This window comes from Manis pentadactyla, chromosome 11, assembly GCF_030020395.1.
Source record: "Manis pentadactyla isolate mManPen7 chromosome 11, mManPen7.hap1, whole genome shotgun sequence".
NCBI lineage: Eukaryota > Metazoa > Chordata > Mammalia > Pholidota > Manidae > Manis > Manis pentadactyla.
Window position 1 is genome coordinate 46998422 of NC_080029.1, and position 144179 is coordinate 47142600.

Sequence of the window (144179 nt, forward strand, 5' to 3'; positions counted from 1 at the left end):
TTGCCCCAGTATTAGATCGGCCCCTGTTATTTTAACCAGAGGTCTTATGTCTGTCCTCTATTTTTGCAGGTATAACCTCTTAGTTACCCATCATTGACTACCCGTCTAATTGCCCAGGAATATCGTCAAGGAACAGGACAAAAAAACCTTGACATGGCTCGTCTCAGGTTTAATCTCTGGTTACTGTCGGGTCTCTTCGGGTATAAGGCTCTGTGTAAAGATTCACGCCTTGGTCAGCCAAGGCAAGGCGGTGATAATGGACTTGGATAGGCCTTGCTATAAGGGAGTTGATTTGCTGTTTGATCAACATTGTAAGTCTTTTAAAAGCCCAGGGGCCAAAAGATAGTATTAATAGCAATCCTAGGAGCGGGCCTAAAATGGGGAGAAGGTAAGGAAGAAGTCCATTTAATCCAGTCAAAAGGGGATTGTCACGCAACTCTTTTCTTCTTTTCTCGAGGTCGTCTTGGAGGGTTTTTATCTTGTCCCGAATGATGCCTGACTTGTTAGCGTAGAAGCAGCATTTCTCCTGTGAAGCTAAACAAATACCTCCTTGCTCTGCCGTGAGGAGGTCTAGGCCTCTATGATTTTGTAAAAATACTTCTGCTAGAGAGTCTATTTGGTCTTGGAGGTCAGTAATCGTTCTAGAGAGGGCATCAACATCATTAATTAATTGGTTGGATAATTTATGATAGGAATGTATGGCTATTCCTGCTCCTGCCGTTCCTGTAGCTACCGCAGTGGTAATTCCAAGGCCAACTAGAAGTGGGATGAACTGGATGGCTCTTTTAGAGCGTGGGTGTCCTGCTATAAACTCAAAGCTGGGTATAGGGACAGGTTCTTCTCCTGGGATGATATCAATATCTGGGAGGATGTTGGCTTGTATGCATAACCCTGTCCAATTTGTGGGTAAGGCAGTGAAGGCCAGGTTTCCTCCACAGAGGAAATGGATGAGGTATAATTAAAAACTTGGGAGCAATTTATGAAAGAGGCAAACCCTACATTTATATCATAACTGTTATTCTGCGGCTGCTTTTGTATGCATAGGGATATGTTAAATCCTACAGGTTGCACTCTAAAGGGTGAGTTGAGAGTACAATTCTGTTCTGGCAGGTTGTTGGTAGCATTAGTGGGAATTGCAAGGGGCATAGGCGTACCAAGGGTCATGCATAGCCAGCAGTTTTCAGCGAGACTGGGATTGGTGATGTTCAGTGCATTATGAGTGGCATCTAGAATATCAGCAGTTTGGGTGTCAAGATCTATGCCACGAGACTTGGGCAAGGCTAAAGGGTGGTACTCTAGAGGGGGGTATATTTCTTTAATAAGATCTTCAATTTTTTCTTTGACTTGGGCTTCCCTTATCTTATCTGTTGGTCCACCGCCATCAGATAATATGAATAGGTGCTTGTGGTGGCCAGCAAATGTTTTTGCCTACCTCACCATGACAAGGAGCTTGTGCATATTTAGAATGTCCTTGTAGGTTGCTATCATCATGCTCGCCTCCAAAAGAACCAGTAGAACTCCTTTGTAAGATAGTTGTGAGATATTGTTTGCCATTGGTACCGGTGCACTGTTGGACACTGCGGTAACAGGTAGAGTGCAGTGCAGCGACTTTTTGGCAAGGGTTGGGACAAGGCCCTGGTTTGCCATTAATTGTAGGTATAATTTTGGGCTTTCTTACACATTTCCAAGAAAGGGGCTTCCATCCTAATCCGGATGAAAATCCGCCTGCAGAGATGTCTGCTGTGAGGTATGCTATTTTGTCTTGGCAATCTACGGTTTGTCTAGCAGACATTTGGGGTCCAGCTAAGTGCTTGATCCCCTGAGATGTTATTTGCTTATGTCCCCCCAGACTGGGTTCAAAATCCATTATTCCTCCCTTACAATCACAAGGATTTCCATATAACTGTTTGAGGGCTTCATCCTTAGTGATAGAGGGTCTTAGTCCTCCAAGGACGACAGGGACTATTACAGTAGCAATGAAGGGATGGATAACAGACATGATGGCAAAAGTAGGTAGGCGAGGTTGTTGGCTGCAGGCCTGAGACTGTGTCAATGAAGGGTGAGTTTACCTTGTCTGATGACGATGAATGTTTTTCTTTCTGAAAGGCAAAGAAAGACAGTTCTCAGGGAGGATTTTCCTCTCTGGAATGTATTAGGTTATTATTATTTGGCTTCACAGGGGGTATTGATGGGTTTAACAAAGCGTTCAGGTAACCATCGAGGTCCGTTTCCCTGTGTGTCATATACACAGGCATGGCCTCTACCCCAGATAAGAACTGGGTCAGGACCGTGCCACTTAAAGGTAAGTGGATCTTTCCATAAAACTTCTGCAAACTTTGTTTTGGTTTCGTGGGGCCACAACCTATCTGCTGCAGACTTACCGTAATTATCTAATTGTAGAAAATTAAGTGTAAACAAGGCATGATTGAGGAGGTTCTTTGGAGAGCCTTTTACGGGGTACGCAGTGTTGGTTTTAAGTTTATTGATCATACCTTTTAATGTTTGATGAGCTCGTTCGACTATTCCCTGTCCTTGGGGGTTGTAGGGGATACCTGTGATGTGTTTAATTTGGAATTGATGGCAAAAAATTTTGAAATGCTTGTGAGGTGTAACCCAGTCCATTGTCTGTTTTAATGATTTGAGGTTTGCCAATAACAGTAATGCATTGAAGAACATGGGCTATAACATTTTTCGTGGCTTCACCACTGTGGAGAGTGGCAAATATAAAACTACTGTAAGTATCAATAGTCACATGAGTATATTTAAGAGCACCAAATTCAGAAATATGAGTGACATCCATTTGCCAGATTTCATTAGGGAGTAGGCCTCTCGGATTAACTCCTAAATGAGGAAGGGGCAGTGAGGTAACACACCCCGGACAGTTTTTAATAATTTGCCTAGCTTGTTCTCTGGTGAGTTTAAATAAAAGTCGCAGAGTGTGAGCATTCACATGATGAAGAGCATGGTATTGACTAGCTTTGGTGACTGCATCGGTCATAATAGAATACGTGAAGCGGGTGTTTTTATCTGCAAGGGCATTGCCTTGGGAGAGGGAACTAGGGAGGTCGGTGTGGGCTCACAGATGTCCAATATAGAAAGGGGCTTGTCTGAGTAATATATAAGTTTGGAGTTGTTGAAAGAGGGAAACGGCGTTGGTAGAGGGTTTAATGTAAGGAACGGTTTCTAGAATAGGAACTGAATATGCTATGTAGGCACTGTCGGTATACAGATTAAAAGGGATTTGGCTCAGCATTTTAAAAACTTGTAAAATAGCAAATAATTCTACGAGTTGGGCCGATTTAAAGGGTGATTGGATGCTGTAACTCTGTGAGCCAATAACATAGGCAGCAATGCCAGAGGAGGAGCCATCTGAGAAAACTAAAGAGGCATTTTCTAAAGGAGTGGATGAGGTTCTTTTTGGGAAAATAAAGGGATGTAGTCGAGAGAATTGGAGGAGTTTATGTGAGGGATAGTGATTATCGATTTTACCTTGAAAAGAAGCAAGGGATATAATCCAATCATCTACATTTTGGGAAAGCAAATTTGTTTGCTCTTTTGTGTAAGGGATGATGAGCTGATCAGGATCTCTGCCAAAATGTTGGCGGCTTTTTTCTCTGCCTGCTTTTATGATCTTTGCAACTAATGAAGGGTATGTGATAAGGACTTTAGGTGGGGCTCAATGATATTAGCTCGGCTTCAAGGGCTTTAATCTCTTTAATGAGCTGAACATGTTCGCGTTTTTGTAGCAAAATTTCTTTAAGTGAAGAAACTTCTTTGGTTAGAGAAATTTTTGCTTGCCGGATGGGGTCAGATAAAAGGGGGAGGTTGTGAGGAGACTCTAGAGCAGGGATTTAAAACATAGGGACGCATTTGGGGGGAATAGGTTTGTATGGGGGAGGCTTAAGGTGTCCATTAGTGGCACTATAAAGGACTGGCGCCGTGAGACGCCAGGGGTTCCATGATCATGATAATGAGCAGCTTGTTCTCTTAATGTCTCTTCATCTTCCAGGCTTAAATGATTGTTTTGATGTCTTAAAGACGTGAGTGTAGGGTAAATGGAGGGGATTTTGGGGGAATTAGATTTGCCAGGTTTACTTTCAGGTTTATCTTGGGGATCTGGAGTATTTTGTTCAGATTGGGGCTTAGGAGGTTCTTCAAGAGAAACAGCGGGATCTTCAGGGATATCTACAGTTATTGAAGGACAGGTAGAGGGTGGTCGGGAGTTTTCTCTAAGGGCTATTTCTCCTGTTTCTATAACATTTTTGATATCAGGGACTTGTGAATGAACTTGAAGGATATCATGGATAAGGTTCCAAAAGGAGAATGCTGAGACAGGGACCTTTTCAGGGCCAAAGGTCTGGTAAGAATCTTGGAGGGCATCACCAACTCCTTCCCAACACTTACAACTGATAGTGCCCTCCAAGGGGAACCAAGGACAAGTTTCATGTATGAAGAAAAAAAAGTGTCTAAGATCTTTCTTCTTAACTCTTACACCTCGTGTCCTGAGGGACTCCCTGAGTCCGTTAAGAAATACCTTGTGGGAGTTCAGAGAGTTGCCCATCACTATGGTTACAACCTCTGCTCTAAATAAATTTGAATCTCTCCAAGTCAGCCGCGACTACGCCAATGTCTTGAGCCACTGGAGCCACTCTCATCAGCTCAGACGAGCCCTTGCTTACGCAGGACAGCCGGCAGGTATAATCCGCCTGCTCGGACCCTCCAAGACAGGGACTCTGTAGTCAGAGTCCCCTGGGTATGCCTTTGAGGTGAACGACCGTTAGCCCAAAGTAAGCACAAGGTTTTCAGAGAGGAACAACCAGAGGACACAACAAGGAATAAATCGCGGCAGCAGACTGGAGGGAAGTGATAAAACCAATCAGACTACTAAAGTTAGAACTCACAAGAGGTATTTTGGAATCTTGCTTGGGGGATTCGTCTACTCACCTCTCACGGATCTGTATTACGGACGGGTGGGCCGTAGTGATCGTCAATGCAGAGTCGGCGTCAGGCTCCTACCTGCGCGATGACTCAAATGAGTGCCTGGCCAGGACTACGAGTAGACGTTTCAGCAGGAGTCCCGTCGGGCCCCACGTTGGGCGCCAGACTGCCCCGGCCTGCGGGACAAACGTGGGGTGTCGCCGGAGACGCCTGCAGAAATGAAACAAGCAAGGGACACAAAGCACGACCAGCAAGACAGGATGTCTGATCAAGCTGGCACAGTTTATTGTTTGCAGGCTCAATTTATACAGGCTAGCAAGGAAGGGGTGGGTCAGAAGATTATTGGACCTTAGGTGGCGCCGGCGGGAAGGCGTAGAGGGGTGATTGGGCCTTGGCTGGCACCAGCAGGAGCAGAGGACCGGGAAGAGAAGCGGGGAGTTCGCCATTTTGTGGGTGGGGGGTCCTTTGGTCCCTGGCAGGGCAGCGCCACCCAGGCTCACACTCCAGTGTGAACAGATGCATGAAGGTGGCTAGGATTGTATTTCAGTTAGCAAGGGTTACACTCTGACATTTCTTTCAGACCCTGAATTCCTTTTCAAGAATACTGAAGCCTAAGCACTGGAAAGGAAAAAAAAGGGTCAGGCTTGGAAGAGAAAAAAAAAAGATAAAACAAGAATGAAAAAATGAAAGAAGTATAGAAAATAGAAATAATACATAAGATCATGTAAGCAATTTCTAAGTCACATCCAATATGCCCAGCTCCCAGGACACTCCTACTATTTCAATAGCTTTAGTTTCCTCTGGGTTAACATAACTTAGCAGTTCAATGGTTTATGTCGTGGTTGGTGCTAATAATGGCATGCTAGATGGCCTCATCTGGCAAAAGGGCCAAAGTCTTATACAGTCATAGACACTGAATTTGGGAATAGGAAAAAAAAAAAAAACCATAAAATTTCATAGCTAGAAATGACCTTAGCTCAACTTCCTCATATTAGAAATAAGAAAAGTCAGACTCTGAAGATAAAAGGATTGCCAGAGATCAAATTTCTAGTTAATGGCAGACATGAGTCTCAAATCCAGATTTCCAAATTTCCTGTCCCATACTTATTCCATTCTTTCATTCCCATACGCGGCTATTCACTACACATCTTGAAACACACATGCTTTCTCTGATCTCTGTCAGCAGTACCAACTTTGTACCTTCTATTTCTATGAAGGACACTCTTAAGGACAGCTGGGATCAACAAGACCTATGTAACCTACAAAAAAATAAAGTTACCAAAGCCCAAAGGTTCTGTTTTTCTATACCTAGAGCTCTGCCTGAAGAAGCTCTGAAGAATACTCCCATGTATCAGTAATAAATAATGCAAGCCAACTCATTAGCTCCCTTGGTTACTTCAGCACAGCTGATGGTCTGGATGACAGCAGGCCTCAGCAGGGGAAAGGGTAAACCACCATTGCACCACCTTGGTGAGCTCTGGGAACATGGCTAAAACACAGGAAGGAAACGCAAGAAATCTGGGCAGGGAAAACAGGGGTTTGCTCAATGTTATTGCCAGTTTAACAGAACTGTTGTTCAGTTCTTTCTCTAAAGGAAGGAAACAGTATTTATGTTCATTTAGGGAAAGGCATCTTCTAGGAAGGCTGCAATATTTTAAAAAATAAGTACCAGAAAACTTTGTCTTTGGAATGAAGGGAAACTTAAGGAAGCTTCATTATTAGGAAGGTAGGCTATCTTTGCAATTAAGGTGGACCACTAAAAATAGATGGCATAGCCATTTTAAGAAGGCTGAGAAAATTGTTCTTCATGTGTCATGGATATTGAAGGGGAAAAACCCAGCATTTTCCAAAAATGGAAATCCCCAATTCTTGATGCTGATGCCTCCTAATTTTTATAGAAAAGCAAAATCTCTTTAAAAGGACACTTCTGTTCATTTTGAAAATGAGTTCTGGGCTGTTCTTGTGTGATATCAATTTATACAGAGTCTCATGGTACATTAGCATCACTTATCAGGGAGCCAGTTCTACTGAGAGACAGTATAATGGATGGAGGAAGTTGGTACATAATTCAGTCTTTTCTCATGGGTTTTTCCAAAGCTAGATCTGTAACAACATGCCTGCACAGACCATTTCTGGAACTGTTCCCTCATCTTTACAATTATGGTAGGCAATCTCATTTTCTTTAATCCATCCTATGCTCAATGGACTAATTAGCCTTCCTTTTTAAAAAAGAGAGGGAACTGAAAATACGTTACACTCCTGCTAAAAAATCTGTCAGCGTTTTCCTGCTGTGTACAGAATAAATTCCAGCCTCATGAACATGGCATTTGGGGTCTTCTGGATATGGCACAAAGTAGCAACTACTGTTTTCCTTTATATATATATATATATATATATATATATATATATATATATATATATTTAGTTTTTGTTTTTGTTTTTGTTTTTTAATGTGCCAGATGAACCTTTTATCTGATTCTTTTAACCATTTAAGTTTTCATTTCCTCTTTCGCTAATTTTCTGTTCATAACTTCTGCCCAGTTTTCTGATGGGGCCTTATTGGTGTTTTTCAATCTATGACTAGGGACTTTTTACCTTCTAAGGTTTGTGGTCTTATGTTAGTCATATTTTTGACATCTTTTTCAGAATTTGTTGATGATATTAGCTTATGAGTGACTTTAGAAGGTTAAAACATTTACAGCTTAATTAATAGGGCCAAAGTTTGTCTTCCACACAATTCATGTCTGGAATCTCTTTTTGGAAGCTTCCCCCTCACCTTCTGCCAGATTCATATGGAACTACCCAGTTTTCTATTTGAATATTTCTACAGCTATTTCAGACATTGACATTCACTGGTCTTGAGAGTTTTGACCCTTTGTGCCTTTACCAATCTGCCAAACTATTGGGAATTTATTGAATTAATAGAAAAGAGCTCCCTTTCCTTCTCGGTAGCAGGTCGTCCTTTATGCCCAGGGTGCCCTAGCCGGGCCTGAGCTTTAAGATATTTGAAACCTAGGTGAGAATAAGTAGGAAAGTTGCCATTTAAGAGTTGCAGGTTCTTTTGTACCAGAAGTGCAGACTCCTTTCTTCACCTTTGGAGGAGACTAGTAATAGTTACTGGGAAAACTATCCAGGGGCTTGACTTTGTTGGTGTGTTAACTTGACCACTTATGCTAGATGTTCCAATCTGATCACATACTATTCTGGTCTGATTGACTGCAAGCTTTATCTTTGAGGCTTTTCATGGTTCTATTTTGAGCGGGGTGAGGAAAAGAAGACGAAGGGGAGCTGAGAGTTGCCCCTGGGCACTGGAAATTGGAGGGAAAGTTTGAAGGGGAAGCCTTATGACACTAGGCAGAGCAGTGGTGCTCGGGGTTCTGGGTAGAAGGTATGACTCAGACCTGGAAAGAGAACTGGTCTCCCTTCCTTCCAAGTCAGCCTGGAACTGCTCTGGTACCTGGGTGGTGGAGGGCATCCCTCTAAATGCTGCAACAGCACTCTTCAAGACCCTTCTCATGGGTTCTTTCAACTTTGTGACTGCATATTTAGCTGTTTGTCTTTCCCATATTTAACTGCATATTTAACTGACTGTAAGTTCTGTCCCTGATACACTGTATGCCACATATTGAATATGCATTTGATAATATTTGTTCATTAGAATTGATCTTTGGTCAGTTCCCCTAATAAATGATACCCCTTGAGAGAATGGTCATTGCAATTGTCTTTTATTTTACAAGTAGGGAAATATTGCCTGACCATTATTTACAAGAGCTGAAAGATGCCACTGAAGATAAAATTTTATTTGCATCTTTTTCCTCACTAAGAATTACAATAATGAATTCCATGTTTTCACCACCAATTCAGACTACTAATTCACCAAATCAGACAACTCCAAGAAAGTTTCACTTACCTTAAATTTCACTTAGCTCTAATGTGGTTCTCATAGTTTTCATACCTTTGAAGGAGATTAGGAATGTATAGGTACCAAAGAATCTCATAGGTCCCTGGATTCCTCAAAAGAAGATTTTGAAGATGAAGAGTGTTAAATTTTAGTTCTTAACCTCTGTGTGGATTGGCCAAGAGTTCTGAGAAGCACAAGGTTAAGTAACTGAGGAGTCACAGGGCTAGTTGAAATGTCAATAAAAAAGGTACTTTAGAAGGTGAATGCCACTGATTCTATGTCGTAAGACTTATAGATAAAAAGAAACCCAGAGAGAGAGTTAAAAAAAAAAAAAGGAAACCTTTGGAAATATAGGACAGTCTTCTGCTACATGTGTTTGCTGCCAGCTGTGGCAGGTTCCACAGGTGCTTTCACATACATCTTCTCATTTTGTCTTATGTAATCCTCACCACATCAAAGTGTGGCAAGTATTGTTATTACCCACGTAACTGATGATGAACCTGAGGCTCAAAGCTCACATCACTCATCTTTGACAAGACTGAGAACTGGACCCCAATCTGTCTGCAGTCTAAAGGTGATTTCTAGGACACTTGCAGATAGTGATTTTATTTAAATGTGCTAGTCAATTAGATTGAAGTTGTCATACAAAGAGAAGCTCTTTGGAGAAGAGAAACCTCTAATGCAGGTGGGGGTGGTCTGTACTAAAAAATATTATTCTATATTTTATTTTACTTGTTTTAAGTTATTTTAAATTATATTAGTAAGCTACAAATGTATACTCACCATATAAAGTTGAAATAATAAAGAACTTATGGTCCAACTCCATTTCTTCACTATCATCCGGAAGTAATTATGTGGGTAATTTGAAGCTTATCAAGAAAAAGCACCTTTACCTGAGCTACCTCTGTCATATACACATATGTGTGTGTATGGTGTGGACTTAGTTGTGCTCTTAATGTAAAAATTAGATCAAACCACAGATGATTCTTCTGTACCTTGCTATTTTCACTTAATATCACTGGTAGAACTTTCTGTGCCAGTACATTCTTTATAACTACTCTTGGTGTAGTGTTCCATAGTCATAGAGGCACAATAAGTTCTTTAACCATTCTGAAATTTTCTTTCCAGTGTCAACATATTTCCTACTATCTTGGTTGGTTTTTGTTTTGTTGTTATTGTTGTTTTGCTTTCAAAACATGGATAATACACTTTAATTATATTTTCTAGTACTATGTCTCTATCACTAAGGGTTTAGGAAAGTTACTCTACTGTTGACTCCCAAAAACTGTTTTGTAGAAAATCTGTGACTTTATACGAGAAATTTCAGAAAGGAAAAATATTATAATAATATATTTATCATCTAAAATTCTGAAGAGGAAAATAAGTAATTCCTTTTGCTGAAAAATGCTTTCTTTATTTACCTATAAAGAACAAATATCAATAACAAATGTTGCATCTTATTGGGACTATGAATAACATAACTAATCTGCTGGAAAGCTCAGAGCCAAATTGTGGCCCTCTCTATTTCACAAACATACGGGACTTTATCCAGTATGTTTGATTCCTTGAATTCTTATTTTTCTAACCTCACTTTTCCCCTTTCTGCAATTTTCTCAAAAATTTTTTGAACAGGTGAGAGGATGAATGGATAACTGGATGGGTGGATGAATGGAAATTGTTGAATGGGTCAAAAGGCACCTTTTCCTGAGCTACCCCTGTCAAATATTATTTTTGTTTTGTAATGAATCACTGCCTTTCCTGTAGTAAACGTATCACAAAATCTCCTTTGCACCAAAACCTTTTCTGTATTTGGAATGTTGAATTCTTGTATCCATATTTATGATTTTTACATTTACCATTTTCATTTAAATATACATAAGTTCTCAAGTAAAGATTAATCTAGTCCTTGTTTATATATTCAACAAAGTTGTTTAAACACTTGTGCTTACAGATGGTGGGTTAAACAGTGTCCTCCCCAAAATTCTTGTCCACCTAGAACCTTAAACTTAGCCTTTTTTGGAAATAAAGTCTGCAGATGTAACTCGTTAAGATGAAGTCATATTAAATTATAGTGGGCTGTAAATCCAATGACTGGTGTACTTATAAGAGGAAGAGAGGATACACAGACATACAGACACACAGGAAGGAAGCCATGTGATGAGGAGGCAGAGTCGGCAGTGACGCAGTTACAAACCAAAGAACACCAAGGATTACCATCAGATACTGGGAGAGAAGCATGGAATTGTTCCTCCTTCAGAGCCTCCAGAAGGAACCAACCTTGATGATACCTTGATTTTGGACTTCTAGCATTCAAAACTGTGAGAGTAAATTGCTATTGTTTTAAGCCATTCTGTTTGTGGAAATTTGTTATGGCAACCCTAGAAACTAATGCACTGTCCCTCTGTATCCTCCTTAAAATTATCTTAAGAGCACCTGAGATATAGTTTCTAACCTGAAAGTACAGTATTACGAGTGATCAAGGTTTATAATTTCTAACTTGTGAAGTATAATAATATAAATAATCAGTTGAAGGACTGCTTGTGAGATGTCATTGTTGATTAAGAATTAGTTCGAATCCAAAGTTATAAACTTAAGATGTGAAGAAAGAATGAGTTGTAATTGCAAAGCCATTATTATTCATTTCTTAAATTTAAAATACAGGTTGTTTAATCTTAAAGAAGATGAAATTTCTGAAGAACCTTTGCTTTCCTACCTTCCCATTTAAATGTATTAGTAATGTCACCCTAATGGCTATCCAGCATGCTTCAAAGAGCCAGTGGGAGAGCTGTAGAAGGGGTTTGTGAGTTTGTGAGTCTAGAATCATATATTGCTCAAACTGAAACCTAATATTTGAAAATGCTGACTTATGATGTAAGGACAAACACATTTTCTTAGGAAGCAGTTGCAAAAACAATGAATTGATTCTGCCATTCAGTCCTTTAAAAACTCAACAAATTACCCAGAGTTGCACTACTGGAAATCCCTATTGAAATACAGCTATTCTTTCTTTCCTGTATGAAAATCAGGAAAATCTACCCATATACAAGAGGCTGTTTCCAAGTCTTAGCACAATATTATGATCACCTTTTACTTTTTGTTGAAGGTCTCATATGAGTTACATACTATATACTTTGTGAATAAATACATATGTACTTTCACTTTACCCCTTGGATAATTTTGGAAAAATTCCTGCAGCACAAAGTCATCAAATGCATCTACAATGGACGCATAATGTGGGCCTCACTGCAGTCTCTGTTTAAAGTCTAACTGACTTTTCCATAATGAAAGGGCAAGCGAATCTTCTTTCTCTGTTACAAACAAGCTGATGAGGATTTTGTGGCTGCCTTTATAAAGTATGTCAATATTGTATTGATTTACATTTTCTGTCATTTGAATATATACCTTCGATACAACTGACCTTTATTTCAAGAAAGAATATTTTTAAAAAATTTATGGCGTTTTGGTAAAAACAGGTTTGTGGGCAGACCCTCTTACAATCTTTAAGTAAACATATTTGATAATTGTACAATTTAAGTGTGACTTCATTTAAACATAAAAATAAAAACAAACCATCAGCAAAATAGCACTACACAATAAATATTTGTTGAATGAATAAATAGAGGGATGAATGACTTTATTCATTTGTATTCCTGGTATTTCTGCTCATCTAGCTAGCTTTTGATTGTAATTTGGCTTCCTGTATTGATCTGTCTTGAGGGAAAGAATGGCTCCTGTGGTCATTCTGGCAGTACAATTATATTCTTCCCAGAAACTAAAAAGTTGGCATTCTGGGTTTATTTAAAGATATGGCTAAACTGTGAATGCTTCCCCAAAGGGCCTAGCATAGTGACTGAAACTCAGCAGACATCTAATAGATGTTCAATGAATGTTTCCTGCTTCAGCCTAGGTTATTATTCCCTTCAGAGACTCTCTGCTCCAGTCTGAATGTCTGTGTCTCCCCCAAAATTTGTATATTGAAGTTCTAATCCCCAAGGTGATGGGTTTGGAAGGTAGGACCTTTGGAGGGTGATTAGGTCATGAGGCCCCTATAAAAGAAGCCTCACAGAGTTCCCAAGCCCCTTCTGACATGTGAAGACCCAGTAAAAAGATGAACCAGGAGGACCTCACCAAACACCAAATCTGGGAGCACCATTGAACTTCCCAGCCTCCAGAACTGTGAAAAATGCATTGGGCTTACAAGCCATCCAGTTTATGTATTTTGTTATAGTCCCGAACAGACTAAGACACTCTGATTTCAATAAACTGGACAAACAGTAATCCTAAAAATAAAAGTAAAATAAAATTCTAAATGTAGTGGATGGTTTATTAAAGAGGAGATACAGCAGATTGCGGTATGTTATATGACCACTGTCTTTCTTCATTCTAAATATTCTGTCATATACTTTGGACAAAGCCATTTCAAGTGCATGTCTGGGTCACTGGCTCAGAATAAATTATATGGAATAAGGCTACCCTAATACTTTTACACAGACAAAATAGGTAAAAATGAACAACTGTGACAACCTTTGAGAGAGAAGAAAAAAGAAAGGTGGCATAAAATTCACCACATAACTTCTAAAAGATGAGGGGAAAGACAGCCATGGTTGATGGGCCCTGCCCTATGCCTGATGGGGAAAGGAGCATGGCAGGATGTGCAGATGAGTGACATCAGTCTTTTATTCTACAAAGCAGCTGGCTTTGCCTCTTTTTCTCTCCTGCACCAAGGAGAACTCCCTCAGGCTTCATTCCACATCTGCCTGGTTATTCCAACAGTCCTCATTCCACACATGTGCTAGAAGTCTGAATCAATCAGACTTATTTGGCTTCTTGGGACATTACTAAAATACAATAGAATGCTTTGCATACAACCAAGGAAGTTCAGATACTGCCGTGTCAATTGCATACAGTAGAGAAGTAGAGTGGTGAGGAGCCACCTGACACCAGTTCCAACAGGTGGGGACTGGAATAGAGGAGCCCTTCCCTCTCTAGTCAAGATATTATAACATGATAAGATGCTCTAGAGGGCAAAAGTAGGAGAGTAGGAGAGTAGTACCAGGACAAATCAGATAAAGGATGGCTTTTTAAAGCAGAAAAGAAAGTTGAGGAGAGAAGCTTTGTGGCCTTTGCCTTGATATGGCTAAGGAATAACAAGGAAATAAACACACACAGTCACGTGAAATTAGATACTATACTTTCTAGCATAATTTATTCACTGTCAGCCTGGGAATGGCGAAATGGGTCTGTCCTAGTTCCAGTTCAGTTTCAAGAGGCAAAAACGATCTCAACTCCCACAAATACTGAGTGACACCTCCACTCACCAAGGTCTAAACCAAGATAGCAAGGTCAGGAAAGAATCTGGGCTTCCCTTTTCATGCCAACTGGACTGTGGTTTTTTTTTCATTATCTTTCAGGATCAACATCTTTTTCAAGAAAGATCATGTTATCTAAAAGAGTGTAGCCTTACACAATGGACCACAAGAGAATCATCTTCTCAGTATAACCTAATGAGTACCATATCTAAACAATAGAAACATTCATTCAATAGAGTAGGGAGTAATCTTTTTATACAGGGGATAAAATTCATTAACAGGAATTGTACTTCCTTGACTTGACATTTGGCTAAAATAATCTAACTAGATAGCTACACAAGTAGGCTATATTCCATCAGGAAACCTAAAGGAATAGAGATAGTTTAAATGTCATGATATTCCTTATTTAAAAATCCCCTGCATAGTACTTTTCATACTGTTCTATAGTGTTGTCTATTTGTCTGTATCCCCCACTAGGCTGTAAGGTCCTTGAAGGAACTGAGTGTCTTGCCTTTCTCTTTTGTATCTGAACCGAGCACAGAGGTGCCTGGCACATAGGTGGCCAGAAAAGCACTCTTAGAATGAATCTTTTCATGGGTAGTAAAGAGATCAAAGTTTACACACAATTTCATATTCTGCACATTGCATAGAGCAAGACTGGAGAAGAAACTGAAAAGCAGGTACATAGAAAGCTGTATAAATGGAAATGAGGGCTCTGACATTAGATGTTTTGAGTCAGGGCTGCGATGTCCAGTTGGGCACATTACTCATTACATAAGATTATCATCTGGCAATGACACAAATTGGGGCAAAAATCCAGCCCATGATCTGCTTACCAGGCCAAACACCTCCCACACTGCTCTGTATTTGCCCACAAGAAATGTCATCTTTCAACACAATTTTTTTGAAGTACAGTTGACATAATATTATACTAGTTTCAGGTAACTTAGTGGTTTGACATTAATATGTTATGAAATGCTCACCATAAGTATAGTTACCATCTATCACCATACAAAATCATTATATATTATTAACTATATTCCGTATATTTGCTATGCTTAACTTTTCATCCCTGTGACTTATTTATTTATTTTATAACTAAAGTTTATACCTCTTGATCCCCTTCACCTCTTTTACCCATCCTCTCACCCACTTCCTTCTGGCAAACACCAGTTTGTTCTCTATATTTATGAGTCTGTTTCTGGGGGTTTTTGATTGTTTTTGGTGGTTGTTTGTTCATTCATTTTGGTTTTTAGATTCCACATGTAAGTAAAGTCATGATATTTGTCTTTCTCTATGACTTATTTCGCTTAGCATAATACCCTCTAGGTCCACCCATTTTATCACAAATGGCAAGATTTCATTCTTTTTTATGACTGAGTAACATGCCATTGTGTACATATAATACATTTCCTTTATCTGTTCATCAGCTGATGGACACTTAGGTTGCTTCCATATCTTGACTATTGAAAATAATGCTGTAATAAACTTAGGGGTGAATGTATCTTTTCAAATTAATGATTTTGTTTTCTTTGGGATTACTGGGTCATATGGTATTTCTATTTTTAATTTTTTTGAGAAACCTCCATATGTTTTTTACAGTGGCTGCACCAATTTGAATTCCCACCAACAGTACACAAGGGTTCTCTTTTTCCCCACATCTTCACCGACACATTATTTGTCATCTCTTTCAAATTCATATATAAAGGCATTGTACAAGCTAGAGACAGTCCTGCTTCAAATAGTGACTTAATCTTTGACAAGTTAAATCCTAGGAGCAAGAAAAAGCCATACTACTAATCTGATTCCACCATAAAGGGAGTAAAAGAAACAGTGAAGATTTTGTAATCTTGAATTGAGAACCCTGAGGTTGAAGACTGTTTTTCTCTGGATTCTCAGCATAGGGTGATGGGCTTATAAAATAAAACTTGTTAGTAATATACAAGAATCACAAAAGGGAGCCTCAGTGCTCAACCTGATTGCAGAAAGTAAGCTATAATCAGAGATGTTCGAAGTACAGGAAGAACCTTGAAGGTCAAAGAATTCCATTGCTGAAAGAAGCTTTAAGATCATCTGGTCCAATAATCATTTCATTTCACAGACGAGGAAACAAAAAAGATCAAAAAGATTAAATGACTTGCCAGTGGTTAGCAAAACTAAGTGTAGAATCTAGGTGTTTTGTGGCTTTCTTCTAATAACCTACACAACTGGCTGGACTGGCCATGATTATATCAACACTGTGCACCCACCATGTGGGAGAGGTTGAGACATAGACTCAGTATCCATCAAGAGCCTTACAAGGAGGTTGAGAAAACATGAAATAAGTATTTTAAGATGTGGGTAAAATTGCAGTATTTCCAGAATCTCTTACCTGGCCTTAGTGTATCTTCATATCAATAGGTGTTTCCAAGGGGTGGAGAGTAGTCCATCTCCATAGTAATAGGTGATTGTGAGGGGGAGCGAGGGCCTATCTGGACCGGAGATGTTGGGTGGGGTCCTTTTTGCAGCGGGGTCACAAGAGACATGGGCAAGCAGAAGTGAAGAACTGCTTGTAAGCAATAAACGGTCTCTCCCACTTTATTTCTGCCTTTGACTGACTTCGGCTTCATAGGTAACTTGCCCCGGTGTGGGAACTTATCCAACCCCACCCCACCCCCCGCCCCCGCGGAGTTGCAAAAGATAAACGTTAATATATGAGGTGGCGTATAAAGGGAAGTTTCCACTATTGGGATGGAGTGGCTTCGTGTGGGCCAGCAATTCAGAAGGGACCAGAACTAAGTGCTACGAAAGTCCAACTGAGGAACCTAAGGTCACAAAAGCAGTATCAGTAGACTCCTGCTTTCGGGGGCCCGGGCCACGTAGATTAAGCCTCTGGGCACACGACCCAGACTACAAGGATGAGTGGGGTAAAGACCGTCCACATATGTGCTCTGACCTCGAGAAGGGCGGGGGAGGGGAAAACTAGGCAGGGAGAGGAGGGAGAGGAGAGCTGAGGAGCCCCGAAGACGACCGGGTGCCCTGAGGTGACCCAGCACGCGCGGCCTTCAGGCAGGAGGCGCCGACTAGGCGCTGAGAGGGAGGACCCGGGACTTCCGGGGCGGTGTGCGCGGCCGGCGGGGCGGGGCCGAGGGCCAAGCACCGCCTACGTCGGGCTGCGCAACAATGGGGCGGGCGGCGGAACGCAGCTGCGGCTGCGGCGGGCCTCGGGGGAGGCGGAGCCACTGCCGCTGCCGCCGCATCTCCGGTCGGGATTTGAAAGATTAAAAACTATCGGTGGAGAGGGCGACTGCGTTGAATGTGTGGCGGAAACGCTGGGGGCCACGGCTTGGCTGGGGGCCGGGCAGCCGACGGCGTCTCCACACCATGAATTACCCGGGCCACGGGTTCCTGCGGAACCCCGAGCATAACGGCCTGGGCTTGGATGCGGAGCCGGCGTTCGGCGGCCCCGTCTGCCTCTTCGACCACCTGCCGGGCAGGGACCCGGGCGACGGCGAGGTGCCCCCGGCCCTGCTGCGCGGGGAGACCGGGCTGCATTTGGCGCCGACCGCGGAAGACCACAATCACCACCTGGCCCTGGACCCCTGTCTCAGTGACGAGACCTATGACTTCAGCTCGGCCGAGTCGGGCTCCTCGCTGCGCTACTACAGCGCGGGTGAGAGCGGCGGGGGCGGCAGCTGCTCGTCTCTGCACCCTCCGCCGCCGCCGCCGCTGGTCCCGTCGAACTCGGAGAGCGGCGGGGCGGCGGGAGCGGGGCTCAGCGAAAGGAAGCGCGCCCGGCCCGGTGGCGCGGCCGCCCGACACCGCTACGAGGTGGTGACAGAGCTGGGCCCGGAGGAGGTGCGCTGGTTCTACAAGGAGGACAAGAAGACCTGGAAGCCTTTCATCGGCTACGACTCATTTCGCATCGAGCTCGCTTTCCGAACCCTACTTGAGGCCACGAGTGGCCGGCCTCAGGCCGAGGACGCGGACGGCCACCGTGTGTGCGGCCTGGCCTCCAGCTCCGGGGAGGACGACGATGAGGATCGCATCTGCGGCTTCTGCCCGCGCACGGCCGGGCACGAGCCCGAGATGGAGGAGCTGGTGAACATCGAGCGGGTGTGTGTGCGGGGCGGCCTCTACGAGGTGGATGTGACCCAAGGAGAGTGCTACCCGGTGTACTGGAACCGTGAGTAGCCGGCCGGGGAAGGGAGCGGGACGGGCTGCCTTTGCCGACAAGCACCCCTGCGGGTTTTGTGACCTGACTGCAGTGGGCAGAGAAGCGCGTGAGGCCTGGCTTTTGGTCGGAGCGAGATGGAGATTGTGCAGGCAGAACCGGCAGGTGAATGGCAAACGAGCAGGCGGCTAAATCCAAGCTGCCTTGGGTCAGGAGGAGAGGATCCTGCCGGGGTAGCGCCTCCTGGATGAGCCGGCCGCTGCTGCCAGATGGAGTAATCCAGGAACGGATGCCCAGATCGAGAGGTTTAATTTCGTGATCCTACCCGAGCTTTGTCCACCCGGGGATCTGATACGGCCTCATTTACCCTGAACTGCCTATAATTTAAATAGCAACCGATCCCTGGAGTGGAAATGTTTGAGAGGATTTGCACGAGAATCAACAGTTCCGTTATGAACTCAGGAAAAGGAAATTAATCCCTGGCGGGAAGGGAAAGGAGATAGGCTGTTCCTACCAGGTGTGTTGGGGGAGAGAGAAAACACTGCCTGAAGCAGTTCTAGCAAGTGGTTCCGCGCACTCTATATGGAACACTCGTTTTTGTCTTAGATACTTGTTTACATATTTCCATTTTTGTCCCTTACCCTTGAAATATTACAAGCCCTATGTCTTGGTTTCCTCGTCTGTAAAATAGGGATAATTTAAAACTACCTTGTAGGGTTGCCATGGAGATGAGATTAGCTAATATACCTAAGGTCTGGGAACTGTACTTGGCACACATGGGTGATGTAAGTGTAAACAATGGGTCCTTTTTCATTAAACAGCCACACACGTATGTTTGTAATTAGATTAAGGAAGAAGGCAATTAGAAATATCTGTCCATTGCATGTAGCAAATGTTAAATGTCTAATATATAACAGATACTCTATAGTAACAAGCTATTGGCCACCAATAATTTATAATATACAGTTTTAATTTTTACAGGCCAGTCCCCTATTCAATGTCTTCATTGATGCACTAGCATAAGGTCTTCCCTACACCTTACAACATTTTGCTTTGTATTAATTACAGGCATTGATGACTTAGATTCATTTCTGTATGTTTAGCATCTTATAGGCAGAGTACATCACCTTTTCTTAGTACTCTCGTACGACCTAGTGTAACAGATATTCAGCAAATAGGAATTGAATTGCATAAGTGATTCTGATAATGTTGAACATTCATATGTTAAGCATGAGTCACTAAAATAGCATTAAAACATGTATCAAATTCCCAAGTAAAATAATCGTAGCAGGAAACTTGATTTCTTACTATACTAAGATGGTATTGAAGGTATTTGGTACCATTTTCACAAGGCCAGATTCTCATATATCACTCCTTTTGATTATAAGCTCACTAAGGACATGGTAAACTTCTATTCACTCACTCATTCATTCAGCCAGCTCTTTCAGTTTTACCAAGTATTTGCATAACACAGTACTCTTTTGAAAGCATTGTTTGGAAAACTGGAAAAAAGGACAATCCTTACCCTTCAGGAGCTTCCCACATAGTTTTTTCTTCAAGTGACCTAGACATCATATAGACTGTAGATTATTTTTCCTTTGAAGATAGAAGCCCAAGGAGTTAGTGGAGCCATAAAATTGGATAAAATGCAGGACATCCTCAGTGGGGGAACTGGGAGCCAAGGGATGAATCTTCCTGTTAAAGCAACTAAAGTTTATTCACTTAGAATACTTGTGCTCTTTTGGTTTATGATAAAACTGTTAATGCTTGCATAGTGCTTTACTGTTTACAAAGTGATTTTTCACATTATTTCCTACTGATATCAAATTAATGCTGGCATTATGGATATGAAAAATGGGTTCAGAGAAATTAATGAACTTGTTCAAGGTCACTAAGAAAGTGGTAAAGCAGTTCATGGTCTAGTGAAGTTACAGTGCAGTGTCCAAAGAGCATTTCACCCACCCAGTGGTGAGGGTGTCAGGAAAGCTTCCCAGATAATGTAACACTGAGTCCTAAAGGATGAATTTAGTTAGGCAGAAGGCACAGGGAGATAGGGGAAAAGGCAGTCCAGGCAGATGGGATAACATATGCAAGGATACAGAAGCATGAACCTGCATGTCATTTTGAGGAAATTAGGGCTGTACTTGCAGAAGCCAAGACACAGAGGGTAGGTCTGGGATTTGATGACCAGAGACAGAGGTGTCTGGTTAGGAACAGGAGGAGATTGTGAAGGGAGCACCTGCCTGCAAATGGCGCAGTTGAGAAAGTAGCTAGAAAAGGAAGGAGGATGGATATGCAGTGCTAAGAAGTTTGGACTTTGTGCTGTGATTATGAGGGAACCAAACATTTGAAGGATCTCTGTTACTTAGGTGATGAGTGACAACACAAAGGTTGAATTGGAGAGTTAGAGAGTATCATTAGAATACCAGTATCATAAATCAAATGTGAAACAATAAGGGCCTATAAAATTTAACCTGAAAGGAAACATGGACTTAAGTCTTCTCAAATCTTTCCTTGGAGCAGATAAACAATAGCTAGTGTAGTTTATAACTTTGCTTTTCTTAACTAGCATTATTATAAGCAACACTTAATTCAACTCCATTTTAGCATTTTCTAAACAGTTTTCTGTAATACACTATCCTGTGAGTCACCCAGGCCTTCATATTAGCTGCAGTGAAAACACAATAGTGCTTTTTCTCCATAATTTAACACTTGTTACAAAATCCCATGGAACTTTGCTCTAATTGTTTCTTCAGGTCTCTGTATTACAGTACAAGCATGGTCTCTTCAGCCTTTCTTCAAGTTGAAAGGCAAATGATATTTTCAGCTTTTGACCATCCTCCCATTTTGCTTTTCTTTTTTAACCTTTTTGGAAACTTTCTGAATAGTGGTAATGAAAGGTTAAAAAAAAAAAAATCCAGTAAGTTCCTATATAGAATGGTGGTAGGATTCCAGTAGCCATTTAATAGACTTTTGTGACATAATTGAGTCAAGACCAACAGTTATCTATGTTCAATCTAAAAAAAAGGTGTTAATTTATATTATTTTTACTTTGCCGTTTGAACTCTTATTAGCAGATAAAATTTGAACAAATTTAGGGTACATGAATTAGAAGGAGAACAGAATTTGTCTTCTATAGATAGAAAACCAATATTATTACATATGAAAAAAGTGTAATTATAGGAAATTTATTTTTGCCTTTTTTGTCTGTCTAGATATTTTTCTGGCTGTATGTGGACATTATAGGTAAAAATTGATTATTGCTGAGTAATGGTTAAGTGAACTCTCTTGCTCCCCATTTCTTCCTAAGCAGCTTGTAGTTACCTCATAAGCTTGTTTTGAGAATTATTATATACAACATGCCTAGAACAATGGTTGGTACAAAGCATTAGGTGTTAATTATATGTGGATCTAAAAAAACAATGTATCTTGCTTGTAGAAACTAATATGAAGATTATTAAGACTGACCAGTACAAAATTGTCAAATATCCACGCTTTGTTTTTATTGGCCTGTACCTCATTACAAGTGAAAGAATATATACAGTATTAGCATGAAAGTGGCCAGAGCGTTTAGTAATGGCAATGGGAAGGCATATGGAACATTGTGGAGATATTTGATGAGTTTAGAATAGTCTCATAGCAATTCTGATGCAGGGTATACTAAGGAGTATGTAATTTCCATTCATTAACTGAATTCATACTGTTGTTTAATTGATAAAATATTTATATGAGTGTGTAGTTCTTCCCTTCCTTTCTGGTGTGCCTGAGGCCTATTTGAACTATAATTCTAAACCATTTTCAGCTTCAAACACATACAATTTAACCAGTCTTCATGATGTATTGAATAGAAAATAATATTTCTAACAAAATAAGGTAGAAAAATTCAGACTTTTTCTGCGATTACCCAAATTATGTATGTTTATTAACTTGGCATACCAGTAACCATCTCTTAGGTCTATTTCATTTAAGGGTTAATAATACTTGATGAGGTGCAGCGTATCATGGGGAAGAAATGGAGTCCAAGCTGGTAGGAGGCACTTGAATTTCTTCATCAGTTTCTGCTTTCCATAAAGCAGAACTATAGAGATTAGAGACCAGGGATTGATTTACCTGACTGAAAAAGTTTTGGTAGTCTTTTCTGTCTTACTCTTTTTAACCATGTTATTTCCCACTGGCATAGACTACAAAGCAGCCTCAGGGGCTTTGGAACCCTGGCTGCTTAGGTTTGCAGAACCCCAGCAGAACCCTGTTCCATATTAAGAAAACCCTATTCCATATCAAGCCTGTTTTAAACTGCATTTTTCACTGACCTTCAGAAATAGCACAAAAATATGAATGTCCATGTGTGGAGGGCAGGGCTTGGCACAACCTGACAAGGTGTCAGGACTTTTCTTTCCATTTGCATTATACATTAGTTTAAAAACTGATGTAATGCCAGTTGCTGATCCACCTTGCTTGGCTCAAAATGTAATAAAGCATATTGTACAGTGCTTTATATAAATGTTCAGAGTAATTAGTATGTTTTGTTTACTCCGTCACCTCCTCTCCCTGTCTTTCCTCTTTTACTGTTTTGTCATGAAAAAGACCTCTTGTACTCTTCCCTCTTCCAGATTTATTTCCTGGGTCTTTTATCTCCATATCAGGTCTTACCGTTTCTGCTTTGCTAAGACCTTTGATGTCTGGAATCCTGGGGTGGAACCTTTTCTGTAGAGAGCAAGAAAAAGCTGGATGTTCTAGTTGTGGAATCCCCTGAGAATTATGGACACTAGGTGAGGAGAGTAAGGGAATAGAAAGGAGAGAGTAAAATGAGGAATGTATTCACAGGAAGCCTACGTTGATTATTGGCAGATGGGGAGGTAAGCAGGTGTAGAATCCCTGAGTGTTGGGAAATCTGGTCTAAGACCTTTATCTTTATTTTTTCATGAGTGTGATGGAATTTAAATTGCATATTATCAAGAAAACCTTCAACACTGATAAACGATATAGGTACAGTCTCTTTTTTTTTGCCACAGTGCATTCCTAAAAGCTCAGTTAAAAAGTAGAGCAAGGAAAAACATCACTTTTTATAGTCATTATCTATAACCTGTAACTCTACTCTTTTGAATCTGACTTGGTAAAGAGAAATTATGCCCACAAAAGATGTGAATCATTGACAAGTGAGTGGATTAATAGAATGAAGAGCATAATACAGATGCTTTTTGATATTCCTGGTTTAGGGGACAAATGAAATTCAAGGTGGTGAAAAATAAGAATTGTCTGTGCCAGAGAACTAAAAAAAGCTAAAAATACTGATATGATCATATAAAAATAATTGTTCTTTGTACTGCTTTCTAATTTTCCAGATAGCCATTTAAGAATAAATTATACACTCATTAATATTTGTTCTAATGTTTTATTACATTATCTTTATAATCTTTGTATTTGTATGTTCACATAAACTCCACCTTGTTTGTGTGTGGCTCAAATTGGTATGTTGTACAAGTGCATTATTATATGAATTTGTTCTTATTTTTCCAGTTTCAATAATTGTGGATTTAGACTATTCATTTGGGATTGTTCTTCCTTCTTTAAATAGGCCTGTATTGCTGTATACTTTCCTCTTAGAACTGCCTTCACTGAGTCCCACAGAAGTTGGGGCATTGTGCTTTTGTTTTCATTTGTCTCCATATATTGCTTGATCTCTGTTTTAATTTGGTCATTGATCCATTGATTATTTAGGAGCATGTTGTTAAGCCTCCATGTGTTTGTGAGCCATTTTATTTTCTTTGTATCATTTATTTCTAGTTTTATACTTTTATGATCTGGGAAGTTGGTTGGTAGAATTTCAATCTTTTGGAATTTACTAAGGCTCTTTTTGTGGCCTAGTATGTGGTCTATTCTGGAAAATGTTTCATGTGCACTTGAGAAGAATGTGTATCCTGCTGCTTTTGGGTGGAATGTTCTATAGATGTCTGTTAGGTCCATCTGTTGTAATGTGTTGTTCAGTGCCTCTGTGTCCTTACTTATTTTCTGTCTGGTGGATCTGTCCTTTGGAGTGAGTGGGGTGTTGAAGTCTCCTAAAATGAGTGCATTCCATTCTATTTCCTCCTTTAATTCTGTTAGTATTTGTTGCACATATATAGGTCTCCTGTGTTGGGTGCATAGATATTTATAATGGTTATATCCTCTTGTTGGACTGACCCCTTTATTATTATGTAATGTCCTTCTTTGTCCCCAGAGATATTTTTTAACAATGGCTTGTAACTTGCTTATTGTGTGATGCCAGAGCTCAAGTGGAAGTTAGGAGGGTAGCCAGACATGAGGGCATCTGACATAGGGTATTCTAAGCCTGAACCAGGGTATAAAAGATGCCCATACTGGAAAGGCAGGGATAATCCTCTCAAACCCAAAAAAGAAAATTCTTTATGTACATGTCTAAAAATCCCATTTAGGGTGGTTTTCCAGCATTAGAGCTTCTTCCCTATGGAGATTCATTACTGACTTGATGATTTAATATCTATTACAGCTATAATTAGGGATCTGTTGGCTGATGTCTCTATGTTGCTGAGAATTGTTTTAATGGTAGGATTAGCTAGGCCAAGAATTTATCTCATAGCTATCTAATGCTCACATGCTAACTAACTTCTGGCAAGTACTGTAACCATCAAAATAATCCACCCCTTCTTTGTGGCTGACATTTACAAACATAACACTGCCCCAAAGAAGCCAAAAAAAGAGTACATTCTACATGATTCCATTATATAAATTACCAAAAAGCAAAAGTAACTTGTGGTGCTAGAGGTCAGGACTATGTTTTCCCTTGTGAGGGGTAAGAGGGTAGCACCTGGAAGGGAGATGCAAGAAGAAGGTTTCTGAAATGCTAATACTGTTCTTTGAGATCTGTGTGTAGCTGTAGAAGGCCATTGAGCTCTGTGCTAATGACTTGTGCACCTGTCTTTATGTGGGTCATGTAACAAAATGTTCACCCCCAAGAAATCCCCTGTTCTTGCTTCTTGGAAAATGTCAAGCTCTTTGCTCTGAGCCAGATAATTATCAGAAAACAGAATGCTAATGTCTGACAGATCACTACAGCAAGTAGACCTACTAAACAGATTGGCAAGTGCCACCTAATACTAAGGAAGGCCCAGTTTGGAGCAATACTGAAGATGCTCATTCTACCAAACTTGGCAACCTATGGAGTAATGCTGAATGAAATATATGCCTTGAGCAGCAACATTCAGCATACCTTCATCAAAACCATACTTTATAATAGGTATTCTTATCTTTTAGGTTCTAAATACACACGAATATAGTGCTTCTATTCAAGGACCCCAAAGAAGTGAGGAAGACTAAATATAATACAGCAGGATAAACCTTGATGAATGTACACAGAATTCACTCAGTGGAATCACAGAGAAGGGAAGGTGATAAAAGACTTCTTGAAGAAAAGTATGAAAGTCCACTATGTGAGGAAAACAGAGAAGAGCATCCTTAAAAGAAGGAACAGCACATGCAGGATACAGAAGTATAGCTCATCATAACACATTCAGGGAACTGTCCTTGTTGACATGGAAAACACAGGGACTGTTAGCATTATCTTATGTATCCCTAGAGCTTGCCCTAGTGCCTGATTCAAGGTAGACATTCAGATATCTGGAAGAATAAATATGTGAAGTAGCATCAGGCATGTGAAGAGGTTGTCCAGGAAACAACAATAATGAGCTTATAAACCAGCCTAAGAAGCTCAAAGATCACCTGGAAGGCAGAGAAGAACTGTAAAGGAATTTAAGTATTCAAATAACAGATTTGTGATATTCTAGAAAGGTTCTCTGACAACTCTATTGAGTTTCTAAAGAGGTGAGAGTAAAGGGAATCTGTGTGTGTGTGTGTGTGTGTATGTGTGTTTGTGCATGTCCTTACACATACACAGGCTTGTGAGTAGTCATTTAGTAGTGTTGCATAGTTGAAGGTAGGGATATTAAGTTTAGATAGGAAGTTACTGAAATAAAACAGGTAGAAATGATAAGTGTGAATTGTGTCATTGACGGTAGGCCTGAGATAAATTTGAGGGTGATTTAGAAGATACAGTAAGCAGTAGTTAGTGTTCAGTTATAGTTGTAAGAAATATGTGAGAAGGAGGCATCGTGAATGACTCTCAGACCAGCTGAATACTATCAGCACACCATTTTTCTATGATAGGGAATAGGTAGAATAAAAGGTTTGAGTTGTTATGCTTTTTTTGCAGGAACCTAGTATGTTCCATCGCTAATTGTGGTTCTGGTAACCATTGGTTTGTCTTCTAGGAGATGTTTAATTAGCAGTTGAAATTTGGGTTTAGAGTTAAAGACAGAGGTCTGAACCAGAAAGATACAGTATTTGACAGCATAGTGGTGGAATTTAAAGTTTAGGTAAAGCTCCCAAAACATGTATCAAAAGAATACATGTGTAGATTTATTAGGCTCACGAGAGAAAAAGAGGAGTGCAGATGTGTGCTATAAACTTGCTTTACTGTTTTTAACTCTGCTTTTTACCTCCAGTGATTTTTATGAGGAGGCATGATTGGCTCTGGTTTGTAAGTCTCATAGACTAGCAATGTAAAATTTCCCAAATTATTTTAAAGTTAGCAACACAGCTAAATAATCTTTGTCTCCTGAGAGGGCTAAAAAGGGGCTTTTCTTATTTGAGAATATAGGTTGCATTGTGTAGTAGAAAGAGCTCATTAAATGAACTTTAGAGTCAACTTTAGTTGGAATCTTGTTTCTCATTAACTATGTGCTTTTAGGCAAGTTATTGAGTTTTACTAAGATTCAGTTTACTTGTAAAACTGGGACACTTGTAACTGTTTTCCAAGATTAAATGAAAAGAGCTTTTTGATCTGGAGAATAGTGGCAACTGTCCAGATCTTAATCTTTCCACATATCCTACCAAAAAGCCATAAGATCAAAAACATCACGCACACATGCACACAACCCATACATGACTCACACCTTCAGCATTGCTACAAGATAGATAATACCAGGAATTTTTAATTACTTGTATGTAAAGAAACGGCATATTACAGCTGTTCCTCAGGGCAGGTGCTACAGCCCTAATGGCCATTATGTTCTGAAAATCTTAGCCAAAAGTCAGGTGTAATGTCTTTTCCCCATCCAGGACGCTGCTGAGATCCCCATAGCTAGATTACTCTGAAGCAAATCTGAGACATATCACTTCATCCATAAATACTTTAATATAACTCTCAAAGATATGGTGCTTAAAAAAATTAATAAATCCTTGATTCGAGTAATTGATTACATTCTCCCAATTATCTCATTTATGTTTTACAGTTGATTTAAGTTTCAAACAAGGTTCTCCCACTGAATATGGTGAATTTTCTTGTAACTCTCTTTTAATGTATAGATTTTCTCCTCTTTTTCTGAAACCAGGTTATTTGTTCTGAAGAATCTGTGTTTTGGAGTTCCCTTATTACATACTCACAGTGTCATTTAACATATTCCTCTGTTCCATTGTCTCTTTGTATGTTCTGTTAAATCGTAATTATGTCTAGGGATTTGATCAGAAAAACAAAAAACCTCTGAGTCTGGAGCGTAGGGCAAGGTGAAGCTTAAGAGGTAGTGAAAAATGAGATCAGAGGTTAAAATAAAGCACAAACAAAGTTATCCTCAGAAAGAAGAAATCCCACACACAACTGGCAAAATACAAACACAGGCCTATAACTTAGTAATTAGTGTCCTAGCTTTTATCAGATATAAGATAATGAAAGTGTTAGGGAACAGAAGTAGCAGTATCAAAGAAACATTGCTCTTAAGAGAGGAGGTGGAGAAAGAGATGCCCCTTGGAACCATGGCAGTGAAAGGAAAGAAGGAAGTAAGAAACTTAAGGGTCCTGAAGAAATTAAAAAGAAGACACACCAGTCCAGTCGGATGCTCACCCACCCCTACCACCACCTACCATTGTCCATTAAAGGAGTGGCTCTTACTAATCTGCAGAAGCAAACATTATTGAAAGAAGAGCTCTATTCATAAAATGCTCAGGAATATAAATAAATCAAATGACACACAAAGCTACTTTAAGAGAATTACAGAAAATGTGAATCAATACATTTCCACTGGTTAAAAAGTCTTCCCCTAAAAAGCAAGCACAAAACAAATGGAAACTGTATTATAATGCTCCAACCAAATAAAGTATACTCAAACAAATTTGTGGATGAACTAATAGGGCATTGATGTAAGTAAGGGGCATTGACAAGAAAGGAAAGAAAACAACCAAAAAAAAAAAAAGAAAAGAAAATGACATGCAGAAAGAAATAAAAAACTTCAGAGAGAAAGCAGGTAAAATGTATATAAAGGCAAAGGAAGACCCAACTAATGAAAGTCCCCATAGGAGAAAAAGAATCAATAGAAAAAATCCTAAAGAACTCACCCCAAAACTACTTAAACTAATAAATAACTGAATTCAGCAAAGTTGAAGGATATAAAATTAATACACACAAATCTGTTACATTCCTGTATACTAACAGTGAACTAGCAGAAAGAGAAATCAGGAAAGCAATTCCATTTACAACTGTATCAAAAAGAATAAAATACCTAGGAATAAACCTAACCCAGGAGGTAAAAGACCTCTACCTTAAAATCACAAGACACTCATAAAAGAAAGAAGATACCAATAAATGGAAATATATCCCATGCTCAAGGATAGGAAGAATTAATATTGTCAAAATGGCCATCCTGCCCAAAGCAATTTACAGATTCAATGCAATCTCTTATCAAAATACCAACAGCATTCTTCAATGAACTAGAAAAAATAGTTCTAAAATTCACATGGAACCGCAAAAGACCCCAAATAGCCAAAGCAATCCTGAGAAGAAAGAATAAAGCTGGGGGGATTACACTTCCCAACTTCAAACTCTATTACAAAGCTACAGTAACCAAAACAATTTTGTACTTGCTCAAGAACAGACCATAGATCAATGGAACAGAATAGAGAACCCAGATATAAATCCACACATATATGGCCAATTAATATATGATAAAGGAGCCAAGGATATACAATGGGGAATTGGCAGCCTCTTCAACAACTGGTGTTGGCGAAACGGAACAGCTGCATGTAAGAGAATGAAACTGGGTTATTGTCTAACTCCATACACAAAAGTAAACTCGAAATGTATAAAAGACCTGAATATAAGTCATGAAACCATAAAATTCACAGAAGAAAATTTAGACAAAAATCTTGAATATAAACATGAGCAGTTTTTCCTGAACACATCGCCTTGGGTAAGGGAAACAAAAGCAAAAATGAAGAAATGGGACTATGTCAAACAAAAAAGTTTTCTGTACAACAAAGGACACCATCAGCAGAACAAAAAGGCATCCTACAATATGGAATATATTTATAAATGACGTCTGATAAGGGGTTAACATCCAAAATATATAAAGAGCTCACACACCTCAACATCCAAAAAGCAAATAACCCAATAAAGAATGGGCAGAGGATCTGAACAGACAGTTCTCCAAAGAAATTCAGATGTCCAACAGACACATGAAAAGATGCTCCACATCACTAATCATCAGGGAAATGCAAATTAAAACCACAATGAGATATCACCTCATACCAGTTAGGATGGCCAATATCAAAAAGACAAGGAACAACAAATGCTGGCAAGAATGCGAATAAAGGGGAATACACTGCTGGTGGGAATGTAAACTAGTTCAACCATTGTGGAAAGTAATATGGAAGTTTCTCAAAAAACTAAAAATACAAATACCATTTGACCCAGGAATTCCACTCCTAGGAATTTACCGAACAATAAAAAGATCCCTGATTCAAAAAAACACATGCACCCCTATGTTTATTGCTGTACTATTTGCAATAGCCAAGATATGAAAGCAACCTAAGTATCCATCAATAGTTGAATGGATAAAGAAGATGTGGTTACATATACACAATGGAATATTATTCAGCCATAAGAAAGAAACAAAACCTACCATTTGCAACAACATGGATGGAGCTTGGGGGTATTATGCTCATTGAAATAAGCCAGGCAGAGAAAGACAAATACCAAATGATTTCACTCATTTGTGGAGTATAACAATAAAGCAAAACTGAAGGAACACAACAGCAGCAGACTCACAGACTCCAAGAAGTGACTAGTGTTTACCAAAGGGAAAGGGTTGGGGAGGGTGGTTTTTGAGGAGGGGTGATTAAGTGGCATTATGATTAGCAACATAATGTAGGGGGGTCACAGGGAAGGCAGTATAGCACAGAGAAGACAGCAGTGACTCTATAGCCTCTTACTGTGCTGATGGACAGTGACTGCAATGTGGTGTGGGGGGATACTTGATAATATGGGTGAATGTTTAACCACAGTGTTACTCATGTGATACCCTCATAAGATTGTATGTCAATGATACCTTAACAAAAACAATTTTTTAAAGAATCAATGGCACAGAACTAATTATTAAACCATAATCCAAGGGAACTTTCCAAAAATAAGAGTACTACTAAAATCTACTTCTTCAAAGGGCCCACCTTGGACAAGTCGAGTTGTAAACTTAGATTTTAAAGACAAGTAAAGCTATTATATTTAAAGACAAGTTTTTTTTCTGGGCCTTCTGGTTGAAGTAGGGGAGATTATGCTACTAATAAAAGTATATTAAGTTTATATCAGACTTCTTAAGAACAATACACAAAGCAAGGCTACAGCAGAGTAGCATTTTTACAAACTTGGGGAAACAAAGTTAAAGTTAGTCAACCTGTCAAACATCAGGGCTATAAATAAACAGCTTTGAGCATGAAAGAATTTAGGAAATATTTAACGAGAATTTAATTGTAAATCCAAGTCTAAAACAGTGGTGAGTACATGAGTGTAATTGTTACATGTTCTGTCAAAGTAAAAAGAATAAAACTAAGAGTGAGTGAAGAAGGGGAAAATAGAATAAAGTCATTCCTTATTGTATAAGAAATAAATGGGAGTTATAGGACACTACATAAAATGGACTGGCCAGATAGTAAAAGCATAAGGAATTAGAGGGATTTAGGATATGCTTACATACATACATACATACATATAACACATGCAGTTTGTGAAAGTAACTGTTAGAACAACAACAACAAAAAGCCAGCTAGAGTAAAATAAAAAGAATTAAGTGTGAATAATAAAAATATTGAAATGGTAGAATATAGAATTCAGGCATGTTGGTTATATCAATAAATATAAATGAGTTTAAATCACTGTGAAAAAAAAAGGATTTCAGAAAGCAAAATCCAGTTCTATGCTGTATACCAGAGACACATCTAAAACACAGTGTTTCCAAAAGGTTAAAAATTAAATTAAATTCAAACAATAAGAAAGCTGGGTTTAGCAATCTCAATAAACAAAGCAGAATCCAGACAAAAAAAAATCACTGAGCAACATATGGATGTGCTTGATAATGTTTAAAGCCATAATTCACTGTAAAGTTATAACATTTTTTAGTATCTATGCACCAAATAGCACACTAAGCACCTAAATATAGCAGAATTGCTGTAGCAGAATATAGGATAATGGAAGAAAAAGAACACATAATGGGAGATTTTTAATATATCACAGTACAAGTCTCCTATAAGATGTTTCGGGATCATCTAGTAAATTTCCTGTCCCAAATCTGAAATTATCCATTTCTTCCAGGACTTTTGGTTTCTTTTAGTGGGAAATGATAGAGAGCATGATCTCTATCTCAGGTGGGCTCACTTACACTGTTTTGGTCTTTGTTTCTTAGTGGACAGAGCTTAGGAGATTTTTAAAATAGAAAATACATTGTTCTTGCTGAAATTTCTAATTGAAAATTTAAATTGCTGTTTTTATTTCTTTGATTTTTATATTTCTCTTTTTTCTTGTGCTAAAAGTCTTGGTATTTAATAGTTTAATAGTATTAACAACATTAATCATCTTAACCTATGCTTCAAATTAGCAATACCAATATTAATACAATTATTAGCAATCACATTGCAAAGGATTTAAGATATGTTTGCAGCTCTTTTTGTCCAAAGGCTATATCCTATCATGTATGTACAAATTTTGCTGTTTTAAATCTAGCTGAAATAATTTCCCTGTATATGATCAAACCACCAACTCTATACAATTTATTTCATTTTGCTTTTTATTTTTAGGGTTTTGTTATTTCCATTTTAGTTTTGCTTTATTCTTAAAAAATTTTAAAGGATTCAGGATAGCTAAGCTGACAGTTATGGTTTGTTTTAAATAATAAATATTTAAGCAAATAAACATACAGCAACTATAAAAGTCTTAGATTTATAGGAATAGTGTTTAAGCAAAGAAATGTTGACTTATTCAAGAAAACTTTTCTCAATTTTTTTCTAAAATGTGTGATGAATTTACTATAATTATGTGTTTCAGTTATTCCTGTATACTAACTGAGAGCCCAGAACCTTCAAGGCAGTCCAGAAATGTGCAATATACTACCACACATAATATGAGTGTCTACCAATATTTTCTAAGACATTGGAAAGACCAAAGCCTTGCATAGAACTAGCCTTCACCCTTTAGCCTACCAGTTTTGTTTACTCAGGACCTTGGTTTATGTAGATTACTACTCATCTACCATTCTAATGCCAAAATAATTTTTATGTATAGTATTTAATGCAAGTATGTTTACATGCTGTAAAAAAATGATATGTTGCAGCTTAAAATCAAACCTTTAAAATTTTATGATTCTTTTGAGTCATGATAGTCTGTTTTCTCCACAGTAGTAGCGAAATGCAAAATTTTAATTGCTAAACCTCTTTCTGGGAGTTTGGGTCCTAACGTATAATTAACTCTGTGATTCTCTCTTCAGAGGCTGATAAAATACCAGTAATGCGTGGACAGTGGTTTATCGATGGTACTTGGCAGCCTCTAGAAGAAGAAGAAAGTAATTTAATTGAGCAAGAACATCTCAGCTGTTTTAGAGGTCAGCAGATGCAGGAAAATTTTGATATTGAAATATCAAAATCCGTAGATGGAAAAGATGGTAAGAATAATTAATATATTTCATATGTTCTGTAAATCAACTTTGTTGATAAAATTTAGAGTAGTTCCTAAGTTTGACAAAGTAGTTCAGGAATGTTTGAATTTATAAAATTTCTAATTATTTAAACATTATTATTTTCAAATTAAAACTGTTAATGAATTTTTTAACTATCTCAATATTTATGTTTACTGGCATGACACTAACATTGTTTACTATAAATGTACAAATGGTTATAATGTGCTTTCTGAATTAGTCCTGTTCAGCATTTTTTAGTTGTCAAAGAAAATTGAACTTACAAAAAAAATCCTGTTATTATATCGAAAGAGCAGTTTTGTTAATATTGTTAAATTGGTTCTTTTCCTGAAGTTTAAAAGAAACTTTAATTGAGTCCATATTGATAACCACATAAACTTTTAATTTGAAACAACCTGTTCCTTACATTTCCTTATTCTGTATTGGGATTGTTTGCAGTACCTTAAAATATTTATATAACAGACAAAATTGCCATGTTTCATCATATATCTGATTTTGAGTAAAATTCAAAATGTGTGGTAAAGTTAAAAAAACTTCTATTGTTCCATTTACTGCAGGCAGTGGGATCAACTATTCTGGTGAGTATAATAATACAGGTAGATTAGAATTTGTAGATATCTTTTTTTTCTAAAAGTGTTTCTTCATCTGTGCCTGTGTTTATTTGGGACGTTTCTTGGCAAGCCATACTGAATCTAGTGAATTAAGATATGAATTAAGTGACTTTTTTCTCTTCCCATTGTTAAAACATCTCCAAAGCAGAAAAAATATTCATCAAGTAATTCACAGAATGCAACTTGGAAAAAATGAATTATGTGGTTGGAAATAATTGTTTATATAATAATTAATGGCAAAACAATAAGCTTTATATTGGCTTATTTTTTTTCTTATTGTTAGTAACATCCCAAGTCTTTTCTCTTTTATCTCTCTTTAAAAATACACACACACACACACACACACACACACACACACACACACACACACACACACACACACACACACACACACACACACACACACACACACACACACACACACACACACACACACACACACACACACACACACACACTTGGTACAAGCAAGGAGACTATGTAGTTTAGTTTATACCAAAATAAAATATCTTTTGTGTCTAGTTGGTTAAAAGTCTACATAACTGAGGAAAATTTATGGCTTCTGAATAAAATGGCAATTAAATCTAACATTTATATAATAATAGTTGTCCATTATGTTTTAGGTAATATACTCTAGGAGTTTTCAGTAGCTCATTTTCCCATTCTATGGAGTCAGATATATCCTAATCTCACTTTAAAATTTAAGCTCAGGGATTTTACATATACATAAGAGCAATTCAGTGTCTACAGAGCAGAGCTATTATCTACATTCCTGCAGATTGCTATAGAAACAATACTCTGTCTGGTTATAGCACAAATAGCAAGTTTTATACATGTGATCTTTTATTAGTGACTGAAATATTTTGTAACTCTTATCACCTCTCATCACCACTACTAAAATAATCACAAAAGCCTATTTCATAGTATTTGAAGGACTGACTTTTTATTATAATTTCATTGCTATTAAAGAAAGCTGTATTCTAGATTTTTTCCCCTCTATTCATTCTCAAATTTTGCCTCAAAAAAGACAATTCACCTTAATAAATCCAGTTTCAGCCACCCAAATTATTTGCTATTAATGCATGAAAAATAACCCCAAGAGCTGAAGGAGAAAAAGAATGAATATGAATGAATAAAAATATAAGTACATTATTCCCCTTTCTCATACTATATTGGAAACATTTTTTTTCCCACTTTTTAATTCAGCCTGTGGAAGTTATTCATCAGCTAAGTCTCATAAAAGAACATGATTTATTTGTGTGAGTGGATTTTTACTATATTTTTTAATGTGTGTGTGTCTGTTCTAGAGTATCAATCTAGGATATTAATATTTTTTGCTAGCTTTAAAGATACACACTGAGTGGCAAAATTCTAATTAGTAATAACAATTACTAATTGTTAAACTGCTAAAAACTTTTGGTTTGCAGTCTTTCAAAATGATTCATTGAGGTTCATTAAAGAAAAATTGGTATTATAAAATATACTGTGGCAACAGGTAAAGCTTCAGCATGTTTTCTTATTAACATCAATTCAGTATTTACTGTTGTCATAAATTTCCAGCCATTTTATTCGTCATTCAGTATAATGTAAAACATACATTCATGTGTTTAAGATGTGACTTTTAACATTGAAGATTATGGAAAATTTTGTAGTAAATTTGAAAGTTATCATTGGTCGTAAGGAAAGAACATTTGCTGTCCAAAAAGCCACCAGTTTTGGGAAAATAACTAAAATTTACCATATCTGCAAAGGCAAAAATTACAATCTTTTGGTTGTTTTGCTTCTTACTTGCAAGCTTCTGGGATTTCATACTTTATTAATTTGACAGGGAAGACATAACTTCTCTACATCAGTTTCTCATATACGCAGGATAGAGCTTTAACTCTTCATATTGTCTGATTCTGAATGCTTTCGTGTGCAGACAGCACTGTGTTGGTAAGGCTTTTGTGGAAGAAGTAAACAGTGTGTTTGACCCTCAAGGAGTCTTAAACCTGTTGGGGAAAACAAAGCCTACAGATAAGAACAGTTACAAAGAGCAAGTACAAGGTAACACAGTAGACAGTGAATATTATACATTCTGAAAAGAGATTTGGAATTAAAAAGATTTTATCACAGTGCAGTGGAGTTATACAAGTGAGGCTTTCTGGAAAAATCCCATTTAATAATTAAAAACATTTTAAAATGTCATAGTCAAGGACTCTAAAGTACTCTAGGGAATTTCTAAGAAACTAAACAGAGTTCTTAAAGGACATTGAAATAAAATAATTCCTTTTCTTTTTGACCTTATCTGTGTTTTGGTTAGGGTAGCTTTAATGTATTTGGATGTGTTTAATATTTTCTCCTTATTAATTTTTTTGCTAATCTCAAAGTAAGCATTGAGTTAAATAGGTGGATGATAGTTTAGCATAATATTTTTAGCATACAAATAAAGATAACCCACAAAATTATAATCACTTTTTGTGGTTTAGATATTTTAATCTAAATTTCGTTTCATCTGAGAGTTAAAAATTGATTCTCTTCCCACCACACCTCCTAAGCAAGAACACATTTATCTAGAAGCCTAATAAATGAAAACTTGGAGTTTCACGGGGATGAATCGTACAAATAAAACAGGCCTTCAAATAAATAATTTTGTAAATATTTAATCACAGTACCAGATTAGTGTTTCATGCATTTTATAATTTGTCTATCTAAGCAGTAATCAGTAAAAACAGGTAAACTAAATGAGTTAGGCCTGCACCTCACTCTGGCCAAAAAGTACATAACCTAAATCATGAGAAAGCATCAGATAAACTCAAATTGAGGGACATTTTATGAAATAACTGATTATTACTCCCCAAAAGAATCGGTTATTATTAAGTAGATGTGAGAAGTCCTTTCACAATGTAGTATCAAATCACTACAAGGTACACTTCAAACATCTTGTACTTCTTTCTAGTTATACCTCAATAAAACTGAAATTTTTTTTAAGTGTCAAGGTCACGAAAGAAAAGGAAAAAGTGAGGAACGACACAGTTTAGAGGAGACTAAGGAAACATGAAATGTTTAAGATGTGACATTTCACATTGTGAAATGCAACATGGTAACCTGGATTCAGTACTTGAACAGAAAAAGACAGAAAAACTGGAGAAATCAGAGTAAAGTCTATTTTAGTTGATAGTATTGTCCAATGTTAATTTCTTAGTTTTGATAATTGTTTTATAGTTATTCTAACATGGGAAGCTGGATGAAGGATATATGGTAACTGCTGCTTTTGCACCTTTTCTTTAAGTCTAAAATCATTCCCCAATAAAAAGGTTTTTCTTAAAAAGGCCAGTAGAGGAATTAAAGTAATAAAAATTATTTAATTAACCCAAAATAAATCAGGAAAGCAAAATAAGGAACAAAATATAGTCGACCCTTGAACAACATAGGTTTGAATTGCCCTCATCCACTTACTTATATGTGGGGTTTTTTCCAGTAAATATATTGGAAAAAGTTTTTCAGATTTACAACAATTTATTTTCTTTTCTCTAGCTTTGTTGTAAAAATACAGTATATAACACATGTAACATACAAAGTGTGTGTTAATTCGTTGTTACCAGTAAGGCATCTGGTCAACAGTAGACTGGTAGTAGTTAAGTTTTTGGGGAGTCAAAAATTATATACAGATTTTTAACTCCATGGTGGATTGGCACTCCTAACCCCCACGTTGTTCCAGGGTCAACTGTACAAGTGGAACAAAGAGAAAATAAATGGGAAATGTTAAACCTAAGTTCACCCATATCAATAACTACAGTAAATGAAGTGAACTAACACTCCAGTTAAAAGTCAGAGATTGACAGATGTGTTAGGAATGCAGTCCCGACTGTACTTGTCTACAAGTCATGCTGTCAATATAAAGTCCCAGATAGATTAAAATTTAAAAATGGACTTTTTATTGTTCAAGGTAATTTTGGGTTTTATGACAGCACACGTCTTAGTGGATCTGGAGGGATTTACAGCTTTGAACAATTTGACTTGACTTGTATTGTAAAGTGTGTATTCCCATTACTATTTTTGGATAGGATATTCCAAACTGTGAATATAGAATTTCAGAAGGCAAAAAGATGGGGAAAGGGGTAGAAGAGGGGAGGATTGCTAATCCTTCCTAACCAGCTTTGCTTTTCCTCTCATTGGTGACTGAGAGGATTCTTACCTTTTAGCTTTTAGTCATTTGTTTAAATAAATTTATCTAACTTAATTTTTCCAAGACCCAAGGATTGTCAGTTTTCTCATTATAGGTAGCAGGTTTAAGGTGTGCAAACCTGCTTCCTCTGAAGTTGAGGTTATTCCAGGTTGTCAGCTTTTATGAAGGAAAAAGGTACTGAATTATTCTATTCCAGGGATTACTATGTCCCTACAATAGCAACCCCCTTTTTTGATACTCTCTTGTTTTCAGAATTATATAATGAAGAAAATTACTTTTAGAAGCTGAATTAACAAGGAAATTTATTGGAAATATTAGGAAGGAAAGAACTTGGCTTGATGTCTCAGGGAAGTCAGATACAGTGCAACAAGAAACCAAGTCAAGAAAGCAAAGTAAATTTTAATACACTCTGCATAGAGTAACAAAGTGGGCCAGGCCTTGATGCTCATTTTGAGGCTTCTTGTATGTGGTTTTGGCAGGGCAGAGAGGTCCTTGACTGACAGCTGTCAGCTCTCTAGGCTTGTTCTGATCGGTGAAATGAGTACGGGCTATGCTGTGCCTGTGCTTTTAATGTTTCTTATCTGGGGGGACCCTGGACATTTCCTGAGTCACTCTTGGACCCTGTGGCTTCATCTGATTAACTGACTCATTTCTGGCTCTCTGGCTCTATCTAATCAACTCCCTGAGTTGTCTTTGGGGGGCCCTCCTTTTCATCCCACTCACTTCTGTCTTTCTGCCTAACAGAAATACTGTAGTTTAGTACTGTAAATCATTCATTATTTAAGACTCTAATATATAAAAACATTTTAATTAATGTTAGCATTTGGTAAGTTAGCATGCTTAGCTGCATATTGAGTTTATGCATACTTGTGCTAACACTGCATGAGAAATCCTAACTAAAACTTTTAGAAAAAGAGAAAGTTAAGCAATGCTTTCTTGCACTTGAATTGATCCCCATTTGTATTGACAGTAAACCCTTTTGTCTCTCCTCTACTTATGATAGTACTCCAAAACCTGTGCTTTGTGTTGAAAAAGCAAGCTCTCGAACTATGCTACAGAATGTTATAACAAATAAAGCAAATAACTTTCAAGTGTAAATATTAAGTTTGAGAAGAAGGTAAAGAACCATGTCTATTTATTTTTTGAAAATGTTTTAAGTAAATATGCTTCTCTGTATTTAGTTGGGTTGTTTTTTTTAATTCCAAAATTACGTTATTGCTTTAGAAAGAAAAGTCTTTCATTTTTGTGTCTTGATTACCTTTCTGAAGGTGTATAATTTTAAAGTATGGTCAAATGGTCTGTATGTTTCCCATTAGTTCTCTTTTAGTAATACGTAGTTTGGTTTGTGTGGGTTTTACTAGTAGATACATAAAACCTAGGCTTTGTTTCTTGAGTAATAAAGTACCAAATTTATGCCGGTTTGATCTACTTTGATGTTAGTTTTTTCATAATCAATTTTTTAAATGTTTCCTGCAAGTAGTACATCTACTTCTCAATAACTGACCAGAAGGCATGAAAGAAGAAATCTTTCCACCCCTCTTTGACAATGAGATGTTTTTTAATCCTGATGTTAAACAACCTAGCTTCTAATCCTAGTGTATAGTTTTTATAGCCATCTAAGTACATATAGTTGTAGATATTAAGTCCCTCGTAAGCATTTCTCAATTACCTTTATTGCACAAAATTTTTAATATACCTCATTTGCACATACAACAAATTTTTTGTATTTCTAATAGTGCTAACAGGCATTAAATACATATATATTTGAGCAGTATTTAACCTTTGAATGCCACATTAATAGAAGGGAGTGAAGATGAAAACCAAATGTATTAGAACATAAATTTGAACAAAATCATAAAGGTTCTGTGGTTCATTAATTGAACTGTTAAGAAACCAACTTATAAGGTTTTATTTCAAGTAGATTTTAAATAATTGCTTACTTTAAATTAAGAAGTGTATTGATATATAACAGCAGTGAAGTAATTTTAAATAACTGCTTACTTTAAATAAAGAAGTGTATTGATTTATAATTAGCAGTGTTTGTCAGGGAAAATGTTAACTTTAAGGTTGTCTACTGATTTGCCAAATATCAAGCCTATGTATGGCTTAATGTTTGTTTCATGCTTACAAGATAGCACCACATACATTTTTACTAATGACTTTTTTCATTATTTTATCCCTAACAAATCATTACTTTATCACTATTGAATCAGTTAGAAATAGAACTTCTAATTTTTTTTTTTTTTTGCAAAACTAATTTTTTGACATCTTAAACAGAGTTGTGAAAAGAATATTTCTGTGGGGAAACTCCATTAACACATGGGAAACATCTAGTGGAAAGTACACTGTGATATCTTCTCAGGAAAGCTGCATTAGAGTTTACGATGTTATTTGCTGCATTCTCAGTTTTGCACATCAGCTGTTGGCTGTCAGGGTCACAAATTTGGTAAGAGTAAATAACCTTAGTATTGTAAAGATGGGGTTTATAAAACTTACATATACAAAAATACCATGTCTTATTTTTTTATTCTGTCTATGCAAAAAAATTAAAAATGATGATCACATAGTTGCCTTTAACTGGTAAATTTAGATATATTTGCCTTTTTTTCTTTCAGTAAAAGAGCATGTATTTGATAAACATTATTAAACTAATGTTTTGCTTTACTGATTTTTAATTAGAAATTACATAAATAAAGCATTTAGAATAATGTTTGTCAAATACAAGTCTTGAAAATTACCGCAACAAAAAGGCAAAATAGCAAACCTCATTTAAAATTTACTTTGAAGCTCAGTGTTTTTGCTTTCTTAGTTGTCTACCACCTCCCTCCCTTCTCCCTCCCTTCTCTGTTCAAATGGAGAGGATATAAGGAGAGTACAGATGCGACAGGTCTTAAACGAAAGCGTTTCCAAGGTACAGTAATTGTAGTTTTATTTCTCCATGTAGTTATATTCCTGGCCTGTAGCATTTAGCTATGTTTATAGCATTCTGTTGTATTTAAAGCATAGAAATTATTAGTTTTTTAGAATTGTATCCATTGTGCTGTTTTACTTAGTGTTAATTATAAGTGGTATAAACATTTGTAAACAGTGTATATAGTCTAGTAATGGGATGTTTGCCATTGTTGATGTTTTACTTTAAGACAGTATGTGGATAATTTAAGGAGGAACAAATTTTGTTGGCCTAACACTGTTATCTTAATATCTTAGTCTTCTAGTTTCAGGGTTTTAAGCAACAGCTCACAACTATTTTAAGAAAAATATGGTCTATAAACATTAGATAAAAAGGCTTAAAATAGTGACTTGGATCAAACATGTAATTAGAAAAGTCAGTAATTGTTAAATTCTTGCCAAAAATTATTTTAACTTATGAGAATTTCTTTTATTTAATAAGCCGAGTTTATAAATTGCTGTCTTTGGAACTCAAGATAGTATTAATGTTTATGTTAATGGCATCTTGGTCTTGTGTCCAATATTAGTAATGTGTCCTGGTAAGTAAGTAAACTATAAATTGGTTTTTCGTAAATTTTTGAAATTGCATTTGTAACATAACTAAGAAGTACATTTTCCTGGAAAGGATTTACTTTTCTATATATTCTACTGGGCAATAGTTTTCATTAAAATATCTTATGACCTGAGGTCCTGACCAAGGCTATATCCTAGCATATTCAGATTGAGGTTATTTTCAACTCCTCTTCAAATCAGAAGATTTAGGCTCTGGCAGAACTGGCTTTGTGGCCATATATAATGGGAGATAATATTTTGCTTAAAGAGGATAAAGAGTAAATCAAGCATAGTGATTTGAAATTGCTTGATTCTCTAAAGATGGGTATTTGAATTTTTCTTTCATGTGTATGATAGATACAGAGGAAAAGTTCAAGGTCCTTAACTATATAAGAATTATCAATATGAATTAATTGATAAATTATGACATTTTCTTAATCCATTGCTTCCACAAACATTACTGGATTTGATACATGTAAGACACTGTGCTAGGGCACTGTGCTTGGTGCTAGTAATATAAAATGATCAAGACATAGTCCCTATCTCATACAGCTTATGTATTCCTAGAGCATATATGTTTGATTTTTTATTTTTAGAGCTCATTTTCACCAAGCATACCTCAGAAATGCAGTAACCATACTGATTTTGAACATCATAATAATAAAAAAGTCTTTGATTTCTTATTAAAATGTCTCAACTTTGGCCTTCTGTTATAGTGAGCAATATTCAATGATAATTGGCTTTAATATCCATTCCAGAAATAACTTGTATGTAATAAATTATTCTCTTCCCAGTTTAAAGGTAATTTTTTTCCCTCTGAGTCTTGTTTCATCTTGCAGTAAGTGAAATTTTCACCGATCCAAAAATAAAGTCAACAAAAGAAAGGGGACTTAGGTTTCTGTGTCAAAGCTCTTGAGGACTTGCAATCAAAGTATATCTCCCTTAGATCTAAAGAATGGTCACATTACCTGAGAAAGCAGTTCTTTAACAATCAAAACATTAGCTATGTGTTAGAACTTAAAATTATGGTAGTTAAGCCAGTTATTCCATATTCTAACAAGTTGCCATTCCCTGATAGTATGGTTATCATTATAAAATAAAGTCCCTATTCCTTGCTTCACATCAATATATGTTTCAGTGAAATAGTTTATTAAACTGAGTTCAAGTGTTGATTCAAAAGTCTGTGTATTATATTTTTTCACAAGTGAAGTTTGTCTTGGAGACTTTCAAATTTATTTTTCCTTTTCTTACAACAGCGATTCATAGTTTTAAGTTGAGTCGAAACCATGTGGACTGGCACAGTATGGATGAAGTATATATCTATAGTGATGCAACAACATCTAAAATTGCAAGAACAGTTACTCAAAAACTAGGATTTTCTAAAGGTAATGTTAAATGTTACTATAGTTTGTCAGAATTTTGGGAATCTGACTTTTTTCTTGTATTCAAAATAGACTGCTCAAGTTGTATTTTTAGTATATTTTAAATATGTGTTAACTTTAGTGGCAGTTAACTGCCCTGTTAAAATTTTTACTAAGATGAGTAAGTTGACATGTATTCATCCATGAATAATTACTTGTGAAGTATAAATCTGACAAAAATATTTTTTATGCTTCTGAAAGCTCAGAAGCAGTCTGACCTGAGACAGTGAGGTGAAAATAAAACATGGCAGTTTAAACATAGTATCGAGGAAGATGAAGACTGAAAAGTTTGCATTGGACATAGTGAAATGGAAGTCATTGGTGACTTAATGGATTAATGGGGCAGAAGCCAGGTTCACATGGGTTATAGGTGAAGAAATGGAGGCAATGAGACTAGACAACTCTTTAATGAAGTTTAACTAAAAGAAAGAAAAGAGGGAATGATACCTGGGGAAGATGTGAGAGCATTATCAAAAAATAGATATTTTCAAAAACATTTGTTAAGTCTGATATAATTTTTTTTAATATCCCATTTTTTATTTAATTTATTTAAGAACAGATGGATTTATCTTTCTGTATGTTCATTATTGAGTTGTATTTCTTTTATGAATTACCTTATAACTTTAATCCATTTTGCTATTTCAATAGTTGTCTTTTTACTTTTTAATTAATAAAGCTATCTTTGTATACTTTGGTAATTGTTTGCACATCATATTTTGCAAAATCTTCCCTGGTATGTCATTCATCTTTTGTCTTTGTTTTCATGTGGGTTTTTTAATAGAGAACTTTTTTCTTCCCATTTTTATTGTGTTCAGTTCATCCTTCCTTTTCTTTTTCCTTATGTTTCCTTAACACTTTGGTGTCACATCCAGTTAAACACTATATCAGAGTCAATGTACACCATCTGATAATTCTATCCCCCTCTCCCAACCCAGTGAAAATTTTTGTTGATACTCCTTTTACTTTATTTCTGTCAATATATTTTCTAAATGCTATTTCTGGAATAAATATTAAAGTTAGAATCATAATTTTTCTACAGCATCAAGTAGTGGGACCAGACTTCATAGAGGTTATGTAGAAGAAGCCACATTAGAAGACAAGCCATCACAGACAACCCATATTGTATTTGTTGTGCATGGCATTGGGCAGAAAATGGACCAAGGAAGAATTATCAAAAATACAGCCATGTGAGTTTTTGATGAATAATACATTCTCCATCTAATCTAGAATCCAAACTTTTGTCCAAAGTATTAACAGAGTTTAGGGATTCCACCACATGTTTCTCCAATGCCAACTATTCTCCTATAAGTTGGAAATGAAGTTGCTGGATGAAATTTTGAGAGTGATTATGTCTAGATGTTTTTAATTTTTTTTTCCTCCACAGCATGAAGAAAGGATAAGAAAACCTATTTAGGTTACTATATTAAGTTAATTTCCATTAAACTAAGGTTAAAAGCAAGAAAAAGGTGTAGTTTTAAGTTTGTATCTTACTCTGAACTGCATAAACTGAGAATACTGCACAGTTGCATAATTCTGAAAAATCTAAGAATTGTTTAAATACCATTTAGCAGTTGAACCTGTCCAATTAATTAGTACCAAAGGAAATGAAACTCTAAATTTTACACAGAACAGTAGATGTTATACCAACATACCAGGCAGGTTGTTTGCCTCATTAATTTATTTATATTGAGTTTTACTCTAAAAACTATGTAAGATATTATGGGGATGGGGGAGTATTTGTGTGTTTGAAAAATATTAAGGACTGTGTCAAAATGTTAGGGTCAAGGATTCCACCACAAATTTGGCTCTGTACTAGCAGCCAATATAAAGAAGAATCTTATCGGATTTACGATGTGATGAGAATAAATCAGTTGGTGAGAACGTATTTGTCTGTTTCTGAGGCTTCAAGTAATGTATTTCGTGAGTCCTTGTGAAGCAAATATTGCATGATACAAGGATTTAAGCCCTCAGCAACAGGTCTATAATAATACAGTGTTGAGTTTTGTTTGACTTTTTATTGTATTCCTCTTAATGCCAACTAATGGATTAAAGTAAAAATACAGTTTATCTTTAAAAAAAAACAAAAAGGAGGAGCCAAGATGGCGGTGTCAGTAGTTCAGCAGAAATCTCCTCCCAAAAACATATTTATTTTTGAAAATAAAACAAATACACCTCTTCCTAAAAGAGACAGCAGTAGATACAGTACAACAGCCAGGCTCCATCTACATCTGCGAGAACTCAGCATCCAATGAAGGGGGTAAGATATAAGCTGTGGCCCAGTGGGAACCGAATGCTCCCTTATCCCAGACTCCGGCAGGAAGAAAGGAGTCGGAGCGGGGAAGGAGTGAAAGCCCAGGACTGCTAAACAACCAGGTCTAGAAATCCACACCAGGAGCACAGACACACAGTGCACTGGGTGCTGGATATTAGAGAAACGGAAAAGCAAAACCTGTGAGCAGGTCCCCGCAACCAGCGCCCCTGAGACAAAAGAAAAGCAAATGCTCTTTGCAAGTCTTAAAGGGACAGGGACCTCACAGCTGGATGAAGTCGTCCCAACGCACGTACCCCAGCACCTGGAAATCTGGGGAACTCTAGGCGACCTAACCCCCTTGGCGGCAGTGCAGCTCTGAAGCCCCTCACGGGGATAAGCAGCCTGTCAGTCATTCCCCCAACTGGCGCAGACCCCGACATACTGGCCCAGTAGTGGGAGAGCGGCAGCGCGCGCCAGGAGAGGTGGCGCCAGAGGGGCCCAGGGGCAGCCTCCATGAGCCTGCGGCAGCAGCAGCCAAGTAACCCAGGGCCAGCTTACATGGGCCGGTGGTGGCGGCAGCGACAGAGCGGCCCACGCGAGCCCGCGGTGGTGGCACGTGGGCAGCCTGGGAACAGACCATGTGTGTAGGCAGTGGGTGGTGACAGAGCGGACCGCATGAGCCCCCAGCGGCAGTGCCAGAGGGGGCCAGGTGTGGCTCGTGAGCTGGTGGCGGCAGTGCCAGAGGGGCCTGGGAGAGGCCCATGCGAGCTCGCAGTGGCACGAGAGGGGCCTGGGAGCATCACATGGGAGCCAGCGGCAGAAGAGCAGCCGCGCCCCGAGCAGCCGCTCAGCCCGGCGCACAGTCGCCCAGGCCAGACCCAAAGGCCGCTGTTGGTAAACAGCTGCCCAGCAGGGGCGCAGATTTCATGGGAGACTACACCTGGCATGCCTGCCACCCCCCGCAAGGCTCTGAGCTAACACTGACAGACACCCTGCTCGCAGCAGCTTAGGAGATTAACCTGGAAGCTGCTCCAGGAGTGCGGGTAACCGACACAGGCAGAGGAGAAAGGCAAGGCAACCAGCAAGCAGGAAAGGACTTTGTTCTCCCAGCAGACACATGCGCTACCAGCTGACAGCCACCGCTATCACCATGAAAAGGCAGACGAATTTAGTCTAATCCAAAATAGTCCAGACAACCCCTGAGAGAGGGCTGGAGGAGATAGACCTAACCAATCTCCCTGAGAAAGAATTCAAAATAAAGGTCATAACAATGCTGACGGATCTTCAGAGAAATATGCAAGAGCTAAGGGATGAAGTCCAGAGGGAGATTACAGAAGTATAACAGTCTCTGGACAGACTTAAGAGCAGACTTGATGAGGTGGAAGAGGCTGCTAATGGAATAGAAATCAGAGAACAGGAACGCAGAGAAGCTGACGCAGAGAGAGATAAAAGGATCTCCAGGAATGAAAGAATATTAAGAGAACTGTGTGACCAATCCAAACAGAACAACATTCACATTATAGGGGTACCAGAAGAAGAAGAGAGAGAAAAAAGGATAGAAAGTGTCTTTGAAGGAATAATTGCTGAAAACTTCCCCAAACTGAGGGAGGAAATAGTTGCTTGGACCATGGAAGCACACAGAACTCCCAACAGAAGGGACCCAAAGAGGACAACACCAAGACACATAACAATTAAAATGGCAAAGATCAAGGACAAGGACAAAGTTTTAAAAGCAGCTAGAGAGAGGAAAAAGCTCACCTACAAAGGAAAACCCATCAGGCTATCATCAGACTTCTCAACAGAAACCTTACAGGCCAGAAGAGAATGGCATGATATATTTAATGCAATGACACAGAAGGGCCTTGAACCAAGAATATTGTATCCAGCACGATTATCATTTAAATATGAAGGAGGAATTAAACAATTCCCAGACAAGCAAAAGTTGAGGGAATTTGCCTCCCACAAACCACCTCTACAGGGTATTTTAGAGGGACTGCTCTAGATGGGAGCATTCATAAGGCTAAATAGATGTCACCAGAGAAAATAAAATCACAGCAAAGAAAGCAGACCAACCAAATACTAACTAAAGACAAAAAATAAAATCAGCTACCCACAAAAGCAGTTAAAGGAAACACAAAAGAGCATAGAACAAAACATCCAACATATGAAGAATGGAGGAGGAGGAATAAGAGAGAGAAACAAAAAATCACCAGACAGTGTTTATAATAGCTCAATAAGTGAGTTAAAGGAAGATAGTAAAGAAGCTAACCTTGAACCTTTGGAAACCACGAATCTAAAGCCTGCAATGGCAATAAGTACATATCTTTCAATAATCACCCTAAATGTAAATGAACTGAATGCACCAATCAAAAGACACAGACTAACAGAATGGATGAAAAAGCAAGACCCATCTATATGCTGCTTATAAGAGACTCACCTCAAACCCAAAGACATGCACAGACTAAAAGTCAAGGAATGCAAAAAGATATTTCATGCAAACAACAGGGAGATAAAAGCAGGTGTTGCAGTACTGGTATCAGACAAAATAGACTTCAAATCAAAGAAAGTAACAAGAGATAAAAAAGGACATTACATAATGATAAAGGGATTTGTTCAACAACATTATAAATATATATGTGTCTACTATAGGAGCACCAGCATATGTGAAACAAATACTAACAGAATTAAAGGAGTAAATAGAATGCAATGCATTCATTTTGGGGGACTTCAACGCACCACTCACTCCAAAGGATAGATCCACAAAACAGAAAATAAGTAAGGACACAGAGGGACTGAACAATACACTAGAACAGATGGACCTAATAGACATCTATAGAACTCTACATCCAAAAGCAACAGAATATACATTCTTCTCAAGTGCACATGGAACATTCTCCAGAATAGACAACATACTAGGCCACAAAAAGAACCTCAATAAATTCAAAAAGATTGAAATCCTACTAACCAACTTTTCAGACCACAAAGGTATAAAACTAGAAATAAATTCTACAAAGAAAGCAAAAAGGCTCACAAACACATGGAGGCTTAACATGCTCCTAAATAATCAATGGATCAATGACCAAATCAAAATGGAGATCCAGCAATATATGGAAACAAATGACAACAACAACACAAAGCCCCAACTTCTGAGGGACACAGCGAAAGCAGTTTTAAAAGGAAAGTATATAGCAATCCAGGCATATTTAAAGAAGGAAGAAGAATCCCAAATGAATAGTCTAATGTCACAATTATTGAAATTGGAAAAAGAAGAACAAATGAGGCCTAAGGTCAGCAGAAGGAGGGACATAATAAAGATCAGAAAAGAAATAAATAAAATTGAGAAGAATAAAACAATAGCAAAAATCAATGAAACCAAGAGCTGGTTCTTTGAGAAAATAAACAAAATAGATAAGCCTCTAGCCAGACTTATTAAGAGAAAAAGAGAATCAACACACATCAACAGAATCGGAAACGAGAAAGGAAAAATCACGACGGACACCACAGAAATACAAAGAATTATTAGAGAATACTATGAAAACCTATACGCTAACAAGCTGGAAAACCTAGGAGAAATGGACAACTTCCTAGAAAAATGCAACCTTCCAAGACTGAACAAGGAAGAAACAGAAAATCTAAACAAACCAGCAGCGATATTGAAGTGGTAATCAAAAAACTACCAAAGAACAAAACCCCCGGGCCGGATGGATTTACCTCAGAATTTTATCAGACATACAGAGAAGACATAATACCCGTTCTCCTTAAGGTTTTCCAAAAAACAGAAGAGGAGGGAATACTCCCAAACTCATTCTATGAAGCTAACATCACCCTAATACCAAAACCAGGCAAAGACCCCACCAAAAAAGAAAACTACAGACCAATATCCCTGATGAACATAGATGCAAAAATACTCAACAAAATATTAGCAAACCAAATTCAAAAATACATCAAAAGGATCATATACCATGACCAAGTGGGATTCATCCCAGGGATGCAAGGATGGTACAACATTGGAAAATCCATCAACATCATCCACCACATCAACAAAAAGAAGGACAAAAACCACATGATCATCTCCAAAGATGCTGAAAAAGCATGCAACAAAATTCAACATCCATTCATGATAAAAACTCTCAACAAAATGGGTATAGAGGGCAAGTATCTCAACATAATAAAGGCCATATATGATAAACCCACAGCTAACATCATACTGAACAGCAAGAAGCTGAAAGGGAACAAGACAGGGATTCCCACTCTCCCCACTGTTATTCAACATAGTACTGGATGTCCTAGCCACGGCAATTAGACAAAACAAAGAAATACAAGAAATCCAGATTGGTAAAGAAGTTAAACTGTCACTGTTGTGCCCCATTTCATTGAATCCCCCGTGTGGAGCCGCAGTTACGAGGCTCAGTCGCGAGATGCAAGAGCCAGACAGGTCTTTATTGCTAGCTCGAACTAGGGTCTCAGTGGCCTGTCAGAACACAGGACTCGGACTGAGATCCTGAACAAAGTTCCCTTTTTGCTTTTATACTTTTGGAACAGTTAGGGGCTTTCCAAAGTGGGGTGGTTTATTGTGACCTTAACTGATTGGCTGAGGAGGGTCAGGGTCTTGTTGCACAGGTTGGTAGGCATGGTTTCCATGGGAATGGGCGTGGCTTGAGCGGGAAACTTCTTACTCAAGATGGAGGACACAACAAAATGGAGGTGGTCCAGTTGGCTAGGGGTCATGTAGGGGACATAGTTATTCAAGATGGGAGATACAAAATGGAGGCAGGGGTCATGTAGGGGACATAGTTATTCAAGATAGAAGACACAAAATGGAGGTGGGGGTCAGCTAATCTTCCAGGGGTCCCACATTCCCCCCTTTTCTTTTGTGCCTGAGTGGGCATTCTTGTCCCACTATGGGACTGCATTCAGTTGGTGACATTGGTGGCGTAGCATCATAAGCTGAATAGTGCTGAGGCGTTGTCTTATGTACTGAACTAGGTGGTTAAGAATGCAGGGACCAAATTGAGAAGGAGTAGTAGGATTACGAGGGGCCCAATGAGGGTGGATAAGAGGGTGGTGAGCCAAGGGGAGCTGTCAACCATCCTTCGTACCAACTCTGGTTCTCTCGGTAGTCTCTCTCTCTCTCTCTCTCTTTGCTAATCCTTCTCTGACTTTGGCTGGAGACTCTCTTACTACTCCTGTGTGGTCTGCATAAAAAACAGCATTTTCTTTCAGGGCCATGCAGAGCCCTCCCTGCTGCAGGAACAATAGGTCTAAACCTCTTCGGTTTTGAAGCACTACTTCTGCTAGGGAAGAGAGTGAGGTCTGGAGATGAGAGATGGACCTCTCCAAATTCTGGATATCTGAGTCTATGGCTACCTGGAGTTCGTGGTAATTCTTCCCTTGAAGGGCTAAGGCAGATATTCCCATCCTAGCGCCTGCTACTCCTACTCCTAGTATCAGGGAGAGTGTGAGGGCTGTGATGGATTCCCTCTGCCCTCGGTGAATGGGTCCTTTACTTAGTAGAGTTTTGGCAATTTGGTCTGGAGTGTGGTAAGTCAAGGCAGGAGTTGAACCATGACACAAAAGCTTCGAGTTTGGTTCAAAATCGAGAAGCTGACACAGGGCGTTAAACCAGTGTTACAAGCCCACCAAGCGTCAGAGTCAGGAACTCCATACAGGCCTGACGGGTCTATAGGACCTGGAAGAGTCTGCTTACAAAGGGTGCTATACGCGGGGGGGTACATGTCCTAGGCAGGTTCCTTGCCCGGACACTTCTTGCAGAGTCAATCCGTACCTTGGCTCTGGCTCCATTTACATTGGTTAAGATCCTTCGTCTGAGTGTAGTTGGCCTGCAGTCCTATGGCCTCATAGTAGGGGGGTCTAGCTGAATAGCAGAGCCAACACTCAGAGGTCAGGCTGGGGTCTGTGGCGTTTAAGACATAGTAGGTCTGATTAATGAGATGCCACACAGTGGGGAGCTCATGGTTTGCCTCTTGGCGAGGGGTGTTTGGTTCTTTTGGACGGGCGGTGGCCGGATGCCATACTTGCCACTGGAGCTTCTCTGCTTCGGGGAATTGAGGCTCCCTGGGGGGCTATTACTTCATTAGGGCCTAGTGGTTTAGGTTTCTTAGCAGGGGTGTTGACTACGCAGACAGTAAATAACTTCCCCAGATCCCGGATCATAACCAGTGGTGTATAGGTTAATCCTCCAGGTCATTTCCAGACTCCCATCTCTGAGTTCTTCCAACCGCGGTGAAACTCAGGAGGATGGTGTTACAGCGCCCTCCAGTGTTCCCACCAACTATGGTTGCCTCGTGGCACACTCCTCCCCATCCCAAAGGTATGCCACTTGAGGCGTGGACAGGGCCGTGACCTTTAGATTTTGCTGGGAAAGTGACGGTTAAAGGACTCCCAGCTGTGGGGTAGGTGATGGTCCAGCCATCTGACTGGACTTTGGTGAAGGGGTCTCGCCCGGCCTCTGACCAATTGTATGGGCTATAGGTCCCTCCCCTCTTAAGGGTGATGTAATCTCCTCCTTTCAGTGCCCATCCGGAGGCAATGGTCTCACAACCCCATGAATAACAAAAATATGAATCTTCTCTTCCACATTTTTGCTTCCAACTCTCACCTTTCTTCCACCCAGGACATACGTAAAAGTCATGGTCTCTGAGTCTGGCTCATTTGAGGGGGCTCCAACAGTCTCCCAAGCCCTCTAGGGCACAAAGGTCAAACTCGAGGACTGGCCACCAGGTGCTGGGGTTGGTCTGCCACGAGGTGGAGTTCACGACCTTCCCAGAAGCCGTGTCGACGACATGCCAGGTGACAGTCATGACCTGGTGTGAGTCCTTCGGTCCGAAGTCAGTCGCGCCCACGGTGACAGCGATGAGGAGTACTGAGCGACGGGGGGACAGCGGCTGGAGTGTCATGGCGTGGGGTGGCGATGCAGCTTCAGCTTAAGGGGGTTCTGTGGGTGCGCTTTCACTGTCCATTGTTCCCCAGCAGGTGCGGGTGTCTTCTCTGGGTTAGCTCACCAGACGTGCGAGTAATGGATCCACGGCCCAATGCCATCTACCTTAAGGGCTGTAGGGGTAGTAAGGAGTACAACATAAGGCCCTTTCCACCTAGGTTCTAAAGTTTTGGGAAGGGGATGGGGTGGTAATGCTGGCAGAGTGGGTTGGACTGCTTCGGCCTCGAAATCAAGAGCACTAGGATAGGCGGCCAACTCTGAGGACCTTGCAGCCTGCCAGCTTCTTGTTGTCCGAGGTCGTTGCTATCATGGCTTGGACTGCTGGGGGTGGCGGCCCCGGGGGGGGGTAGGTGCCGTGGGAGTGGGTGGAAAGAGAAAAGGTTTTAGCCAGTGAGGGGGTTTCTTAACAAGGTCACTGCCAGGTGAGTATGAAGGGGGCCTGGTCAGGTTGGCCTCCGGGCCCTGGGTCCATGACTCTGTCTCAATCTGCCTGAATAACAGAGGGCGAAAGATCCCTCTCGGGGCCATCCCACACTGAAGACAGGCCATTCTGTGGAACTAAAGGTTTTCAGTTTGCTCTTCCGGACTTCCAAACTAAGATTACGAGCCTCAGTTCTGAAATCAGAAAAATGGTCACTCATGAGGGTCAGTGGTGAAGATTGCCCTTGCCCCATAGTTGGATGATGGCTGTGAGAGTAAGAGTGATAGAGGGAAAAAGTCAGAACTGGCCAGACAACAACGACAACAGAAAACAGGACTATAAGACTAACAAAAGTAAATAATGACAACACAAATCAGGACAATAAGACTAACAAAACCAGCCAAAAAACAAATCCTCCCAGAAGTCTAATAGAAATATCTTTCAGTTAGTCTTCTCTCTAGAACTAGGGTCTCAGTGGCCTGTCAGAACACAGGACTTGGACTGAGACCCCGAACAAAATTCCCTTTTTGCTTTTATACTTTTGGAACAGTTAGGGGCTTTCCAAAGGGGGGTGGTTTATTGTGACCTTAGCTGATTGGCTGAGGAGGGTCAGGGTCTTGTTGCACAGGTTGCTAGGCATGGTTTCTGCAGGAATGGGTGTGGCTTGAGTGGGAAACTTACTCAAGATGGAGGACACAGAACAAAATGGAGGCGGTCTGGTTGGCTAGGGGTCATGTACGGGACATAGTTATTCAAGATGGAAGACACAAAATGGAGGCGGGGGTCATGCAGGGGACATAGTTATTCAAGATGGAAGACACAAAATGGAGGTGGGGGTCAAGCTAACCTTCCAGGGGTCCCACAGTCAATATTTGCTGATGACATGATATTGTTCATAAAAAACCCTAAAGACTCCACACCAAAACTACTATAACTGGTATCGGAATTCAGCAAAGTTGCAGGATACAAAATTAACACACAGAAATCTGTGGCTTTCCTATACACTAACAAAGAACTAATAGAAAGAGAAACCAGGAAATCAATTCCATTCACAATAGCATCAAAAAGAATAAAATACCTAGGAATAAACCTAACCAAGGAAGTGAAAGACCTATACCTTGAAAACTATAAGACACTTTTAAGAGAAATTAAAGAAGACACCAACAAATGGAAACTCATCCCATGCTCCTGGCTAGGAAGAATTAATATCAAAGTGCTCATCCTGCCCAAAGCTATATATAAATTCTGTGCAATCCCTATCGAATTACCAATAGCATTCTTCAACAAACTGGAACAAACAGTTCTATAATTCGTATGGAACCACCAAAGACCCCGAAGAGCCAAAGCAATCCTGAGAAGGAAGAATAAAGTGGGGGGATCTCGCTCCCCAACTTCAAGCTCTACTACAAAGCCACAGTAATCAAGACAATTTGGTACTGGCACAAGAAAAGACCCACAGACCAGTGGAACAGAATAGAGACTCCAGACATTAATCCAAACATATATGGTCAATTAATATTTGATAAAGGAGCCATGGACATACAATGGCGAAATGACAGTCTCTTCAACAGATGGTGCTGGCAAAACTGGACAGCTACATGTAAGAGAATGAAATTGGATCACTGTCTAACCCCATACACAAAAGTAAATTCAAAATGGATCAAAGACTTCAATGTAAGTCATGAAACCATAAAACTCTTAGAAAAAAACATAGGCAAAAATCTCTTAGACATAAACATGAGCGGCTTCTTCATGAACATATCTCCCCAGGCAAGGGAAACAAAAGCAAAAATGAGCAAGTGGGACTATATGAAGCTGAAAAGCTTCTGAACAGCAAAGGACACCACCAATAGAACAAAAAGTCATCCTACTGTATGGGAGAATATATTCATAAATGACAGATCTGATAAAGGGCTGACATCCAAAATCTATAAAGAGCTCACACACCTCAACAAACAGAAAGCAAATAATCCAATAAAAAAATGGGCAGAGGAGCTGAACAGACAGTTCTCCAAAGAAGAAATTCAGATGGCCAACAGACACATGAAAAGATGCTCCACATTGCTAATCATCAGAGAAATGCAAATTAAAACCACAATGAGATATCACCTCACCCCAGTAAGGATCACCACCATACAAAAGACAAATAACAACAAATGGCGAGGTTGTGGAGAAAGGGGAACCCTCCTACACTGCTGGTGGGAATGTAAATTTGTTAAACCATTGTGGAAAGCAGTACGGAGATTCTTCAAAATGCTCAAAATAGAAATACCATTTGACCCAGGAATTCCTCTTCTTTGAATTTACCCTAAGAATGCAGCAGCCCAGTTTGAAAAAGATAGATGCACCCCTATGTTTATCGCAGCAGTATTTACAATAGCCAAGAAATGGAAGCAACCTAAGTGTCCATCAGTAGATGAATGGATAAAGAATAGGTGGTACATATACACAATGGAATATTATTCAGCCATAAGAAGAAAACAAATCCTACCATTTGCAACAACATGAATGGAGCTAGAGGTTATTATGCTCAGTGAAATAAGCCAGGCAGAGAGAGAAAGTACCAAATGATTTCACTCATATGTGGAGTATAAGAACAAAGAAAAACTGAAAGAACAATACAGCAGCCGAATCACAGAACCCAAGAAAGGATTAACAGGTACCAAAGGGAAAGGGAGTGAGGAGGATGTGTGGGAAGGTAGTGATAAGGGCGGGGGAAAAGAAAAGGGGCATTACGATTAGCATGTGTTGTAGGGTGGGGGTGCATGGGGAGGGCTGTACAACACAGAGAAGATGAGTAGGGATTCTGCAGCATCTTACTATGCTGATGGACAGTGACTGTAATGGGGTTTGTGGGGGGAACTTGTTGAAGGGGGGAGCCTAGTAAACATAATGTTCTTCGTGTTACTGTAGATTAATGATAACCAAAATAAAAATAAAGCTTTTTCAGATACTGCCAGACTCCCTGATCCTTGTCAATCTCCGTAACTAGCATAACAAATCTCTTCCTTTGAATTATTTTTTTTTAACTGAAGTATAGTTGCTATACAATATTATATTGGTTCCAAGTATACAACACAGTGGTTCAACAGCTACACACATTATTAAATCCTCACCCCAACTAGTGCAGTTAACCGTTAACATAGAAAGATGTTACAGAACCAGAACCACTGGCTGTATTCTCCATACTGTACTCCCATCCCCTTGACCAACTTATTTCATGATTTATATTTTTGTGCCCCTTTATACCCCTCATCCTCTTCCCTCAAATTCAGATTTTATTTTCTGATGAGTTGCACTTACTTCCCATAATATTTATATTGTTATTTCAAAGTGCTAATCTTTTGCTTGGATATCTAGGAATCTGAGGAGTAGGTTTAATGGCATGTTTTCTCTGGAGCTTTTGATAAATGAGAAAGTATCAGCTTAATTTCTTTGGGTGCAAGTGACGGAAAACCTAACCCAAAAGACGTAAGCCTAAAGGTGGATGAGAAAAAGAAGTCTAAGGTCTGCCAGAGTCCAGTTTCTAACTGCTCTACTCTCCTTCATTTTTGAGGTATTCTCAGGCATCTCCTTTGGTTCCAGGTATGGCTATATCATCTTGTGTTCAAGTTCAAGGAAAAAGAATAAGTCTTTTCCAGATGTCCCAGCTAATCTATGCATTTCAGTGACTGATGGTGTCCTACACAACTGCCTGTATCATACATGCAGCCATGCAGGTTCTTATCTGCGAAACTTGTCATCCTCCTACTCTAGAATAAGATGCTTGGCTTCATCATAACCATAGGGAGAGGTAGAGCCACAGTAAAAAATCAAGAGCTACTATTGGAAATACAATGAATGAATCCAAGCTAGCTCAAAAAAACCAAGTATCCACTACAGAAAGATTGCTGTCATTCCTTCAGAGACAGGTTAATTTGATGGAAAACTCCCTGTATAAATTAGTAATTGATGGAAAATATTCAAGCAAAAAGGAATTCTGCTTGATAATAAATGGAAAATCCAGAGGATTTCTTGTCCTTTCCCTGCTTTCTACCAGTCCTATGTTAGTTTTCCAGGACTTTTTAAAAAAAATAATAAAATTAACTTTGTCATTCTGAAGCATGTTTGTATTAGTGATTGGATTTGTGAGATTACTATTGAAATAAACAAGGTAGGTTAAGGGGTTACCACACTCCATTCCTTTGGCAACCTATTCTCTCAGGATCTCTTGAAATCATGTCTCAGATGCCTAGAATTAGAGATTCTTCCCTGTCACCTTATTTTAGTGAATATGATAATGAATTCAAACTGGTTTTAATCAATTTTGTTTTAGCAAAATATGTTTGCTACTTACAGGGTTGAGAAGGAAGTTCATAGACAGCTTCTGGGAATACCAAAATTTGTTTACTAAAAGAGGTGAATATATTGAAATACAATTGCATTTACTTTTTGGGGCGTTATATTTTGAGGAAAATCTTCAATGAACTTTGTCAAATATGATTCATTTTAAAGCTGTAATTGTAGAATAGTATAGACTTTCAGTTAAACATGGCAGATATAACACCTAAGCATATCCCCTCACGAGACCTCACTAAAAATGAAAGCAAGGGAATTTTTTTTTTAAGACAAAAACCCTTAAGACCGAAAAAAACGGGAGAAAAATAGCAAACAAGAATGTCAACAAAATTGATCTTTTGAATAGGAAATATATTTACATGGTTCACAAATCAAAATATAAAAATGTGTAGCGTGAAAAATGTATAAAATATAAAAATGTATAGATCTGACTGCCATTCTTGTCCCCTTATTCCCCCACTGTCCCTTTTCCTTGTTTCTCAAGCCACTGTTATTCATTTTATATTTTTATAAAGTTTTTTTAGTCAAATACATGTATATTCACACTAAAGATGGCACAGTGTATACACTTCCTTATGTAAAAATGTATATTGGAGATTATTTTCATGATTTTCTTTTTATCTCCTTTCCTATATATATATATTTGTATTTATTTCCTTTCCTGTGCATATGTGTACAGTTAAACCAAGTGTTTTAGTAGACATACATGCTTGCTTTATTGGTATCTACATTTGTGACTATTTGAGACCTACGATAGTGATCCTGTGGAGTGGAAGGTTGTATAAATTTACTATAGAAGAGAACAGTAATATTTTAAGCAGAAGTAGGGCTGCTGAATTTATAACTCAAAATTAGGATTCCTCAATCCCATCACCATTGACATTTTTGACCCGACAATTCTTTGTTATGAGGGGCTGGCCTGTGCATTGTATGTAGCAGCAATCCCTGACTTTACCCACCAAATACAAATAGAACCCCTACTTGTGTCAACCAGAAATGTCTCTGGACATTGCCAGGTGTTCCCTGGAGGAAAAAATTGCCCATGGTTGAGAACCACTAGTCTAAATTATTTTTTGTTTTAATTCTGGATAGCAATACACATACTACTTCCTAGTTATTATACCATAGTGAAATCTATAAGAACTGTACAGCCATTGAAATGAATGTGTGGATAGAATAATATTAGAAAACTTAAAATGTATTTGGGTACACTCATGCTTGTTAAAACAAAATCATTTGAAAAGATGGTGAAGAAACTTAAAAAATTATCTATAACCATTACTAGAATGCTTGCCATAAAAAATGGAACTTTCAGACACTGTCAGTATTGAAAGAGATCCTGCCTTTAAGTCTGATGTTTTAGCTATCATCTTTATTTTCAGGTGACATAAGGTGATGATAAGGGAAGGACATTTTTCTTTTTGACAACCTTGACTCTACTGAAACTCTTTAAAATGGCAACTTTGATGATATACAATCAAATATAATTACATTGTAAATAATACCTTTTAATATATACTGAAAATGGAGAAAGACTTTATAACAAATAGTGTTGGAATAACTAAATGGCCATATGGAAATAAATAAAATTGGATCCATTTTTCACATTAAGATAAATTTCATTTGGATCACATTTAAACATAAAAAATGAAACCATACCAATACTATGCATTTAAAAGGTGGGATTGAGAGGAGTTTGAATTCTTCTGTACCGCAAGATAGAGAAAACTGTCCTATGATTTGATCAAGAAGCAATGAGGGAAAAATGTTAATAAATATTACATCAGCCCCAAAAAGCCATATGGCAAAAAATAAGACAAACCGGTAAAAAGCATGTGTAACTTATATCACAGATGAACAATTAATAACCCTAATATATAAATAACTTCTAAAAATAAAGGGGAAAGAATATCAGACCACTTTATGGAAAAAGTAGAATAAAGATGTAAACAGCTGATTCCCAGAGAAGGAAATGCTCAACCTTGCTCATAAAATGTAAATTAAAATTACATTTAGTTACCATTTCTTGACTATTAGATTAGCAGAAGTCCAAAATTTTAACAATATACTCTTTTGGTCAGGCTGTAGGTAATAGGTATTCTCATACTAACAGTTGAATGCCATGAAGGAGAAAAAATGTAGCAGTATTTATCAGAATTATATATGCATTTACCCATACTTCTGATTCAAAGACAGTATCAGCAAAAATACAAAAAGATATATACACAAGGCAATTCATTGCAGCATTACTTACAATAGTAAACTACCCAAATGTTCATCAGTAAGAGACTAGTTGATAACTACAGCTATATATATGTAATGGGAAACTATGCAGTTGTAAAGCACAATGAGGAAGATACCTATATATTATATGGGTCTTTGAAAAAGATCACATGAAAGAACCTTTAGCTAGACTGACCAAGAAAAAGGAGATTCAAATAACTAAATTCAGGAAATAAAGAGGGGACATTTAAACTGATCTTACAGAAACAAAAGGATTGTAGAGGAATACTCTGTATAGTTCTGTGCCAACAAATTAGATAACCTCGATGAAATGGACAAATTTCTTGAAAGATACAAACTACCAAACTGATTTGGTGATTGGTAAGAAGAAATGGAAAATCTGAATTGATCTTTAACAAATAAAGCATCTGAACTAATAGCCAAAAAACTGTCTTAAAAAAAACCCAGGACCAGATGGCTTCACTAGTGAATTTTATGAAACAAAAGAAGGAATCAGCACCAGTTCTTCACAAACTCTCCAAGGTAGAAGAGAAAGGGAGACTTCCCAGCATCTTAGTCAATGGGTCAATATTACCTTGATACCGAAACCAGATTAAAGACATAACAGGAAAAAAACTAGACCAATGTATCCCCCATGAGTACAAGTCACTATCCCTTATGGACACAAAAATCCTCAAAAAAGTACCAGCAAACTGAATCCAGCAAATTATAAAGAGGATTATACACTATGACCAAGTGGGATTTTATCGCAGCTATGCAAGGTTGGTTCAACATTTTTTTAAAAATCCATCAAGGACAGTACACCACACACATTAAGAGAACACAGGAATATAACTGTTGTTTCTTAAGCAGAAAACGAATTTGACAAAATCTAATGCCCTTTCATAATGTAAGCACTTAGGAAACTAGAAGTAGAAGAGAATTTCCTCAACCTGATAAAGGACATCTACCAGCCCACAACTAAAATTATACTTTAGCAAAAGACTGAAAGCCATCCCCTGAGATCAGGAACAAAACAAAACTGTCCCCGCTCACCACTTCTGTAAAATATTGTATTATAAGTTTCAGCCACCGCAATTGGTCAAGAAAAAGAAAAGAGATCCAGATTAGAAAAAAGAATTAAAACCATTTCTGTTTGCAGATGACATCATCTTATATATAGACAATCCTAAGGAATCCACACATACACAAATTACTAGGGCCATAAATGAACTCAGCAGATTTGCAGGATACAAGATCAATGTAGAAAATATTTATACACTAGCAATGAACAATCAAAATTTAAGAAAGTATTTCCATGTATTATAGCATCAAAAAGAAGAAAAAAACTCAGGAACAAATTTAACAAAAGTGCAAGATTTATACACTGAAAACTTCAATGCACCACTGAAAGAAACAAAGAAGACCTAATTAGATGAGAAAGACCACCCATGTTTGTGGATTAGAAGACATAAAGTTGTTTAGATGGCAATGTTTCCCAAATTGGTCTACAGATTCATCACAATTCCTATTAAAATCCCACCTGTCTTTTTTGCAGAAATTGACAAGCTGGTCCTAAAATTTTCATGGAAATGCAAGGGACCCAGAATAGCCAAAACAATTTTGATAAAGAATAAAGATGGAGGACTTAGACAAATTACAAAGCAAAAAAAGAGAGAGGAACCTAGAGATTAAAAGACACTTAAGAGACATATCTGCCCATTACAATGCATGAACTGTACAGTAGTCCCCACTTATCTGAGGTTTCACTTTCCAAGTGTCAGTTACCCATGGTCAGTCATGGTCCAGAAGCAGATAATCCTCATCTGATGTCTCATCAGAAAGTCAAAGTCACCTAATGCTACATCACTATGCCTATGTCATTTTTTTCATCTCGTCATATAGGCATTTTATCATCTCACATTATATGAAGAAGGATGAGTACAGTACAGTAAGATTTTGAGAGAGACTACATTCACATTTATTGAAGTATAATTCTGTTGTATTGCTGTTATCTCGTATTGTGCTTAATTTGTAAGTTAAACTTTATCATAAGTATGTCTCTATGGGGAAAAAGTAGTATATAGGGTTTGGTACTGTCTAGTTTCAGGCATCCACAGGAGATATGCTGGAACATATGCTCTGTGCATAAGGGGGTCCGCTGTGTTTTGGGGTTCAATTCAAACAAGTATAAAAACATTTTTAATGTTACTATAAAATAACATTTATAATATAACTGGGAAAATGGGACCACTGAACTTACTTATTTGCTTACTTATTTGCTGCACAAACTTTTTGACATGAAAATAGTACTGAATAGGTTTTTCTTACAAATTTTAGCAGTATTTACTAGACTAGTTAATAGATTAAATGATGTGATGTCTGGGATTTGCTTTAAAATACTAGGGAGAAAGGATGCTACTATAAAGGGATAACGTGGAATTTTGGGGGCAATAGAATGATTCTGTAACTTGATTGTGGTGATGCTAATCATGAGTCTATACAACTGACATCAAAAGGGAGAAAAGTCAACATTGCTTTATCTTAATTTTAAAAATAAAAATTTTTAATCCATATTTATGGAGGGAACGAGAAGAATAAATGAAACAGGACAAGCTATGACTTGATAATATTTGGATCAGGGTGATGGCACAGGGGTTTTCATACTGTTCTCCTTACTAAAGATACGTATAATTACTCAGAATATGTGAAAACTTGGAATATTTGAAATCATAGATGGCAAATTTGGGAAAAGAGTTTTGAAATGAAGGTGCTCTACTGTTGCAAACTATTTCATAGTATAACACTAAGTGAAACATAGTTAGACAAAGTTATAAGAAAGTAGAAGTGGTAGGTTAGAAGACCATGTTATTTTATACCATGTGAATACACATGTGAAGTTACTCTAAGAATGGTTTGTTTTTATTTTTTACTTTTAGGATGAGAGAGGCTGCAAGAAAGATAGAAGAAAGGCATTTTTCCAACCATGCAACACATGTTGAATTTCTGCCTGTTGAGTGGCGATCAAAACTTACTCTTGATGGAGGTACATTTTTGTTTAAAAATTAAAGGATTTAGCCAATGTCTCCTAAGTGCCTTTAACTTAGTTGTCTTGAGGTATCCTAACTCTTTGTTCTAGATTATTAAGAAAATAAAATCCATTGAATTTTTTTTTTTTTACATAATTACATTGACATATCATTTTGGACCACAATATAGATTTCAATTTCAGAGAGAGCAGTTTTAATGTATGCCCTCTGTGGATTAGAAGGACAGGGAGCATGTGGAAGATACAAAATGTTTTCTGAAGTTTTTGACAGAAAAGTGATCTGTCAATACTTTCAAAACATTTGTTGTCCACATTTCCATATGAGCTTAGATTTTCTTCCTAATAATCCCCGTTCCCCCCTCCAACCCATATTTAGAAGATTAAAATATCAGGTTTTTTGTTTTCTTTTGTTGTTGTTCCTGTGTCCCCTGGGCTGGTGAATTATAATCTAGCATATTAGAGAAATTGTACAATATATTTTTTAAATGAAATCATTTTTGTTTACTTCTTTAAAGAGCTGTTAGCTGAAATATGCATCTTTTTATACACAAAGTTGTATCCTTGGAATTTTAAAACTATTGAAATAGAATATTCAGATTGATTGTCTACATAATCTGGAAAATTAGAATCATACTGGACATAATAGCAACTGCCATTTGTGGGGCCTTTACTGTGTGCCTGGCAATCTGAAGTTCTTTTTAATGAAGTAGCTTATTTAATCTTGTCACAAATCTGTGAAATACCTATTTTATTTTTTCTGTTTTACTGATAAGGAAGCAGAAACTCAGATGAATTTAACTAAGAATGGCAGGCAGAATCTAGGTCTGTATGATACCAGAGCCCTTGTTCATCAAAGTGCTGACCTGTCTTCCTGGATGGTTTCCAAGGATTCTTCCAAGTCTGTGATTCTGTCTCATAGTCAGTCAGTCAGGAATGTCAGTTACCCAGATGGCATCAAAAATTGTAATGAGTTAAAAAAAAAAAAATGCTAGTGACCAAAGAATGCTTCTTCGCAGCAACAGATCATGTATAAATTTCTAGTGTAATACACTATCTTTTGGGCTTTTCCCATTCACCCAGACAAGTTTGCTAGGCTGCTCAGGAGTGTAGGCAACATGGATGAACTAACATTTAATAAAGCCCCTGACTATGTAATTTTCTGTTAGGTTCAAACTACTGTAATAGAATCATAAAGGCATTATGCTGAGTGAAAGAAACTAAAGGAAAAACACCACTATTTCTCTCTATTCTCAACACATGTTGGGTTTTTTCCCCACACCAACCAATTTTCCAATTCTTGATGGATACCAACTGAGTATCCTATAATTTATCTAAATTATAACACTAACTGCCCAGAGATAGTGCAGTGAGGTTAAGAACTCAGTCCCACACTACTGTCCCCCACCCACTTCTGAAGCCAATCACAAATCCCACTTTGTTGTCTGTACTTCTGATTGACCAGGTATAAATTGGGGAGGTCCCATGACCCCATCCTGAGGTTCGGTAATTTCTAGAAGGACTCATGAAACTCAGGGAAATATTTACTTTTAATTACTGGTTTAAATTACATTTACTGGTTTAAAGGATATTACAAAGGGTACAGATAAATAGTGACATTTTTTTTTTATGGCTGAGTAGTATATTTTTAAATATATTTTATATACTATAAAGTGCATCTCTCATTAGTAATCAAGGAGGTGCAAATAAAAATTATAATGATATATTACATCCATCCCTATGACACAGTAGTTTTATTCCTAGATATTTATACCCCAAAGGAACTCTGTTACTTATGTACACTAGGACACATGTGCAACAGTGTTATTAGAAGCACAATTTATATTAGGAAACTAAAACTAGAAACAACCCAAATGTCTTTCAAAGGAAAATGGGTAAATTGTAAGATATGTAAAGAGTAGAATACAGCAAGGAAAATGAGAGGATTATAGTTATATGCATTGGTGAATCTCAGAAACATTAGTACTGGAGCTGAAACAAACCAGGGACATTAACTCAATTTAAATAATCATCAGAAACAGACAAAATAAAATATTTAGGCTCCAGAACATAGTAAATGCTATAGAATTGGCTCAAATTATTAAGACTAATGGACATGTAGGAAATCTATAAAAGAAAATCAAGATTGTTGTTATAAGTTCTTTTTATGTTACTCTTTAATAAGCTTTCTTTGAGCTGCATATATATATATTAAATGCCTTTTGTATATGTATTTCACAGTATAAACTTTTTTTGGAAATGCATTAAAGTGACATCTAAACTTTCTGTATTAGCAAGGAAGTCACATATTTTAACTTTTTTACAACTTAAAAATAGGCAGAGGCCATAAATATGTTGTGCTACCCATAAGCGGTCACACTATTTCCCTTTACATCTTTAAAAAGTCTTATAGCTTTTGTTTGGGTCACTACCTTTAAGTCATTTTTAGATTATATTAAAGTGGAATAAATAAAAATAATTTAAACTGATGTAGTAGAAAACTGGAAGATAAAAGAAATTGCACACAACTAAAAATATGAGCCTTCTTCTCCCCACCTTGTACTTTCAAGTTATGATATCCAAGTATAGGATTTCTTTATGTTTATGTAAGAAAGGTGAAAATTTTTGGCATCTCTGATCATTTTATTAGGCATTTAATAGAATAATCTTCCCAAGGTAGAATTTGCATAAGTTAGCTGTCAACCCAGAGAAATCAAGTGTGTTTTGCGATGCAGTTTCTGTAACAGTTTTTTTTCAGAAGTGAATTACACCAACTTTATCTTGCTTACGAACGAGGCCCATTGCTGATTTGCCTCTGTGCATACAGTATCTGTAATTTGACAGATCCTGCCCAGAGACCTTTGTTTCACTACGTGTGAAGTGTAGAGAAACTTTTTAATGAGTTGCTGGTTTGTCACCAGTTGTTCTAGGCATTCTACATGGGTATTGCCAGGCCCACCGTACATAGGGCAAAGAAAAAGAGAAAGGAAACAGTAAAGGGGTACAGAAAGAGTGAGATTGTATCCCTTGACACATGTCCCAGGAATAGAGATTGCCTGGGTACTCCAAATGTCAAGAAAAAGCCAGTACATAGAAAAAATGGTCTTTGTAGATTTGATAATGGTCTTTGTCCTTTTTGTTCCTTTTCTTGCCCCCTTTTGTCTTTTACTTTGTTTCCTTGCAACATTTTGCAAGAAGTTGTGGTTCATTAGATCCAGAACTAGTCTTGAATATTTAAATGTTAACCTGAAGACCTTTTCTTTTAGGGAATGTGGTTTTTTTCACAATTCTTTTTTTCCCTAAACAGAGATCTTGCCTACGTTTAAAAAAAATTTTTTTTTTTTTTTTGTAGACACTGTTGATTCCATTACTCCTGACAAAGTACGGGGCTTAAGGGATATGCTAAACAGCAGTGCAATGGACATAATGTATTACACTAGCCCACTTTATAGAGACGAAGTAAGTATTAGGATTATCTTGTTCTGGGGTACTTTGGGATTGATAGTATATATGTCCTGAATTTTAATATTTTTATTCTCTTTTTCACAAGCAAATGAGAAATTACAGAAATCTGTTAATCTATAAATAGTCTGTATTATAATAGGAATATAGTAGTTTTCAGCTGCACATTAGGATCCTTAATAAAATGGATAACCTTGGAAAGTGGGAGCCTGGTTAGAAAATACCTCTGAAAAATATCAGTTTTCATAAATCTGATTATTCATGTCAATGATAATTGGCCTCACAAAAGAGTTTTAGACACTTCGAAATTTCCTTCAAGTTTTATGTATACAATAGATTTGGTTTTCTGTGTTGTTGCTGTAGTGGATTCCTGTAGTTCTCCCATGGTAATATTGCTAGTGCATCACAAGGACAACCCTAAAAGGGGGTGAGGGGAGAAAGTTTATTCAGAGGGATGGGAGAATCTCTACCAAATGCATTTTGTCACTTTGTAAAAGAAAAAGGATTTTGTTTGGCAGGAATAACCTTGTTAATTACCGAACAGGTATTAACTTATTTAAATTCTCATAAAATCCCTGTGAAGTAGATATGATTACTATCCTCATTTGAAGGATAAAGAAACTGGTACAAGGAGTAATTAGAGCTGCTCTGTACTGCTCCAAACCAGTCCATTTCAGACTTCATTCATTTAAAGTTCTTACTTGACTTTATTCAGGATAGTGTTCACATGTCTACAAAAGTATGTTTGCTTAGTTGCCATGGAACTTCCTTCTCTTTGCACTACCATCCCCTTAGGATTTTTCTCCATTCCTCTTCCTGTATTCCTTCATTGCCATATACCAGTATTGGGCAAGATCTGCCTTGATCTGACTGGCAACAGTAAAAGAAACTATAAAGAGAACTGCTATTCTGGACCTAATTCTAACCAACAAAGAAGGCCCAGTTAATGAAGTAGAATACTAATAATTTACATGTTCATAGTCCTTTATAGTGTATAGTGGGCATTGATAGATTATTAGTGAGTACCCATTGTTAGTAGGCACCAAATTTAGGAAATTGAACCTATAGTATTATGAGGAAAACCAGTGGTGGTAGCAGGGAGAAGGGGGGGAGGAGAAAAGCTGAGAACATATTACTATATATATTTAAAACATATATGTGACATATACACACAGACTTATACACCACATATACACACACGAGTGGTGAACTCCTAAGAAGGTAGCCTGAACGCTTAAGACTAAAATGTGCTGGAGCATCTCCCCCAAAAGTAATAATGAGCTTTTTTTTTTAAGTTTTAAATCAACATTAACAGCAAGAAAAACTAGAAAGAGAAATGTGTCACACTCAAAGCTCTGGCCATTGGCTAATGATGACTGAGAAAGTGGTCACTTTAAGTTTTGCTCTTATATCTTCAAAGACAATGATCCTCAGAATGGAATTGAATAAACAGATATTTGGTACAAACAGGGAATTGGTAGCCAAGATGAATTGTTTAGAAAGAGAATACCCAGTGTTCTAAATTAATTTGTCCTGGATCTAATTGAATTTCATGGAAAACCACTGAACTGTGGCTGAGATTCATCAGCAATCTTTAGCAGTGTTTCCTAAACATCCCTAATGAGAAGAATCACTTGAGATGCTTATTAAAAATATAGGCAAAAAAAAACACACCATGGTGGGTGCATCAGAATTGAGAGTATTGTGAATTCACAATTCTGAAAATATGTGGTTGTATATAGATATTATTTCTATATTTAAGCGTGTAAGTGTACATATATGCATATATTTCCTACCTCTCTCCATTCAAAAGGCCAAGACGCAAAGATGCTCCAATCTAGTGAGCATCCCTTGTACCCAGATCTTCGCCTTTAGTATTGTTCTTCCCCACTAAGAATAATTAGAGTTCCCTGGAAAAGTGCTGATTCCAGGGCAGGGACAGGAAAAGTACAGGTTGAAGCAAGAACAACTTGTTATAACAGAAGGTAGGAAAATGAATATGGCTCAGAAGAATAATGGAGCACATCACAAGGACACAGGAGTCAAGTTAAAGAAACAAATCTCATGGCCAGACCTGAAATAATTTGAACACCAAAACAATTAAGTAATTATTATTACTTAGTGTAAGGAATTACAAATCATTGAAAAATGTTTAAGTCCTTATCAATTATTAATAGGGGAGAAGGGAGGTCCTTGTTTACAGTAGAATGCCAAGTGCTTACTAGTAAATGTGGATGGAATGCTAGAGTTGGAAAATCCTCATTTTGTAGCTCTCATGCATAGTAAGATCAGTACAGAGGGAACTGGGCAAGAATCATCAATGGATGCTAAATTGCAGGCCGATTTTGATGAGGAACAGGATATTTGCATGATCTTAAAGTGTATACTCACAGACTGCTTATTTGTTATAAAAGGAGAAAAAGTATGCACTAGAGAAATTGGGCAACACTTTTCACTGGATGTTACTAAGGGACACTCAGAAAAGGATACAGTATCATTTATGCAATATTCCAATCATGAGGAAACATCAAATACAAAATGAGGAAGTTCTGATTACAAAGTAGGAATGGGACTGCGTTCTTTTAAAATGTCCGTATGGATGTTCCTCAAAAAACTAAAAATAGAAATACCATGTGACCCAGGAATTCCACTCCTAGTAATTTACCTGAAGAAAACAAGATCCCAGATTCAAAAAGACTTATGCACCCCTATGTTTATCGCTGCACTATTTACAATAGCCAAGATATGGACGCAACCTAAGTGTCCATCAGCAAATGAATGGATAAAGAAGATGTACATATATGCAATGGAATATTATTCATCCATAAAAGGAAAACAAATTCTTCCATTTGCGACAACATGGATGGAGCTAGAGGGTTTTATGCTCAGTGAATTAAGCCAGGTGGAGAAAGACAAGTACTAAATGATTTCACTTATTTGTGGAGCATAACAACAAAGCAAAACTGAAGGAACAGCAGCAGACTCAGACTCCAAGAAGGGTCTAGCAGTTACCAAAGGGAAGAAGTAGGAATGGTGGGGGTGGGGAGGGAGGGAAGGAGAAGGGGAATAAAGGGCATTTTAATTAGCACACATAATATAGGTAGGTCACAAGGAAGGCAGAATAGCACAGAGAAGATAAGTAATGACTCTGTAGCATCTTACTATGCTGATGGACAGTGACTGCAATGAGGTGTGTTGGGGGGATTTGATGAAATGGGTAAATGTAACCACAATGTTGCTCATGTGAAACCTTCGTAAGATTGTATATAAATGATACCTTAATAAAAACATAAAAATAAAAATAAATAAAATGTCCATATCATGAAAGACAAAGAATGGCTGTGGAAAATGTTCCAGATTAATGGGAGCCAAAAAGACATGGCAGCTAAAACAACATCTCATCCTAGATTGTATCCTGCCCTGGATAGAGGAAAATGTTACAATGCTTATTACTGTTAAATCAACTGACAAAATTAAAATGTGGATGGTAGATTAGATAAGATGAAGTGTTATGTCAAAGTAAATTTATGAAGTTGATAACTACACCATGATTATGGAAGAGAATATTCCTAGTCTTAGGAAATATACACTGGAGTTTTTTAGGGGCAAACATCCTAAAATGGTTCACAAAAAAGTTGTGTGCATGTGTTAATAGAAACAACAAATGATAGATAGGATAAAATGCTAATAAAGGGTGAATCTTGGGTAAAGGATATATGAACGATCTTTACACTGTTTTTGTTTTTCAACATTTTATAAATTGGGAATTATTTCCAAATAAAAAGTTAAAAAAGGAAATTAAAAAATGTCTTCTTAGATTATGATTCAGTGGGTCTGAGGTAGAGCCTCTGGATTTGTGTTTTTAACAGTTCCCCAGGTGATACCACTGGGGAAGTTTGGGAAATATTACTTAGGGCATTGTGAAGAACAAAAGAAAAGAAACAAAAAACTTAATGAGAAATGAGCAAAAACTGTCATTTTTTTTTTTTAAAAGCTGATATAATCAAAAATCTCATTTAGCACAAGGTTGATGTGCCACTATTCTAGAATAAACTTTTTAAAGAATATATGTTGCATTAGGGAAGTAATGAAAAGTTAAAGCAAGCCAAGGTTTTTTAAGACTATTTCATGTCTGGTGAATGCACCTTCTTTGGGTTATTTCATAGGCATATGACAAATGCCTTTTTCCCTTCCTCTCAGCCTTTGGAGTCAAACAGATGTAGATTTAAAACCTGACACTTGACTAGCTGTGTGACCTTAGATCAAATTTCTTACTTTCTTACTTTCCTCACATATAAAATGGACACAACGACCTGAAAAAAGTTGTCATGAGGTTTAAAGATATTATATATTTGAAGTTCCTAGTATAATTTCTCATCCTTAGATTTTCAAGTTGTGACTGACAAGTATACATCTGTCTTTATGTATTTCAAGGGCTACCATTTTTTTTAAAAAGGATGCATTCTGTTAACTCTGGAAAGTAAAATAAGGATCAGTGATAGAAAATATGGAAAGGAAAGGTTTGTTACCTAATGAAGAACTTTGTAGTAACTAAAGCTTCCTTAAAAAAATAGAAGTGTCACAAGGAAAAACATTTTTAAATAATGTGAGTGATGGCTTTTTAATAAAATTATTGTGGTGATCATTTCACAATAATATACATTAATCAATTCATTGTGCTGTACAAAAATGTATACAATGTTATATGTCAATGATACTGCAATAAAACTGGAAAAAAATTCTTAAAATAGAAGTGACCACTTTAGAGTGAAGAGACTCATGAGGTTGGATACTGAGCAACTTACCAATGATGCTGCTGAAGGGACTCCAGCCTTCACAGCACTTTAAACTGGGGCATCGCTGAGGTCCCTTTACACTTGAGATTCTGAGATGTTCCTCAGAGGATGCTAGTAAGAGATTATGTCAGTAATCACTAAAAAACTATGGTTAGGGAAAAACTTTTGTGTGTCAGTCAGCAGTTCTCAGTTCACACTTTCTGAGACCCAGTTAAGAAAAATGGTGATTAATCAGATTTATCAACACATCATTAGAGAGCCTTTGGCCCTTCCTTCAACCTTAAGTAAAGTACATGAAAAATCCAGGGAGAACTGTGTATCTTGTGTACATCTGAACTCTTTTTCAATGACTTAAAAATGAAGAATTATATAAAGGATTGTCATAGCCATATCCTGTCATTGTTATTTGAAAACTGTTTAATTGATGTGTGTGACTAAAACTCTGAATTACTCTTTTTTCCACTAAAATTCCCTGAAGCTGGAAGGACAAAGGATTAATTATACTCTTCAGCCATATTTTATGTGTTTACATTCTTTTCTGAAACTATTCTGGTTTTTTCTTTTGGGTTACTTCATAAATCTTACCTTTTAAGCAAGCAGTGGTTATGAGAATTAGAAATATTTTAAGGTTTTTGAAAAGCCATCAGTGCTTATTATGTAAGAAGTTAGCTGACATGATTAGATAATACTATATAGCTAATAAAATTAAGATCACAGGGCATATCATTAATCTTCCTTCAGATATCCCAAATGAATCTGCTTGGTCACAGAGGGATCCTGGCTGGAAGAATATATTGGATCAGAGAGGAAAGGAAGGGAACAAACCCTAATTAGAGTACACATTTTAAATACAACATAAAGGTGGATTTCTCCATTTGCTGCTGAGTGCATTATTTATAAAAGCATTTAAGTGTAGTACACAGCCAATTTAAAAGCTGGCTTCTAAAATCATAATGTCTTGGTCATAAATATTCCTGTATATGTAAGCTATAGATAAACATTTAAAGTGCTATTGATCTAGATATGTTCTAATAAAGAAATGCAAAGAACATTTCTAATGAAGTGCACAATTATTAAAACATGAAGGCATCAGCTGTTCAGACACAGTCCTATCTTTCATACCATGGTGAAATGTGAAATATTTTGATGTCAAATAGGCTTCTTCTGTCTTGGACATTTACCCTTGTTTAGTTATCCATATATGATGGCTGGACTCATGCAGTATTGGGTATAATGAGAGATGCTTTAAAATTTTTTGATACGAAATAGGTTAATGTAGGTGGAGATACTGTTAGAACTTTTACTTTAAAAAATTTTTAATTTTAGTTTGGGGGTGCCAGTAAGAAAACCATTGATGGAAGAGAGGTTAAGGATGGTGGTGTGAGAGGTGAGACAGAAAACTCCTCCAAAAACCACATGTAATATGAAAATATAGCAAATACAACTAATCCTGAAAGAGCAGCAGGAAAGAAGGCTGTGGCAGACTGGCTACACCTGGGGAAAACAGGAGACCTCAAGGAAAAGGTAAAGTACCAAAGCCGTGATCTGGAGGGATCCAAGGCCTTCCCCCACCCCAGCTCACAGAAGGTCAGAAGAGAAACACAGCTGGGAGGCAATAGAGACCTAGGACTGCTGAACACTCAGCGCTGGAGATCTGCTCTGGGTGCATGAACTGACATTACATGGCGCTCTGGAGATTAGTGAGGATGGGAAACTAATGCAAGTGGAATACCTGGAGAGACTGAGATTTCAGCTGCTTGTGGAGAACAGGTACCCACAACCAGCCAGTCTGGGACAAAAGAAAGGTGGGGAGACTGAGAGACTTCCTAACAGTGAGAGGGCTGCTAAAGGGTCAAGGATTACACAAAGCTTGCTGCACAGGAGAAATGACAGGTGGACAAAATTGTCCCAGAGCACACAGCCTAGCATGTTGGGAAATTTGAAAAGTTTCAGGAGCTCCAACCCCCTGGCTGGCAACACAGCTATGAGGCCCCCCACCATGATACACAGCCTGCTCCTCCTTCCTCCTGGCAAACACAAGCTCACAAAATGACTGCCCTCACCATTGCACCAGACCAGCCTATGGCAGCTGCAAGCACAAAGTATACAGGCTTCTCCCTGTGGACTCGGCCCACTGGCCCTAGCAGTGGAGGCAGGCACTAGAGCCAGGAAGCAGGAAAGAGCTTTTCATCCTGAAAGACACCAGCGCTACTCGCCTGTGACCCTTGCCATCACTCCAGGGGCTGAGCAGCTCCAGAGGGTAGAGCTTCTGAGCACAGGAGGGCTCCACCTACAAATATGAAATGTCAAAGGAACCTGGCTCGAACCAAAATCCCACAAACACTAGAAAGAGGGCCAAGTGAAACTGAACTCATTTCTTCCTGAAAGAGATTTCAAAATAAAAATTATAAACATGCTCACAGAGCTACAGAAAAATATATAAGAACTCAGGAAAGAATACGAGAATGAAATATAAATATTAAATAATACAGCATCCAAAGTGTAACCTACAATGGAGGGATTTAAAAGCAGATTAGATGTAGTAGAGGAGATAGTAAATGAAATAGAAGTTAAAGAACAGTAATACAAAGATGCTGAGGCAGAGAGAGAAAAAATGATCTCTAAGAATGAAAGAATATTGAGAGAACTGTTACCAATCGAAATGCAACAATATTCACATTATAGGGGTACCAGAAGAAGAAGAGAGAAAAGGATAGAAAGTGCCTTTGAGAAGGTAATTGCTGAAAACTTCCCCTATCTGGGGAAGAAGATAGCCTCTCAGGCTGTGGAGGTTCACAGATCTCCCAACACAAGAGACCATACAAAGGAAAACCCATCAGGCTATCATCAGACTTCTCAACAGAAACCTTACAGGCCAGAAAGAAGTGGCATGATATATTTAATACAATGAAACAGAAAGACCTCAAACTAAGAATACTCTACCCAGCAAGACTATCATTTTAATTTGAAGGAGGGATTAAACAATTTCCAGATAAGCAGAAGTTGAGGGAATTTACCATGCATAAACTGTCTCTACAGTGTATTTTGGAACGACTGCTGTAGATGGAAATGTTCCTAAGGCTAAATATCTGTAACCAGAGAAAATAAAATTACAGTAAAGAAAGTAGATGAATGAATTATTAAGCAAATGCGAAATTACATCAACTACCCCCAAAGTCAGTTAAGGGATACACAGAGTACAGAATACTATACCTGATATATATAGAATGTAGGAGAAAGAAAAAAAAGAACCTTTAGATTGTTTGTAATAGTGTACTAATGAGTTGAGTTAGACTGAAAGATAGTAAAGAAGTTACCCTTGAACCTTTGGTAATCACGAATCTAAAGCCTGCAATGGCAATAAGTACATATCTATTTTTAACGACCATAAATGTAAATGGTCTGAATGCACCAATCAGAAGACATGGAGTCACTCATAAGAAAACAAGACCCATTATATGCTGCCTACAAGAGACTCACTTCAAACGCAAAGACGTACACACACTGAAAGTGAAGAGATGGAAAAAGATACTTCGTGCAAATAATAGGGAGAAAAAAGCAGGAGTTGCAGTACTTGGATCAGACAAAATGGACTTCAAAACAAAGAAAGTAACAAGACACAAAGAACATTACATAATGATAAACGAGTCAGTCCAGTGAGAGGATATAACCATTATAATTATCTATGCACCAAACACAGGAGCAATTACATATGTGAAACAAATTCTAACAGAAATAAAGGGGGAAACAATGCAATGCATTCATTTTAGGAGACTTCAACACACCACTCCAAAGGAAAGATCAACCAGACAGAAAATAAGTAAGAAGACAGAGGCATGGAATAGCACATTAGAACAGATGGACCTAACAGACATCAACAGAACACTCCACCCAAAAGCAGCAGGATACACAGTCTTCTCAAGTGCACATGGAAAGTTTTCAAGAAGAGATCATATACTAGGCCATAAAAAGAGCCTTAGTAAATTTAGAAGGATTAAAATAACACCAACCAGCTTCTCAGATCACAAAGCTATGAACTAGAAATAAATTACGCAAAGAAAAAAAAGCCCACAAACACATAGAGGCTTAACAACATGCTCCTAAATAATCAATGGATCAATGACCAAATAAAAACAGATCAAGCAATATATGGAGACAAATGACAACAGTAACTCAACACTGCACAATCTGTGGGACACAGTGAAGGCTGTGCTGAGAGGGAAGTGTATTGCAATATAAGCTTACCTCAGGAAAGAAGAACAATCCCACATGAACAGTCTAAACTCACAATTAATGAAACTAGAAAAGGAAGGACAAATGAGGCCCAAAGTCAGTAGAAGGAGGGACATAATAGAGATTAAAGCAGAAATAAATGAAATTGAGAATAAAACAATACAATCAATGAAACCAGGAGCTGGTTGTTCGAGAAAATAAACAAAATAGATACACCCCTAGCCAGACGTAAGAAGAAGAAAAGAGAGTGTACACACATAAACAGAATCGGAAATGAGAAAGGAAACATCACTACAGACATTACAGAAATACAAAGAATTAGAGAATACTATGAAAAATTATATGGTAACAAACTGGGTAACCTAGAAGAAAAGGGGAACTTTCTAGAAAAATACAACCTTCCAAGACTGACCCAGGAAGAAAAAATCTGAACAGAACAATTACCAGCAGTGAAATTGAATTGGTAATCAAAAAACTACCTAAGAACAAAAACCCTATACCAGATAGCTTCACTGTTGAATTTTAAGAAACATTTAGAGAAAACATAATACCCATCCTCAAAGTTTTCCAAAAGTAAAAGAGGAGGGAATACATTCATTCTATGAGGCCAGCATCACTCTAATACCAAAACCAGGGAAAGGCACCACAAAAAAAGAAAATTACAGACCAATATCCCGGATGAACACAGATGCAAAAGTACTCAACAAAAATATTAGCAAACCAAATTCAAAAATACATCAAGAGAATTATACATGATGATCAAATGGGATTCATCCCAGGGATTCAAGGATGGTACACATTTGAAAATCCATCAATATCATCCACCACATCAACAAAAAGGACAAAAACCACATGATCATCTCCATAGATGCTGAAAAAGCATTCGACAAAATTCAACATCCACTCATGATAAAAACTCTCAACACAATGGGTATAGAGGGCAAATATCTCAACATAATAAAGGCCATATATGATAAACCCACAGCCAACATCATACTGAACAGCAAGAAGCTGAAAGCTTATCCTCTAAGATCAGGAACAAGACAAGGATGCCAACTCTTCCCACTTTTATTCAACATAGTACTGGAGGTCCTAGCCATGGCAATCAGACAACACAAAGAAATAAAAGGCATCCAGATTGGTAAGGAAGAAGTTAAACTGTCTCTTCAAATGACATGATATTGTATATAAAAATCCGATGGGATTAAAGATGGCAGTGTGAGAGGAGAGACAGAGGCTTCCTCCTAAAACTGGATACAATTAGAAAATTTAATTGGTGCAACTAATCCTGAGAGAGCAACAGGAAAGAGGACAGCGTCAGACTGCACACACCTGGAGAAAAGAGCAGACCTCACCGAACAGGGTAACGTACCAGAGCTGTGGCTCCACCGGACCCGAGCCCCTCCCCCACCCCAGCTCACCAGCGGGAGGAAGAGAAACAGAGCAGGGAGGGAGTGGAAGGCCCGGGACTGCTGAATACCTAGCTCCGGAGATCTGCTCTGAGAGCACAAACCTACATTTCATGGTGCTTTCATGAGACTCGCATGACTACCGGGTTGGAAAGTTAATACAGGCAGAGTTCCTGGGGAGACTGGGATTCTGGCCACTTGTGGAAAGCAGGGATCCATATCCAGCTGCTCTGGGACAAAAATTTATACCTGTGTGACTGGCCCACTGGCTCAGGCAGTGGAGACAGGCACAGGAGCTGGGAGGCAGGGAACAGCTCTTTCCTCCTTCCAGGCACCAGTACCTCTCCCCTGTGACCCCCAACATTGCTTCAGGGGCTGAGCAGCTCCAGAATAGAGCTTCTGGACACTAGAGGGCGCCATATACAAACGTGAAACGCCAAAGTAACCTTGTCCAGAGTAAAATTATTAATACAACTCCAGAGAAAGATTTAAATGATATGGACCTCGTGACTCTTCCTGAAAGGGAGTTCAAAATAAAAATCATCAACATTCTAATGGAGGTACGGAAAGACATCCAAGAACTCAGGAATGTATATAGAAACCCTCAAGAATCCACTCCAAAACTACTAGAACTAATAGCTGAATTCAGCGAAGTTGCAGAAGACAAAATACACAGAAATCTGTTGCATTCCTATATACTAACAATGAACCAGCAGAAAGAGAAATCAGGAAAACAATTCCATTCACAACTGCACCAAAAAGAATAAAATACCTAGGAATAAACCTAATAAAGGAGTTGAAAGACCATGCCCTGAAAACTACCAGACACTCATGAAAGAAATTAAAGACAGAAAGAAAATTGTCAAGATGGCCATCCTAAGACAGTTTACAGATTCAATGCAATCCCTATCCAAATACAAATGGCATTCTTCAACAAACTAGAGGAAATAGTTCTAAAATTCATATGGGACCGCAAAAGACCCCAAATAGCCAAAGCAATCCTGAGAAGAGAAATGAAAGCTGGGGGAATTACACTCCCCAACTTGAGCTCTACTACGATCAAAACACTAATCAAAGCCACACTAATCAAAACAATTTGGTACTGGCACAAGAACATACCCATAGATCAATGGAACAGAATAGAGATTCCATATATAAACCCAAGCATATATGTCAATATATGATAAAGAAGCCATGGATATACAGTGGGGAAATGACAGCCTCTTCAACAACTGGTGTTGGCAAAACTGGACAGCTTCATGTAAGAGAATGAAACTGTATTATTGCCTAACTCCATACACAAAAGTAAACTCAAAATAGATCAAAAGACCTGAATGTAAGTCATGCAACTGTTAAAACTCTTAGAAGAAAATATAGGCAAAAATCTCTTGAATATAAACATGAGAAACTTTTTACTTTCAGTCAGGGGAAACAAAAGCAAAAATGAACAAAATGGACCACATCAAACTAAAAAGCTTCTGTACAGCAAAGGATATCATCAGTAGAACAAAAAGACATCCTACAGTATGGGGGAATATATTCGTAAGCAACATATCCAGCAGGGGGTTAACATCCAAAATATAAAAAGAACTCACATGCCTCAAAACCCAAAAAGCAAATAACCCAATTAAAAAATGGGCGGAGGATCTGAACAGACACTTCTCCAAAAAAGAAATTCACATGGCCAACAGGCACATGAAAAGATGCTCCGCATCACTAATTATCAGGGAAGTCAAATTAAAACCACAGAAAGATATCATGTCACATCATTAAGGATGGCCAACATCCAAAAGACAAGAACAAATGCTGGCAAGGATGCTGAGAAAGGGGAACCCTCCTACACTGCTGGTGGGAATGTAAATTAGTTCAACTATTGTGGAAAGCAATATGGACATTCTTCAAGAAACTAAAAATAGAAATACCATTTGACACAGGAATTCCACTCCTAGGAATTTACCCAAGGGAAACAAGATCCCTGATTCAAAAAGACATATGTACCCCTGTGTTGATCGCAGCACTATTTACAGTAGCCAAGATATGGAAGCAACCTAAGTGTCCATCAGTAGATGAATGGGTAAAGAAGAGGTGGTACATATACACAGTGGAATATTATTCAGCCATAAGAAGAAAACAAATCCTAGCATTTGCAGCAACATGGATGGAGCTAGAGGGTATTATACTCTTTGAAATAAGCCAGGTGGAGAACAAGTACTAAATTATTTCCCTCATTTGTGGAGTATAACAGTGAAGCAAATCAAGGAACAAAACAGCAGTACACTCACACTCCAAGAGGGGACTAGCGGTTACCAAATGGGAGGGGTAGTGGAGGGAGGGTTGGGAGGGAGGGAGAAGAGCATTGAGGGTTGTTAATGAATGGCGCACATGGTGTGGGGGTGGGGTCACGGAAAAAACGAGCACAGAGAAGACAAGTAGTGACTCTGGCATTTTACTTCACTGATGGACAGTGACAGCAATGGAGCATCGGGGAGACTTGATAATATGGGTGAATGTAGTAACCACAATTTTCTGAATGCGAATCCTTCATAAGAGTGTTTATCAGCGATACCTTAATAAATTTGAAAAATATTTTAAAAACTTTAATTTGGGGACTTGGTATTTTAAAAAACAAAAAGATTGGTTACATTTTGCCATAATACATAACTGTGTATCTTTCAGTACTTCCAGATTTACATGGTATGTGTCTTAAAATCAAGGCCTTCAAAAGTAAAAGCTGTTGTTAAATGTCTTTTAAAGGAGTTTATTTTATCTAAACATTAGCTCTTTCTGTATCTCCCTTCATGTAGATTATAAGTGGAAAATTAGAAAAGTTTAAAAGTTAGTTGATATTCTCATCAAAGCCAAGCCCAAAGTATTACATTACAGCTTCCTTTGAATAGAACCATGTAACTACACATCACACTGCATACTCCTTAAACTATATTGACTAGAACTACCTACAACCATTTCTCGGAAGGTTTTTTGTGCATTTGCCACCAAATAGTAGTTCCTAAAGTGTGGTCTCCAGAACTGCTAAATCAGACACTGGATTCAAGCCCAGCGAGCTGTATTTAACAAGCCCTCCAGGTGATCTGATGCTCATTGAAAGTTGAGAGGCACTGCACCAACACATGGAATTCTTCTGCTTTTCCTGAAAAAAAAAAAGTCCATTTAAAGTAGAGCTTTTGCATTCCTCCCTAGAGGAAAGGCAGCTTTTCATCCTTCCACATGGCTACCAGGTCCTCTTGTCCTTGTCTTTCTTCATTGGCCGAACATATTTCATCCAACCCAGTACATGGTTTCAGTAGCTTTAACCAGGCCTAAGTATTGCATTGTAGGGCACTGAGATCAACAGTTGGGACACCACGACCACATTGATGTTGCTGCTAACCCTGCCAAGCATGAATGCTCAAGTAATTTTCAGTTTATGTCAGCAGGTAGAGAATGTTCAGTAAAAATCTGATAGAGGGGAGTAGTCTCTTGAGACAAAATGAGAAGTTTAAAAATGGGAACAACGCATAACTAGTATTTGTGTGTTGAACTAGCTGGCCTATTTATAAGTTTTGAAATGAGAAGTTGAATATCAAGGAGGAAATATATGATCAAATAATTGTAGTAAACAATGATGGGAAGAGGAGAGCACTGCTTTAAAACTCATGTCAGGGCCTGAGTGTGGCTTTGAGAAACAAATGAACCTAATTCTGACTTTATGGAATATCTAAGTAATATTATTAAAGCTAAGTTTCAAAGCAGTTTTACAAAGAAAAATGACTAAGATACTTCCCACATTATTGATCTCTAAACTTTAAAAAGCCCTGCTTTCTATAAAACAACTTTTTCCTCTTACCTCTGTTGCCAACTTAGTGGGAATTTTAGAGTATCAAGTAGGTCAGCATTAGCTTTTTTTCAATCATGTAATGACCATTCGTTACATTACTCTTACCTAAATGCATAAGGTAATAATACATATAATACGTTAGCACACCTTTTATCATAAACTCAGATACTCATTTTCTAAAATTTACTATGGTTTAAAACCACAAGGAACGAAAAGTTAGAATTGCATATGAGTAAGTTGCAATGAAGAAGGAAGTTCCAGGGACTCTTTGGAAATCTTAATGGAATCTGCATGGAACTTTTCCTTTTTTCAACTATGGAACTGCAGGCTTATATGGTTGGTTTAAGGACTGTGAAAGGATCTGTGTAAATAGTATCTTCCTTTTTCTTTAGAGGTGATATAAATTATTATGTATGCCTTAATTTCCTGCAAGGTTTTGAAGTACCTGAGTTAATTTTAATACCGTAGATATATGTGGCCAGTGGTGGTTGTTTTTCTTAATGTATTTAAGTTTAAAAATAGTTTTATAGTGGTCAGCAACTACTCTAATATCATGTTTTCTTATTTCAAACAGCTAGTTAAAGGCCTTCAGCAAGAGCTGAATCGATTGTATTCCCTTTTCTGTTCTCGGAATCCAGACTTTGAAGAAAAAGGGGGTAAAGTCTCAATAGTGTCACATTCCTTGGGATGTGTAATCACTTATGACATAATGACTGGCTGGAATCCAGTTCGACTCTATGAACAGTTGCTGCAGAAGGAAAAAGAGTTTCCTGATGAGCGATGGATGAGCTATGAAGAGCGACATCTTCTTGATGAACTCTATATAACAAAACGCCGGTAAAGTACCCAGTCTCTTAAAATAATTTCAAATGTTTTTCATGGAGTTACTGAGCTTCCTAGGAGAAAATGTTAAGATTTTCATGATAAAGAAAAAATACATTGTTCAGGGTACAAAGACTATTAGATAACATGCTAATAAGCATCATCAAGCTAGAAACTTAATTTTCATGCTAATTATATGCATTTTCCCACAGCATAAAATACATTTATCATCTTGTTCTCTTGTCTTCACAATTTATTAGGAATGAAACCTAAAACATATTCTAAGCTGAGTTACTTACTACATAGAATTCTTATTGAAAATGTTTATCAGTCGTAATCCTTTGTAGTTTTATTAAACTTAGGGAGGGGCCTTTACTTTTCTTATTCTGAAAATAATTTTAAAGCCCTTTTCCCTTAGCAAATATATTTTTGACATATTTTATAAGTTATTTGATTGCTGGTAGCCTTCTTGATACTATATTTTAATTCTTTACAACTTTCTTATTTGCATATATATATATACTCTTATGTCTTTGTCCTCTTAATGATCATCTGATCAGTTCTAACAGTGAAAAGTCACTCATTTTGATAATTAACTATATAAAAATAACCAATTCAGTTGACTAAAATTTTTAATAAGTTTGGATTTTGTTTTGTTCATATTGTCTAAGGATTTCATTTAGAAGTTTATTAAGTACTACAGGCTAAATACATACATTTTATGTCACAATAATTGGTAGTTTTGAAAGAAAATGTCATGTTTGGCAAGTCTCAGCAGCATTTTAGATATAAAATCCAGTAAAAAAATATTTTTTAAACAGGCGTAGAAAATGAAGTGCACATTTTTTAAAAACCTTAGTTCCATTATTTAATATTTTATTCAGTTTATTAAAAATTAAATATAAGCAAATATGGATGGGGAAAAAATTAACCCAAATGTCCATCAGCAGAGAAGGGTTAAATAAACGGTGGTTCATCTGTATGATGAGCAATTACACACAAGGCTGTTATAAAGACTGAAGTAAATCAGTAAACAATTAAATGGAAAGATCTCTAAGATTTGTTACTCATGTAGAAAAGAGAAAGAACAGTGTATGTGGCATGAATATGTGGTGTCATGTTTTTTTTAAGTTGTATATATGCTTACATTTGCCTCACATTTTACTAAAGGGTCCCCCCAAAAAGTTATTAACATCAGTTATTAGGAAGAGTAGAGTTAAGTTTACTAATGATTTTTTAAGCTTTTATAGATTTTCTGTACTACAGCAAGTACATTTTCTAAGTATTGTGAATAGAGATTAATTTGAGGAATTGGATAATGGAACATCTTCTTTATACCTCAGTGAACTAGAAAGCATCTAATATTCATGAAATTGTAAATATAAATGTGTATATAATCTCATAACTGCTTCCTAGGCTGAGAGAAATAGAAGAACGTCTACATGGACTGAAGACATTGTCTGTGACACAAACACCTGCCTTAAAATTTAAGGTAAGGAAAGAGAAGTGAGATTTTCATTATTTATTTCAGTTTTTTTTTCAAACTTCATTTGAAGCATGACAGTAGGATTCCAATGAAAACTTTAACTATTCTTCTGTCAAATGAATGTTTATTGAACTCATTCTATGTATTGGACACTGCTAGTTTCTGAGTTCTACAAAGAAAAGAATGAACAAGATGGTCCGTCAGTCCTCAGGATATGTGACACAGTGTTATTGGTGCTATTAGCAGTATATAGATTTATGTATGCACTACAGAGAGGTTGTAATTTTGCCTGGAAAGGCTTACAAAGAAGTGACATATGTACTCGATTTTAGTTATCTATAAACTGGATACTGCCAACTGGAGGAAACAAGAAACAGCATAACCAAAGGCATGGAGGGTTATAACTTCATGGTACCGCCAAGAAACCGCAAATAATTTAGAGTAGTGGGAAAAGGAAAAGGAAAGACAGATCTGGGAAACATTTAATATTTAGAATTAACTGATCTTAGTGCCCAACTAGTTGTAGGTGGTAAGAAAAATAAATGGATGTGCCCATGAAGATTCCAGGAATGGAAAGCTGACATTTCAATCAGTAAGTATATGACAAGAGCCACAAGATGAGGGTGTATGTGTGGTTAGGTTGGAGCAGGTTAGGCAAACCAGCGGGCAAGGGGACTGGGACAGCAGGAAGAGCTGGAAATGAAAAACTTAACATTTGATGCAGGCATTGGAAAGGTTTTCAGGGTTTTTGAGCATCAGAATGGAGCTTTAAAAGCAGCATTCTTACATTGGCAGAGATGTCAACATTGACCTGAGGGTTGGAAAGGACACAGCCTACAGCTGGAAACAAGTAACTTGTTTGCAGTGTGAAAGGGAGTATGCTATAAATTTCCTAATACCCATTTCCTGTTGAATATATTCCCCGTGTCAAGTGTACTATATTGTCTCTTCTTGAAATGTTTCCTTTATCACAGGAACTTAGCATGCAGGTTAAATAATTAAATAATGCGGAAATTCTCTTTTAAACAGTAAGAATTTTCGTATTGAATCTACCTCTGTGACTTATAAAGTTTTTTTTTTTTAACTTACACATTTAAAGGCCATATGGTACAGTTCCAACATACATTTAAAAGCCATAAAAGCATAGTCTTTGGAGTCATCCCCACCTGGAATTTGAGTTCCATCCCTTTCACTGTTACTATACATAATCAATATGTTAAATATATAGAATTAATCTGATAGAAAAAAGGAAACTTTTCTATTTCATGTCCTGGGTTTTTTTACTGGAGACTTGTTTATTATCCACTAAACATATTGTGATCTCAAAATTCAGTATCGCATTACCAGAACTAATACATTGTAATTGTGTATTCTTCTAATACACAGTCATATATATTCTAATACTATGGATTTTTAGTTATATAGTTACTCATAGAGAAAAAATATAGAAATGTGAAATTTAAAAAGAAATACCTGATGAATTGGCAAATTAATATGAAGGACTCCAGAGTTCTAAAAGGAATAGAAGTCTTTCTGTGCCTATTAACGAGCAGATGGATTTACTTTCAGAATACAGATGTCAGCTCTGTTATAGGTGACTGCTGAAAACTTTTTTTTTTTATATTGTTAATGTACAATTACTTGAACATTTTGGTTGCTAGACTCCCCCTATTATCAAGACCCCCCACATACCCCATTACAGGCACTGTCCATCAGCGTAGTAAGGTGTTATAGAATCATTATTTGTCTTCCCTGTATACACTGCGTTTCCCATGCCCCCCCCCCACGGCTACTTTATGTGTTCTAATTGTAATGTGCCTTTTTCCGCCTTATCCCTCCCTTCCCACCCATCCTCCCCAGTTGCTTTCCCTTTGGTAACTGTTAGTCTGTTGTTGGGTTCTCTGAGTCTGCTGCTGTTTTGTTCCTTCAGGTTTTTCTTTGTTCTTATACTCCATAGATGAGTGAAATCATTTGATACTTGTCTTTCTCCACCTGGCTTATTTCACTCTAGCTCCATCCATGTTGTTGCAAATGGTGGGATTTGTTTTCTTCTTAGGTCTGAATAGTATTCCATTGTGTATATGTACCACGTCTTCTTTATCCATTCATCTACTGATGGACACTTAGGTTGCCTTCATATCTTGGCTATTGTAAATAGTGCTGCGATAAACATAGGGGTGCATCTGTCTTTTTCAAACTGGGCTGCTGCGTTCTTAGGGTAAATTCCTAGGAATGGAATTCCTGAGTCAAATCGCATTTCTATTTTGAGTTCTTGAGGAACCTCCATACTGCTTTCCACAATGGCTGAACTAGTTTACATTCCCACCAGCAGTGTAGGAGGGTTTCCCTTTATTCGCATCCACGCCAGCATTTGTTGCTGTTTGTCTTTTGGATATTGGCCATCCTAACTGGTGTGAGGTGATATCTCATTGTGGTTTTAATTTGCATTTCTCTGATAACTAGCGATGTGGAGAATCTTTTCATGTGCCTGTTGGTGATCTGAATTTCTTCTTTGCAGAAGTGTCTGTTCAGATCCTCTGCCCATTTTTTAATTGGCTTATTTGCTTTTTGTTTGTTGAGGTGTGTGAGCTCTTTATATATTTTGGATGTCAACCCCTTATCAGATACGTCATTTATGAATATATTCTCACATACTCTAGGATGTCTTTTTGTTCTACTGATGGTGTCCTTTGCTCTACAGAAACTTTATAGTTTGATATAGTCCCACTTGTTCATTTTTGCTTTGTTTCCCTTGCCTGGGGAGATATGTTCATGAAGAAGTTGCTCATGTTTATGTCCAAGAGATTTTTGCCTATATTTTTTTCTAAGAGTTTTATGGTTTCATGACTTTCATTCAGGTCTTTGATCCATTTTGAGTTTACTTTTGTGTATGGGGTTAGACAATAATCCAGTTTCATTCTCTTACATGTAACTGTCTAGTTTTGCCAACACCAGCTGTTGAAGAGGTTGTCATTTCCCCCTTGTATATCCATGGCTTCTTTGTCATATATTAATTGATCATATTTGCTTGGGTTTATATCTGGGCTCTCTATTCTGTGCCACTGGTCTATGGGTCTGTCCTTGTGCCAATACCAAATTGTCTTGATTACTGTGGCTTTGTAGTAGAGCTTGAAGTCAGGGAGCATAATTCCCCCTGCTTCATTCTTCCTTCTCAGGATTGCTTTAGCTATTCGGGGTCTTTTGTCATTCCATATGAATTTTAGAACTATTTGCTCTAGTTCATTGAAGAATGCTGTAGGTATTTTGATAGGGATTGCATTGAATCTGTAGATTGCTTTGGGCAGGATGGCCATTTTGACAATATTAATTCTTCCTAGCCAAGAGCATGGGATGAATTTCCTTTTATTAGTGTCCTCTTTAATTTCTCTTAAGAGTGTTTTATAGTTTTCAGGGTATAGGTCTTTCACTTCCTTGGTTAGGTTTATTCCTAGGTATTTTATTCTTTTTGATGTAATTGTGAATGGAATTGTTTTCCTGATTTCTTTTTCTGCTAGTTCATCGTTAGTGTGTAGGAATGCAACAGATTTCTGTGTATTAATTTTGTAACCCGCTACTTTGCTGAATTCAGATATTAGATCTAGTAGTTTTGGAGTGGATTCTTTAAGGTTTTTTATGTACAATATCATGTCATCTGCAAACAGTGACAGTTTGACTTCTTCCTTGCCAATCTGGATGCCTTTTATTTCTTTGTGTTGTCTGATTGCTGTGGCTCGGACCTCCAGTACCCTGTTAAATAACAGTGGGGAGAGTGGGCATCCTTGTCTTGTTCCCGATCTTAAGTGAAAAGCTTTTAGCTTCTTGCTGTTAAGTATAATATTGGTTGTGGGTTTGTCATATATGGGCTTTATTATGTTTAGGTACTTGCCCTCTATACCCATTTTGTTGAGAGTTTTTATCGTGAATGGACATTGAATTTTGTTGAATGCTTTTTCAGCATCTATGGAGATGATCATGTGGTTTTTGTCCTTTTTGTTGATGTGGTGGATGATGTTGATGGATTTTCAAATGTTGTATCATCCTTGCATCCCTGGGATGAATCCCACTTGATCATGATGGATGATCTTTTTTATATATTTTTTTAATTCAGTTTGCTAATATTCTGTTGAGTATTTTTGCATCTATGTTCATCAGAGATATTGATCTGTAATTTTCTGTTTTTGTGGTGTCTTTGCCTAGTTTTGGTATTAGAGTGATGTTGGCCTCGTAGAATGAGTTTGGAAGTATTCCCTCATCTTCTACTTTTGGTAAACTTTAAGGAGCGTGGGTATTAGGTCTTCACTAAATGTTTGATAAAATTCAGCAGTAAAACCGTCTGGTCCAGGTATTTTGTTCTTTTGTAGTTTTTTGATTACCAGTTCAATTTCCTTGCTGGTAATTGGTCTATTCAGATTTTCTATTTCTTCCTGGGTCAGCCTTTGAAAGTTGTATTTTTCTGAAAAGTTGTCCATTTCTTCTAGATTATTTAGTTTATTACATATAATTTTTCATAGTATTCTCTCATAATTCTTTGTATTTCTGTGGTGTCCATAGTGAATTTTCCTTTCTCATTTCTGATTCTGTTTATGTGTGTAGACTCTTTTTTTTCTTGATTAGTCCAGCTAGGGGTTTATATATTTTGTTTATTTTCTCGAAGAACCAGCTCCCACTTTCTTTGATTCTTTCTATTGTTTTATTCTTCTCAATTTTGTTTATTTCTGTTTTAATCTTTATCATGTCCCTCCTTCTACTGACTTTGGGCCTCATTTTTCTTCCTTTTCCAGTTTCATTAATTGTGAGTTTAGACTGTTCATTTGGGATTGTTCTTCTTTCCTGAGGTAGGCCTGTATTGCAATATATTTTCCTCTTTGCACGGTTTGGCTGCACCCCACAGTTTGTGTTGTTGAATTATTGTTGTCATTTGTCTCCATATATTGCTTGATCTCTGTTTTTATTTGGTCATTGATCCATTGATTATTTTGGAGCATGTTATTAAGCCTCCATGTGTTTGTGGGATTTTTCATTTTCTTTGTGTAATTTATTTCTAGTTTCATCCCTTTGTGATCTGAGAAGCTAATTGGTACAATTTCAGTCTTTTTTAATTTACTGAGGTTCTTTTTGTGGCCTAGTATATGATCTATTCTTGAAAATGTTCCATGTGTACTTGAGAAGAATGTGTATCCTGTTGCTTTTGGATGGAGTGTTCTGTAGATGTCTGTTAGGTCCATCTGTTCTAATATGTTGTTCAGTGCCTCTGTCTTTTTACTTATTTTCTGTGTGGTTAATCTGTCCTTTGGAGTGAGTGGTGTGTTGAAGTCTCCTAAAATGAATGCATTGCATTTTATTTCCCCCTTTAATTCTGTTAGTATTTGTTTCATATATGCAGGTGCTCCTGTGTTGTGTGCATAGATATTTATAATAGTTATATCCGCTTGATTGACTGACCCTTTTATCATTATGTAATGTCCTTCTTTGTCTCTTGTTACTCTCTTTGTTTTGAAGTCTATTTTGTCTGATGCAAGTACTGTAACTCCTAATTTTTTCTCACTATTAGTTGCATGAAATATCTTTTTCCATCAGTTTACTTTCAGTCTGTTTATGTCATTGGGTTTAAAGTGAGTCTCTTATAGGCAGCATGTAGATGGGTCTTGTTTTTTATCCATTCAGTAACTCTGTGTCTTTGATTGGTGCATTCAGACCATTTACATTTCGGGTGATTATCAATAGGAATGTACTTATTCCCATGGCAGGCTTTAGATTCATGGTTACCAAAGGTTTAAGGGTAAGTCCCTTATTATCTAACAGTCTAACTCACTTTGTATGCTGTTACAAACAGAGCCTAAAGATTCTTTTGTTTTTTCCTCCTTTTTCTTCCTCCTCCATTCTTTGTATGTTATGAATCATATTCTGTACTCTTTGTCTATCTCTTGGGTGACATCTGTTTAGCTTTAGGAATACTTCCATCTATAGGAGTCCCTCCAAAATGCACTGTAGAGGTGGTTTGTGGGAGGTAAATTCTCTCAGCTTTTGCTCATCTGAAAATTGTTTAATCCCTCCTTCAAATTTAAATGATAACCTTGGCAGGTAGAGTATTCTTGGTTCAAGGCCCTTCTGCTTCATTGCATTAAATATATCATGCCGCTCCCTTCTGGCCTGTAAGGTTTCTGTTGAGAAGTCTGATGATAGCCTAGTGGGTTTTCCTTTGTGTGTGATCTTTTTTCTCTGTAGCTGCTTTTAAAAGTCTGTCTTTATCCTTGATCTTTGCCATTTTCATTATTATATGTCTTGATGTTGTCGTCCTTGGGTTCCTTGTGTTGGGTTATCTGTGAACCTCCGTGGCTTGAGAGACTTATCTCCTTCCCCAGATTGGGGAAGTTTTCAGCAATTACCTCCTCAAAGATACTTTCTATCCCTTTTTCCCTCTCTTCTTCTTCTGGTACCCCTATAATGCGAATATTGTTCCATTTGGATTGGTCACACATTTCTCTCAATATTCATTCATTCTTAGAGATTCTTTTTTCTCTCTGTGCCTCAGCTTCTTCGTATTCCTCTTCTCTAATTTCTATTCCATTTACTGTCTCTTCTACTACATCTAATCTGCTTTTAAGTCCCTCCATTGTATGTTTCATTTCAGATATGGAATTTCTTAATGATTGAATCTCTGACTTAAATTCGTTTCTGAGTTCTTGAATATTTTTCTGTACCTCCATAAACATTTATAATTTATATTTTCAATTCCTTTTCAGAAAGATTGGTGAGTTCAGTTTCATTTGGCCTTTTTCCTGGGGTTTGTGAGACTTTGGTCTGAACCATGTTCTTTTGACTTTTCATATTTCTGTGTGGTGCCCACTAGTGCCCAGAACCTGCAGTCTCTGGAGCTGCTCAGTCCCTAGAGTGAGGTTGGGGGTCATAGGGGAGCGGAGCTGGTGCCTGGGGGGAGGAAAGATCTGTTTCCTGATACCCATCTGCGGTGCCTGTCTCCAGTGTGAGAGCCAGTGGGCCGAGCACACAGGTGTAAGCCTCTGTGCATTTAGAGCGGGCCTCCCTCTGGCTGGCCTGACACCAGTACAGCGACTGCCAGTTTGCAAACCGGTGCCAGAAGTCTAGGAGGGAGGCGCTGCTCGCTGCATATCACAGTAGGGGCCTCAGAGCTGAGTAGGCAGCCTAGGGGATGGAGTGCCTGAAGCTCCTGAAACGTTCCCAACCAGCTGGGCAGAGCGTGCCCAGACAACCTTGTCCAGTGATCCCTTCTCCCATGCAGCAAGCTCCATGCAAACCCCTTCCGTTCAGCAGCCCTCTCGCTGCTAGGAAGCCTCTCAGACTGCCTGCCGTTCCTGTGACACAGAGCGGTTGGATGTGGATCCCCTCCTCCACAAACGGCTGGAATCTCAGTCTCTCAAGCACTCCACCTATCCGGGCTGCCCAGTGTCCAGAGCATCACACAATATAGGTTTCTGCTCACAGAGCAGATCTCCAGGGCTGGGTGTTCAGCAGTCCCAAGCTTCCACCCCTCCCCACTCCATTTCTCTTCCTCCTGCTGGGGTGGGGAATGGGCTTTGGTCCCACCCGCTCAAGGCTTTGGTACATTACCCTGTTATGTGAGGTCTGCTCTTTTCATGAGGTCTGTATGCAGTCTGGTTCAGCCTTCTTTCTTGTTGCTGTTTTAGGGTAAGTTGTATTAATTAACTGTATTTTCATACTATTTGTGGTTTTGGGAGGAGTTCTCCATCTCACCTCTTGTGCCGCCATCTTGAATCTAATAATTGCCTGCTGAAAACTTTTTTTTAAAAAAAAGAAAAAAGTGTTGACAAACATTGGTCTAGAGAGTGTGAAACTTTGGTTCTGATTCTGAGGTTTTGTACTGACTAATTATGTAACATTAACCAAATTATTGAATGTCTCTGAATTCATCTGTTTACTCATCTCAGGACAAGGACAATAGACTAAATGTTTAAGGCTCATTTTCACCTTTAAAATTCTTTGATGGATGTAAGTATCACCAAAGCAGTTATTATTCTTATCTGAGAATAATTCCTTTGTGTTTTTGTCTCTCAAACTGCTGACCATTCTTAAACAAAGAAAGAAAGTTTGCTTATTCCGTTGATGTAGCAATTCAGTAAATATTTATGAAGTTCCTGACCAATGCATAAAGTATTTTGCTATGGTGTATGTATGTGTATGCATATATATATCATGCAGAAAAGATTTACATAGCTTTGTTTTTCTATCTCAACTATTTTTGTATCTTCATCCTTTATTCTTTCCTCACTTTACAAAAGAAGTGACCTTATTCCTTTCAGAAATCAGTGTTTTTATCTGTCCCTTATTTCAAATGCTGCTTCTTATATTTTAATTTTTCTTTATTTTCAAGATATGTATTCATTCATATATACTTTTTCATTTGGAAAATAGAAAAATCACTCCAGTGACTATGTGGAGAAGAGATTAAAGTATATAAAATGGGGAAAATCCCTGTTGGAAAACAAAAAACAAAGATGTCAGACATTCATGGGCCATTCCCTCCTTATGCCTAAAAACAGATGCCAATCCAGGCCTTAATCTTCCCTAATATCTGCATGACCAGGCTTATACTATGGACAATATTCAGAAATTTGTGGGTTGAACCATAATTTTGTACCTATCATTCTCAAATTGGTCCCACTAAAATATTTTGGAACATGATATGTATATATACTGCAACATCACTAAGAAGCTAAAGAGTATTAAGCTTTAAGTTAAAGCGTGGGAGTTTAAACCTTTTCTTGATGATATGCCACAGCTAGATACGTCAGCATAATTTACTACTATTCAATAATTATGGTATTTTCATTATATGTCAACTTAACTTTTCAAAACACTTCTATTCTTCAAATGCAGATTTAAAAATAATTAAAACATTAACATTTCACCCTATAAGAAAAAAGATGAAGGCAAATCTATTCACCTTCCACTATCCCAAATATTTTAATTCTAATTATTAGATTCCCAAGCATTCTATTTCTCACACCTACATGATTAATTAATAGCCATTTAATTTCTATTCACAGTGATTAATTCAACCTTCATCAAAACAAGTAATAGCTATTCATAATCATAAAGAACAAACTTGGGGCTGATATGTCACTTATTTTATTTATTGGCTCCACAAATTAGCCTTTTACCACATTCATTTACATCCATTACACAACTTTCAGTAACCCAGGAATGCCTATCCCCCTAGGAGCAGGAACAGTAATTGATGGCTTTTGTCATAAAACAAAAGCATCCCTGACCCATTTCTTACCCGAAGGCACACATCCCATATGCTATACTAGTAATTATTGAAACTACTAGTCTGTTCATTCAGCAAGCAGCCCTAGCCATATGACTAACAGCTAATATTACTGCTGTCAACTACTAATTCACCTAACTGGAAGATCAACCCTAGTCCTAATAAGCGTTAGTCCCACCGTGGCTTTTATCACTTTTATTTTTCTATTATACTTACTATTCTTGAATTTGTGATAACTTTAATTTGGCCTCATATATTCACTGTGCTAGTGAGCCTTTAGACTTACATGATAATATTTAATGACCCACAAACCCATGCATGTCACATAGTAAAGCCCAGTCCTTGAGCTCCCAAGAGCTCTGTCTACCTTCTCATAACATCTAATCTAGTAATGCGATTTCATTTTAACATTCAACATTCCTGTTATTCTTCAGTTCATTAACCAGTATACTAACTGTATACTAGTGATAAGGGGACATTATTGGAGAAAGCGCATGTCAGGACCACCATACATCATTTGCCCACCAAGGACTTCAATATAGAATAATCCTATTATTTCAGAAATGTTTTCTCATCACTTTCTTCAGAGCTTTTTATTCAAGCCTGGCCCCAACACCTGAATTTAGTGGCTGCTAACTACCCACAGGCATTCATCCCCCAAAATCCTATAAGCACTACTTCTTAATATTTCAGTTCTGTTTTCACACTCTCCACTGCTTCTTACCCAGGTCACTTTTTCTTTTCACTTTTACTGTGTCTTCCCATGTACATCACACCTGCCCCCATCCTCTGTTTACCCTCTGTCTACCTTGCTCGTTTTCCTGGGTTTTCCCTCTTTGCCTCATTTTCCTCACCCCCCACCCCACTCAATATCCACAGGGGTGGATTAAAGGTATGCCCTTCCTGGGAGAGCTCCCTTGGATGTAAATACACCCTGGCAAGCACAGCAATAGGACAGAATTGGGACAGAAGGACATAGGGTGTCACAGGTGTGGGGACAAGGAGAAAACATATATATATATAAAACTGGAGAGAGGAACACTGTTATAATGTAGTCCAGATAAGAGGTGATGAGGTGAACTGGTAAAACGTTTTGGAATGACTTCTTAGATGTCAGGTATGAATGGAAAGGATGGATTTGGAATGTCTAAATCATAAAGGTAATGGAACATATGATAGAAGCAAGGTGGATTTAGGAGGGCAAGTTACTGATTGCCATCTGTATATAACCAGTACGGTTGACCTTTCTGGAAACCCTGTCCTCCCTTGGCCTCCATGATACTGCATTACCCTGGTTCTCTTTCTCCTTTCACTTCCTCTTTTGTAGTTTTACCTCCTTCACCTGCTAATCAAATATAAAGATTCCTCATAATTCTATGAAAAGCCTTCCCATTATTTTATTCACTTCCTAAATTATCTTACCCCTTCTTTTAGTTTTACAAGTCACTTCTATAATGGTGATACATAGACTAGGGTGATTACATATCCAGTTCTGTTTATCTCTTGCTCCTAAGTTTTTAGCTACCTGTTAGATATATTACAGATACCTCAAACTTCTTATAAATAAAAACAGGACTTACCTGGAGTTTCCTGTTAAAATTAATGGAAGCACTGTCCTCCCAGTCAGCCAGACCTAAATCTTGTAAAATATCTCTAATTCATTCTTCATTCCCATCTTCATTCAGTCGTGTTGATTCCACCCTATCCTCTCTCATTTCCATTTCTGAATGGAACAGCTTGTCTTGCCCAGTTCAGATTGTCTTGGCTACACTTTTTCCATAGTTTCTAACTTGTCTCCAAGTCCCCAGCCTCTCACTTTTCTAGTTCATCCACACAGCACTACCAGGTTTACTAATTTCCAAACATCCTATCCTCCTTCACTACCTATAATATATAAGTCCAACTTCCTTAGTCAAACAGTCAAGGTTCTGTACATTCCCATTCCAAGCTATATTTTCCCACACCCAATTTTTCAGCCATATCAGACTATTTCTGTATTCTAAATTAAGCCAGGTTCCTTCCAGCTTCTGCTTTAGTTCATTTGGTTCTTTCAGTCTAGAATGTCCACCTTGCCAGCCCCAGTGTCCCAGTCCCAACTGTGGAAATCCTGTTCATCTTCTATGGCCAGTGTAAATGGCTCTTCCTTTGTAAAACCTCCAGAGTTGAAATTAAGTATTCCTTTCTCTCCTCTCGTATAGCACTCTTCCCCTGCATTATGCTCTCATTTTATTCTGCTTCCCCCATAGGATTGTAAACTCTGCGGAGCTCTGCCTTATATGTCTTTATATCCACAAAGCACTTAGTATATTAGTTCACACAAAATAGTAGCTTAACAGATCTTTGATCAGTGTATAGGAGCACACAATGAAGTGATCTTCCGTCTCCTTGCTTCTCATTCTTCATTTTCTAGTAGATTAAAGGTAATGAAGTTGCTCCTAGAAATAGATTGTTTAGAATAATTAATTGTTGCCATATTGTTAACAAACAATGCAGTACCATCTGGACAGAGCTTGTGAAAGAAATACTGTATTTGAAGATAATTTTATTATTTGTATTTTACCATATATTATTATGTTGCCCCAAATTCTGTTGAAAAGCACTTCACAGTTTTTAAAATATAGGATGACTTTATAATTTTAGGTTGAGAATTTCTTCTGCATGGGATCCCCACTAGCGGTTTTTTTGGCACTGCGTGGCATCCGCCCAGGAAACTCTGGAAGTCAAGATCATATTTTGCCCAGAGATATTTGCAACCGATTATTAAATATTTTTCATCCAACAGATCCAGTGGTGAGTTGCAAATGTAGACATTTTTCTCTCAATATCAAATTGTTCCTAAAAGAATCTGTAAGAAATCTTTCAAGGTACCACTGAATTAATGAGAAATAGTTCATTTATCTGATTATATTTGCATAGGTTCATATTTTTAAAACATTTGTGTTTTGATTAATTTAGAGCTCAAGAATTAAAATACCTTGGCGATGATCCATTTATGTTACAGTATTAGAGCATAATGTAAAATATTATTTCCTCCAGACAACATAAAGGACAGGAGTCTTTCAGACTTTTGAATTAACCAATTATGATAATAACCTAGCAATCATAAATTTTGAAGATCCCCCTTTAAATACTTTCTTCTCCAAAGCATGCTACACAATTGAAATATGTTTAGGAGATGTTCTTAGAAACGGAAGTATTTAAATATAATGTATTAAATATGAGAAAGTGGAAGAGTTTATGTTAGCCTGGTGGAATTATGAAATTTGGGGTTTTTACAATTCTCTATTTTTGTATTATAAATAGTTTTTTTAATACAGGCGCTCCAAGGATCTTGCATTCAGGTAAAACAGTGTAATGCCAAGTAAGATTTTTAGATGAGAAAAATGCTTTATTAAATCTTTTTGAGGACCAGGGTATATGTAACTAAATTTAAAACAAACTTTAAATAGCATTCACTCTCTGAAAAGTAGCTTTATATAATTATGTGAAGTCTTTTGAAAGATCTTAGCTAATACCAAAATAATATAGCATTGATTAAACACGAGAATTTTAGAAAATTTCCCATGTTAAAGAATCAAAACTGCTGTATTTGAGAAGTAAGTTTCACTGAACTGAAATCTGATACTAGATTCACAAATAGACTGCACAGTCTTGGCCAAGTCACTTCTGAGACTGTTTTTTACCTGTGTGATGCAGATAATATTTTACCTTCTAAGGTTGCTAGGATTAAGTAAACTGTGAAAACACCCAGCTAGACATTAAATATTTCCTTACCATACATTCATTTTACTCATCCTCTTAAAGCTTGAAAATGAACTTGAGTTCATAGGGGAACTCTGAGCTTTTAGTATATACCCTGTCCTTTGTATAACCTTAAACTTTGTTATAAAGAAATGTTCCAAACTCGTTTTATTACTATTTTTATTATTCATTTTACAGTTTTTCTTTTTCTGTGATCTTTTTTTTTAATTTATCTTTTGAGAGGGCATCTCTCATATTTATTGATCAAATGGTTGTTAACAACAATAAAATTCTGTATAGGGGACTCAATGCACAGTCATTAATCAACCCCAAGCCTATATCTCAATAGTCTCTAATCTTCTGAAGCATAACAAACAAGTTCTTACATGGTGAACAAAGTCTTACATAGTGAAAAAGTTCTTACATGGTGAACAGTGCAAGGGCAGTCATATCACAGAAACTTTTCGTTTTGATTCTGTGATCTTTTTTTAAACAATGCCTTTTTAATAGTGTATGCCAGAACTGTGCTAGGCAGTTTTAACAAACAGTATCTGTTCTTCCAACATCCTTGTGAGGTGGGAAGTATTATCTCCTTTCTATGAATCAAGAAATTGAGGCTCTGAGACCTTGTGACTTGGTAAGTGTCATACAGTTAGTAAGTGACAGAGGCCAGAAAATGAATTCAGGGAATTCTGATGCCACAACCATTGCCTTTTCTGCTATATCATCCCTACTTCACATTAGACAAATGGTTTTATATCAGCATCTAATTGTGCTGTTATTATATTAATCTATTTGAAAATAGTTTAACTTGTGCTCCCAAGAAAAACCGACTTACTTGCTGTGTTCCAGTTTACTGCTTCAGCTTTGTTTGTGAGGCTATTATAAGTCTAATTGTTAGATGATATCAAAATATAATAAAAATGAATCTATTTCTCTGAAAAATGAATTAATGGGTACTGTTAGCCTAATCCTTTTTCCATAATTGTCATCATTAAAGACATATAATTTTTCCATATATGTCATCATTAAAGACATATAATTAGACCAACAACACATTATTAGCAATGAACAAGTAGAAATAGATGTTAGAAATATCAGGTTTTTTTAAATTACCTCTACAGTCTACTAAGCATGCAATAGAATAAAAATAAACAGAGTTTACTAAAATCCAAGCATTGTGCCTTAATGTTGTGTTTCTTTGAATTCTTTTAATCAAGGCTTATAGGTTAGAACCATTAATACTGAAACACTACAGCAACATTTCACCTGTTCAGATCCACTGGTATAATACTTCCAATCCTCTACCTTATGAGCATATGAAGCCAAGCTTTCTCCACCCAGCAAAAGAACCTACCTCAATTTCAGAGAATGAAGGCATTTCAACAATACCAAGCCCGGTGACCTCTCCAGTCTTGTCCCGCCGACACTATGGGGAATCTATAACAAATATAGGCAAAGCAAGCATATTAGGTAATTTCTCTTAAGTATTTCTTACCAATAAGAACTTTTTATATGGGCATTAAATTTTGGGTACTTGAAAATACTTTATGTAGTACAAAACATCTAACCATTAATTCCCATGTTTAGAATTAACTACCCCTCATTGTTTGTATTTGAGGGCCAAAAGCCCAGACATTCTCTAACTAGGTCAGACCTTTAGTTTTAGACTATGACATAGCTTTGATGGGCAAGAAAAGGTCTGGGAGTCAAGTCCCTCATTTAATCTTACTGCAAGATCTTGGGCAAGTCACAGTTTTTAATGCTCTGCTTCCTCATCTGTAAAATGAGGGAATACCCTCACCAACCATTTCTCTGTTCTGTGTGTGTCCTAAAACTCTCTCTTACTGTGTCCTCTGAGGACCACAAGAATATTTAGTTTCTCTTCGAATGATCTCCAGTACCATCCACAATGTTTGGTGTAGCACTGGAGCTCAATTATGTGCTGCTTGAATTTGTCCCTGCTTTTGGTTACAAGTCACCTTAATAGAAAGTGCCACAATATGCTATAGATATGCTTTATCTGTTGGATTCATTGCTAGTTCACTTTGTCACAGTTTATTGATAACTTTTTAGAACATTGACTTCAGTAGTAAGCATGTCTAGTAAACATATGCCCATATCAGTGGCATGGTTCTTTTATTAAAGTTTTTATCTTACCAAATACTTAAACAATGATCACTTGAATAAAATAGAATCTTTATATCTAAGCCATATTCCTTGAGTTTGTACAACTGTCATTCTATTCAACATCATTTACATTTAGAAACCTACAATATAAATTATAATTTTATTATGTTCCTACCCTGAAAAAACATGACCAGTGGGTGGTGCTCTTTAGCTTGGTATGTGGTGTAATTCAGCAGAATGACTGCCCTGTTTTGTGAAATGCAGGGGCTGCTAGCATTGGAAAGGGACTTGGAGGAATGTTGTTCTCAAGATTTGGACGTTCATCTACATCACAGCCATGTGAGACATCAAAAGACTCAGTAGAAGATGAGAAGAAACCAGTTGCCTCGCCTCCTACTACCATTGTGGCAACACAGACCCTTCCACAGAGCAGCTCTGGCTTTCTTGATTCTGCATGTTAGTTCATACCATTCTTTTCTTAAGTTTATACTTTATCTTTTTGAAACTTGTGGAGGGCAGAGAGGATTAAGATATTAACATTAGCAGTCAACTGTAAAGCATACTCAGCTTTTAAGGAAAAAATGCTTTTCTTCTGATTACAGTTTAAGAATAATCCCCAGGTAAATGCAGTTTTACTCTCTGTACTGGTGAATTAATAGTCAAGAACATTAATTACCAGGGCTTGTAGCACAGGGATCTTAAGCATCAAACATGAAACAAATTTCTTTGGCGTAAACACCTCCTGATTTTTATAAAGTAGATTTTTTAAAAATATTGTCTTCTCAACCTTAAAAATTCATGTAATTGCTTCAAACCTGTGCTGTATGTACTCTTGATACTTTTTTTAAAACTGCTGTGCCAAAAGCCATGCTGCTACTAATCCCCACAGTTCCCTTCATCCAACCTAATTATAAAACCTTCAAAGCTTAAATTGCATTGGATCCACTCTATGGCTTCTAATCCTATCCCAGCTACCTAAAGTGACTATTAGGTACTCAAGAAGTGAGAGAATGAGTGAATAGTTATGCTGGACTTTGCATTAGAATGGAACTTTTTTTCAGTATTTGTAAGGTTTAAAATCTTGAATAGGTGTGAAATTCAATTCACTTAGTATACATTTACTTCAAAAGGTCTACAGGTGAACCTTATTTTTAAATGTCCATTGAAATAAGACTAATAAGTCAAGTCCTATTTTTCCACTGACTTATATATAAGGAAGTGTGGATTCTGAAACAAGTTACCTTCTTTCTGTAACTATAGCAAAAGGAAAACTTCCTTTCTCTGAAGATTTTTAAACAGATTTCATTTCAGGTACTTGTAGCTGTTTTCTTACCGTGTCTGCTACTCCAAGTTTTAAAATGACCAACCAGCATCCACTGACATCCATAAAACTTACTTAAAAAGGAAGTTCAGGTGTGACAGTCCTAGAGGCTGGATTTTTCTCCAGTCAACCTTACTCTAGGATAATTATCCTGGACATTTCTGATTTGGACATTCCTATTTGGCTCAATAGCAATTTTTTTACTTAATCCTATCTGTGTCAGACTCAGAGTAGTGACAATTTATAATGGCAAGCCTTTGAACACTCTCTAGTAAACTCATTTTAGACTTTGATATTTGTACAAAATTCATATTTTAGTTTTTTTACAAAAGTTCCTATGCTATTGCTGACTTAAGCTCTCACTTCTGCTTAATATCAGAAATGTAATTGTGAAAATATAATATTCTATTGTGACATGCAGATGCCAAAAGAAAACTAAACTTCTGAGGATATATTTTTTCAAAGGATTTTGTAAGATGGGAGGTAAAAAGCCACAATTCCTTGCAATGTTAACGTGTAACAGTGATGCTAATAAACATGAGGAAGGATGAAGGAGCAGAAAAGCAAGGTAGAATTTGAGCCCCAGATAAAGGGTAATGAAGACAGTAGAATCCATAGGATCTGAGGGCAGAAACTATTTTTTAGTTTCTTTACTGTTTAACATAGTAATCTCAAAACGATAATAGTGAAACCTCCTATTCTTTCAGGACAACAGTCAGTAAGAAGTGCTTAGCTGTATTACATCATTATGTTTTCATAGCTTAACAAAATACATTTTCTGTCATTCTTGCATGTAAATTCTTTGTTGGTCCTAATGGTAAGTTCCTTGTCAGCTACAAACTCAGCTAAATATGAACTGTGTCATGAATCTAATTACATATATTCATCTCTAGACATAGATGTAATTATTAAAATTGGATCTGCCTTTTAAATTAGATCCCCAAGATGTGCCTTACTAACTCATGGACTTGCTTCAATAATATACTCTTTTGTATAGTTCTGATTTAGATAAATTTCTAATGTCATAATTGCTAGTTTGGCTTTATCTTGCAAATCATAAAACCTTTCTTCCTTAAATCTTCTTTCTGGAATTTGGTCATTGTGATCAGGTGATTATTCTGGCTTCCTTCATTCTGCTCACATTGATTGCCTCAGTTCTTCTTGATAACCTTTATTATGAAGCTACCAACTTTGATTCTCTTGCTTTTGTAAGATGGACACAGACTTTGAAGTCATGATCACTCAGGGTTTTTCTCCTTGAAGAGTATGTGTTGTCAGTTGAAACCCTTTGTCATCAAGTTGAAACATCTCATATAGCTATTCTTCGATTCTCATAAAAAGTCTAGGCTTATTTCCAGTGGTTTTAATTGTTTCATTTCTTGTGCTCTGCTGTCTTTGTAACATATTATGAAAAGAAAAGATCTGTTTCTTTTTACATTGCTTGCCTCTAGGTTAGAATTTAAGTGAGCTGTAAGTTTGGGGGATATCTGGTATTAACAGGTTATAGCATTGTATTTCCAAGTTAATTAGGCTTACATTTTCCATGAAAGAGGCCCTCACAAAAACCAAAGTGTGTACTTCTTTATGTATGCTAGGTTTACTCAACATATTATTTGGGAGTATTGCTCTAACTTTTGGCTGCTGCATCACTGAGGGCCATCTGTAACCATCAGCCAACTCTTTACAGCATCTTGTGTTTTTTTTTCACAGATTTCAGACTTCAAGAATCGTTCTTTAATCTCCCACAACTTCTTTTTCCGGAAAATGTAATGCAGAATAAAGATAATACCCTCGGTATGGTATATGTCAGGAATAGCATTCAGAATACTATGAAAATGATCTACTTAGACCTCTTCCATTCATTGAAAAATTGAGGCAGTTCTTCTATAAGATAAGCTTGAATGTTACCATTGTAGAATATTTTATATGTATTTTCTTACTGTATTTTCTAATTTTAAATGGTAATGGTCCTGATTCGCAAGTATTGGCGAGCCTCTTAATGTGCTAAAATATATGATCCTCCTGCACATTCCTGCAAAGAAGGAAGCTCTTACAGAGGGAAAAAGAGCATTAGGCCATTTTCTTTCTTTATTGTCCTGAAAGCATCAAAGAGGTTCACTATTCTTTTCATGTAATAAACTTTGATATAAAAGGGTTTCATAGTATAAAGAATTTAATCATTCCTAGTTATTTCAGGTATCAGTAAAATTACTACTTAGGGCTATGGGTATGAAACAGCTGATACCTGATTTCAGCACAGGTATTTAATGTTCTTCAAGAGGGGGTAGGTTTGCTTTTAAAAAAATTAATATTACTGAATACAAGAGATTTTTCTGTCTCTCTGTTTTCAATGTATCACTGATGATTAATTTAACCAGCTTAAAATCATTATTATACTATTATTAAAATAATTTTATCATTAACTGTCATTTTTTTTTCCACAGTTCCTGTCTTTTCTAAAAAAAATACTGGATTTTTGTCTTTGACAAAAAATGTTACAGGTTTTTCCTTGGATTTTTTAACCACATACAATTTTATGATTTCTGTATTTAATTGCTAATTTTCATACTTTTTTCTATTTTCAAAAAAACCTCTTACTTGATATAAATTCCAAAACAGTATTTTAATACAACAAACTGATTTAGTTTTTTTGCTCCATAGCAACAGTTTGTGTTGATCCAACTCCATGAATTCCCCTCAAGAGTGATCTTATATATGCATCCTCTCTGTGGTCCCTGCTCATGTAATAGTCATTTCCATAAAGAAATAGTTTGCTTTGTGTTTCTTGCATATTTCGAGAAAAGAAAATTTAATCCACTCGTACATTTGACCTGCATTCAAGTAGCCCTCATATCTGCTATCTTAAAACCATCCCAACTACTTAAGCAATTAGACCACTAATCATAGCTACACAAACTGATGCAGATAATAATATGTATATAGTTTCTGTTTTCTTTTCCCCTGTTTTCATTAATTCAACAACTGTTTATTAAACATTTACTTTGAGCCAGGATACCAAGGTAATCACTATAAAAAATAACAAGATAAAATAGACTTCAGTGCTGCCCAGAAAGATGTTAAGTGCTGGTGTGGATATTGAGTATTTTCTAGAGGGCATAGATTCTAGTAGGGAAGGTAGGTAATTACATAAATAACTATAATATATGGTAGAAGTGATGAGCCATATAACAAAGATACAGTAAAGGATCCCATCAGTGCTGAGGAATGACAAAATGCTTTCACCTAAAGAAATCATAGAAGACTGTGAAAATAGGATTTGGGCATGCAGAGATGAAAAAACATTGCAGGGAGAAGAAACAGCATAAGCAAAAGTATAGAAGTGGGAAGCACAGAGTATGCAGAGAAACAGAAGTTAGTTTTCTTGAGTACAGCCAAGGATGAGTGGAAGGGAGTAGTTCAGAATATGATTGAAAATTTATTAAACCAGTTGATAGAGGGTCCAACAAATCTGGCCATCTGGAGACCTTTTTTTTAATTTTTTCATCCACATAGGCCATCTCTTGTTAGGTATTTAACATTGGTATATTTGTAAATTAGTGTTGGGAAATGATTTTGGTAAATATGATGTGACTATAAAACTTGCTTTAGTTTTTGTTACTTTTTTCAAATAAAGGATGGTTGGAGACTATTCTTAAATATATTTGGGACTATGATAATTCCTGAATGTCAAACTCCTAACCACATGAAATGAATAGTAGCTCTGAAGCAGTTCAGTAATATTAAGATACAATTTGCCAACAAGAACTCGAGCATAATCTTTCTTAAAATGAATCTTTCACCAGTCATTTGGAAACAGAGTTTCCTTTATTAGTATTTTTAAGTATTTTTCTTGATATCTGCCTGGAGCCAAAAATCATACAATTATGAGCATTATTTATTAAGATACGTAGTTAAGGTCCTTCCATTAAATAGTAGAAATCTGTCCAACTAGCATGCATTTTAATAGTAAGATGCTTTTATTTTTCTCTGTTTTTTAATACTATATCCATGTTAACAATAAGCCTGTGCACAGTAGTCCTGATGGAAGTACAGTATTGATGACACTTCCCCACCACACTGTGTAAATTGCAGGCACTCTCTTTGGTAAACAGGGAGGGAAGCATGCCCTTATGCTTACCTCCTCAGAAAGGAAAATAATCCCTGTTTTAAAACAGTAGAAGCAAACTGCTGATAATTATTAATCCAGCAGTCTTTTTCTCAGATTTAGTTCTCTTCAATTATTCAGTATCTCATTCTTTGTGGATAGACTAATCATTTAGGCACTCAGAAAGGAGGACAAAATAATGATTGTATTCTCCTCAGAGAAACTAGGAAAAAACTACTGACCTGTGTTGTACTACACATTCTTGATTTGCTAATAATGAGAAAATAGGTCCAGGGCAAGTCCATGTAGTTTGGGGCCTAGTTTGACCAAGAACACATCTCACAGCACATAGGGAAAAATGGTGGTCTGTCTAGAACTTCATTCCCTTGGGAATTCTGTGATCTGCATAAAAGGGAGCAAGATAGGACATAGGGCCACCTAATTCCATCCATCCACCTGCAAAACCAACACATATGTGAGGTCAACTGCACCAGCGGCCAGACTGCCTATGGTAAACCTTCTGAGGAAGACAAGGCTCATTAGGTACAAGCCAACTACCTAACTTCCATTTTGACAGGGACAACGAACAGATAAATAGGGATAGGGAAGACCAATCTAGCTAACAATTTTTATTAAGTCCCTATAAGTGATAAAACTGACAAGGCATATAATATGATAATTAAATTTAGCATTAGAGTGTCTTTTATAAGAAAGGTAGTGTTGCACAACCATATTAGCATATCAAGAATAAATTTCAGGGGACTAAAAATCAAAGAGCCAAATAACTCTTGTTATAATGGGGAAAATCTCCCTTTCTTTGACTTTAAAACAATTCAAGTTAAGACCATTGGACTAGAAAGACATTCTACAGTATGGCATCTGAAAGTGAATTAGAAATTATAGCTTTGTGGTCTTCACCAACATTGATGTGAATGTTTCCCATCTCTTCTGTTTTTCTCTTATTTCTCTTTTTTCTTTAAAACTAACTTCAACTTGACGCTTGGCTCTTCTTCATGCTGGAGAATTCCAGTTTCCTCCCTTTTTATCTTCCTGTCTGTTGTGCTGGAATGTACCTACATCTAACTCAAATGTCCAATGAAATACAAAAGATAAAATGATTAAGACAGTATTATCCCACAGTACAAAAGGATTTCAACTCTTTCAGACTTACTATGAATTAGCTTTATTGTAATTAAAGTAAGAAAAATAGCACTTAAGAAAACTTCATAAAAAGCCTATTTATAGGATTTTTAATAACTAATTTGTATTTATGCTCCTTAACTGTAAACCCTATCTGAAAATGTAGATAGATAGAAAATGTAGATAGATCCATGGACAGTTCCTGCCAGAAAATCACAGTTGAATAGAAAAGTAACTGTATGATCACCTAATGGTATTGTCACAAAATACCTATTTAAAATAAGCATTAGCTAGACATATGAAATTATTCTCTAGAGTGGAAAGATTTCCTACATATGATTATCAAATTCCCAGTGGAAAGCAAAACACAACTTTCCAACCTCCTCAGTTTTTACTAGTTTTTCCTTACTCCTGGCACTGAACAAAGAACAGACTCTAAGTGTCTGAGTGATAGTGATTTGGGTGTTTTTTTGTTTTTAAGACATACCCTTCAAAATATTATATGGCTCATTGACAGTTTTTAAAAGAGTTCCTGAAGATCAAAGTATTGTTTTTCTAAGTGATTTATCTCTAAGGATTTGTTAAATGAATTCATTGCAGTTCTCATAGACTTTGATTTGTGACAGTGCTTTTTCTCTAACGGTATTGCAAGGGGTTTTAGGAAAGACTTGATTGAATTCACTGAATCGTGGAGACAGCATTGTTAAAAAGGAACTCCTTCCTCCCAAAGATGACCACATTTCCTCTCAGTTTAACTGTCCTAGTCACCCAGTGGACTCTTTTTTGGACAAACATTTACTGAGCACTTGTATGTCCCAGGCACATGTCAGGCCCTGCTGACTCAATGGAGAATAGGGTGTGTCATGGCTGCCTTTGAGAAATTCAGCCAAGTGGGGAAGAAAACATTGTAGGACTGTAAACAGATGGTTATCATCCACCATGTCTACACAGAGCTAGCTGGTGTAGAGGGTCTCCCCAATAAAGGAGCCTTTGAGTGACTTGTTATACTCCCACAGACATCATTGCCTGGCCCTTAATTCTGCAAGAGGGCTATTTTCCTTATTTTACTGATTAGACACAAAGATGAAATGGGAAAGCCAGGATTTGAGCCCGTTTTCTTTACTCCAAATATACTCTAGATAGCAACTGTAATTTTTTTTTGCTTTCTTCCTTTTTATTCCATACTGACCTGAGCATACAAAGCAAAGGACTCTACCCATTAGAGTACTGAGCTACTTTGGCTCTTCTGAATGTTTCTTCCCATAGGATTAGAGTGGAAGGTCACTAAAATAATAATTATTAGGAGAATCACTTCTGTTAGATAAATCTTTATTCTCAACTCTGCTAAGTCTATATAGAACATACAGTATTGTAATATTCATTCATTTGTTTGACTTCTTTTCTTTTTTAGTGGAATTGGATCACAGAATTGATTTTGAACTCAGAGAAGGCCTTGTGGAGAGCCGCTATTGGTCAGCTGTCACGTCGCATACTGCCTACTGGTCCTCTTTGGATGTTGCCCTCTTTCTTTTAACCTTCATGTACAAACATGAGCACGATAATAATGCAAAACCCAATTTTGATCCAATCTGAACTCTTGAAGGACAATAATGGCCCAAAACTTATTTTTTCTGTTAAAATATATGTGTCAAGATATGAGATTTCAAGTTTAAATATGTTTCATTTTTATTTAGGGCAAGAAATATTTGCATTTAAAAGCACTTTATTTAAAAAAAATTTTTTTTTCCAGTCTGAAAGAAGTTAATTATAGTCTTCAGAAGTCATTTTAATTACTTGTCTGACAGAATCCCCTGCAGAGAATCAAGCAAGACCTGGAAGTAAGGAAGGTTTGGATGAACTGCAAAGTTATAAAATACAATCTAATTTCTCTCAAATACAAAGGCATACTAATGGGTTGAATCTTTGAATCTATCAACCAAAGTATGTTTTAAATCTAAAACGGTCAAGGTCCAGTGTTGTCTATGTAAAGATCATGAGGTGGGATCATTGTTTTAGTTCCACAATTTCTTTGAAAGAATATAACAAATGTGAAGTGTTTGGAGTTTAACTTGTTTAGAAAAACTAATTCTAAAAAAGAAACAATATTTGAACTACTGTATTTATAATTTATTACCTCTAATTGCTTTATTTCAATGTATGAAACATTACTTTTTTTAAATGTTTCTTTGAACAATTTAAGAACCACATTTATTTTCTATAGTGTTAAGACCCCTTTTTCTCAAAAGTCCATCTTTGTACTCTTCAGATGAATATATAGACACTGTGGCATACTTTCAGTATTTTTTTTTTCATTAAAAACTGGTTTTTACACAAATAACACTAGTTCAATTATTTTGAAAAAAATGAACTTTTTATTATGTCACATGTACCTCAGAGAAAGCTAAAGTGTTCTAAACTAGACACAAAGTGCTCCATAATTTCATTAACTTTATTGGCAAATCAGTAAACTGCTTTGGAGTAGTGAGTATGACAGCTATTTTAAATGTATAAACGTCTGTGTGCCAAACATTTAACATATATAAAAGTATGGAATGCCACTAACAAATTTTATTTCTAAAGTGTGTAAGAAAACATGATTGTGATATAAGGCTCAATAGGTCAGGATTCCAAGCATTGGAAGGATTTTCCTCAGCTGTAATTGTTTCCACAGTGCTTTTCATCTGAGGAGCTCAAAGTGCTTTAAGATTCAGTAATCTATGTAGTAGCTCCTTGAGGTAAGTAAATGAGTGTTATTCTTGTCGTACATATTAACATGCTAAGGCACCAAAACATTTGAAGTGCCTTGAATTAGATAACAAAGCACATCAGGAGAGCTCAAACTGAAGCTAGACTTTTATATACTGTTTGGTGACTGATAATTCACATGTGACCTCTCAGTAGTTTGCAAATAATAATAATGGGAGTTACAGTTCATAACTTGGAGAAATAACTGTGCAGCTAACATTTTACCGTGCTTGACTTACAAGTTCTTAGGTTCTCACACACAGAGGAGTACTTAGCAGGGATCATTAGCTGTTTCCACAACAACCAGCCCTCACTTCTGAGTGGCTTCCACTAGCTTCCATCTAAGGTGCTGCCTTTGCTTATCCTGTGAGGAATTTTTTAGCTTCCCAGTAATCACCAAACTGGGAGCAAAGTTGGTCAGTTGTCCATCTCACCTACTCCTTTCTTTAGAGTAGGATCTGTGGCTTACTTGCAGATTTTATGCAGCACCCAGTCCTTTTGTTCATTTTGGCCTTTCATTGAATTTGCACAACATAAAGCACTTTTTTTAGTGCTTAAAAAGATCCCAAGGCTCCATGACCAAATATATGACTCACGAAGAAACCCTTGCTATAAAAGGCTTTTGATGAGATCTTAGCAAGCTGAAGCAATCTCTTTTGAATTTAGAGATTCCTGTGAACTCAGGTCATTTTCATGCCCTGTTTATTACGTAGGTCTAATTTAGTTCTCAGGAAAATTAAACACCTGTCTCATATGACCATATCATTAAAGGTACTTGAGCATATGTTGCTCTACATGACACTCAGATGCCTAAGAACTATAAGGAACTCATTCTTAACTGCTAGAATGTGAAGAGCCATTTTCACTTGAGAAGACTGAAAACCTAGCAAACCTTTTAATTTGAGTAAAAAGAAAAGTGTGCTCCCATAACTATAGGAATATATCTGCTTCCCTTTCTTCATAGTGAGAAAACAAAATCAAGTTTAGCCACATGGAACTTATTTGAATTCTTGAGAAGAGTAACATTCAGAACTCCCTTTTCAAAATATCCTGGATTATTAGACGTGTTTATTTTCAATTCATTATTTCATCAATAGAAATGGTGATTTTGATTTTACAGTACTCTTATTTCCATGTCCCTGCATGTTATCATGGAATGTACTTGTATATACTCAAGTAATATACAGAGTATGTGTAATTCTGGCTCGATTTAGAAGCTAAGTCAGTTACTGAGTAACATTTTGCAACTTTATTCCCGTAAGTACTAAATTGGCCAAAAAGTTCTGATTTTGATACCATTAAAAGTTTATTCTCTATTTTGTGCACATGCTATGATGCTTCTTCTGAGTACTGGTCAGATCTTTCATTTTGAATCCACTTAGGCTCCCAAGAGTTATTGAAACAGAATACAGAGAATATTTTGGATTAAATCTTCCTTTTACTTTAAAATTGGCCTTTTCTAAAGCTTTTGTCCATAAATTGATTTTCAGCAGTAACTGTGCCCATGTAATAATCCAATGTAACTGTATTATAGAACATAGTTATAAAATGTACTGGGTTTCCCAGTAACTACTGCTTTATATGTGAAAAGCCTCAGGAATCTTAGGTTTTACTTGTTTCTGTTAAACAATATTTGTCAGCCTTTGGAAATTCTTACACTGAACATGTTCTGTAGAAGCCCTCAGAAAGTAGCATGTAAACATTCATTCTTACTCTTTCTGTCTGTCATTTCCTCACTGGGGGCTTAAATATTCTGGTTGGCAAGGCATTTAACACACCATGTCCCAGCTTTGCATTCCCCCAAAATGAACACAAAGGAAAGAAATCATCAGTGCAGTCTGACAGCCAGTTCCACCATTCCCTCCAGTGATGGCACTGGAGCCCCTAAAAAGTGAAGTCGGACCAAACCTAGAGGTTCACTGTCAGACCTACAGTAGAGGAAAAATAATCGAATTGCTTTCTGATTAATTGGGGGCTGATTAATATTTCTGTCTTCTCAGCTACTACATCTGGACAATTAAGAAAACTGAGTGTATGTATTAAAATTGTTTTTAGTAATTGTCATGGAAATGGGGCTAAAGAATAGTGATATTAAAGAAGAGTCAAGGCAGAGCTAGAAGAGGATGTAGCAATCATACACTAGAGAATGAACTAGAATTTGACTAAAAATTGTCTTGAGTATTGGGTAGCTGATTTCTGTGATTATTCTCAAGTTTTCTCTTACCCACATTCTGATCTTGCCCTTGGTCTCAAGCCTCTCCAGGAACCAGGTGGTACTCTGGCTGAATATGAAACACATGTGTTAAATACTTTTATGGTTGGGTATGAGCAATACATAAGTTTCCTAACTTCCGTAATAATTGGCCTACATTAAAAAAAAGTTTGCTGTATGTACAAAGAACAGGTTTGGCAGGAAGCCAAAACTCCCACTGAACTCTTAATTTTACTACGTCTAAGATGGCCCTAGGGTGGGTGCGTACAACCTTCACTCTCTCCCTAAATTCTCTTTTTGCCTCAGTCAAGGAGAAAGGAAGTTTCAAGGAAATATTTACAGTATCGAGCTGCGGGCAGTGCACAGAATGGCAAGGCATAGAATTTCATCTCAGAGGTCTCATTCGGTAAACATCGGTGCTGGGATGGCACATCCTGTTTCTTCAATGAGATGTTTGAGATACTTCTAAAGAATCCCAAAATTTCAGGGTTTGTACAGATTTTAGAGGTCTAGTGCAACCCTATTTTAGGTTCACATAAGGATTTAAATAGCATCAAGGTAATGAAAAGGAAAGCAGGGAATGGCAAGTTGGGTTCAGCACAGAGACTCAGACACGGCAGCAGGGAAGGGGCATGATGGCATCTCTAGGAAAAATACCTTTATGATAGTAGAATTCTAAATCTGGAAAGGAATCTAGAGATCATTGTCCAAGGCATGTTCTGCAGATGTTAACAGATGTCTCAGAGAACAAGTTTGGGAAATGCCAAATTTAAAAATTCCTTCCCAGCAGGACTTTGGCAGCCTTTGATTACATTAAATGCAGTGGGAATCTATCTGGTGCAGTGGAAGAAGGGGAATTTTTCCAAACTCGTCTAACCAGACTTTTTTAAATGGAGAAATGCTGATCACATCTAATCCCTTCATTTTACAGATTCCTCCTTTCATGTGATTCTTTCACTTAACAGGTGTCTACTCCACCCTGTAAGATCACATGGTCAGCCAGTGTCAGTGAGAATCAGAACCTAGTCCCCTGATTCCCAGCTCTGTCTTACAGCGTACTGCCTGTTTCCTTCCCCTAGTAGTAGATAGGGAACTCCGCAAGGGCGGCAGCTGCCTCTGTTTCTTTGTGCCTCCTCTCCTCCCAACCTGCAGCCCTCCTGAGTTACCTGATGGTCTGCCTGCAGCAACCTCCTGACGAGTGGCTCAGGCCTGAGCAACCCCACTGGTCTCCTTTGTCCCCAGGTCCTCCTGAAAGAGTGCCCTACCAGGCCTGGACAGACTTCTTTTCAGGTCTCAAATTCAAAGTACCCAGGAAAAAGCAAAAGAATGAAAAAGTTAAGTAAATTAAGAAAAAACAAAATAACAAACATCAGTTTTCCATTCTGATGACAAATGCAAACTTGGTAGGGAAACAAATTGCACAATATTAAATAGTGTTTAATATCCCTTTCATAGTGTTTATAGATGGTCTTTTATCAATTCATGACAAATAGGTCCCTTCTAAAACTGTTCCAACATGGGTTAACTAATAGAAATTTTTAAATTTAAGTACTATACTGTTTGGAGAACAGGAGAGTTTTTGCTGTTCTGTGTGTCTGTGTGCATGTGTGTGTGTGTGTGTTTTCCCCAGAAATAGTCTTTTGGCAGGTGGTTAGCATGAACTTTTCCTCTGCTTTGTGTTTGAATAGGGGTGGGACTGTGCTCAGTATTGTCTCTTACCTTATGGTTTTTCATTTATATGTTACCAGGGTGCAACTGGCTTCCTCCCCACCCTGCAGTTGTCAGGATGTATTGGGGAGTTATTCTTCAGGAAGATTACATCTGCTCTTCTGTTGGAATAAGATGGAAAACAAGTTTATTAATACTTCACCTTTAATGCTCTCTCCTGTAAGACATTGACTATCTGTGAGCATCATTCGTACCTCGCCTGAACTATATGCACACCCCATACCATCTCTGCTTGGCCTCTGAAAAATACTTGACTCCCTGTGAGCTTTGTCATAGAAAAGTATAAGCATTTTCTGGTTCTGAGGCTATCATAATAAATCCAAACTCTGCCAGTAAGAGTCTGGGGAGATTTTTTGCTTTTTGCTCCTAGGTATATTTCTCTGAGCAGCCAGCACTATGATTCTCCTCAGACCCCTACGTTGTTTCCTTTTATGACCTTATGTTCACTCTCCGTAGCGGTACTGCATGCTGTCCATGACTGCAGTAAGAACTCTCAGAAGGTAGCCTTTTTTCTTTTTCCTTTCCTTTGTTACCTCATTTTCGATAGTCAAGGCAGGTTAATTTTCTCAGAATCTTCAGTTTTACCAAATTGTTCCTGTTTTGTCTCTGCAGTGGTATACTTATATGGCAAAAAAAAAAAAAAAAAGACTTTTGATTTTGGAACTATGCAGTTCTGGTTTTTCTCAACTGGAAGTAGTGCATGCACATTTAATAATTTCAAATAATTAAGAGATAAATGTAGTTTTCTCCTGGATTACACTGTATTTCTCGCTGAATTGATCCATTCACCGGAAGCAAGTAATTGTGCCCTATTGTAAACAACCACAGAGTAAGCTGTTCTAAACATCCTTGGAAACATAATCCTCCTGATCCTATACAGTTTGTGGTAATCCAAAAATCTATGAAGAGTGAAAGATAATGAAAGTATCTATTTATGACCTGTGGCCACCACACTATCTCCTGCTCAGAGGGTTGGTGACCACAGTGGCACACTGGCTCCCTCAAAGTCCCCAGCAGAGGATAAAGTACATGTATAGAAAGAGATTGGCACGTTCTGATTTTATAGGGTATAATCCATTCACAATTTCTCAGTCCAGGGTTCAAAAGATAACCATAGTTCTCAAGCTTTCTGGCTAATCTGAATGTGATAACTGATAGAAAATTAACCCTGTGGCCAGTGGCAAAGTGACTGAAAAATAAGTTTTAGACATATGTTGTAAGAATCCAGGAATTTCAAAAGTAATTCTGGACAAAAGTAATTCCCTGAAGTGGTATTGACCTTAGGTTGGGAAATAAGTGCCCAGGATGTAGGGACTAGTATCCACCTGTGGTGGGACAGGACAGGCTGGAGAAAGAGAAGGCAAGCAAGGGGGAGGAAGGAGCCTTGGTGCACAGTCATGATAGTCTGATGGCTTAGATATTTCAGAAAAGTTAGCCCAGAGGTTATATTTCTGAGAAAGGGGGAATAGGGTATCAGGTCTGATCACATCATTCCTCCGATTGAAGCCCTGCGACAGCTCCATTTATCAGTGGGGCTCCCCACAACCTAGCCCAACCTGACTCTCCTACCTGATCTCCCACTGCCTGTCTTCGGCAGTCAGGTTTCTGTCAAAGCGAACCACACCATTTGCCTAAGAATATGTGTATTTCATTACTGTAGTGGTTACCTGTTGTTTTTGTTTGTCCAACATCCTATTTCTCCTCTTTTGGGTCCTCTCCTCCCCAGCCTTATGAAGTACTTACTGCTCTACCCACTCCATGTGGTTCCAATAGAGCTGCCAATCCTATAAAAGTCTTCCAGCCACCTTCCCCCCCACCCCCCCACCCCCCCCCCGTTTAGTTAAAATCACTTTCTGCTTTGCATGAGTCTGTCAACACAGCTCGATCCTAGTATTGTACCATAGCGGGGGTTGATGGGTACATAGGTCATATATATTTCCCACCCCATGAGCCACGGTAGCTCAGAGAGAGGCACATGAGCCAAACCATGCAGAGGCCTTCCCTGTGATTTTATTTGCTGATCTCGAAATGCAGATGGATTTCTATGGCTATTAAATACAGTCCAGTGGCACATGGTATGATAGGAGCATGGAGCCATCTGTGGCCAAACTTTACCCTTTGCTCCTACAACATGGATAATGTCTATCTGCTATGAGAGAAGTCCTGCTGCGTGTAGCATGAGCAGGGCCATTTAATAATTTAATTATAATTTGAGCAAAAATAACCTCCACATTCCTAATGGAAATTCTGTCTTTGAGGACAATGTCTTATGAAGCCTTTCCTCAATCCTCTGAAGTTAATTACTGCTTCTGAGTCCTTTGTTATAATCCATTCAGGCTGCTCTAGCAAAAATACCATAAACTGTGTGGTGTTTAAACATTTTCCACAGTTCTGGAGACTGGGAGTTGAAGAAAATGGCCCTAGCAGATTCAGTATCTGCTGAGGGCACACTTCCTCATATGGTCTTCCCACTGCAACTTCACATGAACAAGGGACCTCTCTGGGATCATTTTTGTAAGGGCACTAATCCCACTGATGAGGGCTCCACCTCCATGACCTAACCACTTCTCAAAGGCCCCACCTCTGAACCACATTGGGGACTAGATCTCAGCATATGCATCTGGGAGAGACATTCAGTCCACAGCAACCCTGTTAACAGAGTATGTCTCAGTAGTTGCACTGGCTTCATTTTGCCTTGATTTGGAGTTTGATTTCTCTTTGAAGGTAGAGAGCATATTTATTCATCATTGGGCCTTACACAAGGCACATATTGTAGGTGCTTAGATTTATTGATTTACTTCTAGACTATGAACCAGGCTCTATTCTAAGTACAAAGAATAACAACTACAAAATACAAAAATTCCTGCTTTCCTGGAGTTCACATTCTGTCAGGAAAATCATGTGGCCGAAAGTCATGGGACCTGCTAAATTGTGAGAAGCCTTAAGAAAAGGGAAACTACCTGGAACCAAGAAGCTAAGACAAAAGGTCCTTGCTTATTCCACAACCAAAGAAAGCAAAATTAATAGCTTTTAGGGTGCAGCATAAGAGTGGGAAGTATATATCAGGATGGACTTGGGTATACCATTTTTAAAGACTGGGTGTACTATTTTAAAAGACTGTTGTACTAGTCTGTGACAGGAAAATGCTTCACTAGATATTAATAATTACAAGCACTTCCCAACTTGTGCCCCATGGTAACTCAGTGACAGAGACCAAGAATTATTCCCTTCTTGCCATATGCTATACTCCAAACATAATAGTCCATGTTTGCTCTATCTACTCTCATACTTGCTGTGCCCTGAAATGTCTTGTTTTTTTCCCCCATTTATTGAACTTTTACTTGTTTTAAAGTCAGTAATCACTGCATTCATGATTAGGGGGAAATCAATCCCAGTGCTTTTCCAATTTCTTCCAGAAGCAGACTCTTTTCTCTCTATACCAGACAGTAATTTATGAACTACCCTCTCGGCAACTGAAACAAAATGGAAGGGAAAAGAAGCAAAGGAGAAAAAGATGGGGTTCATGGGAAATGGTAGCTAGTTAACATGCTTTTGTGAGAGACACTATAACATTATGTTGTGTTTTGTTTACAATGAAGGGAATGTATTTCAAGTTTCAAATAGTTATTAACTTGGGGACCCCAACTTCTTTGGAGGTTAAGGTTCACCAGTTAGTGTCTATATACAAATGTACCCGAAGATCAGCCGTTGCACAAAACTTACCTCTGCTGGTTGACTGAGGGAGAGCATACCACGCACAGCAAAGTGGAAGCATTCTTCTGGGAGATAAACTGCTCCCACAGGTAGCTGTCATGGAAAGTGACTTAGGCAATGGGAACAATAAAGGCATCTTGTTTGGGGGCAACCTGAGCTGGGTCTTCATAGTAACACCAAAATGGAGAACACTCATTTCTGACACATCAAAGCCTGGGAATTTTTCTCAACTAGATCTATGGTTGTAAAGATTTAATACTACCACCTATTTCAAAGGTTTCTCTGCTCATTTTTCCCCTCTCAACTGTCAAAAGATTTAAGGCTACATCTGTATTCTCAGTGGTAGATGCTTACTAGCTTCCCAAAGGCATTAAATCCTCAATTGTGGCTTTTATAAAATCATTGTTAACATTTACTGGTTATCTACCTGGCACTGTTTTAAATGCTTTAGATGAATTCCGTTATTTACTGTTCACATTACCCCTATGAAGTAAATACTGTTAGTAGACTTTGTATTTCAAAAAGGAAACCAAGACACAGGAAGGTTCAGGTAACTAGACCCTGGCCACAGCTGTAGGGTGATGGAGCCCGGGGTGTGGATGCTCAAACCTGTGCTCTAATGCCTCCTGCAGCATGGGGGGAACAAGCGTGTAGATGGGCCTCAGGACCAGACTCAACATAAATACCTGTAGGTGGAGTCAAAATTCTAGCGTACTCCCCTGCTTGTGGTCTTGATTCTGGTAAAAATAACTATAGTACTTGTAAGTGGGATAGAAATGAGCATATTTCACAAAAAGAATAAACCAAGGTGATCGCTTTGCCTCCTCCAGGACTATGAGCAGAATGGCTGCTGCCTTGACAAGTGAGTTGCCCATTGACTGTAATCTTATCTGCATTCCTTTCAGTACCTATAGCAGCTACCTGTTCTTACCCAGGAATAAAGTAACCCTGGGAATGGTCAATCCACATTCCCTAGGTTAAGAAGGCTGAAAATATCCTGTTATAATGTCATAATCATTCTGGAGCCCAATTTTTAATTGTGTGAAGTTGTTTCCAGAATTCAGACTCTGAAATCTTTCAGACTATTCTCTAGAATAGTGTTTTATATATATATATATATATATATATATGAAGGCATTAAGTTTCTAAGCTATACAGAGGTCTCTAAGTAGTCCATAAATCTTAATGAAAAATTGTTATCAAAAGGACCTAGAATTCCCTACAGTTTAAATCATGATTTACATTTCTCTGAGAGGCTTGTCAGACTCATATTTCCACTTACCTGAGATTTGTTGAGTCCTGTAACTGCAGAATTTAATAGCACTTAAGGCAAATTTCAAGATTCAGAAGAAGAGTCATGTTTGTAAAAAGTATTGCTCATATGACTTAGTTGAGACAAATTCTATTAATATAAGGAAAATCGTGAAATTTGTATTATGTCATTTTCCTAGACTTGCAAACACTCCCCTAACTTTATATTCCATATGCCTAATTTACTGTAACAATTTCCTTTTGCTGCCCACTTTACCTCATATGTTTCATTAATTTCTCATGTCTAAATAGTTAATATTTATAGCTCATGGTGTTGCCATTATAGTGGGAATAAAAGGCAATTGATATATCATACCATCACACCATTGCCATTCCCTGTTTAAAGAGGCCTAATTTTGTGACTTCAGCAGCACTTACGCTGAAGTGAAAGCCAGTGAAATAATCAAATTAGACAGCTATCCCATTCACAGATCATCTTTTTATACTTCCACTGGCTATTTTTTAGCCTAGTCTCTGCCTTGGCAATTAAGTATTTCATCATCCATCTGCTTTTTACCTTCATTGCTTAAAACTTGCCCCGTGTTTTCGCTTTAGCCTTTGTCCTACTTTTTGGTATGTCACTGAACAAGCTGATCATTCTGTAAACTGTATGCTATTCAGATTCTTGCATAACATTCTAGTTTAGGACACAGTAGTCTTTTTGTTGCAGAGGGATGAGCTGAAGAATGTTCACATTCATGTGGTAGCAAATAACCTCAGATGTTATCTAGGTATGTATATCATACTACTGTATATTTTTAAAATATTTTCATAAGTCAACTCTTAATTACTCATGCCATTGAAAAAAGTGTTGACTAAAAGTGATGAAAACACTATTTGTATTTGAAATGTAGTCAAAAAATACAGTCAGCTATATGTCAACACATACTTGTCCTAAGTTATTCAGTAACTAATGCAGACTCTCAGCTCTCCCCAGGTTAACTAGGGTGATGATAGAAAGTGCCCAGGTAGCTGCAGATAATCAACTTTTATCAAGTCTTGGCTGATAAACCCCTAGTGAGTGGCCATTTGTCAAAGATGGCATTAAAAATAGCTTATAATTCCATTAGATATTTATTTAAACACTTGAGGATCTTTCTGATGGAACACCAATGTGCCCACGTATGTAACTCAATATTCACAATAGAACATTCTCAAGACCTTTGCCTTTTTAGAATAAATTCACAAACTGTCCTGCCTGTTTGCACCCTTGTGCCAGGGCTTCCTGGGTGATACACTTCAGCAGAGAACTCATTTACAACTGCAGTATGTCTAAAAACTTACTGTCTAAATACCCTTGGGCAGAAAATGTCATTGATTCCAATGTCATATTAAGGAAGCCATTGATTCAAGTACCATGTTCAGCAAATTCTCAGGCATGACCAAACTTGCTAGTAAACCAAAAAGGGAAAATCTGGGATACAGGCCAAGATCCTCAGTGTCATTGCACAGCATTCAAGCCAACTCTGCTTTCAAAATTCTTTTGAGATTGTTACTCCATGACTGGAATGCATTCCACAGTGGCTTGGCCACAGATCATCACGCAAGAAATACTCTGGAATTGTGCTTGCATATTGCTAGATTTTTGCAATAGGGAAGTTTAATCCTTGGTAGAAACACTTGTTTTGGTTTTGAATTTATATGAAATTAATGGGTAAGCCATTACCAAATGGCAGATATAAAACTGAATCAGGGCTTCTTATTAAATATAATCTTGGGCTAATCCCTTATCTTCTGTCTTCCCTGCCTGTTTCCAAAGACGCTGTGAAGAATTAATAAGAAAACATTTTATTTAAGATATAAGCACCAGGAAGACATGACTCAAAAGATATGGATAAGAAATGGTAAGCCTTCAGTGATATTGTTTAACAAGTAACAGTATCCCCAAATAACCTGTTAATGTGATACAATTTCAATAAAAATGCAACAGGATTTTTTTTAAAGGCAAACTAACTCTCAAATTCATATAGAAAAAAATACACAAAAATAGGAAATTTCTTAGGGGAAAGAAGAGCAATAAGGGTAATTAGACCTATTGTAGAGTAAAACATAGTATAAAGCTAATGTGATCAAAACATTACAGTAATAACATAAAAAGACAAGAGAAACCAATGGAATAAATGAGAAAGTCCAGAAATACATCAAATAGACAAATTTAGTAGTATCTGATCAGGATGACATTTCAAATCATTCAGTGAGAAGACTCTAAATCTCAAATTTTGCTAGTGGAAACACGAATAGGTACAACCCTTTTGGAGGGCAGCTTGGCAATAACTCAGAAGTGAAAATGCCCATGCCCTTTACATCAGCAATTTGCCTCTACAAATTTAAACCTTCAAGTATTCTTATACATGGAAAATGACCTTAATACAAAGTAATTCATCACAGAATTGTTGATGACAGCCAAAGACTAGAAGCAATGTAAATATCCATTCATTGGGATTGAATGAATTATGGTTCCTCCATAAAGTAGAATGATGTGCAGCTTAAAGATGTAAAAAAAAAATTAAAGATAAGGCAGTCCTGTATGTACAAGTATGGAACAATTCCCCAAGCTGTATAGCTAAGGGAAAACCAAGATGCAGGACAGTGTGTATAGAATGTAGGATGTATATAGAAGTATGCTGTTAGGGAAGGTGGGCAGTATAAGATCCATCTGAGAGAGAGACTAGTCCCAGTGTTTTCTTCTGCAAAAGAGAATGAGAGACCTGAGGGACAGGAGTGAGGAGGGAGACTCACTTTTTAGTTATGTTGTCTTTGGTGCCTTTTGAATTTTTAATTACATGCATAAGTATGGATTTTTTTAAAGAAATAATACAACACTGATAGTAGAAATAAGATCTGTTTTATGAAGAGTAATCTCCAATTGAATTTATGTACCACAGCCTAACACCATGGAACCTAAATGTTGCTTATTCTTTTGAGAGTATTGAGCAGTATAAATATTATCCCAGAGGCAGATATTGGGAAATTGTGAAATGTAGGAAATAGGAAAGAAATGTCTTACCAGACAGAGGAATAAAGGATCAGAATCTTTCAAAGTAGGATGCTTTAACTATCCGTTCCAGTATTCTGAAAGAACTTCAGACCCAGGCATGGCTTTAAGGCAAACTAATAACCTAAAAACTTGAAATCATAACACTTGCCCGTGAATCCTCGCCTTTGAGTCCAAACACTTTAGGAATATTGTTTAAATACAGTCCACAAGATTAAGACTGAGCACTTTCTCACAGGACCAAGGAACTTCTTAATGAGTTTGTAGTTAGTTTTGTTTTACCTTTGAATTGCTTATTTCTTTTATGTAGTGTTTAACGTTAGATAAGGGGGAAAAACGTGACCCAGATGGCTATGAAATCTGATCCTTTCTAGGATGGTGAAGAAGCAAATTATGAAAAATCTAAACTGACTGGCCACTTCTGCCTTCTAAGGACAATGGAACTGTAATTCCTACCAGTGCAGAAATATTTGCTTCCTACCTCACACACAGGCCAAAAAGGAAGGTTTTTGCCAATATGTTTCACTGAAGATTTAAGGTTCACATTCCCTTAGATGAGCCATTGTTTTACAAAACACGCTCATGAGTTTTGGGATATGCAAAGGCAGGCCTGGAAAAGATCAAAATAGTTACACATATAATGAGAACTGAGCTGATGAATAGAGAACCCTGGAGCCCAGGTAAATTTAAGGTAAGAAATGGTGCAAAGGGTCTGCAAGAGAAAGGAAACAAAGCTACCTTCTGGAAAATTTGCTTCATACACAAATGCCTTATGTGAATGATAAGATGAGGGAGAAAGGGTTGATATTCCTCACCTGGAAGAAAGTAGTGCAGACCAGTAACAGCACCTGGTGAGGGAAAACAGTTGATTACTGAATGAATTCTCTAAATCTAGAGAAATGATTGAGAAATGCATAGATTACCCACATTTCCCAGAAAAGGGATGCAAGAGCTCAAACTAATTTCATTTGAATTTCAAAGGAGAAGGTAATCCAGCTGACACCTGGGTCATACCTCCCTCCACTCAAGACCTTCAAATTGAAACGGTAAAGCAGGCCATACATTTCTGTATCAATGGCATTTAGTAGGCACAAAGGAAATGCTTAAAATGCTCCACTTTTTCCTCTAAGAGTAAACTTTCAGAGATTTAAACTAACCCAGTCTCCAACTCTACATCAGGAAATCAGACTTCTTAAGACTTCTAATTTCTTCTGAGAATTTTTAGATACTTGCTTCTTCCGAAGAACCTCCTAGGTGAGACAGGGACCATGGGCTTAGACAGAGTAGGGTGAGGGCCTCTGGAAAAAGCAAGGCAGGATATTTACAGTCAAACCAATGTAACAATATAAAGTCCCTATCAAAACTCTGTGTTCAGCATTAAGCAAAGTCAAGGTCACACATTCTCTAGGGTAAAGATACTAGAGTAGGAATATGGACATCTTCAGTGACATCAATTAAAGGTCAAAAGGCCAGGAGCAACTTGGCCTGGAATGTCTGAGTATTCCGCAAGGGTATCTCAGCGTAAGCCATGACTTCACTGTAAACAGCCCAGCAAACAGATAACAACCCAGCCCACCTTGAGAGCAGCACAGGTGGTACAAGTCCACACCCTACACCCTCAATTCCCCAAAATCTTCAACTGCCTATAAATCCCCTAGACAATGCACCACCCCGGGGCTCTCTTGTCCCCTCCTGGCGTGAGCCAGGAGCTCTGTCCTCTCACTGTATCTCTCAATAAAAGCCTCTCCCTGGCTCTCCTACCTTGACTGTTTGCTAAGTTCATTCTGCAACTCTGCATCTTAGGTATTTAGTCAAAAAAATCTTCCCAGGTTTTTTTCTAGCATTTTTATAAATTATTTTGTTTACATTTAAATCTGCTGATCTACCTCAAATGTATTTTGGTATATAAAGTGTTTTGGGTTATTTTCATAATCCCTCAGTTAATTGTCCAACCATGTTGTATAAAATGATCAGTGCTTTTCCTGTTTAATTAAATTGCTACCTTTATCATGCTAAAATTTTTCATGTGTCTTTATCTGGATTCTAGTAGCTATTCCATTGACTTCACTCATAAAACACACTTTAGATGCAGTTTTACAAGGTCATACTATCCTGTAGGGCTGATTTTCCCTCATCATTCTTTTTTTTTTTTTTTAAGTCAAGTTGTTGGCTATTACTTAGAGAGTTTTTTGTTTGTTTTCCCAATAAGAACTTTGAAATCAGTTTTTCTACTTCTGGAAAATTTATCTTGGTGTTTTCACTGAGATTATGTTAAGTTTCAAGACTAATTGGGAGGAAGCAGACATCTTTATTGATATCAAAACTCCTATGAAGAAAAGGATATGCTTTTCCATTCAAGTTGTGTGTCCCTTAGAGTTTTGTAAAGTTTTCTTTGTATGAACTGTGAGCATTTCTTAATTTTTATCCTGTAGAATTTTGTTCTTTTCGTGACCATTATACATGGCCTCTTTTACCCACTATGGTTTCTCAGAGGTGGCTATTTGTATATGGTAGGCTGACCCATATGAAATTGCCATTTTGTAAGTCAGAAAGGTTAGTTAAATATTGACAATTTCATATAGCTTTCCTAATAGGAATGCCAATGATTCTTTTATATTTACTTTATTCATAATTACCTTAGTGAATACGCATGATGTTTGTTATACTTTTTCAGGTGATTTTCTTGAGTTTTCCGGTGTGTATATTAGCTATAAATAATGACTAATCTTAATTCTATCTTTACAACCCAATTTTTATAACTCTTATTTATTTATGTTGTCCAATTGTATAGGCTGTCACCTCCAGAATAATGATGGTTGTTATAAGGGGGAGGTAGACATTCTAGTATTTGTCTATACAGCATAGTCTTTCTGGTTATATCATATATATATGTGTGACAAACATCACATATATATATATATGATATATGATTATTCCTATTTTAGCATTTTAATCAAGAATGATTGAAATTTTCAAATGCTTTTTTGGCATTTATGGAGATGATCTTATCATTTTTTCTCTTCACTAATATGGTGAATTATAAGGACATTTTCCTAAGAAGGAAACACCTTTGCATTTCTTATATGAATCTTACTTTATCAGAGTGTGCTATTCTTTTTATGTACTGTTGACTGTGTTAATACACCCTTTGAAATCTGTGCATTGATATTCATAAGTGCTTTTGGTCTGGTTTATTTTGGGTTACCTTTGTTGAGTTTTGGTATCAATTATAGGCTGGCTTCATCATGAAGATCTGGAGATTTTTCTTATTTTCTGCATAGTCTGGAACATTCTGTGTCATCTATTACTTAAAAGTTGGCAGAACTTACTAGTAAGATCATCTGTGACTACAGCATTATTTATTTGTTTATTTTTGGTAGTGAGGTTGACAACTTTCCACAGTTTTGTCATAGTAGTTGCTAAGTTTTGATTGTCTCTTCTGGGAACAACATTGGCAATTAATATTTTACTAGAAAATCATCCACTTTGTACATTAAAAATTTTTTTATTTGCTTAGAGCTGAGAAAAATCAGCTTTTAGAAGTCTTTTAATTTCCCCTAAGTCTATGGTTATTAATCCATATCCATTTCCTATTTTTAGTATGTATGCTTTATCCATTAAAAAAATTATTAATTTTGTTGGTTTTTGGATTTATTTATTAGTACTACCATTTTTCTATTTTCTAATTATTTAATACATACCTTTATCTTTATGCATTCCTTCCTTTTGCTGTATTAACTATAGTAATGCCACTTCATACCTTTTGTAGCATTCTGGAAATTGTTTAAATAAAAAATAATTATAATGCCATTTCTATTGCCCCATGATATGAAGAATTAAAATTTTTTTTTTAAGGAAAAATTAAATTTTAGTGAGGAGAACAGAATGTGCCATATGCTTTGAACTAAAATGGGGCTATTTCTCTCATACCCAGAATTTACAAGTCTAGGGATGAGGGTAGAAGTGAAGTGGGGCCTCTTAAAATTACACTTCCATCTGTAACAAGTCACCACAGACTTAGTGGCAAAAAACACTTATTATCTTACAGCTCTGGAGGTCAGCAGTCTGAAATGGTTCTCAGTGATTTAAAAAAAAAAAATTGTAGTGAGGAAAAACAGAATGAAGTCCTTAATTCTTTTTCTTTCTTTTAGGTTAATGTAATTACAAATTTAACTCTCTAAGGGTTTTTGATTTTGGAATTGTTGACAATTCATTTCTCCTAAGTAACAAACCAAATATGAAACAGGAGTAGAAAGAATGCTGTTTTACTGACTTTCTTTAAAATGGCCTTCTTCTGTTCCCTTATTTATTTATAAATTATTATACAAGGGGGTCAAGCTATAATATGAAAATCAAGGAAAAATACATCCCCAGCTTCTCACTGCCAAAAAGTTGCTTCATTTATCAATTTAAGTGTTTAAGTAGATACTTAGCAAGTGTTTCTTACGTATGTGTGGTTTCAGTATTATGAATCAGTTCCGTTCCTTTTAGTTCAGTTCAATCCAACAGTCCTTTACTCTGTGCTTGTGACCATCCTGGACACTAAAGAGAGAAAACTCAATAAATGGAGCTTTCCTCTTTCCACACCCACCTCCGCCACTCCAAGGAAATCATAGCCTGTTCTCTACTGGTAAAGATTGCTCTTCCAGACTCAATCAAACTTTGTAGAAATAGGTGTCACAAAACAGGACAGGGAGAAGTGGGGGTGGCTTAACCCAGATCATTTGCCCCAACTGTAACAAGGAACAAAAGTTGAGCTGGTTAATATGCATGCTCAGTAGTCAGAAGGATTCTCATAGCAGTATTGCTTGTAGCAACCCTCATGAGCCTGAATGAAGCTTTTGTTTGACTCTAAATTCTGCCAGTATTGAATCCCGTGATGTATTTTCCTAGGAGAAGCATTGGTCCTGCATGCTCTGCCAAGGAGAATTGAAGGTGGGGAGGCCTTCCTTTTCCCACACCTCTCAATTCTTGATGCCAATGAATCCTGGGAGTGGTAGAACCAGTTTATGATACAAACTAGTGAAAGAGTTTAATTACCTTCAGAGATTTTGATTTCTTGCAAATGTAAAATATCCTTAATTATTTCAATTCTGACATTCTACATAGAAGTGGGAAGAAATAATCAAGTAATGTGTAAATATAAGATATGTTTATTATTTCTTACTTGAAATAGTTAATTCAAAATAATCAACATTATCCTCAGGAATGCTTCTACAGTGGAAGTGGCCTTAGATTTTTTTATAACGTTTCAAGGAAAGAACAGGGTTTGGGGCTTATTATTCATTTGAACACATTCAAAACCAGAAGGCAAAGTAAGAACATAATAATATGCATTTGGAATATTCTAATAAATTTAGATCTTGCATTTCTTCTACAATGGAAAAGGTGAATCATCTGAGTCTCTGAAACAGCTAGTTGGTTTATAACACTGTTGGGGAAGAAGATATCTCCACCCCATGAGTAAGGGCCCCTAAGAGGAAAGTGCTTGTCCGGTTGGGGCTCTGGAGATGGTCCCTCCAGGCTCATTCTACTAATGATATAAGTTAGTGTATGAACAACATTCATTTCTCATCCTTGTCCCATCTGGAAAGTTCCAGCTCTCACTTTCTCCCTTCTTTTGGGATAAACACACAGAGCCCACTATTTTTGTGGGAGACATTTTATTTTTAAGGCCGTTTTGCATCTGTCTTTGTACCATTACATCTTTATGTCATTATCTCAGTGGTAACATAATTTAAAAGAATTATAGAATGTCGTCCCTCTGGCTTTTCTAAGTTAAATTTCTCCAGCTCCTCAGATAAAGACTCATCAACTTCCTGGTCACTCTCCCAGTGTACATATTTTACTTCGTCCCTGTCTGCCTTAAAACACTTTGAACAGGAAAATATACTCTAACTGTAGTTAACAAAAGTGGAAGAATACAGTAGGCCTCTGACCTTTGAACTACCCACCCTAGCCCTCTGGCAGCCATGTCCCTTCATTGACACCCATTACATCAAAATGTACTAGAATTCCTAGGTCTTTTACTCATGAATCGCCAACTGACTGAGTCTTCTTAGTTGATTTTTGGATTGTGAGTTCAGGTATATTGTACTTGTCAAGATTCTGGATTGTAAATAACAGAAATCAACTACAGTTCCTTAAGCAGAAATGGAATATATTGGATGCGTATCTGGTGACTCCTAGAATCAAACAAAGGTGGAAATGGATCAGACGAGCCCCGAGGCAACCGAGAGCGGGCTCCTCACAACATGCGCTCACCAGCAAGGCCCTCACCACCCCAAGACGCATCACCGGACACCTACCTGTGCTGGGTTCTGCTGCCGTTGACATGCCCCTCACCCTTCCAGAGTCTCCCTGCTGCAGAGCCACCCTGGAACATCCCCAACGACCAGAGGTTCGTCGTCGTTACCCACTCAGGACTTAAAGTCCCAGGTGGCAGCATTTGATTGGCTGTGCTTAGGTCTTGTCCTTGCTTATGTTCCAGGGACACAGCTGCCCTTTCGGCCTCCATATGCAGGAGAGGGTTCTTCCCTATCATTATCTTAGGATTTCTCCCAAATAGGAAAAGCTTTTGGATGCTGGGCAACCTAAATTACAAATATCTACTGTTTATAACTATTCATTTTGTTAATTTGGGTTCATCACTTGAGAATAACATTTTTCAAGTAATGATTTTTGTCATCCAGTTGGTTCATTTTCTTTCCCAAGTTTCCGCTCCCACAGACTTTCTAAGCTAGTCTTTTGAGTTTTCCCACTCAAAGGACTGCACAGGATTGTGAACCAGCTTCCCTCTGTTATGAGCCATCCACATCACTAATTATTTAATCCCAGTTTAAATGTTAATCCTGATTGTTAAATAATCTTAAATTCAAAAAGATTCCTCTCCCTGCCCCAAGAAGGGGATACAACCTCCAACTGGGTGAAAGAAAACTGGTCCAGGATATTTAACAAAATTTCAGAAAAGCAGAGTACAGATATTCTAAGACTGCATATTGCCTAGTTGATGTCTGTTTCCTTCATCCCCTTCTGTGAACCACCTTGAGTCACAGAAAAGTATGAAGATACAAAATTTTCAGTCCTCAAACTGTGGCATAGAGAGGAAAACAAAATGGAACTGGTTTTGGATATTTATATAGAGGGAAAAGAATCTTGATTCAAAGCAAACAGAAAACAGAGATTCTAGATAAAATGTAAGTGGAATTTGCAGAAAAAATTGCAAAGCTCTTTTACAAATATACTTGCTTTTAACAATTCAGAGAAAGGAAAGGAGCATAAACATGACAGATAAAGGGCCTGGCTCAGAATAACCCTACAAACAAGGAATTGCCTACAAACTGTGCTTTATACCACAAAACATTTTAAGAACATGAATTAATAAAATGAGGGCTTAAATATCCTGTCATTAAAAAAAAAAAAAGAACGAGCTAGGGAAAAAATGAGGACAAAATAATATAATTACCAAACAAATACATAAAAACAGGAACAACACAACACAGTAGAAACAGCTAAAACAGATTAAAACATAGAGCAAAGGTTAGATGTGATTACCCTAAATGCAGGCTAAAAAAACAAAAATTTTGGTAGAAAGGACATAAGTAGTGGAGACCAGATAAAGATTATCTAATATAATGACAAATGGTGTCCGTGAAATAGTAAACCCATCCAATTAAAAATATTCAAGAGAATATCCCTGAAACAAAGAAAAGTTCATCTGCAGAACTGAAGACTACGTTGTGTTTCAGAAAACTTCAGCATGGAACATACAGTACTGACACATACCTTGGCCTGCCTACTGAAGTTCAAAAGTAAAGAAGGAATTCTTCAAGCGTTCAGACTAACAAATTGTCTGCAGGGGATGTACTCAGAATTCAATAACAAAAAACAGGAGCAAGGACTGAAGAATTGTAACCAAGAATTTTTTTTTTTTTTTTGTATATGAAAACATGTTTATTAAGGAAATTAAAACAAAATTAAAGTCTTTAAACAAAAAGCCCTAATTCCACAATGGACAATGACTTGCTAGCATGCTAATACTTCAGGCTGGACAGGCATGTTTGTTCTTGATGAATTTACATGTAATTCTTGTGACATTTTATTCCCAAACATATGTGTAAATTGGCTAGACATGATAAATAATTAAAAATAAACTATACACATAAGGGCAACTTAAATAATAGCTCTTCATATTTATGCATCAATTCAAGGTTAGTGACTGCAGAGCTCTATTAAAAAAAAATCTGAGATAAAAAAATCTTGAGGGAGCAACCAGGTGCCTATCTGCATTTGAAGATCAGGGCTAAAAACCCATTCTTGATGAATACTAAAGTAAAGGATGTATAACATCCATTACATGTCTGTTTCAAAACAGCATGTTTCCAATATTATACATTTCTGTACAAATAAACATTATAATATTAGCAACTATAGAGAAAGCATCAGAAGGCATTTCAAAATGTGCTAACTCTCACAAAGAGTCCCTGAGCCACACTGTAAGGCACCCATTTTAATCTTGGGGCTTTAAGAACATCTTTGCTGTAACTGGTTTTATGTCTCCGTTTTCATCTTCTTCATAATTGGCACGGTCTCTTTTTCTGGTGAACTTTTTTCCAATTGTCCCCACCAAGGTCTCATATCTTCTAGCCATTTCTTCATCTGACACGTCAAGCTCCACTGTTTCATCTTCAACTTCCTCTGCTTTGTTCTTAGCATTCATCTGAAGCATTAATTTCTCAACCTCAGGATTAAATCCTCTGAATGACATTCTTCCATAGAGAAGATCTTCACATAACAAGAAACTCTGCTCTTCTATTATGAAACTCTCTTTCTCTTTAAGCTCTGGCAAATCCAAGTACCAGTGCTCTTCACTAATGATTTTCTTTTCTTCCTCTTCTAGTTGTTTCTTGGTTTCTGAGTCCAGTCCCCTTTGCATGAACTTCATGCGCAGAAGGTTCTTGGACAACTTAGTCTTGCGCTCCGCCGCCATGCTGGCTCTCCCTGGGTCTATTTTATCCAAATAAATTGTCATCCTGGTATACAGGCAAGACATTCCCAAACATGAAAAAAACAGGGAACAGCACCCATGGGCCTCTCCAAAAAACTGCTTAACAATATGCTGGCATTTAAGAGGAGAATTTAAATAACAGGGAAAAAAAGGAATAGAGAAGCCACATAAAAGCCTTTTTGGTGAACATCAAATCCATTTAAATAGAGACCAATATAAACTTTTGGACTATCACTGAAGAGAATGTTAATATTACCATCTTATTGATAAATCAATAATATAAAAGTTGAGAAGCGGGAATGTGATGATGGGAGAAGGTATGAGAGTTATCTTCATCTTTTGTAGAAGAGGTCAATGTATAATTCTATTTTCTATTATTTGTAAGTTGTTTTCTTGAAAATGAAATTCAAGTAAAACTAAACTGAATATTTTTTGATAGCAAAGGAGCCTTAACACGAGATGATGTCACACCCATGGGAGTAAGAGAGTAAAGGTGAGTATTAAATACTATTGATCCGTCCCTAAAAGAAAAGTACATATAGTTCATTGTGTTCATGTTTACTAAGCCAGTAGTTCCAAAGTTTTGCCAAGACTTACCAAATTGTACACTTAAAATGGATGTATTTTACTGTAAGTAAATCTGCCTCAATGAAGTTTATTTAAAAGATTTTTTAAAATCATGCCTCGTTGGAGGCTGCATAGAGAAGCCAGGAAGAAATGAAGGTGAAAAATGAGTGAGCAGGGCTTTCTCCTCCCCAATCTCTCACCCACTTTCATTTAATTAGCCTGGGCAGTTTGTCATTTCTTTCTTTTACATGAAGACTTCACTGTGGGGTTCCATAGGTTTAACAAAGAGAAAAAGAACACTAATGTTTTAAAAGTAGATGTCAATTGACCTGAGTATAAACATAAATTATGTACAGCTGTAGGTGGCAGGGAGCAGGAGTAAGCTAACTAAATAATTCCAGTGATTTAAAGGTCTAGTTACATTTGAAAGAATTCTGGAGGAGACATAGATATCTGCTTTCCAGAGCGGTTTCAACCCAGTCCTTCCCAGACAGATGGAGATGGTCTCCAGATGGTGTGTGGTGCTTCTGGATGTGTGAATGGCCCTCACCAGGGCTTGGACAACCCCCTGACTTGACCTCCAAGGTATCTCCCAGGCCTGCTCAAGTTACCAGCAGGCCCAAGCCAGGGAGTGGCTGGCTGGGGTCCTGCCTGCCCAAAAGTTTTTCAGTTTTCCTGACAATTTTCTCTCATCCTTGCAATGTTTTGGCAGCTGTGAGGCCTCTTTTTTCCTCTTTCAACTTGCCTAATGCTTTGAGCCACAGGGGAGACCAAAAACTCTGCGGAACATCCCGGAATGCAAAGCATTTGCAATGAGTCACAGCTGCAGAGGTGCCAGCAAGGGCTGCTCCAGGCTTAGAGGAGTGAGGAGGGTCCATCAGAGCAGCTGCAGAGCTTGTGTCCAAAGCTGGACTGCGAGGCAAGAGGAGCGTCAGCACTGGTTGGTATGAGGAAAGAAAACAACGGGGGCGGGGAAGCTGCAAGGGACCACTCCTCCGAAGCTTCCCCACCTGCTTAGCATGGAGCTGTCAGCGTTTCTCACCACATTCTCTAAGTCCTAAACATTTTCACAGGAAAAACAACCTTCTGGAATATAGAGGATTGCAAGTTGGCTTTTGGAAATTGATCCCTTCCAGTTCTCTAACCAACAATCATGAAGGGCTGAAGCCACTAAGCTTTGCAATAGACCGTTATTTTAAGATGCACTTTACAATTGCAGTGGGTGTTCTCTCCTTAATGCCAACAGAGGGGGCGTTCGCTGGCTCCGTCTCACTGCCTGAAAGCACTCCTCCCTTTTAGTCCCAGGGAGAATATTTCGGTGTCAAACCATTGTCTTTTTGAAATGTTTTTATTACTGAATAGAGGATACATTTATAATATTCATTCAAAACACTTAGAAAACCATAGAATAAGAAGTATCTCTCTCCCTTCTGCCCACCCAACCGATTCTCCATCCTAGTAACAAACACTGTGAGTCATTTCTTGTGTATTTTTCCAGAAGTGTTCTTTGCATATACAAGCATGTCTGATGTAGGTAAATTTTGGTACAAATAACTTACATTACTCAATGTTCCATTCTTTGTTTTAACAACGCTGGGAACTTTCATATTAGTACAAATAGAACTCCTTTGTTCATTTGTTCATTTTAACTAGGTATTCAAACAGTAACCTGTTAACACACAGGTTGGTTATTTTCAATCTTTCCCTATTACAAACTGTGCTTCAGAGAATATCTTTGAATGTGTATCATGTGCAGGTATATGTCAGATTTCTAGGGTGGGATTTATAGAGGTGGGATTACTATGTTACATTTTGACATTTTGATACATATTTTTTTCAATTGCCCTCCACAGAGACTATACCAATTTACACTCAAATGCATGAAAGTGCCTGTTTCCCATATTCCTCTCCTTCTCCAGTCAAGCCTCAGATGAGACAGCCCCAGCTGACACCCGGATTGCAGCTTTGGGAAAGGATTATCCCATTTTTTTACTTTTGTCAATCGATAGGTTAAAAAATGGTATATCTTTGTAATTTTAATTTAGTTTCTTCTTATTACAAGTGAGGCTGAACATCTTTACTTATTATGTTGGAGAGCCACTGGTATTTTCTGTTCTGTGAACTGTGTTCTCTGCCCATTTTCTATCGCATTGTTTGATAAATTCACTGAACTATATATTATAAGGAAAATAGCCCTTTGTCAATGTATATATAGGAAATTTTTTCTCCAGTTTGCCTTTTCTTCCCTCCATCCTTACAATGTTTATTTCACACAGAACTCTTTTCAGTTTTATGCTATTGAAGTTAACTTTAAATTCTTGGCATTTGGAAAGTTTAGCATTTAGATAGTATTTCCCCTGAAATTATGAAGATTTCCCCCTATGTCTTCTACTGTAAGATATAATATTTTGTGTTTAACATTAAGTCTGTGATCTGTAATCCAGCTGGAATTTAGTGTAGTGTAAGATCAGTAGGGCTCCATCTGTATCTTTCTCCAGATGGTTATCCAGTTGTTCCAACACCATTTATTGGATAATCCAATCCCCCCCAACCATTAAGCTGAAATGCTACCTTTATCAGAAACAAAGTTTTCATATGTATTTGTGTAGTCATTATTTATTGGTGCATAACAAATCACCACAAATTTACTGACATAATAACACCTATTTATGACCTCCCAGTTTCTGTGGGTCAGGAATGCAGGCACAGGTTAGCTGGGTCCTCTGCTTTAAGGACTTTCCCAAAGCTGCAATCTGGGTGTCAGCTGGGGCTGATGTCTCATCTGAGTCTTGACTGAAGAAGGATTTGCTTCCCAGTTTGAGTGGCAGTTGGCAGGATTCAGTTCCTTGTAGGCTATCAGACTGAGGGCCTCAGTTTCTTGCTGGCTGGCTTCAGGAAACCACTTTAAGTCCCTTGCCACCTGGGCCTCTCCACATGGCAGCTCACTTCATCACAGCCAGCAAGGAGGAGTCAACAGAGTCCACTAGCAAGATGGAAGATACAATCTCATCCAACACAGAGATGTGATGTTCCATCATTTATGCCATATTCTATTGGTTAGAAGCAAGTCACAGGTCCCAACTCACATTCAAGGGGATAAATGCTAGGAAGTGGGGACTGACTGAGGGCCATCTGAAAGACTGTTCTCTGGCCTCAGATGATTCATGCCCCTCCCACATGCAAAAGGCAAAATGCACCACCCTCTCTCAAATTCTCTACAAATCTCTTTCACAGCATCATTTCAAAGTCCAGAATTTCATCGTCTAGTCAGGCTCAGGTGTGGCTGAGGCTTCTCAGGTATATAGTTCATTAAGTCCAGCTCCTGGAGCATAACTCCCCCCAATCTGTGGACCTGTGAAGCTAATGTGACAAGTCATCTGCCCACACACCCAACAAACAGTGGTGGGACAGGCAAAGGATAGCAGCTAGAGACACTCCCTTTTACAAAGGAAGAAAATGAGAGGAACAAGGGTCACTGTCCATTGCAATTCACAGGTTTATGTTTGTTTAAAATTTCCATGGCTCCATAACAATATTCTATTTCGTCCATTTGCCTTTTTTGTGCTCCTTTCTTTCTAAAAGAGTTCCTTTTTTATTACCCCTCTTTTAATCCACACCATCATCATCACTTAACATTGTGTTTGCTAAGTTCCAAGTACTTTTCTAAGTGCTTTACGTATATTAACGTATTTAGTACTCACAGCAGTCTTAACAGGGTAGATACTATTATTACCCTTATTTTGCATTAAAAAAATGAAGTATAGAGAGACTAAACAAGTTTCCAAGAGCGTACAGGTGATAAGCAGCAGAACACACAAAGGACGAGTACTCCTGGAAGGGCAATTTGAAGGAGGTTTGGGTGAAGGAGGAACTGAACTGGTAATCTCAGCTGGCAAAATTTCTTCCCAGTTCCTTTAACACAAAGGGGTTTGTGTGTGTGTGTGTGTGTGTGTGTGTGTGTGTGTGTGTGTGTGAGTGTGTGTGTGTGTGTGTGTAATGCCTTGGCGCTTTCTGCTCTCCCATCAGCAGCACTCAACAATGTAGGGCTATTCACAATTCATAGGTATTTTTCCTACCTTACTGCACTAACAGACTGTTTCCTGCAAGTACAGCAAGCGTATGTTTCTTCATTTAGTCCCACCTGCCTTCCCACTCCTCAGTGCCATCTGGAAACGCCCACAGCCCACCTAAGCATCCTGCCCCATCGTTTCCAACAAGGGAGGGTTGAATTCTCCCTCATGACATACCACACAGACTTCTCTGAGTCTTTAAAACCCATTGCCATGGGAGAGTGCAGGAAGAAGTGTCACATCAGAGGTTTTTTTCCCTCAATTACTCATTCTGTTATATGTGCTAAACTTGCTGTATATTGATTCTCAGAGTCTAAGTGGTCCTCACTACTCTTATTGTCCCAGTGAAAAGTAAAGAGTTTTGCACTCCAGCATGGGGGATTGATTTAAATGAGTCCAGAGGAGGATGGGACAGAGGCTGGGCAGGAAGTAGACATTTCACCAAGCCTGAGGAGCTGGCAAGGAGCAGCTTTTGCAGGTTTTTTGGAAGTGATGAAAATGGGACCCCATCTTCAGTGTCTCAGATAAGGGGTTGGTAAGAAATGCCTGAGTCTCTGGGGGTGAATTACATACTGACAGAGAGGACCACTCCGAAGAGCTTCTGAGTTGGTCCAGATAAAATTGTCCGGATGGGTGACCCTGGAGGCCCAGCCCTCCACAGCTGCAGCAGTGAGCAGAAAGGGCAACCTTAACAATATCAAGCAAATCTTGCTTCATCTCTTGGTTTGTGCTTTTTGCATTTTAAGAAGTCCGTCCCCCACACATAGATCACAACTATATATATATATATATATATATATATATATATATATATGTACAAGCTTCATAATAGTCTTGAAAAATAGGTCTTTAACCCATTTAGAACCAATGTTTGTTTATACAGCAGGTGGGGGTTCAGTTTTGTTTTTCTCAACAGTAAGCAGTTTTCCCATCTAGTAAATGGTCCATCCTTTCCACCTTGATATGGGGATCAAGTTCCAATCTAAACACGGTTCTGTCTCTGAGCCATCTATTATTCTGTTCCAGTTATCCATTTTATATGTTCTTGAACCAGCACAATAATGTTTGAATGATCATAGCTTAGTAGTATATATTTTTTTAAATTGAAATTTAGTTGACCAACAGTATTATATTATTTTCAGGTATATAAGTGTAGTTACCATCTGTCACCATACAAAGTTATTATGATATTACTGACTAGATTCCCTATGATGTGCTTTACATCCCCATGTCTTGTTTATTTTATAACTGGAGGCTTGTACCTCTTAATCTCCCTCACCTGTTTCACCCACATCCTCATGGCTCCTCTCCCTTCAGGCAACCACCAATTTGTTCTCTGTGTTGATGAGTTTATTTCTGTTTTGTTTTTGTTTGTTCATTAGTTTTATTTTTTAGATTCCATATAGAAGTGAAATCTTATAATATTTGCCTTTCTCTGTCTAATTTATTTCACTTAGCATAATACCCTCTAGGACCATCCATGTTGTCACAGATGGCAAGATTTCATTCTTTTTTATGGCTGAGTAATATTCTGTTGTGTGTATATACGTCTTCTTTATCAACTCATCATCTATCAGTGGGCATTTAGGCAGCTTCCATATCCCGGTTATTATAAATAATGCAGTAATGAACATAGGGGTGCATAAATCTTTTTGAATTAGTGTTTTCATTTTCTTTGGGGAAATACCCAGAGTGCAATTCCTGGGTTATATGCTATTTCTACTTAATTTTTTGAGAAACCTCTATACTGTTTTCCATAGTGGTTAGTTTACATTCCCACCAACAAGGCATGGGGGTTTCCTTTTCTTCAAATCCCAACACTTGCTATTTTTGTCTATTTGACACTAGCCATTTTGACAGGTAGAAGTTGATGTCTCATTGTAGTTTTGATTTGTGTTTCTGTGATGATTAGTAATGATGTTGAGCATTTTTTCATGTGTCTGTTGGCCATCTGTATGTCTTCTTTGCAAAATGTCTATTCAGGTTCTCTGCCTGTTTTCAATTGGATTTTATTTTTTTGGTGTTTAGTTATATGAGTTCTTTATGTGTTTTGAGTATTAACCTCTTATCCGATGGATCATTTACAAACTTCTTCTCCCATTCAGTAGGTTGCCTTTTCATTTTGTTGATAGTTTCCTTCACTGCAAAAACTTTTCAGTTTGATGTAGTCCCACTTGTTTATTTTTGTTTTGGTTGCCCTTGTCTGAGACAACAGATCCAAAAAAATATTGTTAAGGCTGATGTCTAAGAGTTTTTTGCTTGTGTTTTCTTTTGGAAGTTTTACAGTTTCAGGTGTTTATCCGTTTTTAGTTTATTTTTGTATATGATGTAAGAAAGTGATACAGTTTCATTCATTTGCATATAGCTGCTCAGTTTTCCCAGCATCACTATTGAAGAGACTTGTGTTTTCCACATTACATATTCTTACCTCCTTGGTCATAGATTAAATGAACATATAAGCATTGGTTTACTTATGGGCTCTCTGTTGTGTTCCATTGATCTATGTGTCTATCTTGTGCCAGTACCATACCGTTTTGATTACCATGGTTTGAAACCTGGGATTGTGATACCTCCAGCTAGGTTTTTCTCTCTCAAGATCGCTTTGGCCATTCTGGATCTTTTGTGGTTCCATACAAAGTTTAGGATTACTTGTTCTAGTTCTATGAAAAATGCTTTTGGTATTTTGACAGGTATTGCATTGAATCTGTAGATTGCTTTGGGTCGTATGAACACTTTAACAATATTAATGCTTCCAATCCATGAGCATGTGTGTCATCTTCAATTTCTTTCATCAGTGTCTTATAGTTTCCAGACTACAGGTCTTTCACATCCTTAGTTAGATTTATTCCTAGGTATTTTTATTCTTTTTGATGCAATTGTAAATGGAATTGTTTTCTTGATTTCTCTTTCTGCTACCTCATTATTAGTATATAAAAATGCAACAGATTTCTGTATATTGATTTTGTATCCTACAACTTTACTGAATCCATTTATAATTTTAATAGATTTTTAGTGGTCTTTAGGGTTTTCTATATACAGTATCATGTCATCTGCATATAGTGACAGTTTTACCTCTTCCTTACCAATTTGGATGTCTTTTATTTCTTTTTCTTGTCTTATTTCTGTGGCTAGGCCTTCCAGTATGGTTTGTACATAGTGCTATACGATACATATATATATATATATATATATATATATATATATATGTACTATATAGTAATGTTCTATGCCCATTTTATTGAGTTTTATCATGAATGAGTGTTGAATTTTGTGGGATGCTTTTTTGTGTCTATTGAGATGCTCATGATTTTATCCTTAATTTTGTTAATGTGGTTTATCAAATTGATTGATTTGAAGATTTTAGACTATCCTTACATCCCTGGAATAAGTCTCACTTGGTTTTGGTGAGTAATCCTTTTAGTGTATTGTTGAATTTGGTTTGTTAATTTTTTTTTGAGGATTTTTGCATCTATGTTCCTCAGGGATGCTGACCTGTAATCTCTTTTTTTTTTTTTTTGGTAATGTCTTTGGTTTTGGTATCAGAGTAATGCTGGCCTCATACACTGAATTTGGAAGCATTCCTTCCTCCTCAATTTTTTGGAATAATTTGAGAATTGGTAGATATTAACTCTTCTTTAAATGTTTGATAGAATTCACCTGTGAAGCAATCTGGTCCTAGAATTTTTTTGTTGTGAGTTTCTTTATTACTGATTTAATTTCATTAATAGTAATAAGTTTATTCAGATTTTCTGTTTCTTCCTGATTTAGTCTTAAAAGATTCTATGTTTCTAGGAATTTATCCATTTCATCTAGGCTGCTCAACTTGTTGATGTATAACTTTTCATAGTGGCCTCTAATAATCCCTTGTATTTCTGTGATGTTGGTTGTAACTTTCATTTCTTATTTTATTTGACACCTTTTTCTTTTTTTCTTGATGAATCTGGCTAAAGGTTTATCAAATTTGTGTATATTTTCAAAGACCCAGCTCTTAGTCTCATTGATCTTTTTTATTTTTTGTTTTAGACTCAATTTCATTTATCCCCATCTGATTTTTATTATGTCCTTCCTTCTATTAACTTTGGGCTTTGTTTATTCTTATTTTTCCAGTTCCTTTAGGTGTGAAGTTAGGTTTTTACTTAATATTTTTCTTGTTTCTTGATGTAGGCCTGTATCACTATAAATTTCCCTCTTGGAACTATTTTTGCTGCATCCCAAATATTTTAGAATATTGTGTTTCCATTTTCATTTGTCTCAGGGTAACTTTTCATTTCCTCTTTGGTTTCTTCACTTACCCATTGGTTGTTTAATAGCATCTTGTTTAGTCTCCACATGTTTGTGTATTTTTCAGTTTTTTTTCTTGTAGTTGACTTCTAGTTTCATACAATTATGGTCAGGAAAGATGCCTGATATGATTTAAATCTTCTTAAATTTACTGAGATTTGTTTTGTGGCCTAACATGTGATCTATCCTGAAGAATGTTGCATGTGCACTTAAAAATAATGTGTATTTTATTCCTGGTGGGAATGTAAATTAGTTCAACCATTGTGGAAAGCAGTATGGAGGTTCCTCAAAATGTTCAAAATAGAAATACCATTTGACCCAGGAATTCCACTTCTGGGAATTTACCTTAAGAATGCAGCACTCCAGTTTGAAAAAGACAGATGCACCCCTATGTTTATCACTGCACTATTTACAATAGCCAAGATATGGAAGCAACCTAAATGTCCATCAGTAGATGAATGGATAAAGAAGATGTGGTACATATACACAATGGAATATTACTCAGCTGTAAGAAAAAAACAGATCCTACCATTTGCAACAACATGGATGGAGCTAGAGGGTATTATGCTCAGTGAAATAAGCCAGGCGGAGAAAGACAAGTACCAAATGATTTCACTCATATGTGGAGTATAAGAACAAAAGAAAACTGAAGGAACAAAACAGCAGCAGAAGCACAGAACCTAGTGAACATAATGTCCTTCATGTAATTATAGATTAATGATACCAAAATAAAATTTAAAAAAAATAATAACAAAAATGTGTATTTTGCTAGTCTTTTGTGGAGTGTTCTGCATACATCTATTAAGTCCATTTGGCTTAATGTGTAATTCAAATCCACTGTTTCCTCATTAATTTTTTGTCTGGATGATCTATCCATCGATATGAGTGAGGTGTTAACATCCTCTATTGCTGGGAGCCATGCTACTCAAGCTGTGTAGCGAAGCTCAGGCTGGAAGAAGACCCCCATAAGGCAGGGGCCTTTGCAGCTGGCTCTCTCTGTTACCCACCTTGATTTTGTTATTTTCCATTATACTATTGGCTTTGTTTTTACTTGCACAGTTGCCAAAGACTAAGCTAACCTTTGCTAAGCAGCATGGAAAAGATGAGAACATAAACTTCCCAAAAGCTTTTCAGGACAGTGCTCCTGAAGAATAGAACACACAGGGGCCAAATGGCAATCTTAGCATAAAGTACTGAAACCTGCTGTAAGTTAGTCAAACATTGACCACCCCATTTCCACTGAGAATGCCCCCCTTGTTTTGCCAGTGAAACTAGTGATGGAAAGTTTTATAGAAATAGACTCATGAGAAAATATTGAATAGAATAACCCTGTTGACACTTAATCATCTCATGTTTTCTTCCCTCTACTACTTCTATAGTTTATTTTTCTTCTTTCCTAATTACGGCCCTTTACTAGAATTTGTGCCTCATACGTGAAATTACCAAGTACCATAATTTTCCAGGAAGTAAAGATACCTCAAAACAAGTGCTGGGCATAGAAGCCATGGAGCATAAATCTGCAAAGAAGTGAAAAACTAACCTTTTCAAAGAATATTACTTCTCTCTCACTTACCAGCTTTACCTCTCTCTGTATGGCCCCATAAGATGGCTGGTTAGCCAGAGACAGGTAAGATTCCTCAAGGGAGGAACAACCTAAGACAGGCACAGTCGCAGGGGGGCCATCAGGTGAGAAAAAGGGGGCCAACAGAGGTGAGGCTTAGAACCTCACCCCCCCAGTTTTGAGAGAAATCTTCTACACCTGTGGATGTTTTGTTGCCCTTGTTCAGCTTGGATTAAGACCTGGTCTGTAGGCACAAACCTGATCATCTACACCTGCCTTTTTACAGTTCTAAATCATGCTTTCTATCTATATCTTGCATTTACCTACTACATTAACATTTTATTAGATTCACATATAAAGTATAAAAATCAAATGAATAATTATACATCATATTTGACTTGTTTATAGTTTAAGGTTTGTAGTTAAAACAGAAACAGTTTCTATGATATGAATGCCCTTGCATTGTTCACCATGTAAGAACTTGTTTAGTCCCTGCAGTAGTGGAGTCTTGGAGACCTGTGTAGCATATGTCAGGGAGATTTTGGTATCCACACAGAAGAAAGAGAAATGTAGATAAAACGGGGAAATTTAGTTTGCTGCCTACTGTACCCTATAAAGGGGTATAAGGTGAAGATATGAGTTTATGATTTTAGATTGATTATAAATTTATTAAACCCTCTAAGAATATTTTTGTGGGAAAGAATCCTAGCTAACTGTGGCACTAGGTAACCTGTATTTCACCCTGAGCTGATAGACTCCATAGTCACTGCTACATACTGCACGCTCCTACGGTCACATGCACTTCTTAGAAACTGCGTTGCATAGAAACGTAAAACACAATAGAGTACATGTTAATAAGAAAAGTTTCAGTCAAAGAACAGAAAAACAATCACCTGTCTAACGCTTGACCAACCATGAATAGATTAAAAAGGAAAAGAAAGGAAAAAGCTTGCCTATACTTATTAACCAAATGCCTATGCTAATGAATCATCAGAACAATAAAAAATAATATCCTTGTGCAAAATGGTATAAATAAAGCTGTCATCGGCACTTTGTTGAGAGATCACCTCCATCTGACTCTGTGTCCTGTCTCTCCATGCGCCGACTCCGTCTCATCCTTTTGGGCTTTACACCCCCTGGCTGGAGCTGGACTCCGACAATTGGCGCCCAACGTGGGGCTCGAGAGGTACGATTGATTGCGGGGACGGATAGGATCTTGCACCAGGGTGCTACAGACCCCTTTGTACAACGAGACAAAGTGAGAAAGGGCAAGGAATCCAGAAGCTATGGGCCATACTGAGTCTAAAGAAAGAGGACTCTTTATTGAAGTTTTAATGCACATGCTTGTAAGTAGAAGAATAGAAGTCACCAATGGACAATTAGCAACATTCTTACATTTTGTCCAAGAATGTTGTCCTTGGTTTCCTGACCAAGGCACAGTGAGTCTCGCAACCTGGCAGAAGGTTGGAGAAGAAATAAGGGAACCTTATGCCAGCCACGGATATGAGAAGGTCCCTACAGATGCCTTTGTATTGTGGAATTTAATCAAAGAGGTTTTAGAACTTAAACAGCACAGATTTGATCAGAAGACTCCAACTGGAGTAAGGGCTGCCTTAAAGCAAGCAGAACAAGGAGGCATAGAATTTATGTGTTACCCATTTATTTTTGGAGGAGAATTTGATGATGAAAGTGTATCATGGGAGCCCATCCCATATAAATTATTAAAAGAATTAAATATTGCCTGCAAAGACTATGGTCTCTTGACACCTTATACTTTGATATTGCTAGAGGCCTTATCTAATAGATGGATGACACCGCTACTCTCTGTAACAAAATCTCGAGTGATGCTGGCCTCTGCCTCCCCTTATGATGAAAGATTAACTCCAGAAAAAGAAGAGAATTTTGGAGAAACTGCAGCCCAATATAATCCTTTCAGAATAGGTGCTGCTCAACTAGTTAAAAAGCCTCCAGATTTTAAGGTATCTGTAATCAAGTAAGCTAAAAGGAAAGAAGGCAATTGAATATTAATAACTCAAATATTTGTGTCAGTTTGTCTATCTGTGTATATGTTCTTTTGTGAAAAGTGTTGCTATCTGTAGTCATTGTGTCTCAATCTGTATGTTTGTGTGTCTAAGTGTGTGAATGAGAAATATTTTTTTTACCTCCGGATGGTATTAATAAATATTGATTTAAAGACAAGCACTTGTAAAAATTGGGCATTCAAAAACTTTCAGAAAATTTTAATAAAGACATTAAGCATTAATGATAATTTAAATTAAACTGAAATGGACATATCCTTATGGTTATCAGCTGCCTACGTTTACCTAAAGTCATTAAAGTTAATGTTCTTATGCTTAAAGTCTCAATGAGTTGTCAAAGTATTTAGAAAAAATAAGATCTTAATATTAAAAAGACTAAAAGCCAAATTTTGTTAACAATTATGAAGCTTTTTGTCTTTGCCTTTAAAATCTTTTATTGTCATTCTGGTTAAATAAATAAGTATTGTTTTGCAGTGACTTATGATTCTATTTAGATTATTTAGGCAAGTGCCTTAAAAACTTTTTGACAGCTTCCAAAAATCAAATTTTAAAAGTTGCTTTTACCTCTAGTTAACTCTGATATTTTCCAGAGGGCCCCTGGAACATGTCAGAGAAATTTTTTCTCCTCATTGGAGAAAACATTTGGCTAATTTGGCTTATTTATCTGATATATATATTTACCTGGAAAGCACTGTCAAAGAAGATGATGCTAAACTTTGTTACTGAATGTTTTATGTTACAGAAATATCCAAATTTCCTTGTATCAATCGTCTTACAGTAAACTCTCATCAAATTTTTAAACATTGTCATTTATAAGTCTGTGGTCATTTGTAGTCACTGTTTACTCCTAAATTAGTAAAGAACTAGATTTCAGCAGAACAGGTATTAGTTATATAAGATTAAGTAAACTAAAGAAAATGATTTTGTGGCTTTTTGTCTTCAACTAATTCCAAAACTTTAGTAAAATAGAAACACCTGCTTACAGGGCAAAGGAAAGGGCCTGATGTTTTAATAACCTGTGAGAGAAGATATGCTTGTATTTTTAAACAGGACTCAGATACACCCGTGTGAGTACCAGACAGATTCATCAGACAAGTCTCCACCACCACCTCCTCCCCCACACAACTTCCCGAGACGAAGTGAAAGTTCCTGCCCAAGAAAAAACCTTCAAGAACTTCTAGTCCAGCGTTTACAGAGCCTCACTCTGAAAGATTACTGAGAAGCTCGCCAGTCGTGACTAAGCCTTCCCTCGCTGCGGTGATTAGCAAGATCAACTCGAGAAAGTGACCCTCCTCTATTATTGTGTTACTGTTGTTTTCTCCCTTTATGTCTGTTAATATTTGCCTTATACATTTAGGTTCACCTATGCTGGGTGCATAGATATTTACTGTTGCTATATCCTTTTGTCAGACTGATCCCTTTATCATTATGTAATGCCATACTTTGCCTTTTGTTATAGTCTTTGTTTTAAAGTCTATTTTGTCTGATATAAGTACTGCTATCTCAGCTTTTTTTGTTTGTTTCTATTTGCATGTAATATCTTTTTCTATCCCTTCAACTTCAATCTGTATAAGTTTAGGTCCAAAGTGAGTCTCTTGTAGGCAGCATATACATGGGTTTTGTTTTTTTACCCATTCAGTCATCCTATGTCTTTTGATTGGAGCATTTAGTCCATTTACATTTAAAGTAAATATTGATAGGTATGATTTACTACCATTTTAAAAATCATGTTCACATTGTTTTTATACTTCTCCATTCCTTTCTTCTCTTGCTATCTTTGCTTGTGATTTGATGATTTACTTTAGTGTAATGCTTGCTTTCAATGGGGTAAATGGCAGAATTTCCAGAATCTCTCACCTAGCCTTAGTCCACTTACACATCAATGGGTGTTTACTGCTGCATACTCCTGCACCCTTCAAGGCAAGGGGTGGAAAGCAAACAGCCATTCTCTCCTCCCCTCTGTTCCTGGTACACAATTGGTCTGGTGTCTGCCAGTCACTAAGCACCTACCCATGGAGTTTCTGCCAGAGGGGAGGCAGGAGAGGGAGAGCATGAGCCATGGCCAGAGGAGATGGATGGTGCTGAGCCTGGCTAGTAACTGTAAGGAACAAAAGCCTTTCTCCCAACTTACCCTTTCCCTTGACTTATTTCAATTTCACTTTTTTCATAGGGGCATTCACCCCAGGCTGGGAATACCATACCCCCAGAGCTACACTTTCCTTTCCCTTTAATTTTTATGTATCTATGATAGGTTTTGGTTTGTGGTTACCATGTTATATATGAGGTTCATATATAACATCCTATGTATATAGCAGTCTATTTTAAGTTGATGGCCACTTAAGTTCAAGTATGTTGTAAGGCACTACATCTTTATTTTCCCTTCCACATTTTTATGTATGTGACATATTTAACATATTTTTAGTTTGTGCATACATTAACTAATTATTATAGATGTAATTGATTTTTCATGCTAGCTTTATAAGTGATTGTCTACTATCTTTACTATATATTTGCTTTTGCCAATTAAATTTTTCTTTCATAATTTCCTTACTTCTAGTTATGGCCTTTTCTACTTTACAAAATCCTTTTAACATTTCTTGTAAGGCCAGTTTAATGGTGATAAACTTCTATAACTTTTGTTTGTCCAGTAAACTCAGTCTCTCCTTCAATTCTGATTGACAGCCTTGCTATTGTTTTTGGTTGTAGGCTTTTTTCCTTACAGCATTTTGGCTATATCATGCCACTCCTTTCTGGCCTGTAGAGTTTCTGCTGAAAAAAATCAATCAATAGCTTTAAGGAAGTTCCCTTGTGCATAACTATTTGCTTTTCTATGTTGCTTTTAAGAGTCTTTCTTTATCTTGAATATTTGACATTTTAATTATTATGTGTCTTGGTTGGCCCTCCTTGGGTTCATCTTGTTAGGGCTCTCTGTGCTTCCTGGACCTGGATTTGTGTTTATTTCCCCAGGTTAGGGAAGTTTTCAGCTATTATTTCTTCAAATAAGTTTTCTATCCCTTCCTTTCTCTTCTCCTTCTGTGATTTCTATAGTATAAATATTAGTACACTGAATGTTGTCTTAGAGGTCCTTTAACCTATCCACATTTTTTTCATTCTTTTTGTTGTTTTTGTTCAATTTGAGTGATTTACATTATCCTGTTCTCCAGATTACTGGTCTGTTCTACATCCTCTACTCTGCTATTGATTCCCTCTAGTTTATTTTTAATATCAGTTATTGTATTCTTCATCTCTGATTGGTTCTTTTTTATATTTCTCTCTGTTAAAGTTCTCACTGAGTTCATCCATGCTTTCAAGTCCAGTGAGTATCTTTATAACCATTACTTTGAACTTTAATCAAATAGCTTTCTTATCTTCATTTCATTCAGTTCTTGTTCTTTCATTTGAACATATTCCTCCATCTCCTCATTTTGTCTGAATCTCTCTGCTTGATTCTGTGTATTAGGTATGTCAGCTAAATCTCCTGGTCTTGAAGGTAGTGGCTTTATGTAGAAGGCATCCTGTGGGTCCCAGGAGGACAATCCCCCTGATCCCCAACACCAGGCACTACAGGGGTGTCCCTGTGTATGCCGCATGTGCCCCCCTTTGGGACTGGCTTGTGACTATGGAGCATGTTGGTGGGTGGGGTTTGCCCCAGCCAGGCTATCTGAAAGAACTGGCTGCCACTGCTGTGGGTATTCTGGTGGGTGAGGTAGCCCCTGAGGTGGCTGGCTCTGAGGCGTTGGTCAGCAGTATGTCTTAAATACCCTGTTTGCCTTCCTTTTTCAAAATGCAGTTAACCAAATCATGTACTTATTTTTCTAAGTAAATTTTAAAATATATTTTTAGTGTTTCTCAAAAATACAAACAGAATAGCTGCCATTTTGATAGAAGTTGAATTTAATTTACAGATTAATTTGGAGATAATTTGTATTTTTATATTATTAA

The 144179-nt window shown here is 37.3% G+C and overlaps 2 protein-coding genes across 5 annotated transcripts; one reads left to right on the top strand and one right to left on the bottom strand.

Moving 5' to 3' along the window:
* Positions 1–17332: 17332 nt before the first annotated feature.
* DDHD1 (DDHD domain containing 1) lies at positions 17333–108068 on the top strand. Of its 4 annotated transcripts, XM_036918146.2 has the most exons (14): positions 17333–18313; positions 33115–33288; positions 40910–41011; positions 42858–42986; positions 44062–44209; positions 62153–62259; positions 65612–65718; positions 80569–80831; positions 82233–82308; positions 94211–94360; positions 96532–96784; positions 97706–97897; positions 100473–100556; positions 105419–108068. In XM_036918146.2, exons 1-14 carry the CDS (start codon positions 17512–17514, stop codon positions 105598–105600), a joined length of 2769 nt encoding a protein of 922 aa, XP_036774041.1. In that variant the 5' UTR covers positions 17333–17511; the 3' UTR covers positions 105601–108068. The 4 variants fall into 4 exon arrangements, with proteins under 4 accessions (XP_036774041.1, XP_057344439.1, XP_036774064.1 ...); XM_057488456.1 differs by lacking the exon at positions 100473–100556; XM_036918169.2 differs by lacking the exon at positions 40910–41011 and having other exon boundaries at positions 17336–18313.
* An 18579-nt stretch (positions 108069–126647) lies between these two features.
* On the bottom strand, positions 126648–127713 carry LOC118927974 (M-phase phosphoprotein 6-like). The gene has a single exon (XM_036916720.2). It carries the CDS (start codon positions 127699–127701, stop codon positions 127222–127224), a length of 480 nt encoding a protein of 159 aa, XP_036772615.1. The 5' UTR covers positions 127702–127713; the 3' UTR covers positions 126648–127221.
* Between the last annotated feature and the right edge of the window lie 16466 nt (positions 127714–144179).

Coding starts and splice junctions, on each gene's coding strand:
- LOC118927974 (XM_036916720.2), bottom strand. CDS start 127,701: ATGGCGGCGGAGCGCAAGACTAAGTTGTCCAAGAACCTTCTGCGCATG.
- DDHD1 (XM_036918146.2), top strand. CDS start 17,512: ATGAATTACCCGGGCCACGGGTTCCTGCGGAACCCCGAGCATAACGGC. Junction 41,012..42,857: donor TAAACGAAAGCGTTTCCAAG/GTACAGTAATTG, acceptor TTCTTACAACAG/CGATTCATAGTTTTAAGTTG. Junction 44,210..62,152: donor ATTATCAAAAATACAGCCAT/GTGAGTTTTTGA, acceptor TTTTACTTTTAG/GATGAGAGAGGCTGCAAGAA.